The sequence below is a fragment of the Gymnoscopelus braueri genome, assembly GCF_963280865.1.
Source record: "Gymnoscopelus braueri genome assembly, chromosome: 18".
NCBI lineage: Eukaryota > Metazoa > Chordata > Actinopteri > Myctophiformes > Myctophidae > Gymnoscopelus > Gymnoscopelus braueri.
In genome coordinates this window covers 46,354,107-46,498,285 of record NC_137618.1, presented here as the reverse complement: position 1 = coordinate 46,498,285, position 144,179 = coordinate 46,354,107, and the positions used below count along the sequence as shown (strand labels likewise).

At 40.8% G+C, this 144,179-nt stretch overlaps 1 protein-coding gene across 2 annotated transcripts; it reads left to right on the top strand.

The window, feature by feature from the left end:
* Positions 1-32,661: 32,661 nt before the first annotated feature.
* Positions 32,662-137,438, top strand: arhgap15 (Rho GTPase activating protein 15). Of its 2 annotated transcripts, none has more exons than XM_080456521.1 (13): positions 32,662-32,724; positions 35,956-36,124; positions 41,685-41,753; positions 42,350-42,502; positions 47,484-47,573; positions 72,815-72,913; positions 77,277-77,454; positions 82,099-82,236; positions 85,494-85,592; positions 90,016-90,093; positions 94,953-95,087; positions 120,411-120,516; positions 137,131-137,438. In XM_080456521.1, the coding sequence occupies exons 1-13, from the start codon at positions 32,711-32,713 to the stop codon at positions 137,312-137,314; spliced, it is 1,512 nt and encodes a 503-aa protein (XP_080312647.1). In that variant the 5' UTR covers positions 32,662-32,710; the 3' UTR covers positions 137,315-137,438. The 2 variants fall into 2 exon arrangements, with proteins under 2 accessions (XP_080312647.1, XP_080312646.1); XM_080456520.1 differs by having other exon boundaries at positions 41,682-41,753.
* The last annotated feature ends 6,741 nt before the right edge of the window (positions 137,439-144,179 follow it).

Here is a 144,179-nt window from a genome sequence, read left to right as displayed (position 1 = left end):
GACAGTTGAAAAACTCAACGTGACAAACTGCATTGGTGGTTTGCCACCTTGGTGAGTTTGATTGATTGAATACTATTAGTCAGAAAATGTAAACAACATGAGGTACAGTCAGACATTTAGGCTAAAAGGATAACACAGAAACGTGCTGGGGACTAGTGCTCACGTGTGTGCGTGTGTGCATGTGTGCAGTGGTGGAAAGTAACTAAGTACATTTACTTAAGTACTGTACTTAAGTACAATTATGAGGTATTTGTACTTTACTTGAGTATTTCCAGTTTCCAATTCTTTTACTTCTACTCCACTACATCTCAGAATCAAATATTGTAGTTTTACTCCACTACAACTACAATTTGAACTTTAGTTACGTGTTACTTTTCAGATATAAATTATTATATTATGAAAAATACTTTAACCACTTCAGGCCTATTTTATACCTAGGCTATTTGAAAATAGCCGATCTACAAGCTCACAACGCATCGCATCGTGACGCGTTGTGAGCTTGTAGATCTGCTATTTTCAAATATTTTAGTACTTTTACTTTTGGTACTTTAAGTACATTTTGATGCCAATACTTTTGTACTTTTACTCAAGTAAATGTCTAATTCTGGACTTTTACCTGTATTGGTACTTTTACTTAATTAAAGAATTTGAGTGTGTGTGTGTGTGTGTGTGTGTGTGTGTGTGTGTGTGTGGTGTGTGTGTGTGTGTGTGTGTGTGTGTGTGTGTGTGAAAACAGCTGCTATTTGTGCACAGCCTTGCAAAAGCTTATCCCGAGCTAACCTTTCCTATGTGGATATATAGGCCAACTATTCCTGATAGCAAATGCACAATTCTTATGGTTAAGTTAGATTTTCCTCAGTTGCAATGTAACAGTTCTGTGTACACATAATTTATATTCCTTTTTAATACATACATGATTTGGCTTTGATTGTATTGTTCCACTTTTGCTTTGGCAACGAAAACGTTTTCTCATGACAATAAAGCGCTTTGAATTATTGTGTGTGATTTGAAACTGACATGTTATAATGTGTGCATGTTTATGAATTCCACCAGAAAGTGAGGACACAATAAATCAATACGTGTACGGGAAGAGAAACATGTGTTAACCATTTATTTGTTTGATGAAATGAAAGCATGAATGACTTTTTCAAGGTCTGCAAAAGATGACAAAAAGGACGACAATGTTAGCAATGTTTCTGAGCTGGAAGACGAAGCATGATTTTACAACCCTTGTCTCCTTGACAACTGAAGGACAAGGGGGCTACCTATGTTCCCTCAGCACCAATCTGGGAACCCATAGTAAAAAAAAAGTAACTAAGTACATTTACTCAAGTACTGTACTTAAGTACAATTTTGAGGTACTTTTACTTTACTGGAGTATTTAAAATGCTCAGTACTTTTACTCCACTACAATTATTTGAAAACTTTAGTTACTAGTTACTTTGCAGATATAAATTATTCCACTATAAAACATAATTAAACCACTTTAGTCCTATTTTATACCTGCTATTTGAAAATAGCAGATCTAAAAGCTCACAACGCGTCGCAGCGCGACGCGTTGTGAGCTTGTAGATCTACTATTTTCAAACATTTTAGTACTTTTACTATTTGTACTTTAAGTACATTTTGACACCAATACTTTTGTACTTTTACTCAAGTGAAATTAGAATTCTGGACTTTTACTTGTAACAGAGTACTTCTACATGGCAGAATAGATAATTTTACTTAAGTAAAACATTTGAGTACTTTTCCCACCACTGGCTAATCCTAAAGCTACTCCTAAACTGAGGGAACAAAGGGCTGAGGGAGCATAGTCCTATACCTATATTATATAACTCTAAGTACTCTTCTCTATCTTAGCAATATCATTTTCTTTTGTAAGTGCAGTTCTACCTATGACAGTAATTGTTACACAATTTTTGCAGTAATAAAACTACTTTATTGACGGCCCTGAGTAGCTCTGTGGTTGAATTTCTGTCAACTATCCAAAATAAAACTAACTTTACAGAGGCCCCATTGACTCTTGGTCACTTCAATTTCTGTCTGTCTGTCTGTCTGTCACTCAAGGCTTATGGTGTTCCTCTCAACCTACTCCGGACCCTAGGAGCCATGCACACAGGTACAAGAACAGGTAGTTCTATCCCTGAGGACCTGTCTACAAAGGCATGGATGGCAGCATCCTGGAAGCAGGAGTGGGAGAGGCAGCTGGGGCCCACACACCTTGTTGTCACCACTACACCTGGGTCCCAAAATCTGACCCTGGCCATCACAAGTAGAAGACGGCTCAAGGTAGGAACCTTTTTTTTTGTTGCTGCTGCTGCTTGTGTTTTATGCTGTGTATAATGGGATTCAAGCTGGAGGTGTTCCGATACCAGTATCGGAAGAGCGGAAAAGTTTTTGACTAGTTTTAGTCGACTAAATATCATAAGATTTTAGTTGACTAAATCGACAGTTGATTTAGTCAACTAAAATGTATTGATAGCCTTGATAGCGTCGTAATGGCTGATTTTACACTTGGTTGCATGCTGAAAATAGCCGATCTACAAGCTCACAACAACGCGTCACAGCTTGTAGATCTGCTATTTTCAGAGCGCAACACCCGAGCGCAACCAAACATAAAATGAATGATGATTTAGTTCTAATGGGTCTCTTCTCCACTAGTCCCTCCCTTACATTTTAGTCTAGTTTTTATTTGTTGACGAAATTGTCAATATATTTAGTCTTAGTTTTAGTCATCATAGTTTAGTTTTATTTCGTTTTTATTTAGTTTTCGTCAGTGAAAAAAAGGTGGTCGACAAAAAAAATTCGTCATAGTTTTAGTCGACGAAATCAACACTGCGATACTGCTTAAAATGCTGGTATCGGTATCGGCGAGTATGCCAAACTGTGCCATTCCGATATCACGTAATTTATCACATATATTTCATTTACAGTAATATTTTTTTTGTGCATGGCAAAGAACCCGAAAACCTACTGTACCATGTCCATACAGAATGGGTGGAAGACTCCCCCCCCCCCCCCACTATTTCCCATTCCAAGTGTGTTTGTCGTATAGTCAGTGGTGTAAAGTAACTAAGTATATTTACTCAAGTACTGTACTTATGTACAATTTTGAGGTACTTTACTTTACTGGAGTATTTCCAATTGTGTATACTTTTACTTCTACTCCACTACATCTCAGAGGCAAATATTGTACTTTTACTCCACTACAATTATTTGAAGACTTTAGTTACTAGTTAATTTGCAGATATAAATGATTACATTATAAAACATACATTAACCACTTAAGCCAGATTTTATACATAGGCTATTTGAAAATAGCAGATCTACAAGCTCACAAGAGCTTGTAGATCTGCTATTTTCAAACATGTTTGTACTTTAAGTACATTTTGATACCAATACTTCTGTACTTTTAGTGAAGTAAATTTTGAATTCCGGACTTTTACTTGTAACACAGTACTTCTACATTGCAGTATTGATACTTTTACTTAAGTAAAACATTTGAGAACTTTTTCCACCACTGCGTATAGTGTATGTAACGCCACCAATTCCAAAGTATTTTAATCATTCTTTTTTTGGTGGGTAGATCTTGTTGAGCTGGTAATTTTAAAAGTAGTTCTCAAGTCAAAAAAGTGCGGGCACCCTCTGATGTAGGCCATTATTCCTCCTTTCTTTCTTGTTTATTTCATTTCTTTGCTGTGTCACATATTGATCCATATTCAAGTGAAACAAATGTGGTAAAATTAGCTTTTCAAACCTGTCATAGAGCTCTATAAAAAAACGGTTCCCCAAGGGTACGTCAGTGACGTACAGACTGTGTGTTGTTGGTTTATTTGCGGTGTACGCGTGTTGTGAAAATGTTGTAAAAAAAAAAGTCCATTGGTCGAAAAACCTTTTTAGCTCGTTCATGTGTCTGGCCTCAGCCGTAATAAGCTGCAGTACCTCTGATCGGCCACTATGTCCAATGTGCTGCTTCACTGCTCCCTCTCGGTTCTGGGGGGCTTGGTCCTGACCATGTGAGACTGACTGCTGTACAGCACCAAAGATCAGTGGTTCTCCAACTCTTTCGTGTCAGGGACCCCCACAAATTAATATGTATTTGGCTACGGACCCCCATCTCAAAAGGTTTTGTGCCAGGTACCTAGCCTGATTATCAGACTGAAGCTGCGTGGAGCTTCAGTATGACATTGGCTCCAGTAGTGTAGGCGATTACAAGGGGGAGGGGATTATAATTTCCCTAAACCAATCCTAAGGGATCCCCGCCCCCACCTCCGACTCTCATTGGACAATACATGTTGTACCGAATAAATCCTATAGGTTCACATTACAACACCAGACCAGGAGGCAGTCCACTCAGAGAGTGGGCGGGGTCTATGGTCTGGAACCAGGCTACCAGGGACCCCCAGAAGAGAAGATTTATGTACAAAAATAAATAAATATATAAATACATCAAATATTCAACATTTTCCAATCATTTTAGATAATTTTCAAATATTCTCAAAAATAGCAGATGTACAAGCTTGCAGCGTGGCACGAAGTGACGCGCTGTGAGCTTGTAGATCTGCTATTTTTGAGTGGCCAACATATAAATGGATAAAAGTGGTTGAAATGATTTGATTCATGCTACATTAACTACTTTAGCTGGGGACCTCCCTGGAAAAGAGAGGTAACAACCCCCCCACCAAGGACCCCCTGGGGGGGTCCCCGGACCCCACTATGAGAACCACTGCCATATAGATAGACTCGTAAGAGTCGTCCACAATCCTTGGACTGAGAAAAGGGAGAGATTTCATTATACCGGATCATTCTGGTCCAGATTACAAGTTTCTGAAATAGCGGCCCCTGGATGACCTGTTTTTAATCTGCCTGGTTGGAACATCTGGCAGCTTAACATACATACAGTACAGTGAGCGGGCTACTGTTCAGTGTTGCCATGTCTGCTTATTATGAGCCACTTTGGGCTTGTTTTTCTCTAAAGTCGCTTGTAAATATTGGTGGATTGCGTTTTTTTTTTGCTTCTTTCTAAAGTGTAGTTGCTTATTTGGGCTTGCTTCCAATATATATATTTTTTCCGTCTCATATGCCGGCAATCGCGCATTAATGCGATCTAATAAATAGCGCGCTTGTCCGCCAAGATCGTATTAATGCGATCTAGTGATTAATTGTGGTTTAATCTGTGATCGCGCTATTCTGTTTATTTTTCATTCTAGGTTTTGAGTTCCACTTACTTCACCCACACCGGGATCCGGTTTCATGACGCAGATTCCGTTTCCGGTTTTCATTTTTTTCCCCCGGTAATTTTCGGCCAGAATAGGGAAAAACCCGTTTTTTCACACGGTATAAAAAACTAACGGAGAGCTCCACTTCTATAATCTATAGTCTGGGTGACGAACAGTCATCGCCGTCGTGTATCACATCGTACTTTAGGCCGATCGGAGAATCTGCGAACACGTCGCATCCGGTTTGACGTATTTGACTGTTTGACTCTGTTTGGGGGGGGGGGGGGGAGCGAGTCAGCGAGGTGATCAAGGTGTCTATTTGCTGCTCTCTGCTGGCAGATTTGTCGTATGTGTTTAAAACCGTACTCAGACTATTTATTTGAATGAAAAATTACAAAATAAAAAAACTCTGGCAGTCAGTTAAACCAGTGATTCTCAAACATTTTCATGTCAAGGATGCCCCAAATGAATATGTATTTGTCCGCGGACCCCCCCATCTGGAAATATTTTGTGCAAGGGACCCCCCAAACCAGATTTGTGCATTTAAAAATTTTCACATTTCCGCCCCCCCAAGATTATTTTGAAAATAGCAGATCTACAAGCTCACAACGCGTCGCGATGCGACACGTTGTGAGCTTGTAGATCTGCTATTTTCAAATAGACGATGCATTTGGGTTTAAACAAAGTGCTCTTGGCCTATATAGGTTGCTTCTTTTGGGCTTGTTGTTTTCATAAACCAGGTTGGCTTATTTCTCTCGCAAAATCTGGCAACACAGGTACTGTTCCCTCAGCACCACCCATGCAGCTTCTCTGGAATGTAACTCTCTGACACTTTGGGGCTTTCCCCTAGAAGTGATGAATTCATGGTATGGAAAGGGATATGTTGACATAGGGAATTTCTGTCTCTTTTCTCTTTTTTATTTTACCACCTGGGAAAACTTGGGACTACAGTTACAATTTACAATTTAGGCATTTATCAGACGCTCTTAATCCAGAGCGATTTACAGTAAGCAAGGTAAACACGAGGTAATACATCAAATATATAGAAATAGTTAGGTAAACCAAGAACCTATCAACAGTAAAAAACTAAACAAATCTGTACATTGAAACTATACAAACTATAGAATGCCAGGTCAGAGGTCACGATAAGGTTGTTGTTGGCGTTTTTTTGGCCACAATGTAGGTTGCTGCTAACATTTTAGCCCATGGTCCAGAGAGGAAGTAAACATGTTATGTTTAATATTCATATTTTCTTCTAGTCTTAATTATGGCACATGTGAAGAAAAACATTAAATAACAGTATCATCAAGAAGGTGCAGCGCCTCACAACACAGCGGCCCCCCATCCATTGAGTTTGATGGACAGGTGGCGTTCTTTCTCTATAGGCCAGCAGTTCTTAAACGACCCCCAAATTGAAACATACCCATCTGAAAATGTTTCGTGGCAGGGACCCCCAGAAGAGAAGATTCATGTTAACAATTTTAAAATTATTACAAAAAAAATCAAATGCTATTTTTGAATAGCCAACATATTAAATATATGGATAAAGTGGTTGAAATTATTACGATGCTGTATTAACACTTTTCACTGGGGACCCCCTGGAACCCCCCCAAGGACCCCTGGGGGTCCCCGGATCCCACTTTAAGAACCAATGGTATAGGCTACAAGCTTTTACATGTGTTTTGGAAACCCATCTCATTAAAAAGCAGTCATCTTCAACAACACATTCAGCAAAAAATAAATAAAAACGGCAACAATTGCAGAATTATTGTCAGATGTAAAGATCCATTGTCTGAGTCTATAACATGTCAACGAGCCCTTCAATGAACCATTGCAACTTCAAAGACCACAAATGCCTAAAGCAGCACTTTTCAAAGGTCTTATCGTATGATTGAGATTGAGAAACTAAATTGCCTCTGGATAAATTAATGCATTATCGTTCATGTTTGGAAACTGTCAAGATTATATGGAGAGAGAAGAGAAGGGTGAAAGCAATGAAAATTGGATTAAAAGCTGACACAGTCTGTGGGTCTTTATTAACCCATTCAATCCGGGAACTCATCTCTGATCTGACATTCAAAAATAGCAGACCTACAAGCTCTTAGCGCGGCACCGAGTGCCGCGCTAAGAGCTTGTAGATCTGCTATTTTTGAAAAATCTCGAAAATGTGTGCAAATCTTTGAATATATATATATAGATTTTTAAAGCGAACATTTGTAACTCAAATCTTTGCTTCTGGGGGGTCCCTGGAACAAAACATTTTGAGATGGGGTCGGCATTTTTTATACATATCTAAAAATGTTTACAGTATGTTGCTATATCAGTGGTGCTCCAACTTTTCCAGGTCAAGGACCCCCAAAATGATTTGTATTTGGCCATGGACCCGCATCTCAAAATATGTTGTTCCAGGGACCCCCAGAAGCACAGATCGGAGATAAAAATGTTTGCTTTAAAACATAGCACGGCACTCGGTGCCACGCTATGAGCTTGTAGATCTGCTATTCTTGAATAGCCAAAGACATCTAAAATGACAGAGATGCGTTCTCGGATTGAATGGGTTAATGTAATGCTGTCTTTATGTCATCAATACAGTAATGCACAGCTTTCTTTGATTTATCCTCTTTCTGTTGCGTGCTCACGACAGCCATAAATGGAGACAAATGTACCGTGCTTAATCTGACGTGACAGCCATTTATCTTTGTTAAATTGCATTTGGAGAGTTTCACTGGAAAATGCTGGACGACCATTATAGAAAAAATAATGGTGGTATTCATTGATCGGTATTTTAAAACGCATTACAACCTTTTCCACCCAGGCAGTGTATGATGAAGCTACAGTATAAGTATAAGTTCTGAAACGACTCATACAAAACCTCGTAGTCTATGGCTTTGCATACTTCTCGAATTATTTTTATTACCCGCATGATGAGAGTGAATGTAAAATGAGTTAAATCCATTGACAAGCCTCCTATACCTTTTATTCCGCTCCGAAAGTGTTAACAAATTAAATATCCAATCCAGTGTTCTTTTTTCTTGGCATTGTATTAAACATTGCATCTTGATTTCTCTTAGCTTACAAACTCTTTAACATATTCCCCCCAGGCATTGATCATAGTATGAGCCAATAATATTAACAGTAGATGGTGACACCCGACAGTCTAATTGATATCATACTGTAAATATCTTCGTCTCTGTCGGGTGGAAACCTGAGGATTCAAATTCAAAAGTAGCAGATCTACAAGCTCAAAACGTGTCGCTTCGCGCCTCGTTTCGAGCTTGTAGATCTGCTACTTTTGATGCTTTTATGTGACGCTGTAGGATGATCAAGTAGGGCGTTAATTTACAAAGTTGGAATATGGAGATGAGAGGTCTCTGCCCGACAGCAACGATATATTTGCACTTTATAAGCTTTATGTGACTGCAGTGAGCTGTACGAGTCTGTCTCTAGGAAGATGCGTTCTCTCGTGAACTTGACAAATACATTCTTCCCAAGGACACAAACAGACCACAGTTAGCACGACCCCTGACCCAGAACTATAGGTTCGTCTTGTTGGTGGAAATGGGAGGTGTTAGACATTATACTGCTCTTTAACGTGACCATTTCTGTATACAAAAGTCTCAAGCTGATGAACTGATGGCAGTATACATTGCTTTCATAGCAGCAGTAAAAAAAAGAAATGCTACTCTGTGTCTGTGCTACTCTGTATTCCCCCTCCCTCCCCAAATATCTCAATTTCATCTGTGTAAAACACACTACCAGCAGTGTTTGCCAGGTCTGCTTATTATAAACGACTTTGGGCGTGTAAATATTGTGGGTTTTTTTTTAGGCTTGTTTCTAAAGTCTATTTTCTCTTTTGGGGCTTGTTTCCATTTTTTTTCGATTATTGTTTGAACCAGCAGTGACTGGGTGGCTAGTTATCAAATTATTGGCTCAGGAATGCGACAAAACCCCAAACAACCTCCTTGGAAGGTTTCATGGGATGTGTAATTGCTAGAAAAGGAGTAATTTTTTGGCCTGAACTACTCCTTTAAAGTGCGAGTGTTGTAACAGGCCCCACTTTACCAAGCTCTTTTTCTTTTTTTTTTCAACTAAATGTCACCGTCCAGGTGAAACGCCAATCAATGCAGCGCTCGGCTGACAGGGCCAATCATCCAGTTTCTCGCCCGAGGGGGGAGAGGGAGTCGGGGGACGAACGCGCAGTCGCGCACGTTTGGACCGAGCGAGAAATTTGACCTCATCTCATGACAAGGGATCCTTTTGAGTTGATGTCAGAGCCCCCGAGGAGGTATAAGCATGTGGCCTTTTTCCAACCACAACGTAATCCATACAGGCGAGATAAATTACACAGCCCTCCCCCTCCCTCCCCTCCCTCTCCTCTCCAGGTATGACCTCGCCTAGACACGTTACATCAAAGAGCATGAGGTTGAAATGATGGAGAGGGTTTCGGTGGGGTAGAGTAACTAAGTACATGTACTCAAGTACCGTACTTAAGTACAGTTTTTAGGTGCTTTTACTTTACGGGAGTATTTCCAATTTTCAATACTTTTACTTCTACTCCGCTACATCTCAGAGGCAAATATAGTACTTTTACTCTTCTACAATTATATGAAAACTTGAGTTACTTTGTAGATTTGTATTATTATTACAAAACATGCATTAACCACTTTTCGGCCATTTGAAAATAGCCGATCTACAATTGTGAGCTTGTAGATCTGCTATTTTTCGAAAGATTTTTATACATTTGAAAAGTTGTGAAATGGGACATTCTGCATAATGAGTACTTTATACTTTTGGTACTTTAAGTACATTTTGATACCAATACTTTTGTACTTTTACTCAAGTAATTTTTTTTATTCCGGACTTTTACTCCTACTACTATTTCTACATTGCAGTATTGATACGTTTACTTAAGTAAACAATGTGAGTACTTCTTCCACCACTGTAAATTACACAACGCCCCCCCCCCCCTCCCTCTCCTCTCCAGGTATGACCTTGCCTAGACATGTTACATCAAAGAGCACGAGGCTGACATGATGGAGAGGGTTATACAGTTGACACTGTCATCGGTGTTGAATGAGGGGCTGTTGTTGCGTGTAAGAAATGCCATTGTTTTTCTTTTCAACCTGATTGTGTTGAAATCCATGTGAATAGGGGTGTTATTGTGATAACAAAAAAGGTGGCTTTTATGTCTTGTTACATAGCATATACTGTACTGTCTAGCGTAGGGATGTTAACAATTAATCTATAATCGATTCATTGTCGTTAAGAATTTACTCGGTTAAATGTATCGATTTTAAATTCATTGAATTTAATTCTTTTTTCCCCCCACTTTTTTGGGGGGGAAGGGGGGGGGGGCTAGTGAAAGTTACAGGTATGGTGTGTGTGATATCAAATCTAAGCTTACCATAATCATAGTAAACCTTTATCATATTCCATAATAATTTTTTTATCCCACGATTTTTGTAATCCTTTTTTTTTTCACCCGGTGCCAATTTTATATATATATTATTTTATATATTATATTATAATATTCCATCATATTCAAGGGCTTTTGGAGAGAAATGAGACTGACTCCATAGAGCACTGCAGAGGGGAGGTGTCTGTGTCCAGCTGACGCTCGCTAATGTTATATAATGTACATCAAGGCAATTCTGTTTCTGCACTCATTTTCGGTTTCGGACAGGAATTTTTGGTCCTAAAAACATCCTAAAAACGCCACCTTATCAATTAAGTGATTAATCGATCGATAAGGTTATCAACTATGAATTAATCGATCATTTGCATCCCTAGTCTAGTGTAGTTTTACTATACTGCACACAGTAACATAGTTTTTCTTATGTTAATCTCCATCCTGTTTCTGAATCATCTTTTCCAGGTCCTCTACATCAATGGTTCTCAAAGTGGGCCCGAGGGGTCCCTGAGGGTGATCCAGGGGGTTCACCCTCAGGGTACACGGTAACTGGTATAATAATAATAAGCTTAATGTCAAAATGAATGGGTCCTCTGTTACAGCCAGTGACAAGGCAGTTGTTTTAGAACCCTTTAGAATGAACAACAAATGGCATGGGAGCACAGAAGGTCACAAGTTGACCTTTAAGTTGAGTATGGTTATTGGCTGGTACAGTAGGTGAATGTCCTGGTTATTGCCTAGTTATTTCAGTTAGTCCAGATGTCAATGTGGCTGGAAGCTTCACAAAATCAACGCAGCAGGGGCCGCGTTTGACACGCTACATAAATGTCCTTCCGCAGCAGGTTTGCTTACAGTGACAGTTCAGCACGTGGTGACACTTTAGCCGGTGCTAATTGGCCGGCTACTTGCTGTATGATACAGTAACTGAGCCCTACAGTCACCCTCTCTCTCTCTCAGTCCCTTTTACCACTCCACGCGGCCATGGGCCGTATCTCATTACCTGTGGTAATGATAAAGTACCGTCATGGCAATGTGGCCCCAATTAAAAAGAAAGATACCGTCATACCAAAAAGCCTGGGTTATGGCCAAGTTTAGCAAGCCATGCAGTTCATCCTGCTTTATGATAGAGCTAAACCCCAGGTCTCACATTGTGCGTGAAGTGTGCACATTTCAGACCGGATACACATCTCACTTGCCTGCACAGATATGAAAAAAGACACAATTTCATTGCGAAATGTTTATCAAAAGACTAGATAACTAACTGATAATATATATTTTTTTCTGAGCCAAAACAAATAAATGTGATTCCACATTCCTCCCTGTCAGTTCATCTTGACCTGGAGGAGGTCATTTAAGGCAGAACTGCTATTAAAGTGCTAAGTTCCTAACCTAACGAGTCAATTTGCTGTTCCTCTTTAAGTTGCTCTGTTGCACCTAACGCTGAAATCCGATCTCTCGGAAAGTTGCGTGAGTGACAAAGTGATCCGTTTTGACTTTGAGGCAGCGAGCGTTTACCCTCTGCTCTGTGTGCAATTGAATTATATGCTCTCACACAACAACCTTGGTGCGAGAGCTGAGGATGTGGTGCAAGGCAAATGTCATGCTTTATCCAAGCTGGCTTCTGCAGTTTATTGCACTTGAGATAGAAATAACATGTGGATTAACCCGGCAACTGCTCAATGAGAGCATACGGGGTCAAAGCGCCCTCCACCCTGATCAGTGGTGTAATGTAACTGAGTGCATTTACTCAAGTACTGTACTTGAGTACAATTTTGAGGTATTTTTTTTACTTTACTGGAGTATTTCCAGTTTTCAGTACTTTTACTTATACTCCATTACATCTCAGAGGCAAATATTGTACTTTTACTGCACTACAATTATTTGAAAACTTTAGTTACTAGTTACTTTGTAGATTTTGATTATTATTACAAAACATACATTATACCACTTCAGCCCTATATAAATATTGGCCATTTGAAAATAGCAGATCTACAAGCTCACAATGCGTCGCATTGTGAGCTTGTAGATCTGCTATTTTCAAAATATTTTTTGGGGGAAAACTTGTGAAATGGGACATTCTGCATAATGAGTACTATTACTTTTGGTACTATAAGTAAATTTTTATGCCAATACTTTTGTACTTTTACTCAAGTAAATTTCGAATTCCGGACTTACTTGTAATGGAGTATCTCTACATTGCAGTATTGATACTTTTGCTTAAGTACAACATTTGAGTACTTTTTCCACCACTGACCCTGATCCAGTCAGAGCTGGACAGTAACCAACAAAGACAAAGGGACCTCAGGGAACCAAAAAGGAAATTAACCACATATGCCCTATTTCAAAAATAGTGAAAATAGCCGATCTACAAGCTCACAACGCGCCGCATTGCAATCCGTTCTACAAGCCAGTGCTTGTAGAACGTACTGTGTGCAGCTTCTAGATCTGCTATTTTCACTATAAGTTTAAATCTTTTATAATTTCAGATTTTTGTTGTTGAAAATGTATACATTTCAATACAGCAATGAATTATTATTTAAAAGAAAATGTGCTTTCTACAGTAATTTGTACTTTTGTGCTTTTTGGATACTTTGGTATTTTTAAAAGCATGTACTCCTGCATTTAACTCAAGTACAAATTTGACTGAGCAACTTCCACTTGAGTAATATTTGACCAGGGAGTATCTATACTTTGATTCAAGTACTGGGGTCGGTTGAGTACTTTGTCCACCCTGATCCAGTGCAACGTTTCTAAATCTGTTGTTCAAAAGAATCGTCTGTTTTCCATAAAATATTGCGAGATAAAAGATTTAGCCCACGCACACAGATTATGCAACTTCTACCTCCTATTGTTTATTGCTGCGTTTCATGGAGCATAAAACTGCGGTTTGCTGAAGCTGCTAAAAATATACCTTGTTTTATAAAAAGTAAGTAAAGTACGGCAAGCGCTAAATTGTTATTTCAATGGATGATATGAGGAAATAGTGAATAATAACGCATCTGAATGGGAGTGCTGTTCATCTTACTGCAGTGGCAGGAACTCTAAAGAACAGTGGCTCATCTTGCAGCATTAGCATACTGTGAAACACGGCTACGTACATACTAAGTCATTCTGCAATAAGCAGTGGTGGACAATGTACTCAACTCCACTACTTCAGTCAAAGTATAGATACTCCTGTTCAAATATTTCTCACCTACAAGCAGGCTTGGAATTTCGTCATTTTAGGGGCAAGGCCACTTGGCTTTTGGTGTTGTCCATTTTTTTTAGGGCACAAAGGCCAAATGCCAGGGCTGGAAGGCCATCAAATAACAGGTTTTAGTCCATTGAAATAATGAAAGAGACACTGGTGTCTATGTACAGTATTGATAAGAAAGAGTCTACATATTGACAAGATAGAGACACTGGTGTCTACATATTGATAAGAAAGAGTCTACATATTGATAAGAAAGAGACACTGGTGTCTACATATTGATAAGAAAGAGTCTACATATTGACAAGATAGAGACACTGGTGTCTACATATTGTCAAGATAGAGACACTGGTGTCTACATATTGATAAGAAAGAGTCTACATATTGACAAGAAAGAGACACTGGTGTCTACATATTGATAAGAAAGAGTACATATTGACAAGATAGAGACACTGGTGTCTACATATTGATAAGAAAGAGTCTACATATTGACAAGATAGAGACACTGGTGTCTACATATTGACAAGATAGAGACACTGGTGTCTACATATTGATAAGAAAGAGACACTGGTGTCTACATATTGATAAGAAAGAGACACTGGTGTCTACATATTGATAAGAAAGAGACACTGGTGTCTACATATTGATAAGAAAGAGTCTACATATTGACAAGAAAGAGACACTGGTGTCTACATATTGATAAGAAAGAGTCTACGTATTGACAAGATAGAGACACTGGTGTCTACATATTGACAAGATAGAGACACTGGTGTCTACATATTGACAAGAAAGAGAGAGAGGAGAAAGTGGTACAGTCAGCTGGGGCATTAAGGCCACTGTGGCCTCAGGGCATGCATTGTTTTGAGGGGCACAAGGCCAAACTGAGGGGCAACAACAGCCATGGCCTTCGTGGCCTCCCTGAAATTCCTGCCCTGCCTACAAGTGAAAGTTGCTTAGTCAAAATTTTACTTGTCTTGTGAGCTTAGAATGGCTATTTAGGCTATTTTAAATTCATATTTGTAACTCTGGGTCAGTAGTGGAGTCAAAAGTACAATATTTGTCTTTGAAATACAGTGGAGTGAAATCCATAAGCTTCCAAAAAAAAGAGACTAATACTCAATTAAAGTGTAGATACTCAAAACAATGTACTAAACTACAGTGCTCAATTAAATCTGTTACTGTCCAGCACTGGCATTTGGAGATGCATGTAAAACATACCGCAAAACTAAACAATGGTGGAAAGTACATTTACTTAAGTACTGTACTTTTAAGTACAATTTTGAGGTATTTGTACTTTACTTGAGTATCCAATTTCCAATACTTTTACTTCTACTCCACTACATCTCAGAGGCAAATATTGCACTTTTACTCCACTACATTTATTTGAAAACTTTAGTTACTTTGCAGATATAAATTATGATATAATGAAACATGTATTAACCACTTTAGCCCTATTTTATAAATAGGCTATGAAAATAGCCGATCTACAAGCTCACAACACTTCGCATCGCGACGCGTTGTGAGTTTGCAGGTCTGCTATTTTCAAATATTTTGTGCTTTTACTTTTGGAACTTGAATTCTGGACTGTTACTTGCAACAGAGTATTTTTATATTGCAGTATTGGTACTTTTACTTAAGTAAAGAATTTGAGTACTTTTTCCCCCACTGCCAACAAGACAAAAAGCACAACAGTGCCCACCACCACACATTCCATGCTTCTTCAAAACACAAACCACTTCTTAGTTCTTCTCCAAACCCCGGAGTGCTGCGGGAGTCCGTGCCGACTCTGGCGTGCCGACAGCGCGATGACTTTAAAAGATCATTAGATATGGGTTTCAAAGAGTCACCGTGCACATGGATACTGTTGTCAGTGGATTGTTGTGCGTCCAGTTTGGAACCTGATCAGACACCGTGGTGCCCAGTTCAGTTCAGTTCAGCCCTGACAGAGAGTTGATGAAACACAGCATGCTGCTGCTGTTCCATTAGGACGTATGCTCATTATGTGCTGACCAGTGCACAACGAGACCATCTACATGCCAGCACAGTGATTCTCAACCGTTGTCATTTCAAGGACCCCCACTTTGATATGCATTAAGGCCACGCAGGCTCCCATTTTATTTATTGTCTCCGCCAGGCCGAAAGGCATGGCGAGAGAGTATGTTTTACCCCCTGTCCGTCCGTACGTCCGTGTGTCCGTGTGTCCATTTGTCTGCGAGCAGCTAATCTCCGGCACCGTTGGCCCGGTCGCTGCGAAACTGTGCACACACACTCCCTGGATGCCAATTCAGAACCTCTGCCCCAAACTTTTCACATGGGCCTGTTATAGCGCCACCAGGAGGCCCGATTTGTGCAAAACCCATTTTTGGATATCACTCCTACAGATTTTATCCAAACCTCACGCAAATCGGTACACAGTATCTCTATAGTCATGTGATCAAGACGGATCTGTCCAATATTTCATATTCCATCCTGATTGGCTAAGGTTGGCTTCCAAAGTTTGCAGGATTGAACAAAATGCCTCGAATCATGAACGCAACGTGCGATTTCCGTGAAAATTTTCACGCACATTCCCACTATGCCGAGGAAGAAATGCCACCCTTTTCACATTGCCCTGTTATAGCGCCACCAGCAGGTCTAATTTAGCAAAACACATTTTTGCCACAAAATGGCTCAAATCATGAATGCACGCACATTCCCACTAGGGCGAGGCAGAAATGCCACCCTTTTCACATTGGTCTATTATAGCGCCACCAGGAGGCCACAATAACCTACCTGACCTGGCGGAGACCTGTGCTCCGAGGAGCACTTTTTCTAGTTTATTTTGTTTTACTCAGTGTACATTAGTACACTCAGAGTTATAGACCCAAAAGGGTCCATTTTGTTCCATTTGTGTACTTTTTTTGATTGAATACTTTATTATATATCAGAAATGTAAACAGCACGTGGTACAGTCAGACATTAAGGCTAAAAGCATAACACAAAAAAAGTCCTGCATGGGGACTTGTTTCCATTGTGGTCCTATGTATTCAATTCATCAACATAGCATAAGAAACTAACACAATAATACGTGTCATCAACAAATACAAAACACTATATGTACAAAGAAGAAAAAGGAAAAACGGCAGCATGTACCTCCCCTTGTGGTCTCCTGATAGATGATTTTTCAGGCCAGTTTTGAAAGAAACCAGTGACTCACATGCTTTAATGGATGGTGTCAGGGCAATCCACATTTTGGTGGCAGAGCAGTAGAATGACAATTTTCCCACGATTGTTCTCAGAGTTATAGACACAAAAGGGTCCATTTGGAGCCGTCATTTAACATTATTATATAATAATTCAAGCTTTATTCTGTAAGGACAATTTGGTTGTATTTGGTCTCCCTGCTCTTCTATTTTGACATCTAGAATCCTGTGTCTACTAGGTTTCTGGTTTGACACATGTAAAACACTTTTTGGGTTCAAATCCGGGGTAGAACAGGAAAGTTACATAGTGCAACTTTAATATAATAGAGGCGATATTCAAGTAGTCAATGGGTCTATACGGTTTGTGAATGCTTGGCCCGTGCAGAAAGGCACTGCAGTGCACGTACCCACATCTTGCGTATTATTTCCCCCCTGACAACGTGTAAATTATTACCATACTTCCATACATAGCTTATTTATCCAACCGCTACCCATTTCTAAAGCTCAATAGCTTGATGTGAGTAAGTCTGCTGGAGCAGTATGGAGAGAGGGGGGGGGGGGGGGCTCCATCATAGCATGCAAGTATGGGCCTGGTTACGTGAGGGGAGACCTGTTCATTCACTGTTCATTCACTGTTCATTCAGCATACACACCATTAACCCATATTTATTTTATGCCAGTGCATTCCATGCAGGCTTAAACACACTATACATCGCACCTGGAATGCAAATTGGTCTTCCTCGAAACGTCGTCGTCTTCTTTCGACGACACAGTGGTGGACCATAACAAATGTACTCTTGTACTTCAGTAAAATTTTTTGAGTATCTGAACTTTACTTGAGTATTTGTATTTTTTGTATACTTATATGACTTTAACTACACTACTTTTCAAATACAAATACTGTACTTTTGACTCCACTACATTTCTATATAATAATAATAATAATAATAATAATAATAATAATAATAATAATAATAATAAGAATAATAACTTTATTTATATAGAGCCTTTCAAAAACAAGTTACAAAGTGCTTTACAATAAGAACAGTTAAAAAATACAATACAAATCAGAGACATTAATTTCATAAATAGTACAACAGTTCCTAATCTAGGAAAAAGGTGTGCGATAGAGGTGAGTTTTTAGAAGAGATTTGAAAGAGGTCACTGAGTTTGCCTGCCTGAGGTCCCCAGGCAGTGAGTTCCACAGCCGAGGGGCCCGAACGGCAAAAGCCTAGGAATTATGAATTAGCCACTTCAGCCCTATTTCAAATAATAGTGAAAATAGCAGATCTACAAGCGCACAAGGTGACGCTAAATTTCAATACAGCAATGCAAAATCAAATGTACTTTGTAGTTTGTCATTTTGAATATACTACTTCTAAATATTTTTAAAAGCACTCACTGACTCCAGTAGCCTACTTTAACTCATGTACAAATTTGAGCAACTTTCCCATGAGTAATATTTGACTTGACCTCTGACTCAAGTACTGGGGGGTTGAGTACCTTGTCCACCACTGTGGCTGTGGGTCGCCCCCCCCCTCTCTCTCTCTGGACCACCATGCTGTTTCACTGGCACATATTGTGCCCGTTTGTGGCCGTGCACCCGCTCCATCAGTGTGTCTTCACAACGGTTTAATTAAGCGACCGCGTTCCGTGACTGAGCTTTAGGTTACTCAAGCGCACCGATGTTGCCATTTGAGTAGCCTAACCATACTGCCCCCCCGATCTTGTAGATCGGCTATTTTCAAATAGCCTAGGTATAAAATAGATATTAATAAAGTGGTTAATGTGTGTTTTATAACGTAATAATTTATATCTGCAAAGTAACTAGTAACTAAACTTTTCAAATAATTGTAGTCGAGTAAAAGTACAATTACTGTGGCATACTATCACTGTGATATCACTGGTGATACGGTGGCACAGTATCACCAAGACCTAACTGATAATAATAATAATAATAAACTTTATTTGTATAGCACCTTTCATGACATGAAATGCAGCTCAAAGTGCTTTACAGAGCAAGAATACAATTACAGTTAGAACCAATTTAGATGAAGAATAATTCTAAAGAATAATTCTACAAAATGGATGTGGAGGTAAGCATTTTTCACCCACTTCCAGTGATAGGATCAAGCTGTGACCTCTCTCTCTCTCTCTCTCTCTCTCTCTTTTTCTCTCTCTGTCTCTCTGTCTCTCTCTCTCTGTGTCTCTCTCTGTATCTCTCTGTATCTCTATCTCTCTCTCTCCCTCTCTCTCTCTCTGCATCTCTCTCTCTCTCTCTCTCTCTCTCTCTCTCTCTCTCTCTCTCTCTCTCTCTCTCGCCCTGCTGTGTCCGTGCCATTGGTGGGATTAACTGTTCTCTTTCCGCGTGGGAGTAGTGCACTGATGCGTATTCACACTTATCTCTAGTGCCGATTGGGTCGAAAGTAAGTGAGTACATTTACTCGAGTACATGCACTTAAAGCACACATTTAAGGTACATTTACTTTACTTTGAGTGTTTCCGTATTTCAATACTTTATATTTCTACTCCACTACATCTCAGGAAAATATTGTGGGCTACTTTTTACTACTGTACAGTTATTTGAAAAAATGTGTTAGACGTTACTTATAGATTTAGATGATTAGATAGACATACATTAAGCCAATTAAGCCCTACGCGATGCGACGCATTACGAGCTTTGAGATCTCCTATATTGCAAAGGGAAAACATGACTTGATACGTGAAATGGGGCATTCTGCATAATGACTACTTTTACTTTCGTCACTGTAAGTGCATATTGATGCCAATACATTTGTAGTAGTAAAATGTTTAATTTCAACACATTTTACTGGCAACAGTAACATGTGCTGGTATTTGCAACGTGCATGTCTATATTGTGGTATCACAACCTTTACTTATAAGTAGAACAATGTATAAATCTGTGCACTTCTATCACCACTGATCCTACTGATACATTAACCTACTTAAACCCTATGTGGTTGGGGGGGGGGGGTAAAAGAAGCAGTGTGGCTGATTGTATGGCTTGAGCTGACTGACTCCCCCACATTCTCCTCTCCTTTCCTCTTTTCCTCTCCTCTCCTCTCTTGCTGTCCTCTCCTCTCTTGTCCTCTCTTTTCCTCTCCTCTCCTGCTCTCCACTCCTCTCTTGAACCCTCTCCTCTCCTCTCCTCTCCTCTCCTCTCCTCTCCTCTCCTCTCCTCTCCTCTCCTCTCCTCTCCTCTCCTCTCTTTTCTTCTCCTCTCAGTAGCTCTCCTCTCTTCTCCTCTCCAATCCCCTTGCTAGCTCTCCTTTCTCCTCTCCTCCCCTCTCTCCTACAGCTGGTCACGCTACTCCAATGAGACCACCCCTCCCTCCCTACAGACTGATGCCCTGCAACCTTCACAAGCTGCTGCTCAGCGCGCGCACGCACGCACACACACACACAGACACACAGACACACGAGTGCACGCACGCACACGCACACACACACACACACACACACACACACACACACTTGTATTACTATACTTGTTAGGACATCAACAATAGGAACATGATTTTATGAATGCCATTTTTAAATGATTTTGCCTTCACTAAACTGAAAACAACGCATGGTATATCCGGTGTGCGACAGTGGCACAAAACTGCATATCAATCTGGCATAACATGACATAGTATAACATAACATAACATAACATGACATAGTATAACATAACATAACATAACATGACATAGTATAACATAACATAACATAACATGACTCCAACCTGAGTCTCTTTCTAATTGTCAAAACATTTCAAAAACGTAAAACACACCGTTTCTGTTAAGAGGACCATGCAGACAAATTGCCCTTATGTCTATTTAGTAGTGGTGGAAAAAGTACTCAAATGTTTTACTTAAGTAAAAGTATCAATACTTCAATGTAGAAGTACTCTGTTACAAGTAAAAGTCCGGAATTCAACATTTAGTAAAAGTACAAAAGTATTGGTATCAGAATGTACTTAAAGTACCAAAAGTAAAAGTACTAAAATGTTTGAAAATAGCAGATCTACAAGCTCACAACGCGTCGTGAGCTTGTAGATCGGCTATTTTCAAATAGCCTAGGTATAAAATAGGGCTAAAGTGGTTAATGTATGTCTTATAATGTCATATATTTATATCTGCAAAGTAACTAGTAAGTTTTCAAATAATTGTAGTGGAGTAAAAGTGCAATATTTGCCTCTGAGATGTAGTGGAGTAGAAGTACAAGTATAGACAATTGAAAATACTCCGGTAAAGTAAAAGTGCCACAACATTGTACTTAAAGGGCAAGACCACTTTGGTAGAGGTTTGGGTTGTGTAGTTACCTTGCCATGATGTAACTCCAAAGGTGGGCAAGAAATAAAAAATAATTGCTCCATTGATTAGAATCAACAACAGCTCTCAAAGTCACTCTTTTAGCACGTAAACGAACGCAAACTAAGTTGATTCAGACAATATAGAACATCACCAAACCCAGTACTGTTTTTTTTTTAAATAAAAATGTCAACTTCCTGTTGATTTTGCCATTTTTAATAAGTAGAAAACCTGGACTGGATCCGCGGATCCGGATCCAGATCTTCAAATAGTAAAATCAACAGGAAGTTGACATTTTTATAAAAAAAAAAAAACAGTACTGGGTTTGGTGATGCTCTATATTCTCTGAATCAGCTATGTTTGGGTTCATTTATGTGCTAAAAGAGTGACTTTGAGAGCTGTTTTACCGTACAATGTAAGTCAATGAGGAGCATATTTTGAATTATCAATTTCTAATCAATGGAGCAATTATTTTTGATTTCTTGCCCACCTTTGGAGTTACATCATGGCAAGGTAACTACACAACCCAAACCTCTACCAAAGTGGTCTTACCCTTTAAGTACAGTACTCGAGTAAATGTGCTTAGTTACTTTACACCACTGCTATTTAGCAAAATTCTACTATACTTGTGGGGACACTTGGCCCTCACAAATACAGTAACACAATCACGCACACACACGCACACGCACACGCACACACACACGCACAGGCACAGGCACAGTCGCACACGCACGGGGGCCTGCTGCGTAGCAACCCAGGAGAGATGTAGCACCACCACTCCTCCTCCTCCTCCGGAGCCTGAGGTAGTATTGAGGAATAATAGCGTCTCGTATGGAGGAGCCACTGTTCTGTTCAGGATGCATCAACCCACTTTACCTCACAGCTGCACTGTACAGTACATCTGGGACTGAATGGAGGAGAGAGGAGAGGCCTGGCTATTTATTGCCTCGTCTTTCACATGCATAATGCATTGCTGCTGCTGCTGCATGCGTGCATGATGCAACATACATGTACACTATACAGACATGCATGCCTGCACATGCCTGAAAGAGAGCGCACGCACGCACGCACGCACGCACGCACGCACGCACGCACGCACACACGCACGCACGCACGCACGCACGCACGCACGCACGCACGCACGCACGCACGCACACACACACTCCTGTGCTTTACACACACACACACAGAGATACATACAGTACAGAGGTTCTGAAAGTGGCAGTGGTGTAAAGTAACTAAGTGCATTTATTCAATACTGTACAATTACAATTTTGAGGTATTTTTACTTTACTGGAGTATTTCCAATTTTCAGTTATACTTTTGTTATACTTCTACTCCACTACATCTTGGTACTTGGCACTTACAATTTGGTACTATTACTCGACTACAATTATTTGAAAACTTTTGTTACTAGTTACTTTGAAGATTTGTATTCATTTTACTAAACATACATTACTCACTTCAGCCCTATATACATTTCGATAATTAGAAAATATCCGATCTACAAACTCGCGCCGCATTGTGAGCTTGTTTTATTTCATAGTCATACATTTGAAACCTGTCCCAGGGTCCACAGCCTAATGCATGTCAAACTGGGGGTCCTGCTAGAGCCGTAAAAAATCTTCTCTTATGGGGGTCTCTGGCATATCTTTTCAAATGGGAGTCTGCGGGCGTCAAAGTGTCAATTTTGGGGGTCCTTGACATGAAAACGTTTGAGAACCACTGCAGTAAACAATCCATGAATGTGTGTGTGTGTTGAGATGCTCTCTGTGCAGCAACCAGCAGCAACCAGCAGCAGCAGGTAGTGTTAATTTCAGGGGCAGATGGCTCAATCCCATGCACAGCTGAAACAGCAGTCCTCACCCGGGCTCCCCCCCACCCCCTCAAGACCCCCACACATACCCACCACCCACGCCTTGTGACCTGCTCGGGGGGGGGGGGGCGCCGTCCGCTACACGCTATCCACCCACCACCTACCCTAACACATGTCCCCTGTGAATTTAGCATGCATTCTCACTTGTAAAAATAGCTTCGGCCTCCCTAACACATGCTTTCAAATTTAGGGCACTTTAATCCGTTGACCCCTGCGTTCACCGGACGGACGCTATGTGCAAACAAGCATCCATTTTTAAATAGACGTATTTATATAAACATTACATTTTCACAGTTTGGAAATAGAGGCTAGTGGGCTCTGTGACTTTCAGTGGGTCACAGCAAAGCTAGCTTCAGTGTATATTGTCGCAATGAAGGCACCCCTGTAAATAACATTTCCATCCCCGGTACCCCCCCTGAATTAAATTGTTACTTTATAGCACTTACATTAATGTCATGTTAAGGTACATCTTTCCCCCCAAGATACTGTATGTCACGAGAATGTGTATAGAACAGTGATTCTCAAACGTATGAATAGCATACAGATGATGTGTAAATCAGTGGTTCTCAAAGTGGGGTTCCAGGGGGTATTTTCAGATGGGGGTCCACGGCCAAATACATATCAATTTGGGGGTCCTTGACATGAAAAAGTTTGATGCCTACTAGGGGTGTGCCGATACACTAATTTCACGAAACGATACGATACGATATTGGGCTCACAATTTCGATACGATTTCGATACGATACGATACGCACTTTTTTTATTATGAAAATATAAGGGGGAGAAAAAAAGCAAATGCAAACAAATAATTCTGTTTTTGCATTATTCAGACATGCAAACTTGTTGCTTTTCAGCTACAATAGCCGTTTTGAATCCAAATAGGGCAATAGTGTGACACCTGACCCAAAAAACTACATGTTGTCACCCTTTTCACCTCGGGGCTGTTTGCATGCCTGATTATTATTATTATTAAAAAAAAAATTATCGCGATATATCGCGGGACGATATATCGGCACACCCCTAATGCCTACCTATAGTGCCAACCATATGACATGACTGTACTGACATGCAAAGAATGCCCTGAGTGTACTGTCCTTTATAGCATATCAACAAAACATTTTTTTTTTGAGTGGGTGAGTCACTGAGGACTAATGCTTAATTTATAATCCGTTGTACGACTGTGCCACACACCAGGAAATAGCAGATCTACAAGCTCACAACGCATTGCACGGCAACCATCAGTGAGCTTGTAGATTTGGCTACTTTCGGCCACGACAAGGAATGGGCAGTCTGCCAGATACAGTAAGCTACCTTGACAATGAAAGGTGAGCCCAGAAAAAAAAAAAGTCCCCTTGATCTCACAAAGAAAGATATTATGTACCATCCAGCCAGCGCCACTAAAACTAGATCAAAAAGGACATGAAAGGCATACAGTACTTAATGTGGGGACGGGCATCAATATTTCAACCCGCCCCCCCCATGCTACTTCCAGTGCAGTCACTCACAGGCACACCCCGTTGACCAGTGGTGTAAAGTAACCAAGTACATGTACTCAAGTACTGTACTTAAGTAAAAATTAGAGGTATTTCTACTAATACTTTTACTTCTTCTCCACTACATCTCAGAGGCAAATGTTGTACTTTTACGCCACTACAATCCTTTGAAATAATCCACTAAAATCCTTTAGTTACTATAGTTACTTTGTAGATTTAGATTATTATTACAAAACATACATTAACCACTTCAGCCCTATATACATTTCGGCCATTTGAAAATAGCCGATCTACAAGCTCACAACGCGTGGCTATGCGACGCATTGTGAGCTTGTAGATCTGCCATTTTCAAAGGATTTGCATACATTTTATATTTGAAAACTTGTGAAATGGGACATTCTGCATAACGAGTACTTTTACTTTTGGTACTTTTAAGTACATTTTGATGCCAATACTTTTGTACTTTTACACAAGTGCATTTTGAATACCAAACGGACTGTTTCTACAATAGGGTATTGATACTTTTACCTAAGTAAAAACAAAGTGAGTACTTCTTCCATCACTGCTGTTGTCCAAGAGCAAGCTCCCAGCAGGAGGCTCTTCCACAGGGGGTATTAATATCTCACTTGTTCCACAGCATTAACGTTGTTAGAGGGCAACCATGTGGAACATGATGTTGACTTTGAGTCACCGGTGGACAAACGTACTCAACCGTATACTTGAGTCAAAGTATAGATACTCCTGGTCAAAGTTTACTCAAGTTTCTCTGTCAAACCTCTACTTGAGCCAAAGTAGCCGACTGGAGTACTTGGTTTTAAAAAGTATAGTATAAGGACAAATTACAAAGTATATTTTCTTTTTAATATCAATGCATTGCTGTATTGAAACATTTTCCCCAAACAATTCAAATATCAATAATAGTGAAAATAGCATATCTACAACGAGACACATCACAACAGTGGTTAATGTACCTTTTTCCCTTCCTAGAAATGTAGTCTAGTCTACAGTACAATATTTGTCTTTGAAGTGTGGTGGAGTGAAAGTCATGAGTATCCAAAAATAATAGGCAACTCAAATAAAGTACAGATACTCAAAACATTCACTTAAAGTACAGTTCTCAAGTAAATATACTTTGTTACTGTTCAACCACTGACTTTGAGTTAGTGTAGGCCTACTCTTAAGCCTGATTTATACTACATCGTACGTACGTGTCGTGCTCCAAAAATAGCCGATCTAAAGGCTTGTAGATCGGCTATTTTTGGGGAGCCGAGCGACACCGCAGGGGAGCATAAACCCGGGCATTACACAACTGCTTCTAAAGAAAACACACACACACACACACACACACACACACACACACACACACACACACACACACACACACATACAGCTATTTTCAAATAGCCTAGGTATAAAATAGGCCTAAAGTGGTTAATGTATGTTTTATAATGTAATAATTTATATCTGCAAAGTAACTAGTAACTAAAGTTTTCAAATAATTGTAGTGGAGTAAAAGTACAATATTGGCCTCTGAGATGTAGTGGAGTACAAGTCAAAGTATAGACAATTGGAAATAAAGTAAAAGTACCTCAAAATTGTACTTAAGTACAGTACTTGAGTAAATGTACTTAGTTACTTTACACCACTGAATATGATGCAGTTAGGTGTCTGCTTCTAAAGAAAACACACGCACGCACACGCACACGCACACACGCACACACGCACACACACACACACACAGAGAAAAAGAACCGTGGCCCAATTACACAGTAGAAGTTGCATAACTAAAAAAAACTGAGTAAGGAGTAATTTCTGCAAATGTCAGAGAACTTTGGTCGCCCAATGGGAATACACAGTGGAAGACTTGCAATAAGTTGCATCATTCATTATATCAGCAGGACTCTGGTGAGGAAAAGAGTGTGTGCCGTGTGCTTGCAGGAAGCGTGCACGGCTGAGATTTAATGTAATACAAGGGGTCTTCAACGTTTTCCAGGCCAAGGACCCCTTAAGCTGAGAGAGAGATGAACCACTTATTGGATTCATGTTAAATGTGTGTTTTCAGACATTAAACGACTGAAAACCTCAATACTTTGTAAACTTGACCTTTGGCTCGGTACTTTTCCCTGTACACCCAACCTCTTTGCCGAAAATAGCCGATCTACAAGCTCACAACTTGTAGCTTGAGCTTGTAGATCTGCTATTTTCGGCTGATGTTCCCCCCAGAATAGGGTTGCGAGGGTTCAAGTGGTTAATGTAAAAATTAAAAAAATAAAGTCCTCATCACACAAAGATTTGCCCCCCCCCCCCCCCCCGCAGTATCTCTGAGGACCCCCTAGGGGTCCCGGACCCCCTGTTGAAGACCCCTGTATAGAGCAAGGTGGAGCTGCAGGCGGTAGTGTGGGGTGAGAGGGGTTTGTATGTTAGCAACTCCTGCCCTCTAATGGACATTTGTGGGAAGGACAGCAGCACATGTGTTACTACTGTATGCCTATTGGTTACTAAATGATGTTCAAACCGTGGGGTGGGCTCTCATAGGAGGTCACACCAGGGGTCATCGCCATGCCCCTTTGTGGTGGACATTTTTGTCAAATCTTTATTTTTTGCCATGGACATACAAATTAGAGGATAATAATATTACCAGAAACACATGGCTATAGCCTTAAGACTCTGAGAGTGCACAAATGGAACCAAATTGACCTGTAGGGAGTTATGGGCAGTGGTGGAAAAAGTACTCAAATGTTTTACTTAAATAAAAGTATAAATATTGCAATGTAGAAGTACTCTGTTACAAGTAAAAGTCCGGAATTCAAAATGTACTTGAGTAAAAGTACAAAAGTATTGGTATCAAAATGTGCTTAAAGTAGTAAAAGTAAACTGTTTGAAAATGGCAGATCTACAAGCTCACAACGCGTCGGAAGCTTGTAGATCTGCTATTTTCAAATAAAATAGGGCTGAAGTTGTTAATGTATGTTTTATAATGTAATAATCTAAATCTAGTAACTAGCAACTAAAGTTTTCAAATAATTGTAGTGGGGTTAAAGTACAATATTTGCCTCTGAGATGTAGTGGAGTAGAAGTAAAAGTACTGAAAATTGGAAATACTCCAGTAAAGTAAAAGTACCTCAAAATTGTACTTAAACAGTACCTGAGAAAATGTACTTAGTTACTTTACACCACTGGTTATGGGGATCCTTGAAAGTAAAAAAGTGTGAGAACCACTGACCTTTTCGACTCCTAATATGCCATAGTGTCATAGTAAATCATTATCGTACATATTCTGAGGAAAACCTGACTGACTTTCAGTAATTGGTTCTTATGATCAAAATACGAACATTATAATGTTACGTAAAAAACATCAAATATTTTCCACGGGCGAGGCCAAGTCTTGCCAAGGACACACGTCAATGTACTGACACATTGGTTCACACAAAACTAGATTATTTTTACAACCTACTTACTAGGCTATATATTCCATAAATACATTTCATTTCCTTTGACCAAAATGCAGAAGAAACTTTTTCTATTATGGCAAAATATAGTATAAATGTAATAATAATAATAATAATATTGATAAATGTTTTGACTTTAAAATAGTTTAAAAGCACCTATATTCAATGTTTATACAAAACACATGGTTAAATGTGTAAGGGATAGTTTTTTTATGTCAAAATGTTGTTTTAGACACTATAAATGTTAATCCAAGAGATATTTTCCTGATGAATTCTAGAGAAAATGGTTATTATACCGGAATCATTTGTATTTTTTTATTTAATTGAAAGTCTTATTCCTTTGTTTGACACTAAGCAAAAATCTGTTTAATCAACACTTTTTTTTTGACTGTCAACATTATTTTTTTTGTTTCGGACATCACATTGGTATAAAACTCTAGAAAAAGATATACGTAATATGTTTCTCGTAATATATCAGACAAAGTAACTCAAAAGCACACACCAGTATGTCAGTAGGCCCATGTAATAGCCCATGTAAGATGAATTCTCCGCGTGTAAGTGCTTCTTAACTCAGTTATGCTCATACACAATTTGTAAGTAAAGAGTATACATCTAATGTACACACAGTGCTTTGGGAAACGAGACAATTACACAGCATTACGGAGTTTTTAATGGTGCCATTGCCTGCCATTAGCCGCTAATAGCCCCATTTGGGAAAAGGCCTCTGCAGATACATTTTCCCCACGTTTGCCATCCATTGTCCCAACAAGGACCGAGGTATTATTTACTTCACCATTTTGTTTAAAATGGTCAATTTGTCTCCAGTAGCGATAAACTGCCATTTTGAAATATATCGTCTTTTCTTTCCAAACTGGTATCTATCATCCATGAGGGCTGCTTTTCCTTCAAGAACGATTGATGTTTGTAATGACAAAAATGCATATCTCTCTGTCGGGTGGAAACTTCATATGTCCAAAACTGTTACTTTTCAGGATTAAAATTCAAAAGCATCAAAAGTAGCAGATCTACAAGCTCGAAACGTGTCGCTTCGCGCCGCGTTTCGAGCTTGTGGATCTTCTACTTTTGATGCTTTTGTGTGACGCTGTAGTATGATCGAGTAGGGCGTTAATTTACAAAAAAAAACATTCAAATAGACCAATTATTTGTTTACTAACATTGAGACTGGACGCACAGGTGATTGTTTCACGCAATCAATTCCCAACCTGTTGTTTCGTGGTGCGCTGGTTTCAGCACACCCCAACCCCCTCTTGTGTGTTGGCTAGTGTAGTGAGGCGCGTCCTAGCGAGACCTGACAGAATGGGTTTCATTGCGCGCATACTGGTTGCACGCAATACTGGTTCTTATCAGTGTGACGTCATCTGTTAAGGGGTCTATAGGGAGATAAGAGGTTTCAGCCCGACAGCAATGATATACGTGACCGTAATGCAGTATCTGCATCTGTCAAAAGGATAAAAGACGAAAAAGCCTAATATTTCCATTGTGGTCCTTTGATTGCAAATGTGTGTGTAAACTGAGTGTCATCTGGCAGAGACATACAGAACAGTAAAATCAATAATAGAATTACATTCTAACAATTTCAACGTACTATAGACCAGTAAAAGAGCAAGGAACAACAAGGGACTGTGAAAGGAAACTGTCATGACACAACTTAATTGATGGTCAAGCCTCAAGTCCTCTTTATGGAGGACTTGAGGCTATAACCATTATTTTATACTTTGGGCTATTACAAATAACAGATATACAAGCTATGAGCTTGTATATCTCATAGCTTGTAGCTCTGCTTTTTTTGTGAAAAATCTTCGCATTGACTATTTTGAAAGCCAATCCCATCTTGTATTGCTTAACCCTATCTTCTACCCTGAGCCATTCTAGGCTAGCAACATGTGTGGGAAAAAGGTGGGTCATGGGATCCAGGCCCCAATGCGTCGCATCGCGAGCTTGTAGATCTGGTATTTTCAAACAAAATGTATACATTCGAAAACTTGTAAAATGGGACATTCTGCATAAGGGCGCGGTCACACCAAAATATGGTTGCCCGCTGTTAAACACAAGTTGAGCGCGTCCGACAGTTTTTTTTGCAGCCAGCGTATTCCAAAAAAACGGAGTAGCTTGCAGAGCGTTCTGTCCCAATAACCAGTGACGCACCTGTCACTCACTTTCAGGACCCTCCCATGCAACAGCTACAACCAGTTGCTCTCTCGAAAAAACACCATGTCGCTTCCTGAGTCTTGGGACGGTCCGCCTTCGACTCACCCGATTGGACAGAGGGGGAAAAGCAGCATATTGTGCGCGACAAGCGGAAAGATGCGCCAGACCATCAATCCACGCGATTCTCATTGAAAAAGCATTGTCAGATTCCGCCCCATAGGTAAAACAAAATTGCGGTGTGACCGCGCCCTAATGAGTACTTTCTACATTTGGTACTTTTAAGTACATTTTGATACTAATACTTTTGTACTTAAAAAAGAAGGTATTTTTATGCCTTTATTTAGAGAGGGATAGTGAAAGTAGCCTGACAGGAAATGGGGAGAGAGATGGGGGGGGGGGGTGACACGCAGCAAAGATCGTCGGGAACAGGAGTCGAACTCGCGACACGCTGCAGGCTGGCATTGCAGACCGTTACGCTACGGCCCAGGCCAATACTTTTGTAGCTTTTACTCAAGTACATTTTGAATTCCAGACTCTTACTTGTAACAGAGTATTGCTACATTGCAGTATTGATACTTTTACTGAAGTAAAAAATGAGAGTACTTTTTCCATTGAATTGGAATTATCTGGATGGATGGGTAGCATGGTATAGACGAATCCACAGACGCGCTGCCTGTAGCTGCCTGTAGCTGCCTGTAGGCGCCTGTAGGCGGCCATTGCTGCGGTGTCGCGTCCGCGGAGCGTTGACACCGCAGCAATGGCTGCGCGCAGGGCAGCGCTCCGTGGATTTGTGTATAGACTCATACAGTGTGCCTCATACAGTAGCTCAAAATCCATCTTATCCATATTCAGAGACCAGTTTTCAATTTCTTGTGCAGTTTCTGTCACTGAACTCATAATTTACTCATTTATTTATTTTCCCCTCTCTTTGAAGTCTCATTGTTGCCTTAACCAAAAGGGTGTAACCCCAAGACGGCCTCGCAAAAAATGCATGTCACTCAAATGCCAACGTAAACAATGCGGACCATTTTAAATGGTACTTTGGTGGCCGAGTTTGTTTTGCCGCACATGTAATTGAAAAGGGGAAGCGGAAAAACCACTGTAGCCTTCCTGAACCCCAACAACTCCCCCCCATGCTTGTTTTGATGCGCAACGTCTGTCCCTGGACTCTGCAAGAAGGTGCTTCTACAGCAGTGGTTCCCCAGGGGTCCTTCCTTGGGGGGGGGGGGGGGGGGTTTCAGGGGGTCCCCAGCAAAAATAGTTAACCCATTCAAACCGGCACAGCATCTGTGTAACCACTTTAACCATTATTTTATACTTTGGCTATTAAAAAATAGCAGATATACAAGCTCATAGCGCCGCACAGAGTGTCGCACTATAAGCTTGTAGATCTGCTATTTTTGAAAAATCTTGAACATTTTGTGCAAATATTTGAGTAGCCTATGTATATTTTGTATATTTAAAGGGAATTTATTTTACTCAAATCTTTGCTTCTGGGGGTCCCTGGAACTAAATATTTTGAGATGGGGGTCCACGGCCAAATACATATAATGTTGGGGGTCCTTGACATGAAAAGGTTTGAGAACCACTGATATAGCAACAATAGCTTTTCAGAAAAATGAAGACATTTGTTGAGACATTTGACAGTTACAAATGTTCGCTTAAAAAATATATATATATAAAGATTTGCACAAATTTTCACGAATTTTCAAAAATAGCAGATCAGCTCATAAGGTGCCGCACTATGAGCTTGTATATCTGCTATTTTTGAATAGCCAAAGAGCCAAAGTGCGAGCTTGCACGTCTGTAATTTTTTGGAAAAAATTATAATAATCTTGGAAGTATTGGATTTTTTTTTAACACAAATCTTCTCTTCTTGGGTTCCGTTTCAGGTCCCTGGCACAAAACATTTTCAGATGGGGGTCCACAGCCAAAAGCATATCAATTTGGGGGGGGGTCCTTGACATGAAAAAGTTTGAGAACTACTGTTCTACAGTTACTTCTGGCCTCCTGCACAAAATGTCTGCTGTTTTGTGCATCTGAAGTTAAGGTTAAGTTAGTTCATATACACACACTCTGTGTTGGTGTCTGGGGTCAGGAAACATTTGAGTACTTTTTCCACCACTGCTTTTGTGTGAGTACTGCAGTATGATGAAGCTGTTGTGTGCATGTGAAGTTATAGGAGGTTTGCTTCACGGTCATAGCACACGCTCTGTGTTGGTGTCTGGGGTCAGGAAATGAGGAGGCTGCAAAAAAAAAAGACACTTTCCTTACATCGACTGTTGAACGATAGAGACAGTGGTTTGAGAAAACCACCACGTGACGAAACATTACTTCCTCTAACTTCGAGACTTGTGCTTTCCCTCTGTCTTCTTCTTGTTTGTGTTGCTTGTGACTGTGACAGTGATGGCAGGGACAAGGTAAGATGCCACTAAAACAACCGCTCAGGGAGTTAATTTGAAGACGTTTTTACTTGGGTATAGACGCGGGTGGGAAAGGTTAAGGTTATGTCTGTGACATAAACCGGCCGTGATTTATACATTACGCTATGGCAGCGGGCATACTGAATGTGTTGATCTGTGAAGTTGGCATTGGTTACATTGTTTAATATAGTAGTATCCAAATCTGTGTAGATATTTTCTACAATCCTGTATTGGAATTGGGGACTGAATGACTAAATAGTCACTTAGACACGTATATGTTATCTATATATTTAGCATTACATTGTGGTTTATGAGAGAACAATTTGAATTCTTTCCACTATATTAGCTGAGTTATCGTTATAGGGCCTTGAGCACCGCTCTGGTTCAGCCCCGCAGTGTAAGGATGAGTATAGGATTATAAAGACTTATACAGTGTATGTGTCGTTAACACCACTGTGCCATTTTTTTGGTTTAATATTCACTAACGTTTGAGGGGGGAAAGACGTACAGTACGATGAGCCTTTTCCTTTCATGCATGACCTCGGTTTCCGTTTGTCTGGAGGATTTTCAGCTTGTTTCCTGTCGCTGAGCCGTTTTTCTAATTTGAATATCTAACATGTCACACTTGTTATGATTATACCAACCCCGTAATCACATTTGTTTGAGAGAGAACAAGAGTAGGATTTTCTGTATTCATAGCTTTTGTATTTTCGGGATGCCGTATTGGTTTTTATCTGCACGTAATTAGAACAACAACCAAAAAAAAAAAGAACCGTCCTCCGTGGCAGGAATGTGTGTCACAGTTTTTCTTTGTTATTGACGAGCAGAACTTGCAGAAAGAGGAAAGTGACACAACTTCAGTGAGGCAAGCAGGACACAGAACAGGAACCCACAGACGTCTTGCCAACATTATCTACCAAAGCTGTTGGCATATTCCCCTTTCAGATTGTGTGAGGGGCTATTACAGCAGTGGTGTGAAGTAACTAAGTACATTTACTCAAGTACTGTACTTAAGTACAATTTTGAGGTATTTTTACTTTGCTGGAGTATTTCCAAATTTCGGTACTTTTTACTTCTACTCCACTACATCTCAGAGGCAAATATTGTACTTTTACTCCACTACAATTATTTGAAAGCTTTAGTTACTTTGCAGATTTAGAAAAAAAATGACCTGTGTTCCAATGGACCCAATGTTATTCAGTCACAACAGCTCTTGTTAACCCTTATCATTGGTTCAATATTTATAAAAAACAACTTACGGCACACTTTCACTTTCACTTAGCGAAAGTAGCAGATCTACAGGCTCTCAGCGAATCAGCTGAGAGCTGCAGATCGGCTATTGTCACTGCTTTTGGGCATCACTTTTCTATGATGAAGTAGGACGTTCATTTATAAAACACAAAACAAACAAACAAATTATGGAGATACAAGGTTTCCGCCGAACAGCAACGATACTATGTAAAGTTCTACAGAAATTCTGTTTCATTGCTAGAAGAGTAAGTGAGTAAGAATGGAAGACTCACATTTTGATGTCCTTACGCTTTTTATGATGGGGGATACTTTTAGAATATTAGTTTTATTTTTCTTATCTAGACACCTGTGGTGTAAAGTAGTACATGTACTCAAGTACTGTACTTAAATACTGTACTGTAGTACTGTAAAATGTTGAACTATTTTTATTTTAATGGAGTATTTCCAATTTGCAGTACTTTTACTTCTACTCCACTACAATTATTTGAAAACTTTAGTTACTAGTTACTTTGCAATTATCAATTATTCTATATAAAGCATACATTAACCACTTTAGCCCTATTTTATACATATAGCCTATATGAACCAATACTGTTGTACTTTTACTCAAGTGAATTTAGAATTCCGGACTTTTACTTGTAACAGATTATTTCTATAATGCAGTATTGATTACTTTTACGTAAAATATCTGAGTACTCTTTCCACCACTGCTAGACACTCACTGGGGGGGGGGGGGGGAGGTTTCTTTATACGTGCCCCAGACAGTTAACTGAGCACATGTCTTGTTATATTTTGAGCGTTCTATAATGAAACCACTCGCTATACCTCAAACAGCATGGTTGGCTAGCCATCACTAGTCAACAGTCAGTGGTGTAAAGTAACTAAGTACATTTACTTAAGTACTGTACTTTTGAGGTACTTTTACTTTACTGGACTATTTCCAATTGTCTATAATTTTACTTCTACTCCACTACTTCACAGAGGCAAGTTGTGAGCTTGTAGATCTGCTATTTTCGAACATTTTGGTACTTTTACTTTTGGTACTTTTTCCATCACTAGTCAACAGTTTAGCGACGGTTGCTAACAAGTTAGCCTATGTTTAGGATACCCTAACCACATGAACCCTCCTGTCCTTATTCTGGGGATGAACGTTCAGTGAAAATAGCTGATCTACAAGCTCGCACAAGCTTTGTGTTGTGAGCTTGTAGACTGGCTATTTTTGGCGAAGATATTCAGTGTAGACGGGGAACTCCGGTCAACTTAAGTATATTGGGTGGAAAAAGTACTTAAATGTTTTACGTAAGTAAAAGTATCAATACTGCAATTTAGAAATACTCTGTTACAAGTAAAAGTTCCGGAATAAAACATTGACTTGAGTAAAAGTACAAACGTATTGGTTTCAAAATGTACTTAAAGTACCAAAAGTTAGAAAGTACTCTACGCAGAATGTCCCATTTCAAGTTTTCAAATGTATAAACATCTTTTGACAATAGCAGATCTACAAGCTGACTGAGTAAAATTACTTTGAGGAAAAGCAGGACATTTTTGGTATCAAAATGTACTACTAAAAGGAAAAGTACTAACATGTTTGAAAATAGCAGATCTACAAGCTCACAACGCGTCGCATCGCGACGCGTTGTGAGCTTGTCGATCTGCTTTTTTCAAATAGCCTATGTATAAAATAGGGCTAAAGTGGTTAATGTATGTTTTATAATATAATAATTTATATCTGCAAAGTAACTAGCAACTAAAGTTTTCAAATAATTGTAGTGGAGTAAAAGTACAATATTTGCCTCTGAGATGTAATGGAGTAGAACTAAAAGTTTAGACAATTGGAAAAACTCCAGTAAAATAAAAGTCCCTGAAAATTGTACCTAAGTACAGTACTTGAGTAAATGTACTTAGTTACTTTACACCACTGGGTAATAAGTACATGTTTTTTACTAGCTTTCTCTGTTTTCTGTGTGTTTTCCACAGAATTACCAACTTGCAGAAGCAGCAGCCGCCCATGATCCTGCCCCACCAGCTGAGCGGTGCGGCGCAGGGCTCCGTGCAGCTGAGGATCAAGCGCTCCCAGAGTCCCGGGGAGCGCCTCAGCCAGTCGAAGTCCATGGTGTTGCAGGACTGTGACCTGCCACCCAAGCCTGTAAGTACAGGATGTAGCACATCACACCAGTGGTGGAAAAAGTACTCAAAATGTATAAAATAGCTGATCTACAAGCTCACAATGCATCGCATCGCGACGCATAGATGACACCGTGTACAGGTACTGATCTCAATCAATCCAGTTCTAGGCAACATAGAAGGGGGGGGGGGGGGGGGGCGTTTTTCTTATTTCCACACAACAGCTCTAAGGTGTATTAAAGACATAGTTCAATGTTGAAAATGAGTGGTATTCCCCTTTAACAGTATTGCTATTTTTGAATTTGAATCCTGAAAAGTTTTGGACCTTAATGAGGTTTGCCCTGCGACAGCGACGATATATAATTACAAATGAGAAATAAAGTGAAAGAGTTGCAATCAGAGACTCCTGAATAAATTTATTTTAGAATTTCACCATCGTACGACAAATCATACATCAGGCCTTTTATATCAAGTCCAAAAAGGAAGCAACATTTCTCTTTTTTGTGTGAACAATCCCGGCTCGTATAAGTGATGCACATGTGATGCTGTTGCGTTTTTCCCTGTTTGCTAATTACGCAGACAATACCCGCGCTCCTTGTTTTGCGAGATAGCGGGTCCTGTAATAATAATAATAAAGCGTTGGCCAGAGGGCAGCCAGGCAAGAGGCTACCGTGTGTAATTAAGCAGCGATGGTGTCCTGTAGTGTAGACTGGGGAAACGCGGTCATTAACATTCAGAGCAAGCGTATAAAAGTGTTGCTGTAACGTTGCATCAGTGCGCCCATGCCAGCGTGTGCGCTCTGTTGTTGTTGATTATGGTCACAGGTTTCATTGCGTTGCAATGAAAAACACAAAAGGTTATCCAATCCTCTCTCATAAACAAGACTGTTGTGTGTGTCCGCGGCGGAGCGCCGCTGAGGATACGACTTTATGGGAGGGAGCAGGATGATGACATCTAGCTGTGATTTTTCTCTTTTTTTTAATATGTTTCACTTTTCAAATCCAGCAGAGGACATTTTGATTCACCCGTATGCAACAGAGTAGGACTTTGTCATTGATTTGAAGGGCTACAAAGTAACATAAACCAGTGGTGGTTTCTAACCTCCCCCACCCCATCCCCCCCCCCCCCCCGTGGAGTCCCTCCTTCTTATAGTGTACAAAAACTGAGACACCCCACATGTGCACGCACGCACACACTTGCACACGCACTTGCGCACGCACTTGCGCACACACACACACACACACACACACACACACACACACACACACACACACACACACACACACACACACACACACACACACACACACACACTTGACTCATATTTAAATTGTTTAAAACTGCACTGTCCTCTCACCTTGAGATTACCTGTTCATGCTTTGACTAAATCATCTATTGATCCATTTAAGTGAAAGTGAAATTCTGTGTCTAAATGTATGAAACATTTTTGAATTTTGTAATCTGTGGACCCCCTTGAAAACGAGATGGTACATCTCAAGGGGTTATTCCCAATAGAATAATTTCAGTCATGATCATCATCATATGAACAATTGCGTAAAATAGCAGAAGATACGCTTGAAGATCTATTTTCACGATTAAAACAAAAATTGCTGTAAATGTTTGTTAAAAAATGTATGTCCTTAATGGCAAAGTTTTACTGATATCACGCTGAGAACATATAGAGATTGGATGAAAGCAAGTCATCATTTTGCTCAACATGTTTGAATGAATCAGAATCAGAATCAGTTTTATTGTCACATCACAGGTTTACAAGGTAAAAAAGTGGGTGAAATTCTTTTTTGTACATCGTTCCCATCGCAACGTTAGTTTCCATAGAAAGAAGAGGGGGGGGAGAAGAAGAGGGTGGGGGGTAAGTGGGAAGGAGATCAAAACAAGAGAGCAACAGAAGGCTACATCTACATCTACATCTACATATTTACAAATTACCTGAGATAATAAAAACAAAAAAAAAACTAAACTAAGGTGCCTGAGCATAGCAGCAATGTATTGTATACTGTGCATGTTATACTTATACTGTGCATGATAGACAATGGACGTTAAGGTGCTTAGAGGAAAAGGAGCACAATAAAAAAGACCAAAAAAACATTGGAACATTTGAAACATTGGATTCAATTCCGGTTAAGACCTGGAACGCATCTGTGTCACTTCTTTGGCTATTCAAAAATAGCAGATCTACAAGCTCATAGCGTGGCACCGAGTGAGCTTGTAGATCTGCTATTTTTTGAAAAATCTTGAAAAAACATTTTTTAGATTTTTTTCCAAAAACTGTTAGGATTTAGATTTATTGAAAGAATTGCCTCAGGTCTTAATGGGTTAAAGATTCCCTCCTACGGTCCCGTTCCTTAACAATTCCTACATCTAAAAAACAAATCCATGTCATTTAGACCTTCATTAAAATGTTTGCTACACAAATTCAATCATACATACAGTATTGCATACATATTATTGTAGTGGTTCTTAAAGTGAGGTCCAGGGACCCTATGGGTTACTTGAGGGGGTTCCAAACAGTGTTGCCAGATTCTGTGAGAGAAACAAGCAACCAGGTCTAGGAAAACCAGCCCAAAAGAAGCGACTATGGGCCACATGAGCACCTTAACATATACATCAGCTATTTGAAAATGGCAGATTTACAAGCTCACAACGCATCTCATCGCGACACGTTGTGAGCTTGTAGATCGGCTATTTTCAAATAAAATCTTGCGGGGAAATTATAATAAGCAGATCTGGCAACCCTGGTTCCAAATGGACGCTTACAGGTCTGTAACTCTGAGAGTCACTTAGAGTTATGGTGGTCCCTGAAATCAAACCGTTTGAGAACCAACGCTTTTGTAATTGAAGTCCACATACCAGCTCTGAGAGTGTGATAAAACCCGGGTTCCAGAAACGGTTCCACATGTGATGGAACCGGAATCCTCAACGTCGGATCAGGGTTCCTCCGGTTTCGGAACCCAACCCTATACTCCTAACAGAGTAGGGGCCGTGAACTCTATTGGCACCCCTCCCCAAGGGGGCACCGGACCCCCAGCCTGGGAAACACACCTGCTAAAATAATGGCCTCTGTAATTTTTTCAAGTTTCTTCACAAAACTGAAAAAAACGATATATTTCTTAGTAATTTCACCCAAAAAGTTTATAACAATATTTGACCGTTGACATACGCTGTCTGTTGATTATGTAACATGAGATGATTAAATGACCAAATGACCAATTTGTGTTTTGATTTAGGCAATTGTAAACCTGACTTAGTCACAAATTACTGTGACTTATGCTAAATAAAATGTCCTAAGTCACATTTTCTCTGACTTGGCCTATAGTCTTGACATTATACTGACCATTATACTGCTGGAGTGGTAACAGCATGATCTTTTCAAGAAGGATATATAGTTTTACCAGAGTGTGTGTCAAAAAACTACTTGGGCCTTTATTTTTTAGGAAGGTGAACAAACAGAGACAGAAGAAAAGTCAGTTGTTGTTGTTGATTTCGTCGACTAAAACTATGACGAAAAATGTCTGTCGACTACCTTTTTTCACTAAATAATTTAATTAAATAAAAACTAAGCTATGATGACTAAAACTATGTCTAAATATACTGACACTTTTGCAAATACAAACTAGACTACATTGTTAGGGAGGGACTAGTGGAGAAGAGATCCAGTAGAACTAAAAGACAAGTCATCATGGGTGTCCACGGGTGTCACAGACCGAAAATAGCTGATCTACAAGCTCACAACCCGTCGCAGCGCAACACGTTGTGAGCTTCTAGATCGGCTATTTTCAGCATGCAGCTAGGTGAAAATCTGCCATTTCGATGGCATCACAGCCGGCCAAAAATACATTTTAGTCGACTAAATCCACTGTAGATTTAGTCGACTAAAATCTTATGATATTTAGTCGACTAAAACTAGACTAAAAGTAAAACATTTCAGTTAAAATATGACTAAAACTAAACAGAATTTGATTCAAAAGAATATGCTGTCAAAATCAACACAGAACTTTGTCCTCTTGCCTCTCTCGTCTGATCATCAGCATTCCCGCAGTACTGCGTGTGGCCCAGTAGAGGGCAGCCCAGCACTTTGCCAGAGGAGAAAAGTTTGGCGTCAGAAAGTGCAGAGACACTTAAGACTTGTGCAGTTTTTCTTCACACTGTATAGGTCTGCTCTCTCCACTTTGTATAAATATGACATGAATTCCATCTCACGGTGCGAACGGTGTGATCGCATTTCTGTTTTTAGTGAAAACACATGAATTTGTTAATTGCATCAATAAATCATCATATCCTCATTAATACAGTAATGCAATCACATTCTGTTCTGGTTTATTTTCCCACTCAAGATGGAGGATTATCCACTGAGAAAATATATATAATTTGTTTTTATTCCATTCAAATTTTACAACTATTGTGGGTTTTGAGTATACATTTTTTGGCATTTATATTTTGCCTTGTTTTATTGCAAGGTTTTGATATTAAGACCAATGATCATATCCTGATCATAATTAATATCGGCCTGGAATGTAGGCCAGCGAGGTGTTTGCCTTTAGCAATGCTACAGATACACACACACACACACACACACACACACACACACACACACACACACACACACACACACACACACACACACACACACACTTAACTTACTTAATAAAACGTTAAATATCACACACATTATAATAAACACTCTCCTACAGTAATGTGCCATCTTCTGTGCAGTATACATAGTAATCTAAATGGTCTGCATTGCATTTCCAATGCTTCTGTATAAATGAATACATTAACCAAATCAAGCCAAGGATTAATAAATAGCCTGCGGTCTTTCTTTTGTACCTGGAAACGTTTTATTTGTGCTTAAAAACAAAAAGAGTCTATAATCGATACTATAACTAATTAACTGAAGAAAAAAAATACCCAGCCTACAGTTAACAATCTGAGACATGCATATACAAAAATCTTTAATTCTTTTTTTTCTTTAAAAGAATATATACATTCAAATATTTGCACACTTTTTCAAGATTTTTCAAAAATAGCAGATCTACAAGCTCGTAGCACGGCACTCGGTGCCGCGCTACGAGCTTGTATATCTGCTATTTTTGAATAGCCAAAGTGTAAAATCATGCTCAAATCTAAAAATGACACAGACGCGTTCCAGGTCTTAATGGGTTAAATTAAGACCTGATTCAAATTCAAAAATAGTAAAAGAAAATAGCAGATCAACAAGCTCAAAGCGCGTCGCTTCGAGCTTGCAGATCTACTATTTTTTGCCACTTTTGTGTGGCGCTTTAGTATGATCACGTAGGGCATTCCATTTACAAAAAAAAAAAACACAAAGTGAAAATATGGAGATAAAGGGTTCCTTGCCCGACAGCAACGATATAATATGTAATAATGATATGCAATATTCCCTACTGAGCCGCTGTAGCTCTTGAGAGGGTGCCAAATGTGACGGACGGACGGGGGGGGTCCATTTTGGTTCCATTTTGCACCCTCTCCCAGAGTTATTACGAATAACAGAGCTTCCTTTTCAAGCGTGTGTCTCCCCCCGTTTTTTGTTTTTGCTGTAGCAGATCTCTCGTCATCGGAGGAATCAGTCTCAGCACAGTGTCGGCGGGGCTGCATCCACACAGCTCTCGACTGTGAGTATATAAATACATGGCAGCAGCGCGTCCGTTATGTGAAACACGCACGCATGATGTCTCCAAATGCTCTCTCACACACGAGCAGAAAGGAACAGTTTCACATGGTAGCAAAATTATGACTGTATGTGTGTGGTCACCCGCCCGGTCACCGGTCCAGATAAATGTATTGCTCACACACACACACTCTGTCAATTTAACTCTGAGAGTTATAGACGTGTAACAAGTGTAACTGACATGTAATAAGCCAGTGAGGTTCTCTTATTATAAGCCCTCCGAGGGTTTCTTACCTCAACGGCACAACAACTAACTGTCATCTTTCCTAGGAAAGAACTAATGTATTGTGCATATGTATATGTATTGTATATATATATCATGTTGTGCAAATCAAATGAATCAAACCAAAATGGACCTGTTACAAATGCATAAATTAAGACTAAGGAGTTTTACTTTGTGCAGCATAATTCTCTGCTATGCTTTTTTTCCCCTCAAATGAATTCAGATTTTTTTTCATGTGTTGTCTATGTTAATTTTGTTGGCGCTGATTTTATTTTCTTTCTCTCCCCCCCCCCCTGTTGAATGTTTTTTTTTTTCAGGTTGAGCTGAAAGGTGAATATTTGAATAAAGCGAAAATATCAGAAGGTGGCAAAAAGCTGAGGAAGAATTGGACCTCCACGTGGGTAGTCCTGGCTGCCGACCAGCTCCTCTTTTACAAAGAGAGCAAGCAAGAGGCGGCTTTATCGAATTTGGTATGTAAATGCATATTCACTCACTCCATAAGCTGCACGTCTCTTCCTTTTACCGTCGCTCTCCTCAATCCCCCTTCTATCCTTTTGTTTTGCTTCTCTCTTCCTCTTCTTGCACACAAACCAGTGCATATGCGTGACACACACACACACACACACACACACACACACACACACACACACACACACACACACACACACACACACACACACAGACGCACGTGTGCACACACACACACACACACACACACACACACACACACACACACACACACACACACACACACACACACACACACACACACACACACACACACACACACACACACACACACACACACACACTTAGAGCGAGAGCTACATATCCAGGGTTTAAAAAAAAAAAAAAAGTGACAGTAAAGTCAGAAGTGACACCAAATAGCAAAGAGTTGGCCACCATTACCAGTCAGACTATATAAGAGGGCCAGCGTTCAATTATGGCCTCATATCAACCTTCAGAGAGCTTGCCTATTAGCATTAAAGAGTGCAAACGTTGAGTGAACACACTCTGTGTGCATTTTTAATTTGATGCCAAGAAATGAACCGTATTCTTTTCATTTTCGTATTTTTCTTCTCAAACTGGCAAATTAACTTTGGCTTTGATCCCGAGGACTGGAGCTCACCCCCATCAGAAACCAATGAGGGGACTGTTTACCCCCCCCCCCCCACCCCCCACACACACTCCTGGAAGACAGCGCAGTGCACAGACGACGTGTGGCGTGTGTGTGTTGTTGCTGCCTCCGCGTGCGTGCGCGGGTGCTTGTGCTAGAGCGCCTGTCTGTCGGCCTGTGTGTATGTATCAGACTTTAATCCACCCTGCCCTGATGTGCCTCTGACGTGCATATAGAGAGGAGTAAGAGAGAGAGAGAGAGAGAGAGAGAGGGAGACAAACACAGAAAAAGACAGAAACTGGTAGAAAAAGAGAGAGAGAGAGGGTTGAGTATTGGATAGGGGAGGGCTGTCTCTAAAATGAGCTTGCCATGGTTTTTAATGAAGCTCCGAGGACTTAATCAAAGCCTTCTCCCTTACTGAGCCCCATGAGTGTCGGGTCTGTCAGAGTCCCCTCCGTCCAATAGTTCATTATTCGAGAGAGCGACATTTTGAGGGGCCGGGCTTTTTTTTTTACACAGATTGAAGTTATCTGACCCCTTTCCGATGGAAACCATCGTCTCGTTTGACTCCGCTTGTTTTTTCAGGAGAGAAAAAGGATCTAACATGTGGGCGATACACACCCTGATAGCCGTGTCTCTTCTTTGAAATCGAATCTCCACCAGTGTTTTTTTGATGACGTGTTTATATGATGTGGTTTATCTTTTTAGTCTCTGAAACAAATTAGGCCTCTCGCACCGATTCTAACAAATGTCTTCTAAATCCCAACAGTTTTCGGAAAAAACGTATGTTTCTATATCAGTGGTGTTCAATCTTTTTTCATGTCAAGGACCCCCAAAATGATATGTATTTGGGCCGCGGACCCCCATCTCAAAATATGTTGTTCCAGGGACCCCCCAGAAGCAAAGATTTGAGTTAAAAATGTTCGCTTTAAAACGATATATATTCAAAGATTTGCACACATTTTCATGATTTTTCAAAAATAGCAGATCTACAAGCTCATAGCGCGGCACTCGATGAGCTTGTAGATCTGCTATTTTTGAATAGCCAAAGTGTAAAATGATGCTTTTTTTTTGCTCAAATCAAAAAGTGACCCATGTTTTGCTCAGTTCTTTTTTAGACAGTGTTTAGGTTTAGGCCTGCGTATACAATGTCGTCATACTGTGTATTTACAGTTTAGGTCTGAACTCACCTGCAATGTATATACTGCTGCTTCACACAAAAAGAGCTTGTGAGCCTGTGTTATGTTGTAATTGTCGGCAGCATTAGTCAAATAATGTACGCACAGCCAGGCTCTGTTTGACGGGTACACTTTTGGGCCTTTTCGCGTTTTACCTTTGAAGAGACGTTTGACCCATTTCAATCCGGGAACACATCTGTGTCACTTTAGATTTCTTTGGGATATTCAAAATTAGCAGATCTACAAGCTCATAGCGCGGCACTATGAGCTTGTAGATCTGCTATTTACCACATATAACAACATATTTTGAGATGGGGGGGGGGGGGGGGGGGTCCGTGGCTAAATACATATCATTTTGGGGGTCCTTCACATGAAAAAGTTTGAGAACCACTGATTATAGCAACATAAGTTTAAACAAAAATAAACTGTTAGGATTTAGAAGACATTTGTAGAATCCCCCAGAAGCAAAGATTTGAGTTACAATTGTTCGTTTAAAAATATATATTCAAAGATTTGCACACATTTTCACGATTTTCCCAAAAATTGCAGATATACAAGCTCGACAGTAGATCTGCTATTTTTGAATAGCCAAAGTATATAATAATGGTTGTAGCTAAAAATCTAAAATGACACAGTATGCATTCCCGGTCTTTAATGGGTTAACCAGAAAGAGAGTTTGATTTGGGCTCAAAATGCAAAAAACTAAACTCAGACATTGAAAGCCTAGAGGTGAATTTCACTGTTTTCATCCATTTAAATTTTACAGTAGCCTACATAGCCTATACTGTCGGTCCAACTATAGTTATTAGAAATCAAATGTATCAATTACGGCCGGAGCGATATATATCGGTCGGGCTGATAGACTATTTATTTGACTTCTTTGACGACAACCGTATCTGAAAATATCAGTGGTGCGAAAAGTACTCAAATGTTTTACTTAAGTAAAAGTACTCTGTTACAAGTGAAAGTCCAGAATTCTAGTACAAAAGTATTGGTGTCAAAATGTACTTAAAGTACCAAAAGTAAAATTACTAAAATGTTTGAAAATAGCAGATCTACAAGCTCAAGTTGTGAGCTTGTAGATCGTCTATTTCAAACAGCCTAGGTATAAAATAGGACTAAAGTGGTTTCATTATGTTTTATAGTGTCATATTTTATATCTGCAAAGTAACTAGTAACTAAAGTTTTCAAATAATTGTAGTGGAGTAAAAGCACAATATTTGCTTCTGAGATGTAGCGGAGTAGAAGTAAAAGTACTGAACATTTTAAATACTCCAGTAAAGTAAAAGTACCTCAACATTGTACTTAAGTACAGTACTTGAGTAAATGTACTTAGTTACTTTACACCACTGGAAACTATGCCAACCAATGTGTCCAATTTGTTTTGTGTCCCAATTAGTTTGATGTCACTTTTTTTTAACCACTTTCAACCTCTCCTCCCTACCTTAGGGCATGTCGTTAAGGGGTTAAATAAAATCAAAGGCTTTTAGTATCAATAATCCTATTTGTCAATATCCGAATCGTTAGCCGAGTTTGTAGTTTCCCCGATATGGAGAAAATGGGAGCCAGATAGGAGAGTCCCTTTGTAGTGAGACGCCATTGTTTCAAAGGGTCCTTCCATATTGTATGACATTGCTTACGGAATTTTAATTTTCCTTTTTTTTCTATCTTTTCTTTTTTTTTTCATCCTCAAGAAATCTCATGTCTTAGAAATGGTTTGAATTAGCTGAGACCACAGTAAAAGGCAATAATATCTAAATGGCCGTGCCATGCCTTTTACTTTGATTAGTTCTTGCTTGAAAAGCAGCATTTTCCAAATCACATTTCTCTCTTCGACGGAAAACAAAGTCGTTCTCTTATTGTGCCACGGTTACACACAGCGGTTTTAATTGCCAAAGGAAAGGGAGAAGAATAAGATATCGAGGATATTGAAAATACAGTAAACTTTTCATTCTCGTTTGAAAAGAAATGATAGAAATAATATACGTGGGTAAACTATGAGACCAAAGCAGAAATAAATTGGTAGTCTTCTCATTCGATTAAGTTATTGCACTCGCTCTGATATTGCTGGAGTGTGTTCTTTTTCTTGGTCTTGAGCCTGATGAAGGTCATGTTGTTGGAATAACGATGTGAGTGTCCGGAAAAGGTCGTGGAAGAGCACTACCGCGCCAAGCAGCGCTGGAAGAAGTACTCTGATTTTTGACTTTTGGAGTAAATGTAGCACATCGTTGCTGTCGGGCATAAACCTCTTATCTCAATATTTTTACTTTTTGTGTTTTTTTTCCCGGTAAATTAACGCCCTACTTGATCATACCACAGCACAATCACACAAAAGCACGAAAAGTAGCAGATCTACAAGCTCGAAACGGCGCGTTTTGAGCTTGTAGATCTGCTACTTTTGATATTTTTTGTTTGAATCCTGAAACAGTTACAGTTTTGGACATGAGGTTTCCACCCGACAGAGACGATATACCACAGTGTACAAATACGTTGTTACAAGTACAGGTCATGGCATTCAAAATCTTACCTAAGTCAAAGTACCAAAGTATTAGTATTATTGGAATCATGTATTTCATTTTATTGGACTGATTATTGTCCATTAATAGAGTACTTCGCACATAACATAACTTATTTTCTATCAATTACACACACCCCATGAAGCATTGAATTCATCAGTCAATAGGAGACTAAATAGGAAATAAGTAATTATTTGGGTGAACTACTCCTTTAACCACTTAAAGGGATAGTTCACCCCCAAAATGACTTTTCTTCTATCAATTACACACCCCATGGAGACTTGAATTGATGGAGATTTTTTTGTTTTTGTCACATTCCTAAGCCAATAATTTGATGACCGGCGGTGGCTCCGGTAGGAGACAAAAAGTGTCAACTTTGAGTCTCCTACCGGATACATTAGCATGTTTCCGCCCGGTCATCAAATTATTGGCTTAAGAATGTGACAAAAACAAAAATCTCCATGAATTCAAGTCTCTATGGGGTGTGTAATTGATAGAAGAAAAGTACTTTTTTGGGTGAACTATTTCTTTAAGCCCTATGTTGTACCTTTGGCTTCAGTCTACACCTTTTTGGTCTAATCCATATGAAGTGGAGAAAAATAAAGAAATAATATATTTCCATGCTTTTCTCTATCTGTAGAAATCTGGATGCAGGCCTGATGGAGTGGACCTGGCTGGAGCGGTGGTGGAGTGGACAACAGAGAAGTCCAGCAGGAAGAACGTGGTCCAGGTGAGACAACCAAGACCACATTGAAACTTTCTTTCCCTTTTTTCCCCTTTTATTTTTATCCCACGATTTTTGCAACCCGTTTTTTCACCCAGTGCCAATTGCCTATGCAATCCTGGGTGCTACTCTCCCTCTGCCAGCCTGGGGAGAGCCCAGAACTGTGCTCACGCTTCCTTCAACGCAGGAGCTAGCAGGCCGCTTCTTATCACCCGACAGGGCAGAATTTCCCCGGTAGGACGTAGCGTGTGGAAGGAACACGTTATTCCAACCAGTTCCTTTCCCCTCCATCAGGCACCCCGGCTGACCAGGGGGAGGCAGTATAGAGACCAGGATTACTGCATGTTTTTTGAGGGTACCTACCCTAGGGGACACGGGGAGAACATGCACGACTTTTATCCCCAAATCTTTCTGTCTCAGCTAGAAAGCCAAACACACCACTCGTCCCTGAAACAACATATTTTGAGATGGGGGTCGCCGCCTTGAAAGATTTTTAAACACATTAAAAAAAAAAACTGATTTAGAAGACATTTGTAGAATCCCCCAGAAGCAAAGATTTGAGTTACAAATGTTCGCTTAAAAAAATGTCCACGATAAAAATAAAAATAAAGCAGATCTACATGCTATGAGCTTGTATCAAGCCCCCAGAACCCAGTGGTTGCATTGAAGCGCATTGGACATGCTGGCCATTCATAGGTACTGCAGTTGGGGCCACTGTACATGAATGGGCTCAACTCACGAGCTTGTGCAAAAGGGCTGCGCACCTCGGTGACGCAAAACGTGTGTGCCGCACAAAACGTGTCACCGAAACGCATCACAGAAGCCCCAAATAGGCCTCGCTCATCACAACCCGGAAGAAGGGGTGATTTCGGCCCATGCACTGGGTGAGAAACTCAATGCAAGTGGATGGGATGGGATATCCGGTGCCCTCTCTATTATTTTATAACTCTATGGCTTGTATATCAGCTATTTTTGAATAGCCAAAGAAATCTAAAATGACAGAGATACGTTCCCGGTCTTAATGGGTTAAGTGGTTAAGATAGCAGTTCAGATGATTCATTCAGTGTCTTTGTCGTTTGTGCTATGGCCACCTGTTCCTGAGCAGAATTACATTTGAGTCAGATTGTATTATTCTTATAATACGTGATGCTGCTACAGAGCAGTCTTCTGTACATCCTGATCCTAGAAATGATTATGCACTTTATGGCATTAGACTGATCTTGAACAGTAGTATTCTTCTTCCTCTTGTCTTTTGTCTTTGAAGATAATGTTTTGACAAGGACTTGAGCCAGGGAAGCAAAGCGATCAAAATGTCATGTGGAAATGAGATCCAGACCCTTCTATCTATCGGTACGGCCGATATATATGTGGCCGATGTGTTGTGACCGGTGGTGGAAAAAGTACTCCCATTGTTTACTTAAAGTAATCAATACTGCACTGTAGAAATACTCTGTTGCAAGTAAAAAAGTCCGGAATTCAAAATGTACTTGAGTAAAAGTACAAAAGTATCGGCATCAAAATGTACTTAAAGTACCAAAAGTAAAAGTACTCTTTATTCAGAATTTCCCATTTCAAGTTTTCAAATGTAAAAAAATATTTGAAAATAGCACATCTACAAGCTCACAATGCGTCGCGATGCAATGCATTGTGAGCTTGTAGATCGGCTATTTTCAAATGGACGAAATGTATGTAGGGCTGAAGTGGTTAATGTATGTTTTGTAATGATAATCTAAATCTACAAAGTAACTAGTAACTAAAGTTTTCAAATAAATGTAGCGGAGTAAAAGTACAATATTTGGATCCAAGATGTAGTGTAGAGTAGAAGTTGAAGTATTGGAAATTGGAAATACTCAAGTAAAGTACAAATACCTACAAATTTTACCTAAGTACAGTACTTAAGTAAATGTACTTTTTACCACTGGTTTTGACACATTGTGGCGAGTTGTGAGCTTGTAGATCGGCTATATTTGAATGTCCAATTTTAACGTTTAACCAAATCAAACTTTTCAAAGTTGATTAGAATAGATTTTGTACTTTTTGACAAAAAATATCGGTAATAAATGTGGTAATCTGTAGTTTAGGACTCTCCGCAATCGGACCCAAAATCCTGCCATATGGGTCGGGCTCTGGTGAAAGTGCCGTGACATCCAGGAGAGAAAGAGAAAGGGGGCCGACAGCGTGATTTCCAGATCTCATCAAATGCTTAAGACACTTCATGGTGGCAGAGTGCTATACTCCTCTTCCCGCACGACGTTTCAGCTCTGAAATCTTAATGCAGGCAAGATTAAAACGGGAATTACAACATAATCTTTAAATAATCCAAGTGCCGTGGACAGAGGAGTGCTTGTAATGTCGACAGCAAAGCTATTCTGAGGCCTGACAACATTGTCAATCAACAGCGGGATTAAAGTTAAAATTAGCACAGAAAGTTGCTGTTAATTTGGCCCCCTGTCCCCCAAAGTGTGATTTATAATCTAAGAAAATACCTCCGGAAGATGGGGCTGCCAGATAGACAGATGTGATTAAAAGCACAATGGCATTATTTATTTTTTGATACCCACTTATGTCACCATTTCTCATACCGCTTGACTGTACGAGGCAGATTCTTGCCTTTTCTCCGCTATTTAAAAGAGCATAGCAGCATAATTACTCCTTTTGAACCATAATCTGAAGGCTGGCTGTATGTAGTCAATGTGTTTTTTTCTTCTTCTTTTTTTGCAATGCTGCAATCTGAGCCCTGATACCCATTTTGAGAGTATTTTCAATTTTTACTAAATTATGCCAACTAATTATTCCAAACTTCATCATCGCCTTAACCCATCAAGACCGGGAACGCATCTGTGTCATTTTAAGATTTCTTTGGCTATTCAAAAATAGCAGATCTACAAGCTCATAGCGCTATGAGCTTGTAGATCTGCGATTTCTTTGAAAAATCGTGAAACTTGTGCAAATATTTGGTATAGCATATATATTTTAACTCAAATCTTTGCTTCATGGGGGTCCCTGGAACAAAATATTTTTGAGATGGGGGTCCGCAGCCAAATACATATAATTTTGGGGGTCCTTGACATGAAAAAGTTTGAGAACCACTGATATAAAAACAAAGGTTTTTCAAAAAGCTGTAGGATTTTAGAAGACATTTATAGAATCCCCAGAAGCAGAGATTTGAGTTACAAATGTTTGCTTAAAACTATATAAAAACTATATATCTATATTCAAAGATTTGCACACATTTTCAAGATTTTTCAAAAATTGCAGATCTACAAGCTCATAATGCGTCACTCTGCGCTATGAGCTTGTATATCTGCTATTTTTGAATAGCCAAAGAAATCAGAAAATGACACAGATTCTTTCCCGGTCTATATGGGTTAACATGAGTCATTTCTTGTGTTCAGCGGGCGAAAAGTGTTGATTACATTTTCGAGCGCTTAGAAGAAAAATGTCCAAATAATCTAAGTGCCTTTTTTCCTCAATTGCTTGCTAACCTAATGAAATATTTTGGTAATGATGGTTGTTGATTTTGAAGCGGGTATTATCCTCTCCCTTCCTGTGAGGCAGTATCCTCCTCTGACAGCCTTGTCATCGACGGGCTGCTCTGCCAAAGGCAAAGGTCGCGACCCCCCCCGGTTCCGTGTCCACTTTGTAAGACCTCGCGGCTCAACAGCTGTTTTTTTCCCAGAGATCACTTCTCCAACGAGTACTGGTGGACGACGTACTCAGTACTTGTAGCAATATCACAACGTAGAAGTATTCTGTTACAAGTAATAAATACAAGCCTTATTAAAAATGTTGCTAGAGTGAAAGTACAAAAAGGATTGGCATCATCTTCAAAAAAAAATGCAGATCTACAAGATCTACGAGCTTGTAGATCGGCTATTTTTGAATAGCCAAAGTATAAAATAGGGCTTAATTGGTTAATGTATGTTTTGTAATAATAATCAAAATCTGTAGTAACTTAAGTTTTCAAATAATTATAGTGGAGTAAAACATTACAATGTTTGCCTCTGAGATGTAGTGGAGTAGATGTATAAAGTATTGAAAATGTGCATACACTCGAGTAAAGTCAAAGTACATCAAAATTGTAAATTGTAAAAAGTACAACACTTGAGTAAATGTACTTAGTTACTTTCCACCACTGCGATGATGAGCGGAGCGCATAGTGGAAGACCTGCTCACTTCCTTACAGGAAGTTATGGGTAAAAGGGATAGAAAGAGCTGAAAACCAAACCTCTCCCGGCTATCATCTCCTCGAGAAAAAATAAATAAAGAAGTGCCCTCTCTTTCCCTAGCTGTAAAAAAAAAAGAAAAAAGAAGAAGTTGGTGGGAGCGTGTGCAAGGAAGGGAGTTCAATCAATTTTCTAAGGGTCTGCTCTGTAGGGATTAGCACAGCTATGCACCAGGGGCGTTGGGATAGCACGGTAGAAGTGGTTGGAAATGTAGACAAAAATGGCAAACGTGTGCGGCTCAAGGAGAGAAAAAAAACGACTAAAAACAAGGAATTTCTGCATTTTTGTGCAGTATGTATCACAACGGACTTGGAACACCTCCCCAGCATCTGGATTCTGGGGGAGAAGAACATTCTCTCACACACAAAAATAGCAGATCTGCTATCTTTGGTGAAGAGATTTGGTGTGGGTGGGTGGGGGGGGGGGGGGAAGGGGAGCGGTCCAAGTTCGAGGCTCCATTAAAACCGGGAAAGCATGCTGTTTCATTTTAGATTTGAACTATAACACTACAAGCTGATCTACAAGCTCATAGCGCGTAACTTCGTGCCGCGCTATGAGCTTGTAGATCTGCTATTTCTGAAAAATCGTGAAAATGTGTTAAAATCTATGAATATACAGTATATATATTTTAATAAATACATTTTTGACTCAAATCTTTGCTTCTGGGGGGTTCCTGGAACAAAATATTTTGAGATGAGGGTCCGCGGCCAGCCAAACACATAATCAATTTGGGGGTCCTTGACATGAACATGTTTGAGAAGCAACTGCTGTTGTGAGGAATGACACTTACAGGTCTAGAAATTCCACCAGCAGGGTGACGGACGGACGGACGGGGGTCGGGGTTGGCGGGTGGTATAGCGGGGGGACGGGGGGGGGAACGGGTGAAGGATGTCACTTGAGCCTATTGTCACCGAGCCTGCACTGTATTTACTCAGCTGCGCTGTCCCTTTTTCATTTGACACTTTCCTCACCCCTTCCTTACAATATCATAATCCCTGGTCTCTACAGCCTGCACATTGTTCTGTGGTGTAAAGTGTTATGTTGGAGCCACTGCTGTTTTCCTTCAAGGTTAACCCTCTCAAACCGGGGAACGCATACCGTGTCATTTTAGATTTTTTTGCTATAACCATGATTTTATACTTTGGGCTATTCAAAAATAGCAGTTATACAAGCTCGTAGCGCGGCAAAAAATGTGTGCAAATCTTTGAATACATATATTTTTTAAAGCGAACATTTTTAACTCAAATCTTTGCTTCTGGGGATTCTACAAATGTCCTCTAAATCTTAACAGTTTAAAAAAATGAAAAATGATGTTGCTATGATATGGTGGTTCTCAAACCTTTCTCATGTCAAGGACCCCCAAAATGATATGTATTTTGTCCGGCAGACCCCCAGAAGGGAAGATTTGAATAATAAATGTATATATATATATTCAAAGATTTTCACACATTTTCAAAAAAATAATAATAATCAAAAATAGCAGATCTACAAGCTCATAGCGCGGCACTCAGTGCCGCGCTACAAGCTTGTATATCTGCTGTTTTCGAATAGCCCAAAGAAATCTAAAGTGACGCAGATGCGTTCCCGGGCTTGAACGTGTTAACCCACGCTCGCAGATAAAACAACCCTCTCTCAGCTCTCTGTCTCTATTCTCCAAACAATGCCAGGGTTTCCTGCACACGGTGTCATCTATCTGCCTATCAGCAGTCCTGGAAGAAGTACTCGGATGTATTCTTTTTTTATTTTTTTACTTGAGTAAGAGTAGCAATACCTCAACGTAGAAATACCACGCGGCGGAGAGAAATGCTTGTTATTCTAAATTTGACTTGAGTAAAAGCACAAACGTATACTTGGCATCAACGTATTTAGGGCCTACTTACAAGGTACCAAAGTAAAAGTACAAACACTCGTCACGTCAAGATATCGTTGTTGTCGGGCAGAAACCTCTTATCTTAATGAACACCCTACTCGATCACACAAAAGCACCAAAAGTAGCAGATCTACAAGCTCGAAACACGTTTTGAGCTTGTAGATCTGCTACTTTTTGCAAGCTCTCAACGCGCCCCACCATCGCGACTTCGTTTTGAGCTTGTCGATCGGCTATTATCCCCGTAGTATAAATGAGCTCTTAAGTGGCTCATGTTTGTTTTTGTAATAATCTAAATCTGCAGTATAGTAATTCAAGTTTGTAGTAAAAAGTACAGTATATATTTTGCCTCTGAGATGTAGTGGAAGAGAGGTGTAAATGATCAAAAAGTGAAAATAATTTGAAAGTAGTTCACCCAAAAAAAGTGCTTGTTTTTTATCAGTTACACACCCCATGAATCCTTGAATTCATGGAGATTTTTTTGTTTTTACCGCATTCCTGAGACAATAATTTGATAATCGGAGGGCTCTCCGGTAGGAGACACAAAGAGTCTCCTTTGTGTCTCCTACTGGATACATTGGCATCTTTATTATTATCATCACATTATTGGCTTAGGAATGTGACAACAAAAAAAATCCATGAATTCAATGCTTCATGGGGTGTGTAATTGATAGAAGATAAGTATTTATTTGGGTGAACTATTCCTTTAAAATTGTACTTAAGCACAGTACTTGAGTACATGTACTTGGTTACTTACTTTTCCGCCAGTGGCTATCAGTAAACCCCAGCGGTTTGACGCAAGTTGTAATGCATACCTAGCAGCAAAAAAAAAAAAAAAAGTGCTCTGCTCTTTGTATTAGGACTGTTTGACACCTGGGGGACCCCCAGATCTCGTGCCATGCTCACGGAAAAAGAACCCGCTAACACAAACACCAGATAGAAACACAAGAGCAAGCAGCAGCGCAGGGTGAGAAACGTTGACCGTTGTGACAGGGTCACTTTGAGGTTGAGAAGAGAAGCCGCTTAGCTGCCTCTCTCTCTCTCTCTTCTATACGGTTGTGTGTGTTTCTCCAGGGCTGGTCGAGAGAAAGAGCGAGAATGTTGCAACCTATCAGGTCAAAAAGCTGCAGCGTGTATAAACTGGCAAGAACAAGATGCTCCGTATCGTTGCTGTCGGTGTCAGAAACCTGGTATCTCCACGTTTAAACTTTTTTTAATGTTTGTTGTTGCACCCCTGCCTGTATTCACCATGCAAAGGTGTCACGCAAGCTCACAACGCGTCGCATCGTGCCGCGTTGTAATCTTGTAGATCTGCTATTTTCAAACATTTTAGTACTTCCACTTTTGATACTTTAGTATATTCTGATGCCAATACTTTAGTACTTTTACTCAAGTAACATTTTGAGCATGGCCTTTTACATGTAACAGAGTATTTTTACATTGTGGTATTGCTACTTTTACTTATAAGTAAAATATCTGAGTACTTCTTCCACCACTGCTAAATAATACTACTACATTGGAACACAGGTTCTTATTTTTTTCCAGCATTTTCTGAAAAGTAACAGTTTTGGACATATGAGGTTTTCCGCCCGGCAACAGAGATGATATTCTGTTTGTTTTGTGTGGAACTTCAAATGAGAGCGCAGGCGGGGGCACCAGCGATACAGTGGCATAACTATAAGCAGGCCAGGGCTGGCAATAGATAATATTATTTTCAATTCGTTTTTTTTCTCTTTTTGACTCTCCTCAGCATTGATTAGAGGAGATGTCCTCTGGGTCAGACTAAAGGCCTAAAAAAAAAGGAGGCTCCCCTGAGGCTAATAAAACTTGAGATTTTTCTTTCTTTGACATCGCTCCGCCGGAATCAAAAAGAAAGCACAACTTTGAATAAGCATGTCATGCATTTTTCATGCATTCTCTGAATATCTAAGTGCGAGTGTGTCTGGGCTTGAGTGAGTTAAAAGCAAATAACAAAAGGAGGAGAAAAAGTCTAAATTGCAGCACAACCCCCCCCCCCCCCCCCCACAGAATAGGAGAGAGAGACAAAAAGCTACAAATGTGTCAAAGGGGGTTCGGGTTTTTCTATATCAACCGGTCACTGTGACAAAGACGTCAACACTCGCATATCCCTCTCTCATCATTAATTGATTCTTTTTGAGTTTTCGGGGTGACTCTGGCGCTGATGTGTGTGAGCTCCCTGTATACCCTTTGTGGTCTGACAAACATGGCTCTCGCAGTCGCAATCTGATAAAAAAAGAAAGAAAGAAAGAAAACAGACTACAAAACAACAAGCGAGAGAGAGAAGGACTGAGAAACAACTGAGGATGATGAAATGGGGCCCGGGGCTAGAAAATAATGAGTCCACTTCATAGTGGAGGAGCACTAACCTGCCACCACTCCAAAACACAGCGCTTTTGTCTTTTGACTAATCACCAAGAAAGTTTAATATTCTTCCCAAAAAAGACCTATGGCCACCTCGCAGATGAGGCTCCTCTGTGCGAGTTAAAGGTGAATTACGCTCGCTAGCATTTCAGGCCAAAGTGTTTCGGAGGGAGGGCTCGAGCGCCAGGGTCGGCGTTTTCTCATTCATTTAAAAAAAAAAAATTACGCTGAATTTGGAAACGGACCTCGTCGTGTCAACGAGTTCACGCTGATGAGGATATTGATTACAAAAAAAGCACACGCTTGCATAAACACCCCAGCGCCAGCCACCTTCTATACGAGGGCCGCCGTGCATAAGCACCCTCAAGGGCGGCCAACGATCACAATTAGCGGGCACGTTGTTTTTTTTCATCGTCGAAAGTTTAACCCATTAAGACCGGGAACGCATCTGTGTCATTTTAAGATTTCTTTGGACTAATTGAATATAGCAGATCTACAAGCTCATAGCGACATAGTGAACATTTTGTGCAAATCCTTGAATATATATGTTTTTTAAAAGCGAACATTTTTAACTAAAATCTTTGCTTCCATAGGGGGGTCCCTGGAACAAAATATTTTGAGGGGGTCCGCGGCCAAATACATTTACTTTTTGTTGTTTGGTTGCTATATCAGTGGTGCTCCAACTTTTCACATGTCAAGGACCCCCAAAATTATATTTATTTGGCCGCGGATCCCCATCTCAAAATTCCAGTTCCAGGGACCCCCAGAAGCAAAGATTTGAGAAAAAAATATATACATATATATATATTGAAAGATTTTCACACATTTTCACGATTTTTCAAAAATAGCAGATCTACAAGCTCGCTATTAGCTTGTACATCTGCTATTTTTGAATAGCCCAAAGTATAAAACAATGGTTAAAGTGGTAAACACAGATTGCGTTCCCGGGTTTTAATGGGTTAAAAAACGGAAACAACAACTGATAGAAGGTTAGGGAATCACGTGAAGGGGGGAAGGGGCAGTAGATGAGAGGAGGAGCAGGTTGGAATTTTTTTTTTTGCGGTAGCAGAGGAAATGGTAGTTAAGTGTCCTGTCTGTGTGAACCGTCCCCTGTCCCCCTGATCCCAGGATGTAATCGCCACCCAAAGCCGCTGACCTGAGTACTTTAATGCCATCTGTCTTAAGCCAAACGGTGCTTGATTGCTTGCTTGATGACTGCCTCCTGATTGCATGTTGTGAGTAATAGCTCTTTTCGACTATAAACCCAGGGCCTTATTCCGTATAACCTGGAACTGGGGAACAACCCGTGAAGTTCTGTCTATGCAGTGGTGGACGAAGTACTGTACTCACATTGTGAGCTTGTAGATCGGGTATTTTCAAATGGCCGAAATGAAGTTGTTAATGTATGTTTTGTAATAATAATCTAAATCTACAAAGTAACAAGTAACTAAAGTTTCGAAGAATTGTAGTGGAGTAAAAGTATAATATTTGCCATGTAGTGGAGTAGAAGTACAAGTACAGACATTTTTAAATACTCCAGTAAAGCAGAAATACCTCAAAATTTTACATTAGTTCAGTACTTGAGTAAATGTACTTAGTTAGTTTACACCACTGTGTGTATGATTTTTTGTTTATGTTTTTCCATTATAACCCGAAGCGGAGAGGTACTAAAATAAACTTAAATAAATCAAATTAAAAAAAGCAAAAATAGCTGATCTACAAGCTCACAGTTGCGTTGCATTGCAACACTCTGTGAGCTTGTAGATCAGCAATTTTCCATGTTTGAAAACATTTGAAAGTACAACGTTCTGGGTCCCCAGAACTCAGTACCACCTGCTGAGCAAAGACCCAAATTGTACGAAATCAAATCCACAACCTGTGAAATATATGTTTTATCCGGGCACAGCACGGTTTACTTAGTTCTTGTAGTCGATTTAAGAGACATACGAGTGGCTTCGTCCCAAAACTCATACAAAAAAGGTTGTTTTTGACCCACATAGATCAGATTCAGTGTACAGCTTAATAATCGCACTCCAAATTCCAAAGTTTGTGCTATATGAATCGCATCCCCATTGATCGTTCTATACTCTCCGAGCGTTCCCCTCTTCGTTTCCTCCGTTCGTTTACCTCTGGAGGATGAGCTTTTTCATCTTGTCACGACAGTGCCCACCATGCAACACTGCTGTGTACCGCAACTTGACGCGCGCCATATTGCAGCATCTCTGTGGTATCAAAAGCAGTGGGTGGGGGGGGGAGGAGGGAGAGATAGAGGTGTACTAGAAGTACTGTACTTAAGTACACTTTTGTGGAATTTTTTACTTTACTGGAGTATTTCCCATTTTCAATACTTTTACTTCTACTCCACGACATCTTCAGATATTATTTGAAAACTTTAGTCACTAGTTACTTTGAAGATTTGTATTATTATTACAAAACATACATTAACCACTTCAGCCCTATATACTGTACATATACTGTACATTTCGGCCATTTGAAAATAGCCGATCTACAAGCTCACAATGCGTCGCATGAGCTTGTAGATCGGCTATAAAAAATATATATGTACATTTGAAAACTTGTGAAACGGGACATTCTTCATAATGAGTACTTTCTACTTTTGGTACTCTAAGTACATTTTGATACCAATACTTTTGTACTTTTATCCAAGTAAATTTTGAATTCCAGACTTTTACTTGTAACAGTATTTCTACATTGCAGTATTGATACTTTTACTTAAGAAAAATATCTGAGTATTTTTTCTACCACCGGTGTCTAGCACTACTGTGCTATCATAACCGCCGTCTTATATTATTCTTCCATCTCATGGGCATTACGCTGCAACTGATTATGTTCAGCGTTGACTTTTTGTGATATATTGTAAATGTTGTGGTTAATTGGCCCAGGAGGGTTTTGCTGAATGGCTTCAATGGAAACCGTCTCATAGTGGCATATTAACGCACATCAATCAGTTTGCGTCATTGCAGTAATAGCATCATGTTTAGCTCTGGAGGGTTAGCAAAGGGGGGGGGGGGGGGGGGTTTGATGGCCATGTCTTCTGGTCCCTCCTTTAGAAGAACGGTCCTTCGGTACGTATACAGCAGTGGTTTTCAACCCTTTTCTTATCAAGGTCCATTATTTATTCGGTATTTGAGCCACGGACCGCCGTTTAATTCACAGACCACCGTTTGAGCCATGGACCACCGTTTGATGAGATTTAGACTCTCAGACCCAAAACTTTGAATATTTTGTTATTGTTGGATAAGATTTAGGCCACAATTCCATCATGCTGTGTTGATGATGGTACCAATAGGAGAGATAACAGGCAAAGTTGATCAAAACAATTATTTAATTAAATAATGCAGATGTTTAACAATAATTTAACTCTTGAGAGAGTAAAATGAAACCAAATGGACCCGTAAGGGTCCATTTGGTTTCATTTTACGCTCTCAAGAGTTAAAGATCTACCTAATAAGGGTCCATTTGGTTACGAACTCTCCATCATTTCGCTGGGGACCACCTGGAACCCCCTCAAGGACCACTGGTGGTTCCCGGACCACTGGTTGAGAACCACTGGTATACAGCACTGTACATTGTAAAGTACTTTTTGAGTTATTCAGTGACTCGAATTGTCTTCTTTCCAGTTGGATTCATATGATTTTTTTTCTTTTCTGGATCCCTGCATTGCGGTGGAGACAATAACATCCCCCTACATGCCACAGAATGAAGGGAAAAGAAAAACAACCCCCCCCCAAAAAAAAAGGTTCTGAAAGATGAATTCCTGTCACCACGTTCCAACGCAGACGCGTTGTGACATCGCGTCCTAAGGCCAGCTGGCCGTGGTCCCGGATGACCACAAAATGATACCTAAGCGAAGCGCTTGTCTGTCAACTGAGGATTGACCCCTTGATGAAACGGGCAGGTTTCCGTAGTGTGTGTGTGTGTGTGTGTGTGTGTGTGTGTGTGTGTGTGTGTGTGTGTGTGTGTGTGTGTGTGTGTGTGTGTGTGTGTGTGTGTGTGTGTGTGTGTGTGTGTGTGTGTGTGTGTGTGTGTGTGTGTGTGTGTGTGTGTCATCCATCCCCTCAGCCAGCGTTTTGATTCCTAAAAGAAACAGAGAGTGTGGCATTTCCTTAACCACTTAAGCCCCGGTATATACTTCTTCGTAAGACAAATAGCATTACGACACGTTGCGGGCTTGTAGAGCGGCTATTTTCCATATTTCTGAAGTAATAAATAAAAAAAATGTCAAATTTGCCCAAAATAGGGACGCTATGGTCTTAATTTGGTTAATATAATTTGTTTAAAATTGAATCGTTAAATTGTGATATTATCAATATATATTCATTCAGTCTGACCAGAAGCACGGATATTAACATATTTTAAAAAAAGAGAGGTGGGGGGGATATCACAAGCAGAGCCATGGACCTCCATCCCCCCCCCCTCCACACACACAGCAAATCGAACCCTTCCATAATAGGCTGCTCTTCCACTCTCACCCACGCAATCACGCCTGCCATCTGATTGTCAGAGCAAAAAAAAAAAGCTTCATCTAGTACGCTTTAATCGTTCTGTGATTTAAGGATTGTTATATACTCTCCCGGGGACGAGCGAGGAGAAGAAGTAAACACGGAACATGCTGTTGTTGCATCAGCGTAGGCTTGTGTTGTTACGTGTTGTCGAGAGACTGCTCACATAACCAAACTGATAGTATACCTTTTCTAAAAGTTAATTCCTCTCCTGTGTGAGTGAAGTCTCCAAAGGCTTGAAATGGGGAGTTAACAGTGGTGGAAAAAGTACTCAACTCACTTAAGTAAAAGTATCGATACTGCAATGTAGAAATACGCTGTTACAATTGTACAATTAAAAATGTACTTGAGTAAAAGTAGAAAAGTATTGGTATCAAAAAATCAAAATGTACTTAAACTTTGAAAATAGCAGATCTACAGGCTCACAATGCGTCGCATCGCGACGCATTGTGAGCCTGTAGATCTGCTATTTTCAAATGGCTGAAATGTATATAGGGCTGAAGTGTTTTTTGTAATAATAATCAAAATCTACAAACTAACTAGCAACTAAAGGTTTCAAATAATTGCAGTCGAGTAAAAGTACAATATTGGCCTGAAATGTAGTGGAGTAGAAGTAAAAGTACTGAAAATTGGAAATACCTCAAAATTGTACTTAGGTACAGTACTTAAGTATATGTACTCAGTTACTTTACACCACTGAACACGGAACAACATGCTGCTGCATCAGCGTAGGCTTGTGTTGTTACGTGTTGTCGAGACTGCTCACATAACCAAACCGATGGTATACCTTTTCTAAGAGTTTAATATAATTCCACTCCTGTGTGAGTGAAGTCTCCAAAAGGGCTTGAAACGGGGAGTTAATCTCTTGAAATGACAGTCCTCTCCCAAAGCAGAGAAAAGGTATTTTGTGGTTGGTTGGGTGGTTGGGTGGTGGTGGTGCTGTGGCCCAGCCCTTGTGCTGCTCAAAAGCTGCTTACATTGAAGTGGGCATTAATTTATTTGAGTCCTTGAAGAGAAACAGTGAAAGCACACAGTGTCGTTAATCGCCAAAACGGTGCACGGATTTAAACCTTCGGCAAGCAGATTGCCTTTGGAGATTACAACTTAGAAATGAACTTCTCGCCGATAAACCCCCCCGGCAAAGGCCTTTATTCCGTACTAACAGGCACGAACCCGCATTCATACAATCTTACCTTTATCATCGGGGCAGCTGTGTGTCGAAGCCCAGTGTTGGAATTAGCACAAGATCAAGAGGACAGGCTGGGAGAGACTAGCGTTGGAGCTATACTAGAGTGGTGGATTATAGGGCAGTGGTGGAAAAAGTACTCACATTTCTTACTTAGGTAAAAGTATCAATAGTGCATTGTAGAAATACTCTGTTAGGGCCACAGTTTTTTGCAGACAGCGGATTAAAAAAAACGCTGTGACGCACCTGTCACTCACATTCAAGACCGTCCCCGTAGCCCGCACCGCCTGCTGTCTTGAGTACCATGGTGCTTCCTGATTCTTGGGACGGTCCGCCTTCCACTCACCCGATTGGACAGAGGGAGAAAATCAGCTACTGCCTCCAGCAGTTTTATGCTTCCAATGGACAAGTCGCGTAGAGCAGATAAACGCAAGGTCTGCGCGACAAGCGGAAAAATCCGCTCTTGCGTGAATCCACGCATTTACATTGACAATGCATTGGCAGATTCTGCCCCAGAGGTAAAATAAAAGTGCGGTGAGAGCGCGCCCTTACAAGTAAAAGTCCAGAATAAAAAATTTACTTGAGCAAAAGTACAAGAGTGTTGGTATTAAAATGTACTTAAATACCAAAAGTAAAAGTACTAAAATATTTGAAAATAGCAGATCTACAAGCTCACAACCCGTCGCGATGCGACGCGTTGTGAGCTTGTAGATGAGCTATTTTCAAATAGCCTAGGTATAAAATAGGACTAAAGTGGTTAATGTATGTTTTGTAATGTAATAATTTATATCTGCAAAGTAACTAATAACGTTTTCAAATAAATGTAGTGGAGTAAAAGTACAATATTTGGATCCAAGATGTAGTGGAGTAGAAGTAAAAGTATTGGAAAGTGGAAATACTCAAGTGAAGTACAAATACCTCAAAATTGTACTTAATTACTTTCCACCACTGCAATCTTACCTTTATGATCAGGGCAGCTGTGTCGAGCCCCAGTCTTGGAATTAGCTCAAGAGGACAGGTCTGGGAGATCAAGAGGACAGGCTGGGAGAGACTAGCGTGAGCTGTACTAGAGTGGTGGATGAGGGAAGCTTTTATATTGTGCAAATGATAGGGAAAAATGTGAACATCACAAACATGTTCCTCGGCCTTTAGAATTAATATTCTTCTCAGGGCCAAACCTGACGAAACACCAGTGCATAGATACCCTCTTTATTCCACCAAGCCTAAGAACTTTTTCTTTTTTTCCCCTCCTATATCTTTGTGAACCATATCATCACAGTTTGACATATTCACAGATATTTTGTTGCAAATTGGAAATAATTAACTTGGCAAAGTAGAATGCTTCAACGTCGTATTGTTCCTTTATGAAGAACCATAATTAATGTTTAATTTAAGAGCCAAATGCAAATGTATAAAGGCACAAATGGCACTCTCCTCTCTGCACCACTGTGCATATTTAAATATTAATGACTCCAGTCAAAAATAAGGCCCAGACATTCAACATCCTCTTTATTAAGAAATGTGATGAAAAAAAAGTGATTTATTTCGTATTCTTTTTCATTTCTAAATGCAAAACAGTACTTTGCGCTGGTTACTGTAACTTCATTTCACTTTGCGAGAAACGCACACGAAAACTTCTGACTAGAATTTGATTTTGTATTTTCCCCTTTTTTCCTCCGATGGCAATGAATGGATGGGATCCTTGATAGACCCCCATGTGTGGATTTAGCCGTCTGTATGTGTGCTTTACTTACACAGGAAAATCCTCAGTGTTAATGCATCTCAGACAGGGTACCTATGGAACCAAATGGACCCGTAAGGGTCCACGTGCACACTATCTGAGTTAACATTATCGCTGAGGATTTTCTGTATACTTTTAGATGCCGGATATGCTTTAGTTTAGTGTCTCGGTTTTTAACGCACTGGGGACTTGTAATATCTGCTACCAAACCCAGCCAATGACAACAATGTGGTTTTGTTAATTCCTTGGTCTGTTTGCTCAGTGACTGGGGACTTTCTCAAGGGATTTGGTACCCAAATCCATTTTCTATTTGCCTTAGTTTATCAATTTGCCCGCGTTCAGTTTTTCTTTTCCACCATTAGACCTTAGGTACAGTTTGCTTAGCATTACCTTCTATGCTGTCGGTTAGCTCTCATTTGGGCTGTATAGGAATTGAGAGGCCTTTAGGGGCTTATATTAGCTTTTTCCACACGCATTAACCCATTCAATCCGGGGACGCACGCGTCTGTCATTTTTAGATTTATTTAGCTATTCAAAAATAGCAGATCTACAAGCTCATAGTGCGGCACGAGTGCCGTGGAAAATGTGTGCAAATCTTTTAATTCTTTTTTTTTAAAGCAAACATTTTGTAAAATGTTTTGTTCCAGCGACCCTCCAGAAGCTAAGATTTGAGTTCACAATGTTCGCTTGAAAAAATATAACACTCAAAGATTTGCACAAATGTTCAAGATTTTTCAAACATATAGCAGATCTACAAGCTCGTGAGCTTGTGGCTCTGCTATTTTTGAATAGCCCAAAGTGTAAAACAACGGTTATAGCTCAAATAAAAAAAATGACACAGATGCGTTCCCGGATTGATAGGGTTAATAACATCTCTCCGGCAAACATATTTTTTTGCCTGAGAATGAAGTGACCGCGCTAATTAAAATCACAAACTGTGTTTTGGAGAGATCGAGGGGCGCCTCGTCGCCGTGCGTCAGGATTAACATCAAGGCGTCTTATTACGAGAGAGTTTGCGGCCGCGGAAAAACCTTACAGCTCAATGTGAGCTTGACACGAGAGGAGGCGCGACACTACACTCGTACCTTTTGTGGCGTGGCGTAGATTAGGACAGCTGACATCAGGGACTCGAGGCTGGGATATGGCCGCATTTAGTTTTGCGGGGAGCTTATCTGCCTTTTTCATTAAGCGAGTGAATAGACGGAGAGAGTCCGCTTGTCATCTCTTCGGGCCTCTTGATAATCTTTAATGCATCTTTGACCGTACTGCCTCCTAAAGAAAAAAAATGGCTGATATAATTTTTTAAGTAGTTTGCTCTCCCCTTTTTTTCTGATTAAACTTCAGAAGGATGAGCCCCGATCTTCCTTATCGGCTATTCAGATAGACTTTGGCGTGTAAAGTCTTGACGTTTCAATGGACGACTTCTGTGTCTGAGATGACAGGGGGAAGAAACGTGGAGCAAAACGTTCAGGATAGCGCTTCTGTGGCGCTATCCTTGCGGAACGCGTGTTACAGTAAATCCACCGTTCTCTTAAACCCCTTCCCAGATGACATGAGAGGTCTTACCGCGGCGGCTACCATGTTGAATCTTTGGATTTCAAGATAACAAGTTGCCGGGATAAACTTAAAGAGAGGACATTGGTTTCTTAACCCATTCCAACCGGGAACGCATCTGTGTCCGTTTTTTGATTTCTTTGGGCTATTCAAAATTGCCGCGCTATGAGCTTGTAGATCTGCTATTTTTAAAAAATCATGAAAATGTGTGCAAATCTTTGAATGTATATCTTTTTTGAAGCGAACATTTGTAACTCAAATCTTTGCTTCTGGGGGATTCTACAAATGTGTTTTAAATCCTAACAGTTTATTTTGAAAAAACGTATGTTGCTATTTATCAGTGGTTCTTAAACTTTTTCATGTCAAGGACCCCCAAATGTATTTGTCCGCGGACCCCCATCTGAAACTATTTTGTTCCAGGGACCCCCAGAAGCAAAGATTTATTCAAAGATTCAAAGATTTGAACACATTTTCTTTTTGAACAGCAGATTTACAAGCTCATTTTCACGATTTTCACTCATTTTCACAATTAAAAAAAAATAGTAGATATACAAGCTCATAGCGCGGCACCGAGTGCCGCGCTAGATCTGCTATTTTGTAGATCTGCTATTTTTTAATAGCCAAATAAATCTTAAAATGCGTTCCCGGATTGAATGGGTTAAAAAGGCCCGGATCTCCGAGGATTTAGGGATGGAACCCCCGAGTTTCGGCATCATTTTGTACATCTACGGATAACTCTGGAAAACGTGTATACATGTTAAACATGATGTGGCCTTTTGGGGGTTTTGACTTCAGATGGGGGATTGCGTCAGAACTAACCGCAGTCACAATTCAGAGTTTGTCATCAACACAGAACAAACGTATAGCCTACAAGTTATAGGGGTGCATCAGTCAATCAAAAGATGTTAATTTAATCGATTATGTCAAGAAAATAGTCAATTAATAATCAATTCCTTGGGCATGGCATAACAGGCACAACATTTTTTTAAATAGCCGATCTACATCCTCACAACAACTTCACAACATTTGTGCTTGCAGGTCTGCCATTTTCACTATGTTTGCACGAAAACCGTTGTGCAACTAAGTATGAAACTACGCTTAATTGCTTAATCAAGTATAATTGAGAGTTGCAGTCATACATACCTACTGTATGTATGTACTGTATGCCAGTGGTTCTCAACCCCCCCTCAAGGACCACTGGTGGTCCGGGGACCACCAGTGGTCCTTGAGGGGGTTCCAGGTGGTCCCCAGAGAGTGTACAAATGGAACCAAATGGACCCTAACGGGTCCATTTGGTTCCATTTGTACACTCTCAGAGTTAAACGAAGTTCATTTAATGAACACTAATGATGATGATACAGTGTAGTTTGGGACCCCCAAGAAATCAAAATGGTTGAGTCCCTGGCATATCTTTTCAAATGGGGGTCCGTGGGCTAATATGTGTCAATGTGGGGGTCCTTGACGCGAAAAAGGTTGAAAACCACTGCTGTATGCTGTTGTATACAAACATGAACATCAAGGTTGTTGGCTATGAGATGATGAAACGTACTGTACATACTGTAGATGCATCCTAGTTGATGAAACATATCATCTCTGTCGGGTGGAAACCTCATCATGTCCAAAACTGTTTCTTTTCAGGATTCAAATTCAAAAGCATCAACAGTAGTAGATCTACAAGCTTCGAAACGCGTCGCTTGGCGCTGCGTTTTGAAGCTTGTAGATCTACTACTTTTGATGCTTTTGTGTGACGCTGTAGGATGATCAAGTAGGACGTTAATTTATGAAAAAACACAGAAAGTTAAAGTATGGAGATAAGAGGTTTCTGCCCGACAGCAACGATAATGTACATAGATGCATCCTAGTTGATGAAACATACAGTACATAACATGCATACTGTAGATTCATCCTATAGTTGAAGGTACGTACAGTAGCTCATGCAACATTCATAAGAGGAGCAGACTGTAACTAATGCAACATTCATGTAAAGACATCTAACTGAGCTTATAGGAAACAACCTTTCCCAGTGCATCATGCTGCTGCTAATCACACACAGGTTTGATATGAACACAACATGGGTTTATTGTGACTATAAGTTACTAACTGGGAGCCCCTGCTAATCCCTGTTGTAACGTCAGTTGTAAATGGGAAAAAAAAGAAGAACCTGAGTGGATCCAGTCTAGTTATTATTTAGTCAAAAGCTCTTGTTGATCCTTCACATATTGGTTCAATATTTATAAAATCCACAGACACACAGAATCCACAGGCTACCCTTGCTGTATTTGATAGTACTTTTTTTCTTACTCTGTATCTGTAACTTAAATGCTGTAGCTTACTGCCTCTGGCGAATTTTACCTGCAGCGTCAATAAATGTCTATATCTGTCTATATAACCACTTTTACTTTGAGAATGTTCCCAAAATAACTTTGGCTATTCAAAAATAGCAGATCTACAAGCTCATAGCGCGGCACTCTCTACAAGCTTGTAGATCTGCTATTTTTGAAAAATCTTTAACATTTTGTGCAAATCTTGAATATAAAAGCAAACATTTTAACTCAAATCTTTGCTTCTGGGGGGTCCCTGGAACAACATATTTTGAGATGGGGATCCGAGGCCAAATAAATGTCTCTATCTATCTATCTATCTATCTATCTATCTATCTATCTATCTATCTATCTATCTATCTATCTATCTATCTATCTATCTATCTATCTATCTATCTATCTAGCCACGTTCACTTTCAGAATGGTCCCAATTTAGTGAAAATAACACATCTCAGCTCACATGTGATAGTTCGGCTATTTTCACTATTTTCAGGACGCAAAACTCTTGTACAAAGAAAGAAATGTTGAAACATGGAGATACAAGGTTTCTGCCTGCCTGACGGCAGCGATATGTTCCCTGTATTCCCGTATTAGTATTATATTTTGTCCACGAGCTGAAAAGTAGTCAAACAGAATTCTAGGTTTGCGTGGTTGGTGTGTGTGTATGTATGTATATATATATCGCCTGGGCTTCCGAATGCACCAGTCTCCTCCATAACCTGTCCCCCACAATGCAGCAGTGATTGTGTGTGTGTGGACCCTATTACTGACACGTCCCGGGGCAGCCTCCAGGAAAAAAACAATGTTCCAGAGCAAACATGCTTGTTCAGATGCTCGTAACCCAAGACGAGAGGGCTCACAAACGCACTCTGACAAGGACTGGCGCCCGCAACCATTCCCCCCCATTTTAGATCTGGCATCACAAAAGGATGCCGCTTAAGCCATTCCGACCGGGAACACATCTGTTGTCATTTTATAAGATTTCTTTGGCTATTCAAAACATAGCAGATCTACAAGCTCATAGCGCTATGAGCTTGTACATCTACTATTTTTAGAAAAATCGTGAAAAATTTGTGTAAATCTTTGAATGCATTTCTTGGAAAAAAAATTAAGTCAAATCTTTGCTTCTGGGTGGGGGTCCGTGGCCAAATGCATATCATTTTGGGGGTCCTTGACTTGAAAACGTTTTGAGCACCACTGATATAGCAACAATATTTTTTTACCCCCCAAAAAAACTGTTAGGATTTAGAAAACATTTGTCAAATGTTTGACAAAATGAACATTTGACAAATGTTTGCTTGTATATATTCAAAGATTTGCACAAATTTCACGATTTTTCAAAAATAGCAGATCTACAAGCTCGTAGCGCGGCACTCGGTGCCGCGCTACGAGCTTGTATATCTGCTATTTTTGAATAGCCCAAAGAAATCTTTAAAATGACACACAGACGCGTTCCCGGGTCTGAATGGGTTAACTGCTCCTGACGCTTTGCAAACCAAGTCAGAAAAGTCGGTTCCTCAAACAGTCAAAGACACTTTGAAAAGTCTGCAGGGCAAGTGGTGGAGGAAGAAGTACTCGGGCCTTCTTTTTACTTGAGTTAAAAGCAATAATCATAATGTGGAGATACTCTGTTACAAATTAAAAGTGATTACCTGTATAGACAAAGTATAAAATAGGTGCTTAGTATCAAAAAGTATTTAAAAAAGAAATGGAAATACTCAAAAGTAAAACTACCTCTAGAGTAGAGTACTTGAGTAAATGTACTTAGTTACTTTCTACCACTTGCCTGCAGGGTGGCCAGATTAGCGTGACGTTTCTGTCGGGCAGAAACCTCTTATCTCCATATTTAAACCTTGTATCTCCATATTTCAACAAAGTAACACATATAGACGTTTTTTTTAAAGTGAAAGTGTTTAACCAATGAAAAAGTATTAACAAGAGAACACAGGTTGTTTCTTTTTCCATTTCCTGAAAAGTAACAGTTTTGGACATCGTCACCTTGCTAAACTAATGGCCTATGTCATTTTTTTAAGTTTTTCAGGAAAAATAAAAAACTGATCCAAAACAAAACTATGATATTTCTTAATCATTTCACCCAAAATGTTTATAACAAATTATGACTATTTAAATAGAAATAACACTGTCTGTCAGTTATGTAACATAAGAGATTTAAATAGGTTTAGATAGGATTAAATCTGACTTTGGCAAAAAAAACATAAAAAATAAAAGGCCTAAATCAGTAAATAATTTGGCCTAAGTCAGAAAACCATGTGACTTAGGCCCAAAAAAAGGCCTATTTTGGCCTAAGTCACACTAGGGAGTTATGCCATTATACTAAAAGGGGAGGGAACAGCATGATCCTTTTCAATTAGGAGATGGGCCATTTTACCAGAGGTGGCCAGTGTCATGAGGAGCTGACTTAGGCAAAAATATAATTTTCCTCAAAAAATTACTTAGGCCATTAGTTTAGCAAGGTGACGACATGCAAGGTTTTCACCTGACAGTGATGACATGCTCCTTGGGAGGCGTGAGGGGGAGACCTGAGTTGGAAAGTTCTCTCGACCTGTTAACTAACACTCCTTCTATCTAATACAAACAAATACATAAAAAAAACTGATTTACGCTTCCAAAATAACCTTTTTCCAGTTAGAATTATGTTATTTTTGCCAAGCTACACGTCACGACAAACTCATCGCCGAAGCACAAACCAAGCTTGCGGCTACATGGTCCCTCCACATGCACGGTGGTTGATAAAAAAAAAAGAAGGGGGAGAGAAAAAAAAGATACACAGAATTCATTAAAAGGTTTTGTAAGCGATACAAAGAATTATGGCCGGGTCCAGCTCTTCATGCCAAATTAACCCATTCAATCCGGGAACGTGTCTCTGTCATTTTAGATTTCTTGTGGCTATAAAAAAATGGCACCGAGTGCCGATCTACAAGCTATGAGCTTGTAGATCTGCTATTTTTTTTTAATAATCGTGAAAATGTGTGCAAATCTTTGAATATATATATTTTTAAGCGAACATTTGTAACTCTAATCTTTGCTTCTGGGGGGTCCCTGGAACTAAATATTTTACAAAATGTTTAAAAAATATATACATTCAAAGATTTGCACAAATGTTCACAATTTTTCAAAAAACAGCAGATCTACAAGCTCATAGCGCGGCACTCGGTGCTGCGCTATGAGCTTGTATATCTTGTATATTTTTTAATAGCCAAATAAATCTAAAATGAGAGTGATGCGTTCCCGGCCTTAATGGATTAAGGCGATTTTCCCCCCAAATAAAAAGCAAAAAAAAAAGGTTATATGTGATTCCTGAACCTCCTCAACACGACCAAAAGGAATTACCTCCCGGAGGCAACAAGGGAAAGAAGTTATCTTTCCTGATGATTAAAACAGTCCAATAGAAATGGCTGCTGGTGTGTGTGTGTGTGTGTGTTGGCGTTAGAACGCATGAAATATTATTCACTTGGCTTTGATGTTTTTAGCCTTTTTTTTCTCTTTCCCTCTTCTTTGGTCTCAATGTGGAGCTTCTTATCAGCGTAATTTCAACCACACTTGACAATGCTGACCTTGATGTCATGCTTTCTCAAAGACTTCCGCCAAGGCTGGCGATTTATTCCGTCTGACGGCGCCAGGCGCTGTTATACTGCACCGTTGGAGAGATGCAGAACGGCCCCAATATTAACCCGTTAAAACCGGCGAACGCATCTGCGTAATACAAAATAAAAAACATCTTTTGGCTATTCAAAAATAGCAGATATACAAGCTCATAGCGCGGCACCGAGTGCCGCGCTATGAGCTTGTATATCTGCTATTTATTTATTCTTTCATCGTGAAAGATTTGTGCAAATCTTTGAATACATACTTTTTTAAAGCGAACATTTGTAAAATATTTAGTTCCAGGGACCTCCCAGAAGCAAAGATTCGAGTTAGAAATGTTCGCTTAAAAATAAATATATATATATTCAAAGATTTTCACCAATTTTCACGATTTTTCAAACAGGCCAGTACGTAATACAAACTCATGAGCTTGTATATCTGCTATTTTTTAATAGCCAAAAGAAATCTATAAAATGACACAGAGATGCGTTCCCGGCGTTAATGGGTTAAGATGACAAGTATCACGCTAATTGTGTTTTCTCCCCTCTGAGGAAGACAGTCTGCGTTTGTCTCTTTTTTTTTCTCCGTGCGCGCGCACGCACCCACCCCCTGCAAACCGTGGGCATCGCGCACTCACACACACACACACACACACACACACACACACACGCGCACACACACACACGCACGTACGCATGCACGCACGCACATACAGCACGCACACAGAGGAATTTTGTATGAGGGTTTACTTGATGTTTGGGTGATACTACAAGCAACATATCGTCACTGTTGGGGTCGATATCTAAGGTTTTTTTCCCCCGCTAACTGATGCCCTATTTTGTCATACCACAGTGTCACAACAAAAGCAGATCCACAGCACAAGCTTGTAGATCTGCTATTTATTTTGGTGAAAAGTGAAAGTGGTTGAAGTCGATCTGTCAGTGGGTTTTATAAATATTTAGCCGATGATGCCAATGATTTATATTGTGACTAACAGTGGTGTAAAGTAACTAAGTACATGTACTCAAGTACTGTAGCCTACTTAAGTACAATTTTGAGGTATTTTTTACTCTACTTGAGTATTTCCAATATTCTGTACTTTTACTTCTACTCCACTACATCTCAGAGGCAAATATTGTACTTTTACTCCACTCAGATATCACCGTGCTGTGATGATACAATGTGTTTCCAAATTATATCAGGATTTACTCTGAAGCGTCGGTATAATGTTAACCCATTTAAATCCGGGAAACCCAAACTGTGTCATTTTTGCGGCACTCGGAGCTTGTAGATCTTTTTGAAAAGTCGTGAAAATGTGTGCAAATCTTTGAATATATACATATATACGTATATATATATATTTTTTTTTAAAGCAAACATTTTGTAACTCAAATCTTTGCTTCTGGGGGATTCTACAAATATCTTCTAAATCCTAACAGTTTTTTTGAAAAAATATCAGTGGTTCTCAAACTTTTTTCATGTCAAGGACCACCAAAATGATATGTATTTCCCCCGGGACCCCCCTATCTCACCATATTTTGTTTCAGGGACCCCCCTGAAGCAAAGATTTGAGTTACAAATGTTCGCTTTAAAAAAATATATATATTCAAAGGTTTGCACACATTTTTCACGATTTTTTCCAAAAAATAGCAGATCTACAAGCTCATAGCGCGGCACTCGGTGCCGCGCTATGAGCTTGTATATCTGCTATTTTTTTGAATAGCCAAAAGAAGTGACACAGACGCGTTCCCGGTCGTAATGGATTAATGTGTGGGTTGTGATTACGTTGTATCACCGGCATTATATTTATTCTCATTCTATTTATTCTCATTCTATTACAGATCACAACCAACACGGGGACCGGGTATCTTCTGCAGGCTGACAGCTACCCCACAATTTGCAAATGGCACGACGCCATTAAAAAGACAGTCGACTCCTTGGTAAGCACAATGCCCTCTTTATTACATTATGTGTGTGCGTTATGCTGAGTCAGGCAAGGCGTTTTTTATTTGTAAAGCACATTTCAACAACAAGGCAATTCAATGTGCTTTACACCAATGGTTCTCAAAGTGGGGTCAGGGGACCCCCAGGGGTCCTTGAGGGAGTTCCAGGGGGTCCCCAGCTAAATGACTGATAGTTAGGAACCAAATGGACTGGACCCTTATGGGTCTGTGACTCATTTGCACACTCTCAGAGTTATATTAACAATGATTTTATAATACAAATTGGGGTCCCAGAGATATAAATGACATTAAATGGGGGTCCGTAGCCTAATGCATGTCAAACTGGGGGTCCTTGAAATTAAAATGGTTCAGAATCACTGCTAGAGCCGTAAAAATCTTCTCTCATGGGGGTCCCTGGCATATCTTTTCAAATGGGGGTCTGCGGGCTAATAAGTGTCAATTTGGGGGTCCTTGACATGAAAAAGTTTGAGAACCACTGCTTTACACGTCAAGCAAAGGAAACACAGTAAAACAATGACAATAGGATGCATAAAACAACAGGAGTAAAATAATAATTACAGTAACAGTTACAGTGCAAAAGAGAAAAAAAGGCGGAGAAAAGTAACTTTTACTTTACTTGAGTATTTCCATTTGATATACCACATCGTTGCTGTCGGGCAGAAACCTCTTATCTCCATAACTAACTTTTTGTGTTTTTTTGTAAATTAACGCCCCTACTTGATCATACCATAGCGCCACACGAAAGTATCAAAAGTAGCAGATCCACAAGCTCAAAACGTGGCTCGAAATGTGCCTTTTTTTAGCTTGTAGATCTGCTACTTTTGCCATATTTGAATCCTGAATGGTCACAGTTTTGGACATAATGAGGTTTCCACCCGATAGAGACGATATACTTCGTTACAATTATTTGACAGGTTTAGTCAAAGATTTAGATTATATTTTAAGACGGGGTGCCGTGATTTTCAGTGATTTTTTCCCCCCCTAAAACATAATCATCAGGTATTATGGTTATACTTTCAAAAAAGTGTACATAAAGTGTTAAAATTATGTTTTTATGTGGATACGCCTCCAGTTCATTAAGTATACCTGGTTCTCACCTTAGCACCTCCTCCACCACCTTAGCACCACCCACCTGTCCTAGTCCCTCCTCCTCATGCCCACACCTGTTGTGTTATGATAATGAGGGGGAGGGTATGTTTTTACTATGTCACTAAAGGGCTGTTTTTCTACTGGCACGTTTGACCGTCAAGGTTTCAGCCTCCAGGAAGAAACTCAAAATAGTCAGAGAAGACATAAAACACCATAAAAACACCACCAGGGGGCTTAATGAAGTTCTATCAACCTCATAGACACATGAAAAACAGAAAAAGTGCAAAACCATGGCACCACCTCTTTAACTTTTTTTCCAAATCAAAATGTTTTGGGGATAAATTGAATGTTGACCATCAGGTCAACATTTGTGTCAGATCCTGTGTCTAGGTGAGACATGACCTTTGACACGATCTAAATGTCTCCATAGAAGAGCAGGGAGACAACATACAACCACCCCAATTGTATAAGTTATATTGTATTAACATACTCTACCATACAGGTTGGACCAAATTGCAAATCTTGAATATATATATTTAAAGCTAACATTTGTAACTCAAATCTTTGCTTCTAGAGGTCCCTGGAACAAAACATTTTACAAATGTTCGCTTTAAAACATATATATATATTTAAAGATTTGCACAAATTTTCACGCTAAAAATAAATAAATAGCAGATCTACAAGCTCATAGCGCGGCACTCGGTGCCGCGCTATGAGCTTGTAGATCTGCTATTTTTGAATAGCCCAAAGAAATCTCAAATGACACGAAATGCGTTCCTCCGGATTGAATGGGTAAAAAAAAAAAAAAATCTGAGTACTTCTTCCACCACTGCTTAGCGATGTTACGATGAGTAAGTTGACAACACGTCGTAAACACCGTCATTAAACGGGAAGCAGCAGACATGAATCACTCGTTTCATTGTAACGAAAACCAGATTTTTAAAGGTAAATTCCATAACTCTTACCGCGGCGGTAGTAGTCACAGCGGTGGTTCATAATTGCTGAATTATGAATCACTGACCACACCGTTTCGGCTCAGATAACTCCTGTGGTGGAGATGGGTGAGTAACAACGCCCTAGCTATTAGTTATGCAATCGGCAGTCTAGCTCGGTGTGAAAGTGTTCTCTTCCTTGTGCATACATACATATGCAGTGGTGGAAAGTAACTCAATACATTTACTCAAGTACTGTATTTAGAGTAAAATTTTGAGGTACTTTTACTTTACTGGAGTATTTCCAGTTTTCAGTACTTTCACTTCTACTCCACTACATCTCAGAGGCAACTATTGTACTTTTACTCCATTACAATTACATGAAAACTTTGGTTACTACCAACTACTTTGTAGATGTTGGTGTTTATAACCAAACATACATTACCCACTTCAGCCCTACATACATTTGGGCCAATTGAAAATAGCCGATCTACAAGATCTGCTATTTTCAAAAGATTTTTTACACATTTTTAACTTGTGCAATGGGAAAGTCTGCACAAGGAGTACTTTCTGATTTTGTTACTTTAAGTACATTTTGATACCAATACTTTTACTCAAGTAAATTTTGAATTCTGGACTTTGAACATTGTAAACAGAGTATTTCTACATTTCAGTATTGATACGTTTATTCAAATAAAAAATGGGATTACTTTTTCCACCATTGCTAGCTAGTTATGCAATCGGTGTGAAAGTGTTATAGGTTGTAACCATAGACTGTAAAAAAGAATGGACAGCGTTACACCCATATGACTCTACGGACCGTAAATGAAGCCTATTTTTCAGCTATTTCAAATCCGCCATCTTTCTATATCACGTCATATCCGATGCAACCGGAAATTAATGCTATTGGTTGGGTAGCTTGTCAATCAAGAGTGGGGGCGGGGAATGAATGCTATTGGCTGTGTAGCTTGTCAATCAAATCATCCCGCCCCTATAGAGCAAGCCCTACTTTATCATCAATTTGAAAATAAATGGGACCATAATATACCAAAAGGCATATCATGGTGATTGAAAGAAGACTTTAAACTAGCAACTGGAAGCATATAGTATTTATGACAATGTTTATTGAGGTAATAAAATCAAGTGTAAAGTTCGGCAAAACCCACAGGGGTAAAACAGCGAAAACTATAGAGGCCATTCATATGAACCGTCACTTCCTATATAGACTCAATATGGCTCTATGCACAGCAGCCATATTGGAAAGAAATTGTGCCTCTTCCTTACTTCCTTCACAGGTTTTACCAATGATACTAATGAAGGCTCTGTTCTATTTCATGTAGCACAGTGGTTCTCAAACCTTTTAATTTCAAGGACCCCCATATCTCTGAAGAGTGTACAAATGGAACCAAATGGACCCTTACGGGTCCATTTGGTTCCATTTGTACACTCTCAGAGTTACACACCTTTTTAAGGTGCCATTTGGAACCCCCTCAAGGAACCATGAGGGTCCCTGGACCACACTTTGAGACCCACTGGTGTAGCAGAGTGTTTCCAGTGAGCCAACATGACACAACATCAGCACCCTGACTCTGTTTGACCAGAATGGAACAGAGCCTTCATTAGTATCATTGGTCCCACCTGTGAAGGAATAGTAGAAGAGGCCCAATTTCTCTTCAAAAACGGCTGCTGTGCATAGAGCCTATATTTCAAAGGCGGATGCCGGGCCCTTGGTTGTAACCTTTGCTTCTCCTTCCTTGAGCCATACATACTGTACTGTGACATGCAGAGTACATTTACTCAAGTACTGTACTTAAGTACAATTTTGAGGTATTTTTACTTTACTGGAGTATTTCCAATTATCAGTTCTTTTACTTCTACTCCACTACATCTCAGAGGCAAATATTGTACTTTTACTCCACTACAATTCTTTGAAAAGTTTAGTTACTAGTTACTTTGCAGATAGCCTATAAATTATTACATTATAAAACATACATTAACCCCTTTAGCCCTATTTTATACCTAGGCTATTTGAAAATAGCCGATCTACAAGATGCGACGCGTTGTGAGCTTGTAGATCGGCTATTGTCATGTTTGGTACTTTTTCAAAGATTTTTGGTACTTTAAGTACATTTTGATGCCAATACTTATGTACTTTCACTCAAGTAACATTTTGAACCCAGGCCTTTTACTTGTAACAAAGTATTTTTATATTGTGGTATTGCTACTTTTACTTAAGTAAAATATCTGATATTCTTCCACCAGTGGTTGTATAACCTTTGCTTCTCTCTTCCTTGTGCCATACATACCGTACCGTGCAGTCGAAGCTGGACGGCGGCGGAGCCTTTCCTCTCAGGAGGTCCAACAGCACAGAGTACGTGGTGCCGAGGCATGGCAGCCTGCCTGGATCGGCGTTCGCCGCCTTCTCCTCCTCCTCCCTCCCCTCCCCCGGCACCAAACCCAAGCAGCAGCAGAACCCCAGCAACCGGCGCTCCATCAGTAAGACGTCCATCCATCCACATACCTACACCTACCTTTTTTTTTTTTTACACCTGGAACGAATCTGTGTAATTTTTGAGTGGTGCCAACCACTCCTACATTTGACCGTGTGTCTGTCCGTCCGTATGTATGTTTGCGGACGGCCTCAACGTGTTTGTGTCTGGCTTCAAAAGCTGCAGCTGATTGCAACACAAAGATGCAACCAGCTACACTAATTAAACACAAACAGGAGTGCAACACATGGGCATAATGAACTCATCAAAGGCACCACTCACTTCACACTGGGTGTGATTGTTAAGATTTCTTTGGGTATTAATTTTTGTTTTTGCAGATCTACAAGCTTGCTCATACACAGAGTGCCGCGCTATTAGCTTGTAGATCTGCTTTTTTCTTTTTTTTATCTTGAAAATGTGTGCAAATCTTTATATATATATATTTAAAGTGAACATTTGTGGCTCAAATCTTTGCTTCGGGGGGGGGGGGGGGGGGCATTGAAATGTCTTTAGAGCACCTTAGAGCTGTTGTGTGGAAATAAGAAAAAATATGTTTTGCTTATTTCCACACAACAGCTCTAAGGTGTATTAAAGACACAGTTCAATGTTGAAAATGAGTGGTATTCCCCCTTTAACCTGCTCATCTGAAGCGGTGAGTTGTTCTTTAGTGTCTTGCTCAAGGACACTTGCTCAAAGACCTTCAGATTTCCAAGCCACCAGTGGTGTAAAGTAACTAAGTACATTTACTCAAGTACTGTACTTAAGTAGTACAATGTTGAGGTATCTGTACTTTACTTGAGTATTTCCAATTTCCATTACTTTTACCTCTACTCCACTATATCTCAGAGGCAAATATTGTGCTTTTACTCCACTACAATTATTTGAAAACTTTAGTTTCTAGTTACTTTGCAGATATAAATTATTACATTATAAAACATACATACCTAGGCTATCCGATCTACAAGCTTGAAGATCTGATATTTTCAAACATTTTAATACTTTTACTTTTGGTACTTTAAGTATATTTTGATGCCAAAACTTTTGTGCTTTACTCAAGTAACATATTTAATTCCGGACTTTCAGTTGTAAGTAGTATTGCTACTTTTACTCAAGTTCAAAAAAATGTAGTACTTTTTCCACCACTTTTCTTTTTTCATTTATTGTTAACTAGGCGCACGATAGGACCAAAGATGTGATCTAAATGGTTAAAAACACATTTAATGTAATTCTCAGAGTTAAATTAACATTGCCGTGTGTACCTGGATTCCATTGTGTCGCCTTGTTCCAGTACATGCCAGTTGTGTGACTTAGAACATGCAATTGCTGTACCACACAATGAGCATTACGCGCGCTCATCTCCCATTGAGGTGATTCGGTGTGACAGGTTTCCTTTTGGTGATTTTCGTGGCATTTTATAATATTTTTTTTTTACAAACACACGGCCCAGGAATCTCGTGGTGACTGTTGATTTCAATTATGAATTTGTGCAGACGAACCATGACACAAGAACATGCTAATTAGCATTATGTCAGCATATGTCAAGCAGCAATTATGGTAATCCCCGTCAATGGTTCAAATCAATCTTGTCACCTTTTGGCGCTTTGCAACGAGGAATATTATTGATGTAGGATGATCATATTAAAATCCTAATTAGGGACGAGGGACATGGAGTCCGATCTCCAGTCTCTTATTGTCATCTTCAGCCTCTTGCCTTTGAGTCTGGAGATATTTCCCCTAAGCAAGACCATGAGCAGGGCACCATGTCATCCAAGTCTAATCTCTTTTTAGTTACGTGTGGAGAACATAGCATCACTGTGTTGCCAGATGGGAAATGTTGAATTATCGTACCGGAATTATCGTATTTGAAAGAAAACTATTGTACACAGCCAAAAATACACGTGTACTGTAAATATGTAATTTCACAAAAAAATATTTGTATAATTAATTAATTTAATAATTTAGTGTAAGAAACAACCTGTTTTGAGACTCCTACGTGACGACAAAAACGCATCACACATTCTGCGTGGAAGCAGGCAACTTCCTGGACCTTACACAAATAAATGCCTGAAACTGGACTGGAAAGACGCGACCGCTCCAAGTACAGATCTAAGTTCAGATTTACTGATTTCCTGACTTATTTTGAAAAGTCAGAATCATCAGCCAGGGAATTTAGTACATTCACTCACTTTTTTTGTGATATGGCAAAATTATCGTACATTTGGGAATTTGGGAATTGTTAATCGTACATCAAACAGATGGTAAAATTATCCTACAAATACGATAATTATCGTACATCTGGCAACACTGAAAGCATGTTAGATGTGTTTCAAACAACAGCAAAATTCAGCTCATCGCGAATGACAAAAATGTCAACAAAACATCAGCATTATTGTATGCATTTAAAACCCGACAGGCCTTAGAATAACGCTCATTATACCTGATAATAACCTAATTCTACTGGAAACCGCCCCCCCCCTCCCCTTTTAGAGCAAATAGAGAAGCTGTTTCTTGGATTGCAATGCTACAGTTATAGACAAAATAGGTCATCCTCATTCATCGGGGAGGAGCAATGTTCATTTTTATTAAAATGACAAGCAAAGGCTGGTCTTTTGAAAAAAAAAACAGCCGGGAATTCCCAAAGACACAGGAAAGTTCAATTGGAATGAATAATAGAAAAAGACAGCCATGGGAGAGGTGCCTGGAAGGGAGCCTAATGAATAAATAAGAGTGGGAATCGTGTAACGAAGGGGGGAAAACTTTAGCATCAGATAGTACCGTGGCAATGCCAGATGCTGTTTAGGGGGGGGGGGGTGCTTAAAGGGGAATACCACTCATTTCCAACATTGAACTATGTCATTAATACACCTTTAGAGCTGTTGTGTGGAAATAAGCACAAAGTCCCCCCTCCTTCTGTGTTGCCTTGAACTGGAGAATTGATTGTTGGGGTCATGTGATCAGTGACATACGGACGGTCTACTCTTTGGCTCCGCCCTCTAGGCTGATGCTCTATTGAAATAATCAATTGAATTTAAGAGTTAAGGATGATTTTAAATGTAATATGTAGACTATCTGCAGTGAAATAAATACATTATGGTATTTACAATCTGATCCATGCTCAGCCCTGCACCAATCAAAGTTACCGGATAGGTTTAAAGATGGGGATGGATGAGTTAAGAATTCAGAATCTCAACAAAAGACACTTGTGTCTACATACTGACAAGAAAGAGACAGAGGAGAAAGTGGTACAGTCAGCCGGGGCATTAAGGCCACTGTGGCCTGAGGGCATGCCTTTTTTTTGAGTGGCACGAGGCCAAACTGAGGGGCAACGACAGCTATGGCCTTTGTATTCTCCCTGAAATCCCTGCCCTGGTACCTGCCATATAACAGCATCAACAATGGTGTCTAGTCACAAAGAGAACCCCTAGGCGTAGGGAACTCTTGTCCTATATCAATCATGTTCTTTTCTACACTGGAATCATGTTGAGCCGGAGCCGCAACACTCAACGGCAACCCCAGCCTCCATATTCTGGGGGGCAGTGGTGGAAGAAGTACTCAAATGTTTTACTTAAGTAAAAGTATCAACACTGCAATGTAGAAGTACTCTGTTACAAGTAAAAGACCGGAATTAAACATTTACTTGAGTAAAAGTACATAAGTATTGGTATCAAAATGTAGTTAAAGTACCAAAAGTAAAAGTACTAAAATGTTTGAAAATAGACGATCTACAAGCTCACAACGTGTCGCGATGCGACACGTTGTGAGCTTGTAGATCTGCTATTTTCAATTAGTCTAGGTATGAAATAGGGCTAAAGTGGTTAATGTATGTGTTATATTGTAATTATCCGCAAAGTAACTAGTAACTAAAGTTTTCAAATAATTGTAGTGGAGTAAAAGTCCACATACTCCAAATATTTGCCTCTGAGATGTAGTGGAGTAGAAGTAAAAGTATAATACTCCAGTAAAGTAAAAGTGCCTCAAAATAAGTACAGTACTTGAGTAATTGCACGTAGTTACTTTACACCACTGCTGGGGGGTAACATTAGCCAAACATCGGTTATTTTTGCCAATGAGATTTGTTGCGGAAAGGGAAAAAACAGAGCTGACATTGGTCCAGTTTTCTAAGTGTAGACTTAGGGTTCAAGTGCCTATCAGGTAAACATAAACTAAATGAAGCGCTCTAGCCTTGTACTTTGAACACTCACACACTGCAGTGAGCGTTGCGCTGCTTCTGTATTTTGTTGCCTTTTGCTGCCACTCTGTCTACAGCAACCCAAAAAAAGACTGCACAGAGAATTTTTACCTGGATCTTCAGTTGAACCCTTTAAGACTGGGAACTTATCCGTGTAATCCCCTGGAACAAAATATTTTGAGATGGCGGTGCCACGCCCACGGCCAAATACATATAATTTTGGGTGGTGCTTGACATGAAAAAGTTTGCACCGATATTATAGCAACAAAAGATTTTTCAAAACAGCTAGCAACTAGCTAGGATTTAGAAGACATTTGTAGAATCCCCCAGAAGCAAAGATTTGAGTTACAAATGTTCGCTTTAAAAAAATATATATATTCAAAGATTTGCAAAATTTTTCCACGATTTCTCCAAAAATGCTGTTTCTTTTTGTGTTCTTCTCCATGCTTGTGCTGTTTGCAGATATGTTCACAAGCGGCAAGCTGAAACACAGCCAGTCAGACAGCAGCGCAGACAAGAACGGGGTGAAGAACAGGCTAAAGAAGTTCATCATCCGACGACCGTCCATGAAGACCCTCCAGGAGAAGGGCATCATCCAAGGTTGTGACTTTCACCAGTTCAGGAAAAATCAGCTGGAAAAAAAACTTTTAAAAACAGGGGTCCTCAACAGGGGGTCCTCAGAGCTACTGCGGGGGGGGGGGGGGGGAACGGGGGGGGGGGGGCAAATCTGTGATAAGGACTTTATTTTTCTTATTTTTACATTAACCACTTGAACCCTCACATCCCTATTCTGGAGGAAACATTAGCCGCACATAGTCGATCTGCAAGCTCACAACGTGTCCGTCGAAGAGGTTTGGTGTACAGGGGAAAAAAGAGCAACCCAAGTACCGAGCCCATGGGCAAGTTTACAAAGTATTGAGGGTTTAAGTGGTTAAATGTCTGAAAACGCACATTTAACATGAATGTAGTGGGGGGTCCCTGCTGCATCTTTATCCCAGCTAAGGGGTCCTTGGCCTGAAAAGCATTGGAGGCATGAGCTTGGCTATGGGCTCTCCCTAGTTTGGCAGAGGGAGTATAGCGCCCAGGATTACTTAGGCAATTGGCACTGGGTGAAAAAATGGGGTTGCAAAATCGTGGGATAAAAATTATAGGTAAAAAAATATGCTTTAAATGATACTGTAACAACCAAGTGTTAATAAGACTAGTATAAGACTTTCTAATTATTTAGGGTCATCGTCGAGCTTACAGGTTTTTATGTGATATTACAGTATGTGTTTTGCTGTGTAATTATTACCTTAATTATTACCATACTTTGTCTAGGTACCATAGCCTTTTTCTTAGAGACTCGGTTTCTCTCATATAATGGATTAATACCGTGAAATTACTACTACAGCGATTTGAAAATCATCTCTCCTCCCCACTTATTAAGAGGCTAAAGAACAACGGTAGATAGATAAATGAACCCAATGAATTTGCACTCTGAACAAACCGTACGCCAATCCAGGCTAGCGAGGCGCACAGAGAGAGAAGAGAGCCATATTCCTCAAAGGGGTAACTAATTTATTGAGCTCACGGTTGAAGGAAAATACACCATTAAAGGGCATATTTAAGCACATTTGCAATCCTTAGAAGAAGGTAACGGTATTTGGAATTTCCCCACAGCTTCAAGGAGACCCTTTAATGTTGTGTCCACGGGACAAACGCGAGATCAAAGCGAGAGGGAGGACGTTATTGACGGAATAAATGAAATACTTGTGGATTAAGGAATGGGGCAGGTGGCCCCCAGACTGTCCTTTTTGGCAGAGCTAGTGGGCAAGCCACTTCAGAGAGTGGCTTCCTCAAAATCACACCATCCCCCCTCCACCCAACCCCCCCCCCCTCTCTGCTCCCTCTCCTATCATTCTTCAGAATGCAAATTAAATCCATGCGACGAGAGGGTTATTTGAATTCCTTTAGGAGGGGTAATTTTGCTCCATTTCTCTGCCCACCCCCCCTCCCCCCACCCCCTCAACTCTTCCAAGCCCCCCCCCCACTCACTCCCTCCCTCCCTTCCCCTTTGCTTATCTTAGCCGAGCGCTGGTTGAAAAAAAAAAGTGTTATTTTGTAATGCAAAGGTGCCTCGCTCGGAGTCATTTATGTATTTGGTGCACCCTCCCCTCGCTCGCTCGCTCGCTTGTGTATAAACAAGAGAGGGTGATCGTTTGATGTTCCACAGGCTAGAGAGAGGGAGAGGGAGAGGGAGAGAGAGAGAGAGAGGGGCGAGCGATACTGATACTGGAATGCGTGCAGAGGAGAGAGAGGGGAGAGAGGGGAGAGCACCTCATCATCAGGGAGTGTGAAATTTGGGCCTGTGTTCCATGTGTGCTTGGCTTTAACCCGTAGGTTTTGCTGAGGCCACAGTCGCTCCTCTCTGCTGTTTTCGGTGGCTTGATGAAGCCAGTAGCCTCAGAGGCCTGTCGGGATTTATTGCCTGTTGGGACGAGTTCAGAGAGGGCTTGTTCAACCAAATTAGATGGGACCAACTTTTTGATAAAATGAAGCAATGGAAACTGGTGGAACGTGAAGGCATGCTGCCTCTGATAACCCTACAGTGTCCCCTATTCTGGCCTAGGGGGCAGTAGTGTAAAGTAACTAAGTACATTTACTCAAGTACTGTACTTAAGTACAAATTTGAGGTACTTTTACTCTACTGGAGTATTTCCAATTGTCTATACTTTTACTTCTACTCCACTACATCTCAGAGGCAAATATTGTACTTTTACTCCACTACAATAATTTGAAAACTTTAGTTACTACTTACTTTGCAGATATAAATTATTACATTATACAACATAAATTAACCACTTTAGCCTTATTTTATACCTAGGCTATTTGAAAATAGCCGATCTACAAGCTCACAACTCGTCGCGTTGTGAGCTGGTAGATCTGCTATTTTAAAACATCTTATTACTTTTACTTTTGGTACTTTAAGTACATTTTGATACCAATACTTATGTACTTTTATTCAAGTAAATTTAGAATTCCAGACTTTTACTTGTAACAGAGTACTTCTACAACATTGCAGTATTGATACTTTTAATTAAGTAAAACATTTAAGTACTTTTCCACAATTGCTAGGGTGGGCGAACATTCGGCTAATATAAGCTCACACGATTCATCGAAACTGTAGATCTGCTGTTTTGGTGATGTAGAGGGGGGGGGGGAAATCAGGGGTCCCTAGTATAGAGCCCTGGGGGGACTCCAGTCAACAAAGCGTACAGGGTTTAAATGGTTCAGTCACTTGGGAAACGCAAGGTTTATGGGAAAGAAATGTTAACGATAAAAAGATTGAGCTTAGATTTAGATATTGAATTCCTCACTACAGAGAAGTGTTAATGCTAGCGCTACAGCCATTAAAGGGATAGTTCACCCCCAAATGCCTTTTTTTCTATCGATTAGTCACCCCATGGAGAATTCATTGTTTTTTTTTTGTCGCATTCCTAAGCCAATAATTTGATGACCGGCAGCGGTTCCGGTAGGAGACACAAAGAGTCTCCTACAAAAACAAAACAATATCCATGAATTGAAGTCTCCGTGGGGTGACTAATCGATAGGGGAAAAAAGTCATTTTGTGGGTGAACTGTCCCTTTAAAGATGGGATCCGACATCAAAAACAATGGACGCGAGTGTCAAAGAGGTTCGTGGCCCGCTGTCATAAGATGATGCATGCAGGAGCTGAAGGAAAAATTAAGTGGTCAAAGAAACAATATTTAACCCCTTTGTCCTTTAACATTGACGAAAACTCCTCTGGTATATACATCTAGTTTCTCTATGGCTATGGTTATGACAAGTCATAATAACATTTCTTTCTCCCGCAGATCGAGTGTTTGGCTGCCACTTGTTGACGCTCTGCGAACGCGAGGGGACCAGCGTGCCAAAGTTCGTCAAGCTTTGTGTGGAAACTGTCGAAAAACGAGGTACGTTTACCTCCTCCCGTTTCTCTGTTGAAAGCTCCTACTCGAACCAGGACTTTGCTTTTTGTGTATATACTGTATGGGAAAAGAGATTGAAATGCATGATATCTGTGTGGGAAAAAAAAAACAGTCTAGAAGAATGCATTTCCTTTATTCTCTTGCATTAACCCATTAAGACCGGGAACGCATTCCGTGTCATTTTTAGATTTTTTTGGGCTATTCAAAAATAGCAGATCTACAAGCTCATCGCGCGGCACTCGGTGCCGCGCAATGAGCTTGTAGAACTGCTATTTCTGAAAAATCGTAAACATTTGTGCACATCTTTGAATATATATATATTTTTAAAGCAAACATTTGTAACTCAAATCTTTGCTTCTGGGGATTCTACAAATGTCTTCTAAATCCTAACAGTTTTCTGAAAAACATATGTTGCTATAATATCAGTGGTGCTCAAACTTTTTTCATGTAAAGGACCCCCAAAATTATATAAAATATATATATATATTCAAAGTTTGCACACATTTTCACGATTTTTCAAAAATAGCAGATCTACAAGCTAGTGCCAAGCTATGAGCTTGTGTGTCTGCAAATTTTTGAATAGCCAAATAAATAAATAAATTACATGGATGCGTTCCCGGTTTGAATGCGTTAAGGAGGGCTGACATCTCCTCATGCGTTCTCTCCATCCTAGACCCAAGGCCTGTCCCACCTCTCTCTCTCTCTCTCTCTCTCTCTCTCTCTCTCTCTCTCTCTCTTCCCTCTCTCTCTCTCTCTCTCTCTCTCTCTGATGCTCCATTTGTAAAACCCCACAATCGCAAATCGCCATTTAGGCCTTTTTTCTTATGTTATGTTTACACTTTCTGTCCGTTTTGTTGACATTTTCCCGAGCTCATTTGACAAGATCCACGGTCTAAGAAAGTGCCTGTTTTATAAGAAGTTGCGTCTCGGTCGTTGACTTCCAGCGTTCCTTGCACAGTGTGTGTGATCAGCAGTTTCCCAGGCTCCCTCACATAGCTGGCGAGGCAAAGGGGCTGAACTGAACCCGGGGAGGGGGGAAAAAAACGCTCCCCGGCATCCCAAAACGCTCATTTCTTGGTCCCCGTCCAAATCCGAGTCCACTTCAGACTGTTTACAACGCGCCGAAATTGAGAGTGAATTATGTGTTTGTGTAATGGGTTCCGTTTGTGGTTTTGGCTGAACATTTGTTCAGGACTATTAGTTATCTTGGGGTAAAATTGTGGTGGGCCCGATAAACTTGCTGAGAAAATAATACTGATTAAGAGCCGCTTTAAACTACGGCAATTATGATTTAGAGTCCTGTTATGTTTATTGATCCATGATGGACTTCAGCCTATAAGAAAATAAACCTTTCAACACACAAACAAGGCTATCCAGAGGGACTATAGGGAGGGCTTTTTTTTCTTTTTTTTTAGGGAGGAGAGCGCAAATAAACAAACTTTTGACAACCTCAAGAATAAACAGCAAAGATCACCTCCGTTGGAACATTTTAACATTTTGGTCACATTAAATCGCAGGACGTAATAAACCAGGCGCAGGCGTGTCTCTCCTTCATTTGCTTGCTGTGACGTCGACTATATCCTCAAGTCACCCCGACAGTGACAAACGGTTACACTTTGTGCCGCGCTGCATGTCAAATGCTAGGAATCTGGACATTCATTAGTGCAATCAATATAAAGGGCAAGAGGAAAATGTCACCCCGGCTACCTCTGCCCAGTGTGTTTCGTCTGCAGAGTGACAACATTGTCCCTCAAATGACCGTAACCTCTTCTGATGCCCCGAGGCTAGAGGCGCTGAAGTGGGCACGTCTTTCTCTTCTCACCCACACTGGGTTTATGGGGATGTTTTTTGTATTTTTTTCCTCCTTTTCTTCAGGGTCCTTTCTTACCTCTGTGAGTCTTAACCCATTAAGACCTGAGGCCGATTCTATTTTTTTTTTTTAAATCCTATTTCTTTTTTGAAAATACTATAAAGCATTTAAATATTAATATCTTTAATATATTAATATTTAATATCTAAAAACAAGTTGTTCCAGGGACCCCACGGAAGCAAAGATTTGAGTTACACATGTTCGCTTAAAAATATATATATTCAAAGATTTGCACAAATGTTCAAGATTTTTCAAAAATAGCAGATCTACAAGCTAGCTAAAAAAATCTAAAATGACACAGATGCGTTCCCGGTCTTAATGGGCTAATATCATCCATCCAAGTATAGGAAAAAAATAAAAAAAATAAAGGCATTACGTCCCATGTACCTATAATTGTTTGCCCCAAAAAATCTACGTTAATAACTAATAGCGTTGTTACTTTTCCGCGAACCGTAAAAGAGCTTCAAATGAATGAATAACAATTTAGAACGAAACATCCTCCTCCCGACACAGACTGGCATGTAGCAAACATTGTTCATTTTTAGAGTGGGGACAATGAAAGCATGACAAGCTGTCGACTGCTATTGAGTTGGTTTGGCAGACTCTGTCTGGCGTCCTTGGATGCAGTGCAGAATGGCAGGCATACTCTATAATCAAAGTAGTCCTCAAAATCTCACAGCGAAATGGAGCCATATGGCATCTCGGTCCAAAGCTAGGCTCAGTGCAGTTTATGCTACTAGCGGTTCAATATGAACCAACGTGCAGCTGAGACGGAGGAGCTGCAGTCATATTGATGCTTTTACTCCTAACCTTTTTAAAATCAGTGCTATGTTTCATTTGCGGAAACCTCAACATTTCAACTTTACTCCATCATTCTAGCCTGGTAAAACCCCCCCCCTCAGGAAATCTCATTTCCATTTGATTTCAGAAGTTGATCTGGCCTGAGAGCCTTTTCTGGGCGTTTCTGCGGAGTTCACAGCATGAACTAGCCTATCAGCGTCCTCGCTCATTGTTCTGTGATTGACAGCGCACGTTGGCCAATCAGGTGGAAGCCGAGTGGAGCTAAGTGGAGCCAAGCGAAAACAAACGGCGGCCATTGAAGATTTCTCCGCTCTATTTTAAAGAATCAAAACGGTCTCAAACTTATTTTTTGTGGCACGGAATTTACTTTTAAGATATTTTTCGGATAGCATTTAAGCTCCCGCCCACAACCAAAAAGCCAAACAGACTTTCATGCCAGACCAACTCAGCAGTGAAAATAGCCAATCTTCAAGCTCACAACGTGTCGCGGTTACTATGCTACAATATAGATAATAATATATCACATCGTTGCTGTCAGGCAGAAACCTCTTATCTCCATATTTTAACGTTTTGTGTTTTTTCATGAATTAATGCCCCACTTGTTCATACTAAAGCATCATAGAAACATAGCAGATCTACAAGCTCCAAACGTGGCGCGAAGCGACGCATTTTGAGCTTGTAGATCTGCCAACTTTTGATATTTTTGTATTTGAATTCTCAAAAGTTTTTTAGACATATGAGGTTTCCACCCGGCAGAGACGATATACTATATTGTTATACGTGTATACATATATGTTATATATGGAGATACAAGGTTTCTGCCCGACATATTATATAGAGTTTGTCCTAAGTCAGTATAAACAAGAAACTAGAGCTAATGGTGATCATTTCTGATTAGAACATACAGTACACACATGCTATGATTACAGTAAATTGTATGATCAAAAAAAGATAAGTACAGCATCCAGCGTTGCCAGATTTTGCAAGAGAAACAAGTGGTCAGGTCTATGAAAACAAGCCCAAGAGAAGCGACTATAGGCCACAACTATTTGAAAATAGCCGATCTGCAAGCTCACAAAGCGTTGCAAGCTTGTAGATCTATTATTTTCACACACACACACACACACACACACAGACAGACACAGACAGACACAGACAGACACAGACAGACAGACAGACAAATATTTGTTAAATACACAAATCTCGTATTGGGGGTCCCTTGCACATGCACAGGGATGCAGTAGGGGGGGGGGATATCCCCCCCACTTTTGGGATGAAGAAAAAAGAAAAAAACTCCGACATCTACACTTCATGGAGTTCATTTTTTGTACCGAATTAACCGAATGAAAGTAACAAAAAAAACAAAAAAAGTAACACCCAGAAAAAAAAAACTTTTTGCGCGCTGTGTGCACGCACACACGCTGGGATCATGCGTCCTCTTCGGTTCTGAAATGCCCTCTGCGTCCCTGCACACTATTTTCCGCGGACAAATATGTTTTAATTTTGGGGGTCCTTGACATGTAAATGGTTGAGAAACATTGGTTTAAACAACATTAGACAGCAAGCCCAAATAAGCAACTGCACTTAAAAAAGCTAAAACAAAGTCGCTTATAATAAGCGGACATGGCAACACTGTATGTATCCCTCAGGTGAATATTTACGTATATTTATGTATGTTATACCGCAATGGAATCTGTTTTACTTGTTTTAATATTTGGTGGATATTATATCTTGCAGGTCTGGAAGCGGATGGCATCTACAGAGTCAGCGGCAATCTAGCTACTATTCAGAAGCTCCGGTTCATCATCGATGAAGGTTGGTTGAATCACAATCATGGGCTTATTTTCTAACCTACTGTTGTTTACCAAACCCTGGGTCGGGACCAGTGGTATAAAGTAACTAATGACATTTGTACTTGAGTACAATTTTGAGGCACTTTTACTTTACTGGAGTATTTCCAATTGTCGATACTTTTACTTCTACTCCACTACATCTCAGAGGCAAATATTGTACTTTTACTCCATTACAATTATTTGAAAACTTTAGTTACTAGTTACTTTTCAGATTATGAAACATACATTAACCACTTCAGCCCTATTTTATACCGAGGCTATTTGAAAATAGCCGATCTACAAGCTCACAACGCATCACAACGCATCGCATTGCGACACGTTGTGAGCTTGTAGATCTGCTATTTTCAAACATTTTTGTACTTTTACTTTTGGTACTTAAGTACATTTTGATACCAATACGTTTGTACTTTTACTCAAGTACATTTTTAATTCCAGACTTTTTACTTGTAACATTTGAGTACTTTTTCCACCACTGGTCCCCCGAACCTGGCTGGAAATCTGTAGGCCCACCTATAGTAAAGGATGGGACGATACAATATAAATCCCTAAGTACACACACTGCTTGTCGTGACTGAGTGCTTCTTAAAACGATTAAGTCCCAAGTTAAATTGTTGTTGAGAGAGCGGAATGAGGAATGGACCATAGCTTTTAACCAGGCATGGGAAAACTCCTCCAGTGAGACAATAATTCAGTACAACCTAACGGTACAGCACACACACACACACACACACACACACACACACACACACACACACACACACACACACACACACACACACACACACACACACACACACACACACACACACCCAATCACTTCAGTCTCTAAATGATCCAACATTTCCATGTGAGAAGCCGTATTCCCCGTGGGGATTTCTTACACAAACAAGCCCAAACGTCTGTTCTGCCTAACGAAAGAACATAAAGAATATCCCGTTCCCCCTCTAACCATGATACATTTTTATTTTTTTAAAACCCTCTAAAATGTGTTATTAATTTTTAACTTGTTTCATTGAAAACAAGGGGCATCACCGGGGTTTTGACTTGTTCCTTTTGGTTCCAACAGTGGTGTTAAGTAACTAAGTACATTTCGTTGCTGTCCGGCAGAAACCAGCTAACTCCATTTTTCCGCTTTTGTATTTTTTACCATAAATCAGTGCTATTGAACACCCTTTACGTCTGTGTGTTGGTAAAAAGAAATATTGAACCAATAAAAAGTATTAAAAAGTGCTTCTGACAAAACCATCTAACTGGAACCTCAAACTTTCTGCTAAACCAGGTTACTCCACCAAAGGGGGATGGAGTTAGCTGGTTTGCTGACTCCAGGCTCCACCCCCTTTTGACCTCCAACCTCATTGTGAGCTTGGAGGTCCATTCAGCTGTTCTTTTCAATGATGAACAAAACCTCCTAACTCCACTTTTTGTTTTTGCCGGACAGCAGAGATTCACTTAAGTAGGCCTACTGTACACTTTTGAGGAGTTTTTACTTTGCTGGAGTATTTCCAATTTCCAATACTTTTACTCCACTACAATTATTTGAAAACTATAATTACTAGTTACTTTGTAGATTTTGCATATTAGTACAAAACACACCAACCACTTCAGCCCTAAATATATTTCTGCCATTTGAAAATAGCAGATCTACAAGCTCACAATGCGTCGCATCGCGACGCATTGTGAGCTTGTAGATCGGCTATTTTCAAATGTTCTTTTAATACATTTTGAAGTTTTGAAATGGGACATGCTGCACAATGAGTACTTTTACTTTTAGTACTTTAAGTATATTTTGATACCTACTCAAGTAAATTTTGAATTCCGGACTTTTCCTTGCAACGGAGTATTTATACATTGCAGTATTGCTATTTTTACTCAAGTAACAAAATATGAGTACTTTTTCCACCACTGCGGTACCATACGATCTTGGTTCTGGCGTTCGTATAGAAGATGATGATGATGGATCCCCGACACACACACACACACACACACACACAAAGACAGTGGAAAACGCGGCGGACGGAGTGACATCAGCGCCATTCTCGGCATTCCACACATTCTGGCGCGGTGACACCATGTGCCTACACTCCTTGTCCCCACCCGTTTGTTCTCCATGTGTGTTGTTCCTCCTCCAACTCTCGCTTTATGCCTCAGAGAAACTGGACATTGTCAAACGGCAGAGGGAGGGGTGGGGGGACAAGGGCAATTTACAACGCTCACAAACATTTCCATATCGTAGGCTTGGGTCGCATTGCATAGCGTAGTATCAGGATTCCACAGAGGATACTCAACACCTTTGATTTGGTGTTACTGACGGTGAAATTATCTTTTTTTCTGTTTTCGGGCCCTCGGCTGAACTTGATGCACTACGCTGTACGTTCCATGGGGAAAAAAGCCTGTTAGCTTTCCCCTAGAGCAAGGTTCTTCAATGTTTTTTCAGCCCAAGGACCCCCTTAGCTGAGAGAGAGATGAAGCAGGGACCCCCTCTATATCGTGTAAAATGTTGTTGCAGATTAATTTTGTATTAACTTTTTACTTGGTCTGCCCTTTTTTCCCTCTACACCTATACCTCTTTGCCAAAAATAGCCGATCTACAAGCTCACAACGCCTCGCGGTGCGAGGCGTTGTGAGCTTGTAGATCTGCTATTTTTGGCTAAAGTTCTCCTCAGTTCAAGTGGTTAATGTAAAAGAATAAATCCTATCACAAAAAAAATTGGCGGCCCCCCTGTAGTAACTCCTGTAGTAACTCCTGTAGTAACTCCTGTAGTAACTCCTTTACTAACTCCTTTACTAACTCCTGTAGTAACTCCTGTAGTAACTCCTGTAGTAACTCCTGTAGTAACTCCTGTAGTAACTCCTGTAGTAACTCCTGTAGTAACTCCTGTAGTAACTCCTTTACTAACTCCTTTACTAACTCCTGTAGTAACTCCTGTAGTAACTCCTGTAGTAACTCCTGTAGTAACTCCTGTAGTAACTACTTTACTAACTCCTGTAGTAACTCCTGTAGTAACTCCTTTACTAACTCCTGTAGTAACTCCTGTAGTAACTCCTTTACTAACTCCTGTAGTAACTCCGGACCCCCTGTTGAAGACCCCTTGCCCCTAGAGAGCAGTGGTTCTCAAATACTTTCTAATCGCGACGCATTGTGAGCTTGTAGATCGGCTATTTTCAAATGGCCAATAGGGCTGAAGTGGTTAATGCATATTTTGTACTGATAAACAAAATCTACTAAGTAACTAGTACGTTTTCAAATAATTGTAGTGGAGTAAAGTACAATATTTGGATCCGAGATGTAGTGGAGTAGAAGTAAAAGTATTGGAAATTGGAAATAACAAAAATGAAAAGATCTACAAGCGTTTACAACGTGTCACAGTGCAGCACGTTGGATCCTATATTCTTTGTCTTTTCACAAAGTATATAGGGTACTTACTTGTACTGTAAGTGGTTAAAAAAAAAAGTGTCCCATACTGTCTATACTTCCGTTCCATATGTATTACTCTTTTTTTTATTCGATAACATTTCATCCATCCGGCAGTCTTTGAGATCAAAAGATTTTTCTTCTGGAAGACGAACCGGTCCTCCTTGCATATGGAGCAGGAGTGTGCAACACATTGTTTTTCTTTTGTTTTGTCTTCTTTTCATTATTCTGCTCACTCTGATCAGCACCTCACTTCCAAATCTGTGTGTGTGTGTGTGTGTGTGTGTGTGTGTGTGTGTGTGTGTGTGTGTGTGTGTGTGTGTGTGTGTGTGTGTGTGTGTGTGTGTGTGTGTGTGTGTGTGTGTGTGTGTGTGTGTGTGTGTGTGTGTGTGTGTGTGTGGTACCTTTTTGATTTGATTCAAAACACATCTAAAACTAAATACTGGATCACATACTGTATATGGTCTCTGTCGGGTGGAAACCTCATATGTCCAAAACAGTCACTTTTCAGGACTCAAATTAAAAAAGTAGCCGATCCACAAGCTATAACGCGGCGCGAAGCGACGCGTTATGAGCTTGTGGATCTGCTACTTCCGATGCTTTTCGTGCAACGCTGTAGTATGATCAAGAAGGGGCGTTAATTTACAAAAAAATACACCAAAAGTTAGAACATGGAGAAATGAGGTTTCTGCCCCCGACAGCGACGATATATATGATTATTATCTCGTCAGTGTTCATGGCTTACTTCCAGCACGATATACAAGTCAATATGTGACTTGTGGCGAAAGCATCCCCCCACACCTCCAGGCCTGTTCAGCTTGGCTCCCACTCACACGGTTCAGCCTCCTGCGGCATGGTTCGAGCCCCCCCCCCCACACACACACACACACACACACCACACGCACACACACACACACACACACACACACACACACACACACACACACACACACACACACACACACACACACACACACACACACACACACACACACACACACACACACACAAACCGCGTGTCTACCTGATGGCCTGTGTCGCTACCAGGGGGTACTCTCTGGTCTCAGCTCTATTAAAACGGAATGATTTGAGCGCGGAGAGAGACTCGTATCGCCTCAAACAGCGAACGAGCGAGAGGAGGGGGGCGGGAGGGGGGGGAGAAAAAAAAAGCCATGTGGCTCCTAGACCTCTGGGTAGCCTCGGAAGGCCTGGGCTGTTAGCGAAGCGCCGCTGTAAGCAGGTAAACATTAGCATAGTAATTAGCCCCAGCTAATTCTCCCAATTAAAGCTGTGTTGTTTCCCTCTGTCTTTCCCCTCCTGTCTCTCTCTCTCTCTCCCCCCCTCTACCCCCCCCCACCCCCCCCCCCCCCCGAACCCTTTGCCTGGTTTGTACATGCCTGCCTCCCCAGAGAAGGAGCTCGACTTGGACGCCAGCCAGTGGGAGGACATCCACGTTGTCACCGGCGCGCTCAAGATGTTTTTCCGCGAGCTGCCAGAGCCGCTGTTCCCCTTTCGCTTCTTTGAGCTGTTTGTGGACGCCATCAGTGAGTATACTGCAGCCCCAGCTGCATTTTTTTCTGTCAACACCGCCACTTTCATTTTTTTTCTTTTTTTCATGTCAGCTACTTTTTCTTGCCGTTTTGGCAAAGGGCTGACCGGTCACCTTGCACCCAGTCAACTTCCATTGTTCCATTGTTGTTTTGGATTAACTCTTTAAGACTGGGAACGCAGCATCTGTGTTTCATTTTTTTTATTTCTTTGGGCTGAAAAAAAATCTAATATTTGCACAAATGTTCATGATTTAAAAAAAATTGCGGATCTACAAGCTCACTTTTTTTAAGCGGACATTTGTAACTCAAATCTTTGCTTCTGGGGGTCCCTGGAACTAAACATTTTACAAATGTTCGCTTTAGAAAATATATATTCCAAGATTTTGCCACAAATTTTCCACGATTTTTCTAAAATTGTAGATCTACAAGCTCATAGCGCGGCACTCGGTGCCGCGCTATGAGCTTGTATATCTGCTATTTTTGAATAGCCAAAGACATCTAAAAATGACACACAGAATGCGTTCCCGGTCTTAATGGGTTAAATACTATATAATCGTTTTTTTCTTTCTTTTTTTTTGTCTTTGTCATCGTAAGAGTTCCTTTTTTTTCATGCCTTATAATAATAGCCAACAATATCACATTGATTCTAGGGCTAATATCACGAATAGTAGCTGATACCCAGCCAAGACCACATTTTATTATGCAGTCTACCCTTTGCGTTTTACATATAGTAACACATTCATTTGGCCCTGCGGTGTATTAGCCTTAATCCTGTTTACAGTGAGTGCCTCTGTTTGCCTCTAGAATTGTTGTCCCTTAAGGCAGCTCAGTTAAAGAGTAAACTATTCCTTCACTCTGTGAGCCGGAGAGAGAGAGAGGGAGGCCATTGGGAATAAATACAGCTGATAAGCAAAGTAGATTTTTTTTTCCTACCATGTGCATATCATTGCTGTCGGGCAGAATCCTCCTATCTCCATATTGTAACTTTTGTGGGGGGGGTTTTCTCGTAAATTAGCGGCCTATACTCAGGGCCGGACTGGGACCAAAATTCAGCCCTGGCATTTTGGTCCGAACCGGCCCACCACCCCCCGGGCCGTTTTGTCAACGGGGGGGGAGCGTTTTGTCAACGGGGGGGGGGGGGTGGGGGGGAGGGAGCGTTTCAGCCCAGCCCTGCACATGAACTCTGCAGCCGCACTGAGGCCCCTGCTGGAAAGCATCCCAGCCCAAACATTAACGTAACTAATAATTGGGCCGCGCGACCCGGAAATGACCGTAATAATCCTAAAACGGGAGCGAAAATATATATTAAAAACAAAACAAAAAAATGAGGTTTCCACGCGACAGAAACAACAACTGTAGGAACAGAGGAGCAGTCCAGAGTTTGTAAATTTTACTTTAGTCAAATTGTGTTCCACTACATTGGGAAATTCGGGTGTTTAACCCATTAAAGATTTCTTTGGCTATTCAAAAAAAGCAGATATACAAGCTCGTAGCGCGGCACCGAGTGCCGCGCTACGAGCTTGTATATCTGCTATTTTTGAAAAATCTAGAAAATTAAATGTGCAAATCTTTGAATATATCCTTGCGTGGGTAATATCAGACAGGCTTAGAATTCAGTTAACCTAAACCCATGTGCCTACAAACCAAGGGGCAAACCATAGACATAATATGTCTATATTGTATAATATGTTTATATTATAAAGGTAGACGCCTCCTCCGACTCTGGGGCGTCTGTATCGCGGCCGCCATATTAGAGGGGGCACGCTTCCTGACTACTGGCCAATCCAGCGCGTCTTTTCCGAGACTTGGCAGAATCTAGTTGTGTAAAAATACAATGGGATATTTTTATACAACTAGATTCCATGAGCACAAAGTTACAGACATGGACAAAATTACATTATCACTGTTGTCGGGGCAGAAACGTCTTGACTCTTTAACCTTTCGTGTTTTTTCAGAAATTAACGCCCTACTTGATCATACTACAGCGTCACACAAAAGTACCAAAAGTAGCAGATCTACAAGCTCACAATGCGGCGTGAAACGGCACACTTCGAGCTTGCAGATCTGCTACTTTTGGTACTTTATTATTTGAATCCTGAAATCCTGAGTTTTGGACATATGAGACAGAGACGTTATACAGAAGTAATACAGACTACTATGAACATAGAAAAAGAAAATAATAATACATTTAAAACAAATCGAATTTTAAAAAGATCCGATTATACATTGAAGGCAGGCACGATGCTTTGTAACTGTGTTGCAGACTACAGTATGGCTCAAAAACATTGACAGACCTGCATTTCATTTTCCTCCATGATTTTAAGCCAAGTCCCTTTATTTCAGGCCATAAGAAACTGTTTATGTTTGACCACATTCAGTACGAATCTTGGGCAATAGAGTCACTGATATTCTATCAGCATTTCAGAATTAAACGCATCTGTGTCTTTGGCTATTCAAAAATAGCAGATCTGAGCTTGTAGATCTGCTATTTTTGAAAAATCTTGAACATCATTTTGTGCAAATCTTTGAATATGTATATTTTGCTTCTGGGGGGGCCCTGGAACAAAGCATTTAGAGATGGGGGGGGGGGGGGGGGGGGGTCCGCGGCCAACTACATATACACATATTTTTTGTGTAAATCCTAACAGTATGTTGCTATATCAGTTGTGCTCCAACTCCAACTCTCCAAAAAAAATCACTTTAAAACATATATATATATTCAAAGATTTGCACAACTTTTCCACGATTTAGAAATAAATAAATAACATATCCACCACCATCATCACGAGATCCCCAAAAAGTCAAGTTCAACCGTTAGAGTGTTGGCCTTTCAGGTGGTGCTATCAAAAGAGGGCACTGTTGGAACAGTAAGGGGTCATGTCTACACACATGCATTTGCAGTGGTGTAAAAACTAAGTACATTTACTCAAGTACTGTACTTGAGTACAATTTTGAGGTGTTTTTTTTTACTTTACTGGAGTATTTCCAATTTTCAGCACTTTTACCTCTACTCCATTGAGTCCATTCCAAATATTGCACTTTCACTACACTACAATTATTTGAAGTCTTTAGTCTTCTAATTTCGATTGTTATTACAAAACATACATTATTACCATCCTTGTATACATTTCGGCCATTTGAAAGTAGCCGATCTACAAGCTCACAATGCGTCGCATCGCGACGCATTGTGAGCTTTTAGGTCTGCTATTTTCAAAAGAGTCTGCATAATGAGTACTTTCTACTTTTGGTACTTTAAGTACATTTTCATACCAATACTTTTGTACTTTTACTCAAGTAAACTTTGAATTCCGGACCTTTACTTGTAGCGGAGTATTCCTACATTGCAGTATTGATACTTTTACTTAAGAAACAAAATTGAATACTTTTACCATCACTGTGCATTTGCTCATACCGCGCGTAAAACTTGGTGGGGGTGGGGGGGCCTGATTGAAGTAGGCGTTTGGAGACGTTTTCGGCGTAGACAAGCTCATAGCGCGGCACTCGGTAGATTGTGAGCTTGTAGATCTGCTATTTTTGAATAGCCAAAAGAAATCTTAAAAATGACACAGACACGTTCCTGGATGGAATGGGTTAAATGTGCCTCGAGGCAGGTCACTTGGCTCACCTCTGCTGCTGCGTGACCTGGCCTGACCTGCACGGACCCCGACCCCTCCTTCATATAGGGTCTCGCTATCATCTGTCACCAGCTCATGAAGCCATGTCATGTGTCACTCACTCCCCTGTCTCACCTATCAATAAGACCCCCATCAGACCTATAAGCATTATTAGCCATCTGACCCTCCAGTCTGGCCCCCCCACCATATTTTTTGATTTGCACAAAGATTTGAGTTAAAGATGTTTGCTTGAAAAAATATATATATTCAAAGACTTGCAAAAATGTTCACGATTAAAAAAAAATAGCAGATCTACAAGCTCATAGCGCGGCACTCAGTGCCGCGCTATGAGCTTGTAGATCTGCTATTTTTGAATAGCCCAATGTATAAGTTAGTTAGTTTTTGTTTAGTTTAGTTTATCAACAATTACACAAAACGTACCACACTATAATCCAATAATTCATGTTGTTTGATCGAAAAGGCATAGGCTGAAGCTCAAAGCTTTATTTATGCCCATCCTTCCTACATGTTGATTTAACTTAGTCACATCATTTATAAAGTTCATATTGAATGAACACTCAAAATATTTCGTAATTACATTCAAAGATGTTACGTTGTTCGTAGTAATCGAACACTCGAAAATATACAATATATATACACTCATGTCTTCATTCGTATACACGTATATACACCCGAATGCGTGCATACACCCATATACACCCATTCTAATAATCTGACGTAATTTACACATTCTACCTGGTTCGCGGTTTTCCAGCCCCGTTCTGAATCCCCATAGACGTCTTTAATATCGCGTCAAATAAGAACTGTGTCGCAAAAATAAACAAATGACCCCGGCGGTTTGACTCTTATGGATATGAAGCATCAACTGACGGTGAGAAAACGCTAATGTTACTTCCGCCGAATTAGTAAAATTTTCCCCAGAAACAGACTGTATCAAATACAAGTGACTGACTATCATAAACGATACAGAGCCACCTCCCTGACAATATCGCTGAGACAGTTTGTTTATTTTTGGAACACACACAATGTTATTCTCCATAGAGAAATGACTTTACGAACCAGGGGATGAACGAGTGACGTCAGGACTTCTGTACTCTATATACATACCGTGAAGTGGTTACACAAGATGCGTTCTCGGTTTTAATGGGTTAAGTGGGTAAACTAACGGTTCCTCATTTTGCTAAAGGGACCCCTTAAAACCCCCACCCCCCCAAAGACCCCAATGTGGTGCAGGGGGTCCCTGCACCACATTTCTAGAACCGCTGGTGTAAACAATGCCAGTCCATGTTTAGAGTGTTGGTGCTGAAGTGCTACCTGAGCCCCGTGTTACCCAGAATGCCTCAGCAGCGCTGACCCCCAAAGGCCCATGGCGCCATCAGTTGGTCTCCAAAACGTGACCTGAGAACATGATACCGTCGCTGTCGTGCAGAAACCTTGTATCTCCATATGTCATCTTTTTTTTTTTATCAGTGGTGTAAAGTAACTAAGTACATGTACTCAAGTATTGTACTTAAAGTAAAATTTTGAGGTGTTTGTGCTTTACTTTTTAATTTCCAATTTCCAATACTTTTACTGCTACTCCACTACATCTCAGAGGCAAATATTATACTTTTACTAATTTTAGTTACTAGTTACTTTGTAGTAGATTTTGTAGTAGATTATTGTTACAACACATACATTAACCACTTCAGCCCTATATACATTTCGGCCATTTGAAAATAGCCGATCTACAAGCTCACAATGCGTCGCATCGCGACGCATTGTGAGCTTGTAGATCGGCTATTTTCAAAAGATTTTTATACATTTGAAAACTTGAAATGAGACATTCTGCATAATGAGTACTTTTACTTTTGGTACTTTAAGTACATTTTGATGCCAATACTTCTGCACTTTTACTCAAGTACATTTTGAATTCCAGATTTTTACTTGTAACAGAGTATTTCTATATTGCAGTATTGACACTTTTACTTATTTAGTACTTTTTCCCACCACTGCTTTTTATGCCTTTTTGTATGACAGTGTCACGCAGAAGTAGCGAAAAAATAACAGATCTACTAGCTCACAACGTGTCGTGTTGCAAGCTTGTATATCTGCTGTTTTCGCTGACAAAAAAATAGTGATGCCAGGTTCAAAGTGGGTTCCAACCAATGAAAAGTGTTAACTTGTTTATATTGGTCGAATAGAACGGAATTAGACCCGAATTAGACCTTCTTTTTTTTTTGCACGCACATGCACGCGCGCGTACGTGAAACTCCCGCGGGGAGGCCCCGCGATTCTGCGTTACGCCACTGGTATGGATCCATTGGAACGTAGATATAGAAACCTAGATACCTCATTGGCTGCTGCAGTTCATTGGAGCGACCTGTATCGCGGCCGCCATATTAGAGGGGGGCACGCTTCCTGACTCCTGGCCAATCACAGTGCGTCGTTTCCGGAACTTGGGCAGAATCTAGTTGTATAAAAATATCCTGTTGTATTTTTATACAACTAGATTCTGAGTTGCGTCTCGGAAAAGACGCCGCAGTTTTCCCATCTATTTGCGCCTGATTAGCCTTTGTTTGAATTTACACTGTTTTCACACCTACTGTACCACCATTTGGCACCTGGCAAACGTCCCACTTTCTCCATGAAAAGGTTTTGCTTTCTCACTGATTTGCCCGTGAATTGCCAAAGGCAGGGGCCTGTGAAGTTCCGGAATGGCACATCTGCAACTTAGCGTCGCTAAGACAAACACGTTTGATTGAGTCAGTGGTGAAAAGTAACTAAGTACATTTACTCAAGTACTGTACTTACAGTAAGTACAATTTTGAGGTACTTTTACTTTACTGGAGGGTTACCAATTTTCAGTGCTTTTACTACATCTCAGTGGCAAATATTGTACTTCTACTCCACTGCAATTATTTGAACTTTAACTAGTTACATTGTAGATTTACATTATTATTACAAAACATACATTAACCACTTCAGCCCTATATACATTTCGGCCATTTGAAAATAGCAGATCTACAAGCAAATGCGCTGCTTCGCGACGCATTGTGAGCTTGTAGATCGGCAATTTTCAAAAGATCTTTAGACATTTATATATTCTAAAACTTGTGAAATAGGACATTCTGCATAATGAGTACCTTCTACCTTTGGTGCTTTAAGTACATTTTGCTACCAATACTTTCATAGTTTTACTCAAGTAAATTTTGAATTCCGAACTTTTACTGGTAATGGAGTACTTTTACATTGCAGTATTGATACTTTTACTTAAGTAAATTGAGTACTTTTTCCACCACTGGATTGAGTTGGTGTAAAACGTATCTGAAGTCTACGCCGAAAACGTCTCCGACAGCCTACTTCAATCAAACCCCCCCCCCCCAGTTTAACACACGGTTTGGAGAAAAGTGTCCTCTATTATCAAATCCGTTCCACCCCACGCTCAGAAAATATTCTCACAGAGACCCCTGAAAGCAGATTGCCAACAATCCCAAGGTAGGGGGGGGGGCATAATTTGGCAATAAATATTTACATGCTCCAAATGTAGGCCAGAATACCCACTGGCACTCAAGGTGGTTCCATCCAGTTAATCAGATAAGCATGTGCGCGGCTGATGAGTCGCAGACAGCGTTTAGACAACTAATTAGCGCGCGGAGGAAGCCGCCTCATAGCAGGAGGTGTAATTAGGCTAACCTGCTACACGTTACCCAGATCAAACGGCCAGGGGAGGAGAACGAACGAACGAGCGCGCGTTTGCGACTATAAACGTGGCAGGCATAGCGGTAATGTGGGACGGACGAGGAGGAGCTGAAAGAGAGAGAGAGAGATGTAAAGCAAATGTTTTGCTGGAGCACCTTAGTTAACATTTCAAACAAACGGTTATCGTTTTGTGTTTTCATAGACGTGACATCTTCCTTCACTTCGAGCCGGGCGGGCGTTTCTAAAGGGGATGAAACGATCGCAGGAACCGCCGTGTATTATTATTAGTGTGGTTTCTCAAACCTGTTCATGTCAACGACCGACCCCCCCCCCCCCCCAAGTGTATTTGGTCATGGACAGTGGTGTAAAGTAACTAATTCCATTTACTTAAGTACTGTACTTGGGTATTTTTTTACTTTAGTACTTTTACTTCTACTCCACTACAGAGGCAAATATTGTACTTTTACTCCACTACTATTATTTGTAAACTTTAGTTACTAGTTACTTTGTAGATTTCGATTATTATTACGAATAATACATTAACCACTTCAACCCCATATACATTTCGTCCATTTGAAAATAGCAGCTATAGCTAATAGCTATTTTCAAAAGATTTGCATACATTTTATACATATTTTTGAAAACGTGTGGAATGGGACATTCTGCATAATGAGTACTTTCTACTTTTGGTACTTTAAGTACATTTTGATACCAATACTTTTGTACTTTTACTCAAGTACATTTTTTATTGCAGACTTTTATTTGTAACAGAGTATTGCAGCATTTATACTTTTTACAAAGAAAATAAATATTCAAATTTCTTTAGAATCAAATTTAAAAAAGAAGCTAATATCCTATCTACAAGCTCAGAAGGAATTGTTTGTAATTGTCCTTATCGAACCAAATAGTTTGATGAGATAAGAGTCTATATTAGATATGTCATCCAGCTCGTGTCATTCTGATAACGAGCCCACCGTGTTCCTCTAAATGGAAGAGGACACCGGCCTGGCCCCTGGACGAGCAGTGGAGCTCATTTGCCCAGTTTTTTCTATAAACGGGCACGAGTGACTCCCTGCCCTGTGCCCATCCATCACCCTCCATTTAAGACACTGTGTGTGTGTGTGTGTATGTGTGTGTGTGTGTGTGTGTGTGTGTGTGTGTGTGTGTTAAACGCTCTCTCGGTGGCCATGGAGGAGACGGGTCGTCATCATTAGCAGGCGGCCATCTTGGCGGGGGTAGGCTAATGGGGTTGCGTGGCGGGGGGAGCCCCTCTGGGCGGTGTCCCCGGCCATGTTGAAATGAGAGGTGGGATCGTTAGGCTAGCCCCTGAATCACCGGCAAACTAATTGAAATCCCCCCCCCCCCCCTCCACCCCTCCAAGCCTCCAAGCCTGCAGCTAATGCATACAAGCTCTGCTGCTGTGGCGGCGTGCAGATTCACATAGCGACGTGCAGGTGGATGGAGACCAGAATGTTTTCACCGCTAGCCGTCAGCCTTTCCACATATCCCCCCCCCCCATACACGACTTATGTTTTCACTTCTTAACCCATTAAGACCTGAGTCCGATTCTTAAAATGTTTTCTAAATCCTAACAGTTTTTTGAAAATAATATAAAAAATATTTTTTCGAGATTTTTCAAAAATAGCAGATCTAGAAGCTCATAGCGCGGCACTCGGTGCCGCGCTATGAGCCTGTATATCTGCTATTTTTGAATAGCCAAAGAAACCTAAAGTGACACAGATGCGTTCCAGTATGGCAATCATGACTGGTGCGTCATGCAGGTACATGTTAACCCATTCAATCCGGGAACGCATCTGTGTCATTTTAAGATGTCTTTGGCTATTCAAAAATAGCAGATATACAATGTTGTTGTAGATTGTAGATCTGCTATTTTTGGAAAAAATAGTGGAAAATGTGCGCAAATATTTGAATATATATGTTTTAAAGCGACATTTTTTTACTCCGACCTGTGCTTCTGGGGGTCCCTGGAACAACATATTTTGAGATGGGGGGGCCAAATGCATATCATTTTGGGGGTCCTTGAAAAAATTGGAGCACCACTGATAGAGCAACATACTGTTAGGATTTTGAAAACATTTTTAGATTATGTATTTGGCCGCGGACCCCCCATCTCAAAATGTTTTGTTCCAGGGACCCCCAGAAGCAAAGATTTGAGTTACAAATAGTACTGCGGCACTCGGTGTCATACTCACGCCTACGATGTTACGACCGTTGCCACGTGCCATGGTCCACGGCAACCAACGCAGACGGGTCCAATCCAACTTTAATCATAGAGCACATTTTAAAATATCAGAGTTGACCAAGTGCTGCAATAAAACATAATGCAATACAAAAACAAACACAAGAAAACAATACAATTAAACAGTTATACAAGTATCAATCAGGGTTTAAAAGCTAAAATCACTTGCAAAATGTCGCCGTTGAGCAGAAACCTCTTATATCCATATTTTAACTTTTTAGTTTTTTCATAAATTAACGCCCTACTTGATCATACTGCAGCGTCACGCGAAAGCATCAAAAGCAGCAGATCTACAAGCTCGAAACGCGACGCTTCGCGCCGCGTTTCGAGCTTGTAGATCTGCTACTTTTGCTAGTTTTAAATTCTAATCCTGAAAAGTAACAGTTGTGGACATATGAGGTATTGAGGTTTCCACCCGACAGAGACGACATAAACAGTGTGGACAGTCAGTCTCAACCCACTTAAACCCTCCATTCTTAGTGAAACGGACACTGAGTTGCAACTGTTACAGTACTTCTCTAGACGCTATAGTTTCCTTCAACACCGCCAGAAATAACAGCAGATCTACAAGCTCAATCTGCCATGTCTGGCGAATGTTCCCCCCCCCCCCCCCAGAATAATAGGGGGTTGGGGGGGGGGGGGGGGGGGCATTTTAAAAGATCAGATTTGGGGAAACAAATCAGATTCGCCTGCAGTCTGACTCTGAACAAAAGCCCTGATATCTCTCTCTCTCTGTCTTGTCTCTCATCTCACTAGGTTTAGTTTTAGGGGGGGGGGGGTTGTGTGTGTGTGTGTGTGTGTGTGTGTGTGTGTGTGTGTGTGTGTGTGTGTGTGTGTGTGTGTGTGTGTGTGTGTGTGTGTGTGTGTGTGTGTGTGTGTGTGTGTGTGTGTGTGTGTGTGTGTGTGTGTGTGTGTGTATTTTTTTTTTTCCTGGGTCCTCAGGTGGGGCCCATGCCCTGTTTCCCTTTCCCTGTGAGCTGTTCATTCTTGGATGGCGTAGCGGAGCAGCTGTGTTTGCAGGCCATGATCCTGGCACCGACGGAGCAGAATCTATTATTCATGTGGCCCGAGTATCAGAGCGGGGGATCTGGAATCTCCAGCCACCTGTCTCGCAGACAAGCGTGCCTTTTTGTTCCCCGGCAAATCAATGCAAACAAACCCCATGAATTGAGTTTTATCTGTTTTGAGCGCTGACATAGAAGTCGTTTTGAACAACCACACACACCGAACCAACGCCGTTGGGATAAGTTTGCTAGTGTTGTTTTTGCTTTTGTTGTTTTTTTCCCCCCGACTGGGGTCTTGTAGTGAAAGTGTTGGGCAGAGCAATGTTTTGCTCAGAAGGTTGAGGCTGCGATCTGCATTGTGCAATAATAGCTTTATGTGTTAACCCATTGAGACCGGGAACGCATCTGTTTCATTTTAGGATTTCTTTGGCTAGTAAAAAAATAGCAGAAATACAAGCTCATAGCGCGGCGCCGAGTGTCGTGCTATGAGAAAAATCGTGAAAATTTGTGCAAATGTTTGAATATGTTTTTTTAAAGCAAACATTTGTAACTCAAATCTTTGCTTCTGTGGGTCCCTGGAACAAAATATTTTGAGATGGGGTGGTCCGCTGCCAAATACATATCATTTTGGGTGGTCCTTGAAAAAGTTTGTGAACCACTGATATAGCATTAGCAACATACGTTTTTTTTTTAACGGTTAAGATTAAACGACATTTGTAGAATCGGACCAATTGCACAACTTTCCACGATTTTTCAGAAATAGCAGATCTACGAGCTTGTAGATCTGCTATTTTTGAATAGCCAAAGAAATCTAAAAATGACACAGATGCGTTCCAGGTCTGAATGGGTTAATTGTTACAGTATATACAGTACAGTAGCTGTGTGCCAGCATAACGTGCATTATGCCTGATTTATAATTAGTTGCTGGCATACTACAAGCTTGTAGATCTGTAGACACTGGCACAAAACTCAGTATAAATCAGGCTTTACGTGTAAACGAATGTTGACTTTTTCTGACCCCTCTTAACATCGTTTCTTTCTTTCTTTCTTTCTTTCTTCCCTCCTTCTCTCCTTTGTCTCCTAGTCTTGCTCCCAGAAATTAAAACTGGCAACCGGTCGTAAAAAATTGCTACTCTGTTAATTTGAAAATGCTAATTAGGGGAAAAGGCATATTATCCCTAGTTGTTTGGTCCTCGTCGTTTTGCCCTCCGTAACCATGGAAATAGAGTCGTGTGAGTCTGTAGTGTAACTGGGCCACACAGGCAAGACCAAGATCCTATACAGTATGAATGTTACTCCACAATCTGTAAGACCAGATCCTATATGAATGCTGCTCTACAATCTATAAGACCAGATCCTATGTGAATGCTGCTCTACAATCTATAAGACCAGATCCTATGTGAATGCTGCTCTACAATCTATAAGACCAGATCCTATATGAATGTTGCTCTACAATCTATAAGACCAGATCCTATATGAATGTTGCTCTACAATCTATAAGGCCAGATCCTATATGAATGTTGCTCTACAATCTATAAGACCAGATCCTATATGAATGTTACTCTACAATCTATAAGACCAGATCATATATGAATGCTGCTCTACAATCTATAAGACCAGATCCTATGTGAATGCTGCTCTACAATCTATAAGACCAGATCCTATGTGAATGCTGCTCTACAATCTATAAGACCAGATCCTATATGAATGTTGCTCTACAATCTATAAGACCAGATCCTATATGAATGTTGCTCTACAATCTATAAGGCCAGATCCTATATGAATGTTGCTCTACAATCTATAAGGCCAGATCCTATATGAATGTTGCTCTACAATCTATAAGACCAGATCCTATATGAATGTTGCTCTACAATCTATAAGGCCAGATCCTATATGAATGTTGCTCTACAATCTATAAGACCAGATCCTATATGAATGTTGCTCTACAATCTATAAGACCAGATCCTATATGAATGTTGCTCTACAATCTATAAGACCAGATCCTATATGAATGTTGCTCTACAATCTATAAGACCAGATCCTATATGAATGTTGCTCTACAATCTATAAGACCAGATCCTATGTGAATGTTGCTCTACAATCTATAAGACCAGATCCTATGTGAATGTTGCTCTACAATCTATAAGACCAGATCCTATATGAATGTTGCTCTACAATCTATAAGACCAGATCCTATGTGAATGTTGCTCTACAATCTGTAAGACCAGATCCTATATGAATGCTGCTCTACAATCTATAAGACCAGATCCTATATGAATGCTGCTCTACAATCTATAAGACCAGATCCTATATGAATGCTGCTCTACAATCTATAAGACCAGATCCTATGTGAATGCTGCTCTACAATCTATAAGACCAGATCCTATATGAATGCTGCTCTACAATCTCTACCAACTAGACCATTGGTTCTCAAAGTGGGGTCCGGGGACCCCCAGGGTTCCTTGATAGAGTTCCAGGGGATCCCCAGCTAAATGATGGATAGTTGGGAACCAAATGGACCCTTATGGGTCTGTGACTCAGAGAGTGTACAAATGGAACCAAATAGGGTCCATTTGGTTCCATTTGTACACTCTCAGAGTTAAATTAACATAGATTTTATAATATAAATAGGGGTCCGTAGACCTAATGCATGTCAAACTGGGGGTCCTTGAAATTAAAATGGTTCAGAATCACTGCTAGAGCCGTAAAAATCTTCTTTTAAGGCATATCTTTTCAAATGGGGGTCCGCGGGCTAATAAGTGTCAATTTGGGGGTCCTTGACATGAAAAAGTTTGAGAACCACTGAACCAGACTACATGACTTGTCTTCCCTCATATTTACCAGAGCCCGGCCGATATGCCGGTCTGGGGGCCATATATATCGGCCATTATTTGATGAAATATGTATTGGCAATCATGCAGCCAATGTGTCTCAATCATTGTAGGGGAAAGATTTCACGCATGTTCAAAAATGGCAGATCTACAAGCTCACAATGTGTCGCGACGTGTTGTGAGTACATTTACTTCGTTACTTTACACCACTGGATATGAGACTAGATATCGTCTGGGATTTTTTGGTATCGTAATATTGTGATATGACATTTGTTGTCTGGTTTTAATCAGTCACCCAAAATGACCTTTCTCTGTGTTTGAAACATTTTATATATAAAAAAAAGGATGTCATCGTCAAAATACAATATTGTCGTCACAATATCAATATTGAGGTATTTGATCAAAACATATTGTGATATTTGACTTTTCCTATATCACCCCGCCCTAGCGTCAATCAGCTCTACTAATACTGAACCTTTATGAACGCCGTTTCTCTGTCTCCCTGTATGAAATAATTCACCGCTCATGGTTTGAATATACGTATTATTATTGACAGATTGGACAATGCTCTTCTTGTCTTTATTGCAATTACAGTATTAATATCTATGATGCACTGTAGCAACAGCCTCCGTACTGTACCACCACTATACTGGCCAACAACTGGGTCACCATCACCAGATGCATATTTTATCCAGATTTTTCTTGGAAAAGGGTAAAGTCCATCGCTAGCTCCAGGTCATCTTGGGTAACACACACCACTTCAACCAGCTTCAAAGACCTCGTCATTTACATATCAATTCTTGTACATATTTATGTGTTGTGGCCTAGTTTCTATTAATTTATTATTAATTTATTATCATCGCCATTATGGAAGGAAGGGACTTTAACCATATGAACCCCAGCATCCCTGGGAAGAACATTCGTCGAAAATAGCCGATCTAAAAGCTCACAAGCTTACTATTGTGAATAGTAAGAACAAGACTATAAAAAAAGAAGCTTCCGCTGTTTTCAAAAGACTAGTGGAGTAGCTATAGTATTTTACCAATGAATAAGAGAATAAAACCGTAAAATGCTCAGTGTTAGTTTAACCACATGATCCCTAGCATCTCTATTCTGGGGCAAAGATTTTGTGAAAATAGCCGATCTACAAGCTCACAACACGCTATGAGCTTGTAGATCAGCTATTTTTGGTTGTAGAGGGAAAAGTAGTTAACATATCACAATCACATCGCAATCATTTTAACCACTTTATTCATTTATGTTGGCTATTCAAAAATAGCAGATCTACAAGCTCACAGAGCATCACTTCGTGCCGTGCCGCAAGCTTGTACATCTGCTATTTTTTGAAAGAAAACAATTTAAATGTCGATTTTTCTTTACATACTGTATATCTTCTCTTCTGGGGTTCCCTGGCACAAAACATTCTGAGATGGGGGTCCACGGCCAAATATATATAATTTTGGGGGTCCTTGATGTGAAATCGTGTGAGTGAACCAAGTATAGAGCCCTGTGGGACCCCAGTCAATGAAGTATATAGGGTTTAACAGTAACATCTCTGTCTCTGGTCGTTCTGAGGAGTCTCTTCACCTCGGGTCGTGTGGAGACGGAACAGATCCACACAAAAAGCTCAACTCTTTGTTGTTTTTTTTGTGTCGCCGAAACATTTCTATTCCGTTGATGCAGCCAGACTTATTGAGTGCAGCGCCACCATTATCAGTCAGATTGATTATTCACTTATTCCTAATGAGTATTAATTATGTTTGTGTATTTCTGTGTTTGGGGCGCCGAGTGAAGCCCTCACATTAATATGCAATGACGAGAAATGAATAAATTTTACTTCTGCACGTGTGTGCTGGTGCGACTTTTGTAGGTTAATTGTGTAATCCCCCCCCACCCCCACCCCCCCGTATAATTCATTTACTTCTGATCAAGATGACACCTTTTTCCCTACGAAACGGAGGAGGGGAGGGGGGAATTCAATGGTACTTATTAGTTCATTTCTTTTTATAAACTCTTTGAAACTCCACCTCATTTGCATGCAAGTAAGCTGGCCATGCAAATCGTTTGAAATGCAAAAATATATCTAGTTTCTATATTTCATCAAGGAGCTTTTTCATGTTTTATAAATTACAGACGCCATCCTCTAAGACTTTGTTATTCATTAACCAAAAGCACACAATTGGGATCCATTTAAAATCTTAATCACAACCTGCAGGATTATTTTGCTCTCTGCTAATATTTGCCTTTGACGGGGTAGAGCGCGGCTGTAAGCTAGCAGACTGCAAGATGCCTGGAGACGTCTTGTTACAACGCAGGCTGTCTCGAAACAAACTAGGACTCTGTAGTGTTTGTAATGGGATTAGATGCACAGCAGTTTTAGGTGCCGAATGTGTTCGCTATAGTCACTGTGTCACCCATAGAAACAATTATCTGCCAAAAAAGAAGGAGAAAAAAAACTTGAGGCTATTGTCTGGATAATTAATCCGTTGAAACCGGGAAAGCATCTGTGCTATTTTTAGATTTGTTTGGCTATTCAAAAAGTAGCAGATATACAAGTTCAGTGCCGCGCCATGAGCTTGTAGATCTGCTACTTTTTGAAAAATCGTGAACGTTTGTGCAAATCTTTGAATATATACGTATATTTGGGGGTCCTTGACATGAAAAAGTTTGAGAACCACTGATATAGAAGCATAAGTTCTTTAAAAAAAACGGTAAGGATTTAGAAGACATTTTGTCGAATCGGCCGCAGGTCTTAACGGGTTAATACAATTTATTCCGGAAATGGAATAAGCGGGGGAAAAAGGGAATCTGTACATATTGATTTTAGGTTCAGGAGATTCTAGTTTGTCATTGTTTGTCAGTGAGAAATGTGCTTCAAACACACATCACACAATAGTTCATTTTCCTCCTTTAGCAGCACACTGACTGAGCTCAAGTAGTAGTGGTATGGAATAATGTCACTGATGATGTGTGAGAAACCTTGTATGTCCTAAACCGTTACTTTTCAGGTAATGGGAATAAAAAATGACCTGTGTTCCATCCAGTGGAGCCAATGTAGATATATCGTTGCCGTCAGGGCAGAAACCTCATATCTCCATATTCTAACTTTTTGTGTTTTTTTTCGTAAATTAACGCCCTACTTGATCACACCACAGCGTCACACAAAAGCACTCTGCTACTTTTGATGCTTTTGAATTTGAATCCTGGGAAGGAACCATTTTGGACATATGAGGTTTCCACCCGAACAGAGACGTATTATTTAGTCACACAAGCTCTTAGTTGACGCTTTTCATTGATAAAAACCCACAGACAGATAAGCAGATCTACAAGCTCAACAACGTGCAACAAGTTGTGAGCTTGTAGATGGGGCTAAAAAGTCGTTACTTTTTCAACAACACTCTTGTACAGTACGGTTCTCAAAGTGGGGGTCCTTGGGGGTGCTGGGGGTGAGGGGTCCAGGGGGTCCCCAGCAAAATAGTTGACATAGCATCACAATCATTTTAACCGCCATCCATTTATATCTTGGCTATTCAAAAACAGCAGATTTACAAGCTCACAGCAAGTAGGGCATGCAAGCTCGACGTACATAATGCTATTTTTGTCAATTTTTTAAAACTTAGCATTCTCAGTTGTGGGGTCCGCGGCCAAATACATAACAATTTGGGGGTCCTTCATATGAAAACGTTTTTAGAACCGTCGAAGTAGGGCGTTCATTTATGGAAGTAAAAGAACACAAAAAAGACGACATTGAAAATACGGAGATACAAGGTTTCTGCTCCGACGCGACCAAGCGACAAACAAAACGCTTCGTCGATGAGTGTTGAGACATGCAGGGGGACCTGTTACTGCTCCTTGCGTTACCCCGTGTCATTGTATTGAATATCTTTTTTTCCGACAATGGTGTGTTTGTTTGTGTTGCTGTAAACAGGGCTCAGCGGGGACTTGTAATGGTCTCCTTGTCATAACAGGCCATAAATCACTGTGTTCCCTCAAGGTGTCCAAAAAGCGGCCTAATGCTGCAGCCATGGGACTGGCTGTTTGACATGACTAATGTTCATTTGAGTCTTCTGTGGGTTAACATCACTCGTCCAAAGACAATTTCCCATCATTCCCCATACAAGCCCCTGTTGCTGCTCCCTGTACGTGATTGATCAGTAATAATATTGGTGTTTTTTTTCCTCTATTTACTAAATTGGAGGCATTCACAAAATGCAGTTCTTGTAACTGTACTTGTGTGTACTTTACTGGCTATGGTTTTGCATTGCTCTCATTTAGGGGCTGGGTGTCGATATGACTTCAAACTTTGGTCTCATGAAATTAACTATTATTTAAAAGAAAAGGAAAAAAGTGTGAAACGCAGATCTACAAGCTTGTAGATCGGCAATTTTCACTACTTTCTTTTACACGCCACCATTGTACAACAAAGTATAATACAGGGCTTACATGGTTAATCAGAATAATTTAGACAATTATAAAAGATAAATAAATCTATTAGCATTGTTTTGGGGTCGGTTAGTTGATATAAGACGGCAACATATATATTAAAAAAAAAACTTGCTTTTCGATTATAAGTCGGTTATTGGTTCTAAATATCAGTTTAGATATTTTCTCGGGTTCATTTCCCAGCCCCTAATGTCATGCCTAAATTGACCCCGGTCGTTCAGGTGTGTGTGTGTGTGTGTGTGTGTGTGTGTGTGTGTGTGTCGTTAGCCGAAGTGATTCAGCACATTTCTGCTGCCAAGGTCCTATATAGCGGTACTTTCTATCCTGTATTAAATTAATGACAGTGTCCCCACCATCTGTCCGCAATGCTAGGCTGAGGGGCATCTCCAATATGTCCACCACCGACGGCAAAGTAATTAATGAATCATGTCCTTTGTGCCAGTAATAGAGACTAGATTAAATATTTCAAAGCCAGGCTACTGCTGATAGATTGTGCGCAACAGCAGATGCTGGCAAATGTCGATCCTCCACTTTGAAACGGCACAAACAGGGACACCACCTCACGTTGGAAGCCTTAGCCTCGCTGTGAAGCCCTTAAAGAGGTAGTGTTTCCCCTTTTGTCATTTCCAAAAATCCCTCACGTCGGTTGGTCGGTCGGGGAGAAGCGAGTGGAGGCAGCGGGATCGAGTGCTGGACAGAGTACTCAACCCCCCCGCAGTACATAGATACTCCTGGTCAAATATTACTCAACTGCAAGTGCCATGTGCTCTGTCAGATTTGTACTTGAGTTAAAGTACGGGAGTACTTGCTTTTTTATATATAAGTATTCGAAAATATTTCTTTTTAAATATCAATGCATTGCTGTATTCAAATGTGGACATTTTCCTCGCAAATGTAAAGATTTTCCAGAACAAAAAAAAAAAGATGTATCAATAGTGAAAATACTGTATGTGTTGCATCGCGATGCATTATGAGCTTGCAGATCTGTTATTTTCAGAATTTGAAACATAGGGCCGAAGAGGATTAATTCAATATGTACTTTTTTCCCTTCCTAGAAGTGTAGTCAAAAGTGCAATACTCGTCTTTGAAATGTAGTGGAGTGAAAGTCACACGTATCCCAAAAAAGATCCAAATACTCAAGTAAAACAGCTCATTCAAACCGGGAACGCATCTGTGTAACCACTTTAACCATTATTTTATCCTTTGGCTTTTTAAAAATAGTAGATATACAAGCTCATAGCGCGGCACCGATTGCCGCACTATGAGCTTGTAGATCTGCTATTTTTGAAAAATCGTGAAACATTTTAAAGCGAACATTTTTAACTCAAATCTTTGCTTGTGGGGGTCCCTGTAACAACATATTTTGAGATAGGGGGTCCAAATGAATATAATTTTTCGGGTCCTTGACATGAAAAAGATTGAGAACCACTGACATAGAAACATCGGTTTTTCATAAAACTGTTAGGATTTAGAAGACTTTTTTAGAATCGGCTTCAGGTCTCAATGGGTTGATTTACAACAAAATAAAACACAAAAACACGAAAAGTTAGAATACAGATATAAGAGGTTTCTAAGTACAATACTCAAGTAAACTATAGTACTATAGGTCACTGTCTGTCCACCAATAGAAAGCAGTCAGACCACAAGGTGATGGTGGAAAGAGAGAGATAGAGAGAGAAAGAGAGAGAGAGGGGGGGCTCCTCCTGCAAACACATTCCACAGAGCCTCACCTACAGCAGAAGGTCAGGGAGGAGGAGGGGGGGGGGCCCTAGTACTCTCCCCCCCCCCCCCCTGAAACGTGCTCGCTCGTCCATCTGTGCCCAACTGGCGGGGGTTGGCACCCGACGCGGGCATCTGCCACCTGCGCTCGGTGCCAGCTCGGTGTACACGCAGACATCTGCTGCGAGCCGTGCTCAAGGGGAGCCTTTCGACGCTACAACAGACAAGCCGGGCCAAACATTGTCCTGCCTGTGTCTGCTAACAACCTGCCCTAATGAGAACGCCTAGGACAGGCCTCCATTAGCCCATTGAGACCCGATAGATAGGTAACAAAAATAATGTTCTTCTAAATCCTTAACAGTTTTCTGAAAAACTGATGTTTCGGTATATCAGTGGTTCTCAAACGTTTTCATGTCAAGGACCCCCAAAGTTATATGTACTGTATTTTGCTGCCGACGCCAACATATGTTGTTCCAGGGACCCCGCAGATGCAAAGATTTGAGTTAAAGATGTTGGCTTGAAAAAAAAAAGTATAAATTCAAAGATTTGCAAAAATGTTGAAGATTTTTCAAAAATAGCAGATATACAAGCTCATAGCGCGGCACTCGGTGCCGCGCTATGAGCTTGTATATCTGCTATTTTTGAATAGCCAAAGTATAAAATAATGGTTATAGATAAAATCAAAAATCTGTGTCTAAAAGACACAGATGCTTTCCCGGATTGAATGGGTTAGTGGCAGTCTCTCTCTCTCTCGCTCTCTCTCTCTCCTGCACAAGCAAGGAGGGGGGGTGGGGGGTGTCTGGGCGGTCGAGGTGTGAGAGGGTATGGATGGACGGACGAGGATGTAGGCAGGGTTTTCACTTTTTCCTTTTTTTGACGTCAGGTGAGGAGAGAACAGAAAAAAAGAAACAGGTTGCAGTGTCGGTTATTTTCAGACCAATTATTCTATTGATAACTTCTTTTTTGAGTAAATCGAGAATAATACTTTGCAGCACAATAGTGGAAAATAGCCAAACTAATCTATAATTACCATTGCCAAAAATAGGTTACAGGTTAAGTTATTGATTGGGGGGGCTGTCTGTCATATCACTGCATACGTTTTTTTAATTTTTTATTGTTTTGTTATTTATAGCAGACACAGAATTCTTATGGGATGGAAAAAGAGACTATACTGACCTGATGAAGATCGTGTGAGATCGAAACGTTGTCGCAAATAAAGTCAATCCTTGACCTGGAAAATGGTGTGCGGGTCTATCTCTCTTCACAAGGACAGAGACGTACTTTGACTTACCGAAACCCAGACTCTCTAGTAACCCATTAAGACATTTTAGATTTTAACCACTTGAACCATTATTTTATACTTGGGCTATTAGCAGATTTTTCAAAAATAGCAGATCTACGAGCTCATAGCGCGGCACTCTTATGAGCTTGTAGATCTGCTATTTTTAAAAAATCGTGAAAATGTATGCAAACTTTTAATATATATATTTTATATATATATTTGTAACTCAAATCTTTGCTTCTGGGGAGGGGGGGTCCCTGTAGCAAAATGTTTTGAGATGGGGGTCCGCGGACAAATACATATCTAAAAATGTTTTCTAAATCCTAACAGTATGTTGCTATATCAGTGGTGCTCCAACTTTTCCATGTCAAGGACCCCCAAAATGATGTGTATTTGGCTTTGGATTTCTGGAAAATCTGCATTAAAAAAAAGTCGAAATTTTAATACAACAATGCATTGATATAAAAAAAGAAAATTGTTGCTATTGGAATACTTCCTTGAAGTACTCCTGCACAAATTTGACAGAGCAACTTTCACATGCAGTTAGTATTTGACCAGGAGTATCTATACTTTGACTCAACTCAAGTACTGGGGATGAGTACTTAATTTGTCCACTACTGGTAAAGAGACACTCACACGACCCCAACATGCATCTTAACAGCATACCGTAGCTTTACAGCAGACAAACATCTGCTGTTATTAACACATCGGTGAGACATTTGGGGGCGGGGTTCTAGAAGAGCCCTGAACCCAGGGTACTTTCCTCCTCCAACCCCCCACATTATCTCACTCATCTGATCAGTGTGGTCTGGGTTTCTATCTACATGTATCTACCTACCTATCTATCTACGTACAGTATGTAGCTACCTATCTATCTACAGCATACATGGGCTACTGAGGGCCCGGGGGCCACATGCGGCCCCCACCTTCACTTAATGCGGCCCACATGGTAATACTGATATATTATTGATTTCAGCTGTTACAATTCCAAACATGCAAACATAAAAAAAAAAAATCTGTCTTTTTTATGTCCAATGTATTTGTATTTAAGTTCATAAAGTTAACATAACTATAACTAAAAGCAAACTAAATAAAAAATTTACTTTGCAGGATTCCAATTCAAAAATAGCAAAATAAAAAAATCTGTATTCCAATAAAAAAATAGCAAAAATAGCAGATCTACAAGCACAAAACGCGTCGCACTGCAACGCGTTTTGAGCTTGTAGATCGGCTACTTTTGTTACTTTTGTGTGACATAGAATGGCGAAGTACGGCATTAATGTATGAAAAAAGTTAAAATACGGAGATAAGAGGTGTCTGCCTGACAGTATATGCAATGTGGCCCTCTGGAGTGAATGTGGAAATATAGTGGCCCTCTACATCATCAAAGTTGCCCACCACTGATCTACAGTTTCTATCTATCTATCTACGTATTTATCTACGTATCTGTCTGTCTGTCTGTCTGTCTGTTTGAGCACCACTGATATTATAGCAACATACGTTTTCCAGAAACCTGTTAGGATTCAGAAGACATTTGTAGATGTGTTCCCGTATTGAATATAAGAGAACCACAGGCCTTAACGATCAGGTAAAAAAAAAGAAGGAGATCGTCTCTCTCCTCTTTCTACCTGATCGTTAAGGTCGTGCAGACATTTGCCCTCATGTTTCTGCAGCGCTTCCACAAGCCTGACCCTTAACGGCCACATGATGGATGCTTCCCGTGTGTCACCGGGGGTCAGAGGTCAAGCTTATAGGGACTCTCCGATATAAAGAGGAGGAGGACGGTCATTTTGACTGAGCTCTCCATCGCCCTGCATTAGCGCCAATATCTGATCCCCCCCCCCCCCCCCCTGAGGAACGGGTTTCTGCTACCAGTATTCCCACACGCTGCTCTCTAATTGGTCAGCAATCAAGGCTTCGTGTTACTGTAGTACACAATATAGCATCTAATGGCTTCCGGTAATAATCAAGCATTTTCTACTGAAAGTCCCACTAATACCACTCAAAAAGGGATGAAACCAGGAGAGTCAGACAGTGATGGAAGAATTAGTACTTTTCTTTTCTTTTTTTTACTTAAAGGGATTGTAGGCGATTCAGAGATAAACAAAGGGAAAAAATCCAGCAGTTCGTTTCCCCGACCACCAGGGGGTGACGCACGGAGGACTTCCATAGAGTAAGCAGACTTCTAAACGGGTCATGCCGAATATAGGTTACTTTATTGGGATACAATTCGCGGAACTGCCCGCCCCTGCCGGTTCTCCGAATTTTTATTTTTAAATAGGCTCTTTCATGACAAATTGACCACATATATGAAGTTAAACAACTAAATTCTATCCAAACGCTTTTTGAAAAGTAAATTATGTGCCTAAAAAACGAAGTTTGAGAGCATTTTAAAACCGAAAGTAAAAAGTTCACACGGACACGGACGCGCACGGATGCGCACATGCGTGCGTGAATTTACGCACCGGATACCCGGATGTGTAACCTAAATAGTAGGGAAAATACGGATTTCAGAAAGAGGAGTGTTTTTCAATGCAGGAAAACACCCCAGCATCATTATATAGTGGCTGATAGAGGGGAAAAAATGCAAACTATATATATAGAGGTATTTTTCTAATATAGGCTTAATGTTGCCTACTATACCTTTAAAGGACCACTTCACTAATATCTCCACCCATCTTCATATCGTACTCTGTCGGTTGGAAACCAAAACTGTTACTTTTCAGGATTCAAAAAAATCAGGAATCAAAAATATCAAAAGTAGCAGATCTACAAGCTCGAAATGCGTCGCAAATTTTCAATTTTTACATTTAGTACTTTTACTTTTGCCGCTTTAAGTATATTTTGATGCCAATACAATTTTGTACTTTTACTCAAGTCAATTTTGAATTCCTGACTTTTACTTGTAACAGAGTATTTCTACATTGCAGTGTTGATACTTTTACTTAAGTAAAGCAATTGAGTACTTTTTCCACCACTGGCATGCGTTCGCAAATCAGATCTGAGCCAAGTCTCCTGCAGGAGGCGCCTCTGAAGCCTGTCCGGGACGGGAGTCTAAAAACGGAGGATGGGCCCGGACCATTGGCGTAGCGGTCCAGGCACCTATAGGCTACAATGTAGCCTGACAGCGCTTCGTGGGCTCGAGTCCCGATCCCGACGGCCTTTGCTCTATGTCACTCCTCATCTCTCTCTCCCCGTTTCCTGTCAGCCTGCTGTCCTGTCAATAAAGGCATAAAAAAACCCGAAGGAAAAACGGAGGATAATGATATATATTTTTAACCCATTCAGACCGGGCACGCATCTGTGTCATTTTAAGATTTCTTTGGCTATTCAAAAATTGCAGATCTACAAGCTCATACCGCGCTATATATGAACTTGTAGATCTGCTATTTTTTTTTAAATAGTGAAAATTCTTTGAATATATCCTTTTTTTTTAAGCGAACATTTCTAATTCTTTTACAGCTTCTGGGGGTCCCTGGAACAAGATGGGGGTCCACGGCCAAATACATTTAAAAAAAACTATTTAGAGGACATTTGTAGAATCCCCAGAAGCAAAGATTTGAGTTACAAATGTTCGCTTTAATTATATATATATTCAAAGATTTGCACACATTTTCCACGACAAATAGCAAGTGCCGTGCTATGAGCTTATAGATCTGCTATTTTTGAATAGCCCAAAGAAATCTTAAAATGACACAGATGCGTTCCCGGTCTGAATGGGTTAATATTTAATATTGGAAATCCCTATCGATGATGTCACTGGTAGGCATGTGTCTGAACTGTCCGTAGCCCACTGATGAGAGTGAGTAGATGGACATTGTGGCATCTAATAATGAGCATTAGTGAGGGCCAATTATATGAAGATTAGGTTTTAAATGGCTGAAGTGCTCCTTTAAGTAAAAGTAGCATTACCACAATATATCAAATACTCTTGTTACAAGTGGCCTGTAGCCTATTCACAATTTTACTTCAGTTAAAAGTACATAAGTATTGGCATCAATATACACTTAGACTAGGGCCTAACTGGCAAGTGTATGTTTTGTATCAATATCTGTAAATCTGCAAAGTAACTAGTGACTCAATATGTCAAATAATCCTAGTAGAGTAAAAACTACATCACTTCCAATCGGCAAGTACAGTGCCTGAGTAGATGTACTTAGTTACTTTACTATTCTGAGATCTACAGTGTCTGCTGTAGGTGTGTGGGCGCGAAAGGCGTTTTTTAGCCACATCTAAGGAAAAGTTCCTCTCTGCACCGTGGCTTTGGAATTAATTACTCCATGGTCAGCGCGGCATGACTGACCATAGTTTATGAGTAAGTTTTAATTACCGAAGCAATTAGAGTGCTCAAAGTAAGTAAATTAATCAAATTAATTACAGTATCGCAGCTGGCCCTTAATGTCATGCATAAAATGCCTGCTCCTTTTTTTTTCATTTTTTCCCTCCTCTTTCTTCTGTGCAGAACACAAGGATCCCAAGCAGAAGGTGCAGGCGATGAAGACGTTGGTCACCCAGCTCCCCAAACCCAACCGGGACACCATGGTAGCGCTCTTCAGCCACTTACACAAGTAAGTTCATCGATACAACAAACAAAAAAAACGTTGATCCTGAAATAACCTCTACCACTCATTGTTACATACCAACACATCAATAGCCTACAGTACGATATATGATATGGACCATTGGTTCTCAAAGTGGGGTCCGGGGACCCCCAGGGGTCCTTGAGGGAGTTCCAGGGGGTCCCCAGCTAAATGATTGATAGTGAGGAACCAAATGGACCCTTATGGGTCTGTAACTCAGAGAGTGTACAAATGGAACCAAATGGACCCTAACGGGTCCATTTGGTTCCATTTGTACACTCTCGGAGTTAAATCAACATTGATTGATTTTATAATAAATTGGGGTCCCAGAGATAGAAATGCCATTAAATGGGGGTCCGTAGCCTAATGCATGTCAAACTGGGGGTCCTTGAAATTGAAATGGTTCAGAATCACTGCTAGAGCCGTAAAGATCTTCTCTTAAGGGGGTCCCTGGCATATCTTTTCAAATGGGGGTCCGCGGGCTAATAAGTGTCAATTTGGGGGTCCTTGACATGAAAAGTCGAGAACCACTGATTTAGACATTTTGGCTGATATCCGATTATTTGCACGGTCAAATCGATCCGATATCGATACAGATACATATACCGATATTGCGGTACAAGTTTCCAGTAGGGTTTACCTTCCACCTGTTACACAGCAACTCTGGGAGCAGATGCAGAATTATAATATACAGTGAATTCTTATTACCTGATTTATTAGGGCTACTGATGCACATATTAGTTCAAACTACGTAAATGCAGTATTTGTTAAACATGTTTCCAACTTGTTGACCTCTTTGAAAGCTTCTCCAGAAAACACTGGTTGAATCTGCAACACAACAAAAGGCTTCTTCAGCTTCACATTCAAACATAAGTACAGTGGTGTAAAGTAACTACGTACATTTACTCAAGTACTGTACTTAAGTAAAATGTTGAGGTACTTTTACTTTACTGGAGGATTCCCAATTATCAATACTTTTACTCTACATCTCGGATCCAAATATTGTACTTTTACTCCACTGCAATTATTTGAAAACCTTAGTTACTAGTTACTTTGCAGATATAAATTATTATATTATGAAACATACATTAAGTACTTTAGACCTATTTTATACATAGGCTATTTGAAAATAGCTGATCTACAAGCTCACAACGCGTCGAATGAGCTTGTAGATCTGCTATTTTCAAACATTTTTGTACTTTTACTTTTGGTACTTTAAGTACATTTTGATGCCAATACTTTTGTACTTTTACTCAAGTACATTTTTTATTCTGGACTTTTACTTGAAACAGAGTATTTCTTATTGCAGTATTGGTACTTGGTACTTAAGTAAATAATTTGAGTCATACCGATATGATGACCGATTAATCGTGTGTCCCTACCGCTCAGTGAATATTATAGGGAACTACAAAGCGACAGCATTTCACATTTATGGCGTAATCATTAATTGCACTGGCTAGCTAAGCTAGGGGGGGGGGGGGCCTCCGCGGACCAATACATATCATTTTGGGGGTCCTTCACATGAAACCACTGATATTCTAGAAGGTCCTGGGTTCGATTCCCGCCGGGGACGCTGTGGGCACTGGGGGCGTGTCTTCTCCTCCGCGTCATCAGCGCCCATACCCTAGGTGGGGTTGGCGAAAGGGCCTACTCTGTGTGGAGTTTGCATGTTCTCCCCGTGTCTCCTAGGGTAGTTAATACCCTCACAAAAACATGTAGTAATCCTGGTCACTATACCGCCTCCCCCATGACAGCCGGGGCGCCTGATGGAGGGGAAGGGAACTGGTTGGAATAACGTGTTCCTTCCACGCGCTACGTCCAACCAGGGAAACTCCCCCCTGTCAGGTGACAAGAAGGTCTCATGCCTGAAGGAAGCATGAGCTCGGCCCTGGCCTCCCTACTGTGGGGTGACAGGTGTAATACTGGTGTAGGGCTGGTGTAGTGCCCAGGATCACTTAGGAAATTGGCACCGGGTGAAAAAAATGGGTTACAAAAATCGCGGGATAAAAATTTAAGTAAAAAAAAAAAGAAACCACTGATATTATAGCAACATACGTAAAGAAACAAAAAAAAAATGTTAGGATTTAGAAGTCATTTGTAGAATCAAAGATTCTACAAAGATTTGAGTTAAACATGTTTGCAGATCTACATGTACATCTGCTATTTCTGAATAGCCCAGAACAAGTATAAAATAATGGTTATAGTAGCAAAAAAAAAAAAAAAGACACAGTATGCGTTCCCCGATTGAATGTGTTAAAGTTGCAATAATAACAGAGAGACACAAGGTTTCTTCGGGCAGCTGTATAAAGTATATAAGCCCTGAGTCAGGTCTGCTGTGTGCAGCTGTCTGTCCAGGCCGCTCTGCGAGGGCAGATTGACAGAGAGGTCAGACCAGAGGTTCAGGGAGGAGGGGGGGTGGAGAGGTTACTCGCTCTCCTGCCCTTCCATCCTGCTCTCTCCGGGTCTCATGTGAGAGAGGAGGCGAGCTGACCTCACTGCTTTAGCGTGTGCGCGGCGCGGTGAGTTTCGACTGGCTCCTGTCCACTCTATAGCCCGTGTCCTGGCCAGGCTAAAGGGGGCCATATGGCTAAACCCCACATCCCCGGAGAGGTGTTCCATCCCCATCCCCTAGCTCTCCTCCTCCTCCTCCTCGCCATATTTACCAGCCTGGCGCAGGGAGGCCAAACTGACTCATTTTAGATTTATGAGCCCCTCCCTAACTGGAACATACCCCTTGGCTGCAGGACGGGAGAATGTGTTTGTCTGTTTGCTTTCGCATGCCAGGTTCCTCAATTAGTGCAAAGCTCCCTATTCATATTCCTGCGGAATCGCCCTCAGAGAAACGGCTGCCAGGGGCGGCATCTCTCTCTCTCTCTCTCTCTCTCTCCCTGCTCCTTTTCAAGACATCAGCTCTCTCTCTCTCTCTTAAACACACACACACATGCAATAATTGAAATACACCTACAGTATACTGTACGTCAGTGGTTTTTAAAACGTTTTCACGTCAAAGACCGACAATTGGATATCGTCTCTGGTCGGGTGGAAACCTCCAGTCCAAAACTGTTACTTTTCAGGATTCAAATGAAAAAATTGCAAAAGTAGCAGATCTACAAGCTCGAATTGTGCCCCGTTTCGAGCTTGTAGATCTGCTACTATCGATGCTTTTGTGTGGTGCTGTAGTGTGATCATTTAGGGCGTTAATTTACGAAAAAGTTAAAATATGGAGATAGGAGGTTTCTGCCCGACAGCAACGGACCATGGACCCCCATATGAAAATATTTTGAAATGTTTAAGGAATATACGGATGTCTTTTCAAGCATCTGTGACCTTGTAGCTCGGCTATTTTCAAATACTGTATGTAGGGTTAAAGTGGTGAAACTGATTTTGATGCTCTATCATATTGCTGGTGGGGACCCCCTGGAACACCTTCAAGGACCCCCGGGGGTCCCCACAGGACCCCACTGTGAGGACCGCCCACTGTACATCAATCGCAATCCAAAATTCATACACTTTTCGACTGTCCGTTTTTTAACAAAAACATTAAATCTCCTTCATGCAGTATCATCCATACTGCTCTAGCTAGCTCACCTCTTCCCAGCGTTTCCCCCCCGACCCCGGGATCTCTCCTTTGAAGAGCGAGGGCCGCGCGAGCTAGCCGCGCAGGCTATGGCGCGCGCGCGGCCCCTCACAAAACAAACGTCGCCCACAAAACGGCCGCCAACCGGCGGCCTGCACTTCGTACCATACAGTACACACACACACACCCCGAGACTCACTATAGCCGGCATTGTTTTTTTTAGAAAGTTCACACGCTTTCACTAACACACACGAGGGATTGCGGGGACATGCAGGGTCTCTAAATCCCCGCCAGTGCCTCAAAGTCTGTCGCCCGGCCGCAAAAATCCCTCCCCCCCTCCCCTCCCCCCCTCCTCCCTTTTCGCCGTGCAAATAATCAACCCAAGAGACGTCTCATGTGACGGGAGGGGAACGACAGGCGAACGGGCCCCTGGGGAGGGCAGGGGGGGGGGGGGGGGGGGATTGCCCCCCCACCCGACACACCCACACCTACTGATGTGGCCTGGACATTTATTCACTTAGTATGTCTCTTTCTCTTTCTCTCTCTCTCTCTCTCTCTCTCTCCCTTGAGCCCGATTGATGCCCGTATAATGCCCCGAAAAAATTGCAGATCTACAAGCTCACAGCGCGTGTCGTCCGAGACGCGCTGTGAGCTTGTAGATCTGCTATTTTTTTTCTCCGAGGCGTGCAACTTCCACATCGTATGGGCGAAGTATACATTTTGGCATTACACTTTCTCTCTCTCTCTCTCTCTCTCTCTCTCTCTCTCTCTCTCTCTCTCTCTCTCGCTCACATACCGCCGCACCACCACCACCACCACCCCCCTCCCTCCCTCCCTCCCTTCATTTTTTTCTCTCTCTCTCTACTATTTTTTCTTTTTCTCTCTACCCTCTGTTCCTCTGCTCTCACACACTGGATACACAGCCCTGTGCCTAATCTAAATTGCACACTCGACCACAATAAATGAGTATCATGTGTGACTTATTTATTTATTTATTTACATACTTATTTGCCCCCGCGCACTCACTCTCCCTCTCTCTCTCTCTCTCTCTCTCTCTCTCTCTCTGCCTTGAGAACAGGCGTAGCCTAGCGTAGCAGTGTAGCTTTGCTTCTTTTTTTTTTTTACCCCCGGGGACAGAGAGAGAGAGAGAGAGAGAGAGGGGGGGGGGGCACTGGGGGCTTTAAAAAAAGAGTTACCCCTGGGAGAGAGAGGGGAGGGGGGGGGGGGGGGCACTGAGGGAAATAATAACACTTTCTCCATGCCTATCAGTTGACCATGGGTCTTATCAGAGATGTCGGATGAGATTACAAGATTGCACTTTTGGAGAGAGTGTGAGAGCCTATAGTTCACTGTGTGTGTGTGTGTGTGTGTGTGTGTGTGTGTGTGTGTGTGTGTGTGTGTGTGTGTGTGTGTGTGTGTGTGTGTGTGTGTGTGTGTGTGTGTGTGTGTGTGTGTGTGTGTGTGTGTGTGTGTGTGTGTGTGTGTGTGTGTGTGTGTGTGTGTGTGTGTGTGTGTGTGTGTGTGTGCGTGCGTGCGTGCGTGCGTGCGTGCGTGCGTGCGCGTGCATTTACTTGAATTGCAACACAAAGTGTAGTGAAATTGGAAGAAATAAAACATTGTGAGGATCAATGTCCCTGATCCTCACAAAGGGGAAATGGTTGTTTTTAAGGTGAAATACGATTCGTTAACGAGGACAATGAAAAGGTTTGGGTATTATGGTTATAGGGTCAATGTCTCTAAAGGACATTTAGAGGTTATAGGTTGTAAAAAAAAATCGGCTATTTTCAGCTAATCTCAATGCCGTCCTAATATTATGATGTCCTCATAAGTATAATAATGCAAACGTGTGTGTGTGTGTGTGTGTGTGTGTGTGTGTGTGTGTGTGTGTGTGTGTCCTCATCGTCTGCCACATGAAGTGAGGTTTACTCTGAATCGCGTGTGTGCCTGCATGCATACGTGTGTGTGTCTGTTTTTGCTTGCGTGTGTGTGTGTGTGTGTGTGTGTGTGTGTGTGTGTGTGTGTGTGTGTGTGTGTGTGTGTGTGTGTGTGTGTGTGTGTGTGTGTGTGTGTGTGTGTGTGTGTGTGTGTGTGTGTGTGTGTGTGTGTGTGTGTGTGTGTGTGTGTGTGTGTTTTGTTTTTTCTCTCCTCGGGTTCGGCTGAGGGGTTTTTATTTCGGGCCTGGCTGGGGCCGGGCCTTTAGTAATGTAGGGAGTCTATGAAGTTTTTTGGAAGTCCTTTGTTGTGGCTTAGAGTCCCTTCTGCCTGTGTGGAACCTCCCCCCCCCCCCCCCCCCTCGTCCAATGGGGTCTGGCTTCAATATGGAGCTGTGTACTCGCATTGTGATGATGTGGTCAAGGAAACCAGATTCTTCTGAAGTGTACCTTCACTTAGCCGTTCTATTTCTTTTCCCCTCTTTTTGTGGGTGTTTGTGTCACTGCTGTTCATGGTTGCCATTTACCACAAGAGGTTTTTTAAAAACATCCAAAACCCCGGTGCTCTGTTTTCTGTCTCCACTCCTCCGCTGACCTTAAGAGAACGGTGGAAAACAACACCCGACGGAGCGAGCGACCTTCCCACGTCGGGGCGTGCCGTGCCGTGCTCCCCCCCCCCCCCCCCCCCGAAACAAACGGCGAGCAGCGCACAGAGCAGCGGGTTACCGGAGCAGAATGGATTACATCCTTATTAGTATCATTTTTTCTCTCAAGGGGGGGAGGGGCCTGTATGGCGTTCTCCATCAATGTTTCGTGATCCAAATATTAATATTGACACTGGTTCTAAAAAAGTGGGGTCCGGGGACCCCCTGGGGTCCTTGAGGTTCTCTCTAAATGATTGATTCTTTTGGAACCAACTGGACACTCTAACTGTGGTGTGTAACTCTGAGAGTGTACAAATGGAACCAAATGGACCCGTAAGTGTCCTGATGCATATATCGTCTCTGTCGGGGTGGAAAACACATTACGTCTAAAAAGTTACACTTTTCAGGATTCAAATTCAAAAGTAGCAGATCTACAAGCTCGAAACGTGTCGCTTCGCGCCCCGCGTTTTAAGCGTGTGGATCTGCTATGCTTTTGTGGCGTGTGACAAGTTAATTAACAAAAAAGCACAAAACGTTTGATTATGGAGTTAAGAGGTTTCTGAAACCGGGGAGTCCTTGACATTTAGAAGGTTGAGAATCACTACACTAAGGACACGGTCGGCAGGAAAACGTTTCCGCCGACCGTGAGTCGCCTAGTCGGAGCACCAGAGGGTTATTTCTAGCTGCAGGTCAGACGTAGAGGCTCTGTGGGGTACGCGTCGTGACAGCGACACGTCCACTTTCAACCTCTTGAGCCATTACCCCCCCCTTCTGTTGCCCCCCCCAACCCCCAACCCCCGCAACTCTTCCTTCATTCCTTCCTTCCATCCTTCTTAGCCCCTCCCTCCCCTCCCCTGCACCTCAATTTATTATCTGTCCCGTGATCCTGAAGGAGGCAATGATCCTGACCCAATTAGCGCGAGCCTTCCAGGCTGAGGAGTGGTGGGTGGGGGTGTGTGGAGGGTATGGGGGGAGGAGGACGCCATCATGGTCCAGCTCCCATTTCCTGTCATGCCCCCCCCCCCCCCCGTGCTCATGGAAAATGAGATGCTAATTAATTAGCATTGGCATCTTGGCGTTCGCTCACGTCAGCTTCTCAGTGGAGAGGCTATCAATGGTTCGTCAGTTCATATCAACGGAGCCCCGCGGTCACCTCCCGGGCACACCCCCGGACGGACACTGGCCAGTGTGCACGGCACCGTGAGAGCGCACGGCACGCCACGCACACACGCACCGGGCATGCACCGCTCTCTCTCCACAGCCTGGCACACACGAGGAGGAGAAAGTTAGGAGGGGTTTGCGTTGCGTCCGTTTGTCCCCCAGGCTAGGTAGCGCGGCACGAACAGGTCGATCGCGGGAAGTCAAAGGACAATAAAGGCTGGACAGAAAGGAAGTTGGGGGGGGGGGGGGGGTGGTTGAAGAGGAGTGAGATGTGGAGGGGAATGAAAGGGAGGAGGTGGTGGTGGTGTAGCAAACGCTATAGACGAAGGAAGGAGAATCAGCAGCTGGTGTATTAACACCAACTCCCAGTCGATCACCACGGAGCCAGAGAATTAGCCAGAGAGAAAGAGAGAGAGAGCTTAGGTGATGTATTCCTCCTGTGAATATACAGTAGAATTACTTTAATAATTGAGTCTTCTTATTTGAGATCATTAGTGAGCCATTAGGCATGGCAATCCAGACCCTTAGATCATTGTACTGTTCTAATTAAGTTAAAATGCTGATGCCAGGACAGCCATGGAAGCAGTGATGTACTGTGTACAGGCATGGGGCTGAGGTTAATTGCAGACATAAATGGGAAATTATAGCGTGTACACATTCTAATCGGGTTTCACTTACGCTGCACTCGGGGACACACCCAGAAACACTTAGTCACAGAAACTCACCATATATATATATATACTGTGTAAACACGTGTGTGTGTGTGTGTGTGTGTGTACATACGTAGCTAACTTGTTCTGCCTACACACACGCACACGCGCACGCACACGCGCACGCACGCACGCACGCACGCACGCACGCACGCACGCACGCACGCACGCACGCACGCACGCACGCACGCACGCACGCACGCACGCACGCACGCACGCACGCACGCACGCACGCACGCACGCACGCACGCACGCACGCACGCACGCACGCACGCACGCACGCACGCACGCACGCACACACACACACACACACACACACACACACACACACACACACACACACACACACACACACACACACACACACACACACACACACACATACTGTACACTGTCACTTTTTGGAAAACGAAACACTGCCACATTTAACTACTCGATTTAACCTGGCGTGCCTATTTTGGACATGTCATTACAGGCAGTGTATGGAAAGTAACTAAGTACATTTACTTAAGTACTGTACTTAAGTACAATTTTGAGGTATTTGTACTTGAGTATTTCCAATTTCCAATACTTATACTTCTATTCCACTCCATCTCGGATCCAAATATTGTACTTTTACTCAACTACATTTATTTGTAACTTTAGTTAGCCTACTTTGTAGATTTTGATTATTATTACAAAACCTGCATTATCCACTTAAGCTCTGCATATACATTTCGGCCATTTGAAAATAGCAGATCTACAAGCTCACAATGTGAGCTTGTAGATCTGCTATTTTCAAAAGATTTGTATACATTTGAAAACTTGAAATGGGACATTCTGCGTAATGAGTACTTTTACTTTTACTCAAGTACATTTTGAATTCCGAACTTTTACTTGTAACGGAGTATTTCTACATTGCAGTATTCATACTTTTACTTAAGTAAAGCAATAGAGTACTTTTTCCACCACTGATTATAGGCCAACAAACGTATTAAAAAAATGTCAAATGTACAAGCTCACAACGGCCACCATCGTATGACAAAAATATAACATAGGACTCAAAGTGTTTTAAACCAGTGGTTCTCAAAGTGAGGGTCGAGGGACCCTCTGGGTTCATTGAGGGGGAGGGCTCCAAATTGGACCCCTATACGGGTCTGTAACTCTCAGAGTTATATGGGGGTTCTTGAAATTACAGAAAGTTTATGCAGTTTGCAAGTTTTGGTCAACTGCGAGCGCCAGTGGGCAGTTTGAGAGTCAGGGGCTGCCAACTCTCACCCAGAGTGTGAAGGACATGCAAATGGCCTCTCTCTCTCTCGCTCTCGCTCTCTCTCTCTCTCGCGCGCTCTCGCTCTCTCTGACTCTCTCTCTCTGTCTGTCTCTCTCTCTGACTCTCTCTCTCTGACTGACTCTCTCTCTCTCTGACTCTCTCTCTCTCTGTCTCCTTTCTTATACAGAGAATCCCAGCTAATTGGAAACTGCACTTTTTTTTCCTTTTTTTTTACAAAATGCATTCAGTTAATTGCTGGTCTCTCTGCAGCGATAGAGACACATCTGTTGGATGTTGCAGCTACAGTTTTGTAAACTTTCAGCTCATCTAGTTGTCAGACATTTCCCAACATGGGTCTGCATCCAAGGAAACATCAGCGAGAATTACCATGAAAGGAATTTTAATTACGACTCTCCATACTTACTGACAGTGAATTAATGATCGTCACCTGTTATTGTTTTTCATTATCTGCTCGTATAATTGAGGACATTTGTTAGGAGAACGAGGAATTTATCCGGGGCTCTGGTGGAACATGCTCGCTTTTTAAGATACGTTTTTTAAACATGAAAAAATGTGCTTTCCAGTTTAGTTAAGAGAGTGTTTGTTAAATACAACTATAATAAATAATAGCTATAATAGTGTGTGCATGTTGTGTGTATGTACAGTATGTGCATTGCAGTGGTGTAAAGTAACTAAGTACATTTATTGAAGTACTGCACTTAAGTGCAATTTTGAGGTACTTTTACTTTACTGAAGTATTTCCAATCGTCAATACTTTTACTTCTACTCCACTACATCTCAGAGGCAAATATTGTACTTTTACTCCACTACAATTATTTGAAAACTTTTGTTACTTGTTACTTTGCAGACGTAAATTATTACATTATAAAACATACATTAACCACTTCAGCCCTATTTTATGCCTAGGCTATTTGAAAATAGCCGATCTACAAGCTAGATCTGTGAGCTTGTAGATCTGCTATTTTCAAATATTTTAGTACTTTTACTTTTGGTACTTTAAGTACATGTTGATACCAATACTTTTGTACTTTTACTCAAGTAACTTTTGAACACCAGACTTTTACTTGTAACAGAGTACTTCTACATTGCAGTATTGATACTTTTACTTAAGTAAAACATTTGAGGACTTTTCCCACCACTGGTTCGTTGGCATTTGTATGCATAATGCACAATAGGTATTAATAACTTTCCGTACATTTTCCCAGGAGCTTCTCATTCAAATTTTGCATGACATTTACATATTATGCACAAACTGAAAGATGCATTCTAGAAATGTGTTATGCGGTTATATAATGAGACAGTATAATATACATTTGCTGGTTCAATTTGAGACAAATTACTTAACCACTTAGGAAGTAAAAAAAAACATTTGCCGTTCACACAGTTGCAACTCAAGCCTGTTTTACAAAGAATAGAGGTTTAACTCATTAAGGCCTGAGTTTTCTGAGAGACATATCAGTGGTGCTCAAAACTTTTTCATGTCAAAGACCCCCAAAATATCTATGTATTTGGCCGTCGACCCTCATCTCAAATACTTAGCTTCTGGGAACCCCAGATGCAAAGATTTTAAAAAGAGTAAAAAATGTCCCTTTGATATAATATTCTAAGATTTGCACACTTTTTCCAAAAACAAAATAGCAGATATACAAGCTCACAGCGAGGCACGAAGTGACACGCTATGAGCTTGTTGTATATCTGCTATTTTCCCCAGTTTGAATGGGTTTAAGTGGTTAAACGTTAAGTGAGCTTCTGATAGACTTGGATGAGGGAGCTCAGTGATAGAACAGACCTGTGAATAATATCAGATTGAATGCAGACATGGATGGATCGTTGTGGGGATTGAGTATACACTGTAGGTGTGCTTAGGTGTGTACGTTATCTTTTATAATATACATTATTATTACTTTTTTAGTTTACCTTACTTATATATGTCACTATGGTGCCTCACATCTTGAAACAAATGACCCTGCAATCGAACGCAACGTACAGGAGATCATTTATCGCCACCTTAAACGACTTTAAAATCGCACTTTAAACGGGGGCCATGATAATAAATATCAGAATTAGCGAGCAGGAAAGGTAAACGCATGGACAAATCCGTATAAGGGAAATGCCATTCAAAATGCCCAAACTACAACTTTGAATATGAATGATACAAGGATGCAAAAATGTTGAACCCACCGCCACCTCCCCTCTCCCCTACACACACACACACACACACACACACACACACACACACACACACACACACACACACACACACACACACACATCTCATTCCAAGCTGCTTCAGAGCTCTGGCAGCCCCCGGGCCCGGGGAGCTCTGCTGCTGTCTCCTATACTGCTGCTGCTTAGAGTGCTGTGTACCTTGACATCTCCTGGATAAACCCAAGACAGATTTATTGATTTTCCAGATTTTTTTTTAGTTTTTGGGGGGGGTTTAATTTAATTTCTGGTGTCTGACATCCTAGTCGTAAACACTTAAAAAAAAAAGAAAAAAATCAACTCTGAGCAGCAGACTGCAGCAGAGCATGTGTTTAAGGAGACTGTATATTGTGATAATAAAACTCTGTAATTATGCTTTTTAAGCAGCACTGATAATTGGGGTGGCAGTGAATCGACATCCTGTAATTTAACCAACACCCACCTGGAAACCGAGCTCCCCAAAAAATCTGGATACAATTACAACTTTCTTTCCCCCCCACAGAACCATTTCTACCAATTATTCAGCGTTCAATGGCTGATTTATACAGAGTCGCCGCACGAGTGCAGCGCACCTGAAAATAGCCGATCTACAAGCTCAGAACGCGGCGCTTCGCGACGTGTTCTGAGCTTGTAGATCGGCTATTTTTGACGCGCTACACCGACACGCCGACTAAGTATAAATCAGCCATTATTTCCAGCTTTGGCGGGCACCGCGCGGCACATGCATATTTCATGGACTAATGACGGAATGAAAATACCATTACAGCAAACAATAACGCAATGCGTTACCGCTCGCTCGCCGATCCGGTAGTGGTCCTTCATCACCGATTGACTTCCATACACCATTAGCCCACTTTAAGTGTGTGTTGCTGCATTATTACTTCTTGCGCAAGATCCCCGTTTTGACGTCGACGGGCAGATTAAAGGCATATTTCAAGGAAAATTTCATTTCTTAGCTCAAAAAGTGAGATGAGGATAATTATTCATAATGACTCTGTCAGCGTGGATGATGATGATCAGGGCTTTTGTTCCCTGCTAATGAGGTTAAGGAATATGCATGGCACGCACGTACACAGGCCATATTCTAATGACATATGGCAGGGCAAGATGTTGGCCATCACATGCAATTAACCAATTGCACATGCAATTAACCTGCCGTCCATATTTTGGGGGCAAATTTACAAAAAACACAAAAAAACATAACATAATTCAACATTTTTCGAAATTGAACAATTTATTTCCTTAAAAAAAAAAAGGGAAAATAGCAGATCTACATTACTGTCCGAGCATGCGATGTGGCGTGTTGTGAACTTGTAGATTGCCTATTTTTGCTATTTGTCGTAAAACAAGGGTTTAAGTGGTTATTATACAGCCATTACCGTACATCCTGATCTTGACCTTATTAGGACAGGAAATACAGTGCAACATCATATGGAGTGTTTCCTGCTATACTTTTTGGGGTACATTGTCCTGTAAGATAATGCGGCTTGAAATAAGCCCTTCAGTATAAAGCACGTATTGTATACAAGGGGTGGGGGTGGGGGGAGAACAATTGAAGTGTCACAAACCATTCTTCAATAGCACACACATGTGTGTTGCATCTAAATAACAGTTTAGGGGCTTGGGAGATTTTACAGGGCCCGTATTACTTTCTTTTCTTTTTTTCTCCTCTCGACCCCCCCTGCTTTGTGTTGTATGACACGTAGAAGCCATAGATAACATCACTCGGTGCTCTCCCAGAAATACCAATGCTTCAGACTGCCAGAGCAGTGGTGGTGGTGGGTTGGTTGGAGAGAAGACGAAGAACGAACACGGCTCTGGCAGGCTGACAATACCTTTTGGATGCAATTATGCTGCCGAGAGAGGGGCCCCGTGTGTGTGTGTGTGTGTGTGTGTGTGTGTGTGTGTGTGTGTGTGTGTGTGTGTGTGTGCGTGTGCGTGTGCGTGTGTGTGTGTGCGTGTGCAGGGATCCGTTTTTGGGCAAAGGAGGGACCCGAATCCCACCTCAGAACGCTCCGTCAAGAGCCCACTGACAGCTTGGAGAAGGGCCCTCAGCCACAGTCCTTCCATCCTGTTCCAGGCCTCACTCCATAACGGGCCCAGAAGCCTGTGGGCTGCCTCCCTCCGTGGAGATAGGCTTCTCCTCTCCTCTACCCCCCCTCCCCCCCACCACCACCCCCCCAAGCCCAGCCTGGCCTGCTCTCTGACCACCAGCCAAGCCTCAGCGTGGGGAGAATGCAGAAACTCTCTCCTCTTGTTACTTTGCCTTGCCTTGGACTGCCTGCTTAGGCTCTGCTTCCTCCATCACTTCCTCCTCCACTCCTCCCCAAGTTAGACACAGTGCAGACCTGCCGTTAGTTACAGAGTCCTCACATAACTTCCATCTGCTTCACCCCCCCCTACACTTATAACAGTGGTGGAACAAGTACTCAAATGTTTTTACTTAAGTAAAAGTATCAATACTGCAATGTAGAAATACTCTGTTACAAGTAAAAGTCTGGAATTCAAAATTTAATTGAGTAGAAGTACAAAAGTATTGGTATCAAAATGTACTTAAAGTACCAAAAGTAGAAAGTACTATTTCACAAGTTTCAAATGTATAAAAATCTTTTGAAAATAGCTGATCTACAAGCTCACAATGCGTCACATCGTGACGCATTGTGAGCTTGTAGATCGGCTATTTTCAAATGGCCGAAATGTATATAGGGTTGAAGTGGTCAATGTGTGTTTTGTAATAATAATCAAAATCTCAAATCTAACTAGTATCTAAAGTTTTCAAATAATTGTAGTGGAGTAAAAGTACAATATTTGCCTCTGAGATGCAGTGGAGTAAAAGTATTGGAAATTGGAAATATTCAAGTAAAGTGCAAATACCTCATAATTGTACGTAAGTACAGTACTTGAGTAAATATACTTAGTTACTTTCCACCACTGACACGTAACCACGTAAAGTCCTATTTTCCGAAATGTTCAAAATTATAAAAAATAAATAAATCCATCAACAGGCGGAAATGTTCGAAAACAGGCTATCTACAAAACTCTCAACGTTGCGAGTTTGTAAATATAGGCTGTTGTTGAGAATGGTTGCCAATATAAACTCCTCACTTATAATGACATGCCCAAAAATAGGTACGCCATGGGTTAATTAAAGTGGTTAAGCTCTAGCCTTTTTTTTTAATGGAACACCTTCTCGAAGAATTACTGCGAAGGGGGAGGGAGGTTCACACCCGCCGTCCCCCCGCAGTTCCCCCCCCCCCCCCAGCTGGGGTTAAACGCAGTGTACAGTTAGTTTGCTACCTTTCACGGGCCGGCCAGCTCCCGACCGCAGAATGTGTAGTCTCTCTCTCTCTCGTACAAGTCGGTGCGCGGATGTTAAGTTGTCCACGCCGAGCCAAGCCTTTGCTGGTTTCCCTCGCCTTTCCAGGCTCCCGGCGCTAAAACCTCGATCCACATTACTTTTAGAACTTTTCCCCCAATTGAGTCGATGGATGTTCTGTATTGCACACACACACACACACACACACACACACACACACACACACACACACACACACACACACACACACACACACACACACACACACACACACACACACACACACACACACACACACACACACACACACACACCACTCCTGCTGAATGTGTGGTGTGGGGACTGGAGTGGTTTGGGTTGTGGCTCCCAACCTGGGCTGGATCTTTAGTACCTAAAGCTGGGTTCACAAAATGATATACCAGTGTTGCCAGTATTGAAACGAGATACCATTTCGACAGGGGCCATTTAAGGAAAAAAAATACAGGAAAAAAAGTCTGTTCTGACGAATCGGGCAGGAATAATAGATGTGTGTGTTGGTAGCAGGAGACATTGGGAATGATCAAAGAGGCGTTTGTCTCGCCAAAAGGGCAAGACCTCTAAGGCAGTACACCCCCTGGACATGGCGCTGCTACAGTATGTCGCAGGGACTTTACCCTCAATCAGTGGTGAAAAAAGTACTCAAATGTTTTACTTAAGTAAAAGTATCAATACTACAATGTAGTCTGTTACAAGTAAAAATCCGGAATTAAAAATGTACTTAAAGTACCAAAAGTAAAAGTAGTAAAATGTTTGAAAATAGCAGATCTACAAGCTAACGACGCGCCGTGATGCGACACGTTGTGAGCTGGTAGATCGGCTATTTTCAAATAGCCTAGGTATAAAATAGGGCTAAAGTGGTTTTATAATGTAGTAATTTATATCTGAGTCTCTGAGATGTAGTGGAGTAGAAGTAAAACTGGAAATACTCAATACAAAATTGTACTTAAGTACAGTACTTGAGTAATTGTACTTAGTTACTTTACACCACTGCCCTCAATCCAACCCTTGATGCTGAGTGCCAAGCAGGGAGGGAGGCATTGGTCTCATGTTATAGTCTTTGGTATGACCTGGCCGGGGCATTTTTGAACCTCAAGGCCACTGAGCTGATCCAATGACCTGTACTCTACCCACAAACCTTTAAAGTTGGGTTAGCATTAAGTTTGCAACTGTATAACAACAATAATAACTTATCTTACTAATCTGACAAGACTCCCTGATGCCACATAAGGTTGCCTGTGACAAAATCCCTCCATTGATCTGGAGTCGTCGTCCCCCCCCCCCCCCACCTGTCCTGCACGCCGTCACTCTGTCTTCCTACCTTCGTCTATTTTGTACTCTATTGGGGTAGGAGGGGAGAGGGAGAGAAAAAGGGGAAAGGAACATTCTTATGTTATTATTATTTTATTTTTTTTGCCCTTAGAACTCGTTGTGGATTTTGCTGATTTAACGTAAAGTTATCTTTTTTTTAGGATATTTTGTTTTGTCCTTGTGGTGAAATGAACGGTGACTAAAGACCCATGAGGGAGGGAGGGAATGGTTAGAATTGAGTGTTGTTTAAAACTGAACCAGCCTTGTACCTAGTTGTGTGGTAAACGTTATGTTGGGTGTGATTTGTTTCGTATTGTACTGTTTGTTCCTGTATGTAAGAAAAAGAAAAAGGCATGAGTCTTACTGTATCTGCTGATTTTTCACAATTTATTCATTTTGCCTAATAATATTATCATTGTTGTTGTTCTTGTCTTTGTCAAGAGTCCTGTCCTGCTCGAGGAAGAACCTGATGTCCACCCAGGGCCTGAGCATCGTGTTCGGCCCCACACTGATGTGGCCCGAGATCCCGGACTGCGGGAACATGGCGGTCAACATGGTCTACCAGAACCAGATAGTGGAGCTAATACTCATCAACAGACTAGAGGTCTTCAGCCTGGACAAGTAAAGCCAGAATAGGCTCTGTGCACGGCGGCCATATTGGAAAGAAATGGGGCCTCACAGGTGTTACCAATGATACTATTGAAGGCTCTGTTCCATTTAGTGGTTCTCAAACCTTTCTAATCCCAAGGACCCCCATAACTCTGAGAGTGTACAAAAGGAACCAAATGGACCCGTAAGGGTCCATTTGGTTCCTTTTGTACACTCTCAGAGACACACCCGTGGGGGTCCATTTGATATCCCCTAAAGGAACCACGAGGGTCCCTGGACCGCACTTTGAGACCCACTGGTGTAGCAGAGTGTTTCCAGTGAGCCAACATGCACAATATCAACAACCTTTGACCAGAATGGAACAGAGCCTTCATTAGTATCATTGGTAAGACATGTGAAGTAAGAAAGAGGCCCAATTTCTTTCCAATATGGCTGATGTGCATAGAGCCTATTAGGCTCAGCAGTGGCCCCGCCCTGTGCTTCCAAGTTGTTCACAAAAAACGTGAAGGATTGCAAAGACTGAAGATCAGAGATGAGAAGGCCTGAAATATCTCTTACCCAAGTAGGCTACTGTACATGTATTAACCACTCAAGACATATTTTTAATACTTTGTTGTACGATGGTGTTTTGTGGCGAAAATAGCTTGTAGATCGGCTGTTTTGGCCTGTTATGTCAAGTCGACAGGGTTAAAGTGAAAATAACCCGAGTTATCAGTTAGTCGTGTCTGCATTTAAAGGGGAATACCTTAGACTCTAAGGTATATTATGACATGGTTCAATGTTACAAATGAGTGGTATTCCCCTTTAAAGGAACGAGAAGTTAGATGAGATCATGAAAAAAATACAGAAAGTACATAAGAACTTTTTAAAAGAGAAAATAAATGTGCAGGCTTCCAAAATTGCACTTGGATTGGCTTATTTGTCGGGGGGTGGGGGGGGGGGGCTGTGTAAATAATTAGTTGGATGATTATTAGCCCAAAGTTTGGAGAGGATTTATTTTTAATTCAAAAACACACACAGCCAACAGAGCTAGAATTAAGGACGCAGAACATATTACCACAAACGGGTGCCAGTCAGTGCTACTGACTGAGTGACCATATGTGCTCCTTGTGTTTTTTTTGCAAGGACCCCCGAGTTTGAATCCGACTCCCGTCTCCCCAATCCCGTCTCCAGTCTCTCCGCCCCTAGCTGGTTCCCTGTGACTCCACACTCGCCTATCTAAAAATATAAATATGTTGAATTATAGATACTACTGTACATACTACTTTTTACACACATTATCTGAAAATAAAACTCGGGGAAAAAATCGTCACGGTAAAGTGCCTATACCCACCTCCGCCGCGGTGGAGGTTGTGGGTTCGAATCCACCGTGGCGCATTCAGTTTTGTCGAGCGTCATACAGTACGAACACAATAGGCTCTATGCACAGCAGCCATATTGGAAATAAATTGGGCCTCTTCCTTACTTCCTTCATAGGTGTTACCAATGATTATAATGAAGGCTCTGTTCCATTTAGTGTAGCACAGTGGTTCTCAAACTTTTTGATTTCAAGGACCCCCATAACTCTGAGAGTGTACAAATGGAACCAAATGGACCTGTAAGGGTCCATTTGGTTCCATTTGTACACTTTCAGAGTTACATATCCGTAATGGGCCCATATGGAACCCCCTCAAGGAACCATGAGGAGGGTACCTGGACCACACTTTGAGACCCCACTGGTGAAGCAGAGTTTTTCCAGAGAGCCAACATGCAACAATATCAGCACCCTGTACTGGCTGTTTCACCAGAATGGAACAGAGCCTTCATTAGTATCATTGGTAACATCCAAATTGGCTGCTGTGCATAGAGCCTATTGGCTCGTGTTCAGGGGGGGGGGGGGGGGGGTATTTGTCACTGCATGTACTCTTAGGTCCTCCGGGGACCTAAGAGTCCCCGGAGAACTCCATTGTTATGATCAAGTAGGGCGTTGGGAGATAAGGAGCAACAGCGACGATATGTAATTTGTTACAACATAGTTTGAGTCAACATAATCTGCTGTCAAAATAAAATGTGTGCGTTTGATTCATCATACTTGCTGGTTGGATGTGTGCACTATGTATGTGTGGTGTACAGTATGTTGTTACTCTTTTTTTTAAATGTACTGGCAGATTCGTCTGACTTCCAGGCTATTGTTACTCCATAATGCTGCAGCTAGTGTTATATAATGTGTAATACACATGATAAGTAAGTTAAATAAAGTACTGAGGATTTTACATTGGAGATTGGGATTCCAGTATAGCTTAGTTCTCAACTTTTTTATTTATTTCAAGGCCCCTTAAATTGATACTTTTTTTCTTCTTTTTTTAATCACTGGAACCCCAATCTACACTGTAAAATTCTCAGTGTTAGTTTAACTCTGATAGTGTACAAGTGGAACCAATGAATCAATTAAAGGAGTAGCTCACAAAAAAAATAAAATAATCTATGAAGCCTTGAATTCATGGAGATTTGTTTTGTTTTTGTCACATGATGACTGGGTCAGAAGGAGTGTCCGCTGGTCATCAAATTATTGGCTTAGGAATGCGACAAAAACAAAACAAATCTCCATGAATTCAAGGCTTCATGGGGTGTGTAATTGATAGAAAATAAGTAATTTTTTGGGGTTAACTACTCCTTTAAGTGTGCCCGCAAGGGTCCATTTGGACCCCTGGTGGTCCCCGGACCACCAGCGTCTTATTGATAGACAATTTAATTTGGATTTGCACCTTATGTACGTACAGTATAGGAGTCTGAATAGTGTTAAGTTTGAAAAGCAACACGGTTGTATTGATTGAAGCCATTTGTAAGAAACATCCTGATTGGTCACGGCCAGTGGTGGAAAAAGTACCTTAATGTTTTACTTGAGTAAAAGTATTAATACTGCAATGTAGAAGTACCCTGTTACAAGTAAAAGTCCGGAATTCAAAATTTACTTGAGTAAAAGTACAAAAGTATTGGTATCAAAGTGTACTTAAAGTACCAAAAGTAAAAGCACTAAACTGTCTGAAAATAGCAGATCGGCTATTTTCAAATAGCCTAGGTATAAAATAGGGCTAAAGTGGTTAATGTATGTTTTATAATGTAATAATTTATATCTGCAAAGTAACTAGTAACTAAAGTTTTCAAATAATTGTAGTGGAGTAAAAGTACAATATTTGCCTCTGAGATGTAGTGGAGTAGAAGTTAAAGTATACACAATTGGAAATACTCCAGTAAAGTAAAAGTGCCTCAAAATTAAGTAACTAAGTAAATGTACTTAGTTACTTTACACCACTGGTCACGGCGATGCCTAGAATAATGAAACTGCAACGTATTGCTCAACCATGTGCTTGATTCCTTTTTTTTAATTTTATATAACTGGCATTTCTCAACTTTGATTAATGATCGTTCTGTATACTTTCTGCTTTATAAGTCTGTGTTTGCTCTTTGGGAAAAGTCTTGATGATAGGTTGACGATGCTCTCTCTGTGTGCCAAGATGAATGTCATGAGCCCTGGGAGGATCAGAGATTGTTTCATGATAATAAAACAAGCCTTCGTCAATAAATATTGGCATTTTACAATATCTCTCTTTAGAACCCTTGTCAAACTCTTGTCGCGTCTGCTCCTGACTGTTATAATGAAAGCCTCCCTGAACAGAGAGAGAGAGAGAGAGAGAGAGAGAGAGAGAGAGAGAGAGAGAGAGAGAGAGAGAGAGAGAGAGAGAGAGAGAGAGAGAGAGAGAGAGAGAGAGAGAGAGAGAGAGAGAGAGAGAGAGAGAGAGAGAGAGAGCTGTCTCTTACGCAAAAAAATGTTTCGCCTGCTCATCAATGTTCTACAGTATAAGTGCATGCGGGAATATTAAAAAGCTCAAATTAAACAAGAACCCTACTAGTAGTTACAAAAGCCATAAGACTCTGGATCTTGACGCCTAATGCCTAATCTTATTAGGCATTTTCTAATATATTGAAAAAAGTGAAAATAGCCGATCCACATTGACACGTTGTGAGCTTGTAGATCGGCGCCGTGCAAGATGGGGCCCATAGTCTCACCTGACACTGCATGCAAATCAGAGGTGTTGGTTCACAAAAAAAAAGACAGATTTGTATTGATCCAGCAGGGGAAATTCGGTTGCCAAGAATGTTGATAGTATTGAGTATTGATAGTTTTTAAGGTTCTAAAGGTTCTAAAGGTTCTAAAGGTTTTAAAGGTCTATGGTATTTTTTTGCAATTAAAAGTGAAATATCTCAAATTACAACTGTTTAAAAAATGTCAAATGGTAGCCGATATGTCCTAAGTAGGCCGAACGTTGTAGAGTTGGAACGGAGTTTGTAGCTAAAAGTATGAAGGACTAGTTAGGGGTCAAAAAACTGTGGAATAAGTATATAATAAATAGTGGGAATAACATTAGTGTGATCGCTAAGGCGATCACACAATTAAGAGTAAACAGGTATTAACAGGTATTAGGAATAAAGTATCAGAGACAAACAGAGATGTAGGTATACTAACAGTTCTCTTGCTTGGTCCTCTGCACTAGGACCGACAAGGATTTGCATGTCGTGTGAGTTATTAACAGATACAAACATACATGTAGTATAAGTCCAAAGTGTACTAGAGAGAGAGCGAGAGAGAGAGACACAGACAGACAGACAGACAGACAGACATGGGAGCAGAAAACAATGTTGGTAAAAACAGATTTAAAAAAATCCAATTATCCAATTAGAGTTGATCATTAAAAGCCGACCACAATGGCTGTGTGTGGATCTAAGGAGTTGTAGACTCCTGCGTGCTCATGGAAATAACATAAATAAACATGGAAAATGCAATGACGCTTCCATTACGTCAACATTTAGATGAAAATTAATTACCCATCACCCAAGTATTAATCCACTTAATCTGTGCAGAATATCTGTATTGATTGCCTTATGCCTTAATTACAAAACCTCTGCCAGTTTATGATAAAAAAAAACTTGGCCAACTAGAGTACGAGGTAATTAAATCTACACACTGGTACAAATTAATGTGTTTGCACTGGATACATACTGTAGACTGAGTACAACACTGTACATGCTATAACCATTATTTCATACTTTGGGTTATTCACCGAAAGCGAACATTTTTAACCCATTAAGACCTGGAACGCATCTGTGTCATTTTTTTATTTGAGCTAAAAAAGCATTATTTTACACTTTGGCTATTCAAAAATAGAAGATCTACAAGCTCATAGCGCGGGTGCCGCGCTATGAGCTTGTAGATCTGCTATTTTTGAAAAATCGTGAAAATGTGTGCAAATCTTTGAATATATTTTTAAAGCAAACATTTTAAACTCAAATCTTTGCTTCTGGGGGGTCCCTGGAACAACATATTTTGAGATGGGGGTCCGCGGCCAAATACATATCATTTTGGGGGTCCTTGACATGAAAAAGATTGGGCACCACTGATATTATTATTATAATTTTTTTATGTTGCTATAATATCAGTGGTTCTCAAACTTTTTTCATGTCAAGGACCACCCAAAATGATATGTATTTGGCCGCGGACCCTCATCTCAAAATATTTTGTCCCAGGGACCCCCATGCAGAAGCAAAGATTTTAGTTACAAATGTACATATATATATATATTCAAATATTTGAGTTAAAAATGTACATATATATATATATTCAAAGATTTGCACACATTTTCACGATTCAAATAAATAAACCTGTTGCGTTTTCTTTGTCCTACAGTCGGTGTCACACAAAAGCATCAAAAGTAGCAGATCTACAAGTCTCGAAACGCGACACGTTTTGATTACGTGGATCTGCTACTTTTGATACTTTTGAATTTGAATCCTGAAAGCTAATGGTTTTGGTTTCCACCGGACAGAGACGATATACAGTACAGTAGAGCAGTGGTTCTCTTTTTCATGTGAAGGACCCCCAAAATGATATATAATTGGCCGCGGACCCCCATGTCAAAATATTTTGTTCCAGACACCCCCCAGAAGCAAAGATTTGAGGTACAAGTGTTCGCTTTAAAAAATATTATATTCAAAGATTTGCTCAAATATTCACGTTAAAATAAAATAAAAGCAGATCTACAAGCTCATAGCGCGGCACTCGGTGCCGCTCTATGAGCTTGTATATTTTTGAATAGCCAGAATATAAAAGGTTGAAGTGGTTAAAATGATTGGGATGCTATATTAACACATTTTGCTGGGGGGACCCTGGAACTAACCCAAAGACCCCTGGGGGTCCCCGGACCCCACTTTGAGAACCAACGCAGTAGAGTACAGTACAGTACAGGGGTATACAGACAAATACTGCACCGTGAAATCTTTAAAGGCCCTGGAACTGGAAGTGGGACACATGCTGCTGAATTTATGTTACTAGTTCAAATGAATAATAGTCATTACAGCACACTTTCACAACTCCTGGAACATGAATTAAATTCTTCATGAATCATAAATGTAGGCTGTACACACTAATGACAATTGCATTCTTTTTGTTTAATTATAAAATACTCCATGACCCACATGGCAAACGTTCATACTTTTCCTACACCATTTTCACCATCTTAAAGAAGCGGGGCTGGGCCATGCAAATCAATATCACGATTATTTCTAACTTTTTCTTTGATTATGATTAACAAATTATTATTAAAAAAATACGTATTTAGTGAAAATAGCCAATCTACAAGCTCACAACACGTCGCATCGCGACGTGTTGGGAGCTTACAGATCAGCAATGTTTGCAATTTTGTACGTCACCATTGTACAACGTGGTTAATCAGACTTGATTATAAAACAATGGATTCCATTATTGTGTCCGCCAGGCCGAAAGGCATGGCGAGAGAGAGTATGTTTTGCACCCTGTCCGTCCGTGTGTCCGTCTGTGTGTCCGTCCG

Bases quoted from the DNA above. Each gene is read 5' to 3' on its own strand.
- arhgap15 (XM_080456520.1), top strand. The intron at 90,094-94,952 runs GTTGGTTGAATC...CTGCCTCCCCAG, and splicing joins CCGGTTCATCATCGATGAAG to AGAAGGAGCTCGACTTGGAC. The intron at 120,517-137,130 runs GTAAGTTCATCG...GTCTTTGTCAAG, and splicing joins CTCTTCAGCCACTTACACAA to AGTCCTGTCCTGCTCGAGGA.